Below are 144,179 nucleotides of genomic sequence, written 5' to 3'. Positions count from 1 at the left end.
GTGTATGGATAAAATACGAAGGAAGGAAATGGGTAGCTCTGCAGAAAACCACCCAATGATTCCAGGAAAACTGAAGTTCATCTTTGTCACATTGATAATTGTCTTCTCATTCCTCTCTCCATCTTAAAGATCTTCGGAAACTGGGGACAAGAATCTGCAAATGGCTGCACTTTAGTTGTTCATAACATTTAATCCAGGTTATTGAACTGACCTCACTAATAATCTGTGTCACATCATTAGGATAGAGGTTCCTGGGGCTTTCCTAATCTCATTGCATAACAATGGTTATAAATCAGTAAATGGTCATGATTATAAAAATATTTTTGTTAATGATAAATCATTTGTATTTTAGGAGTTTCATTCAGAAGCAGCATCAGATATCAGATCCGGAGTAACAATCATTTCATTCTCCTTTAGACTTGTATAAAATAAACAATCTTTAATCTTGAATCTTGAACTTTACCAATCTCATCTCACTTACAATGGTTATAAATTATAAAATGACATTGTTTATAAATATACATTTATTAATCCTAAATTATTTGTAATTTAGACCATAAGGGATAGGAGCAGAATTAGGCATTCAGCCCATGAGTTTGCCATAAGACCACAGGTCGTAGGAGCACAATCAGGCCATTTGGCCCATCGATTCTGCTCTGCCATTTTATCATGGCTGATCCATTTCCTTTAACCTAAATCCCCTGCCTTCTCCCGATAAGCTTACATGTCCTGACTAATCAAGAACCTATCAACCTCCGTCTTAAGTACTCTCAGTGACCCGGCCTCCACAGCCGCCTATGGCAGTGAGTTCCACGGATTCACCACCCCCGGCTAAAAAAATTCCTCCTCATTTCTGTTCTAAATGGATGTCCCTCTATTTTGAGGCTGTGCCCTCTGGTCCTAGAGTCCTCCAATATAGGAAATAACCCCTCCACATTTCCTCTATCTACCCCATTCAACATTCGATAGGTTTCAAGGAGATCCTTCCTCATTCTTCTAAATTCCAGCAAGTAAAGGCCCAAAGCCATCAGTAGCTCCTGATAAGGTAACCCTTTCATTCCTGGAATCATTCTCATAAACCTCCTTTGAACCCTCTCCAATGTCAGCACATCCTTTCTTAAATAAGGGACCTAAAACTGACTTACAATATTCCAAGTGAGGCCTCGCCAGTGCCTTATAAAGCTTCAGCATTACATCCTTGCTTTTCTAGTCCTCTTGAAATGAAGGCAAAAATTGCATTAGCTTTCCTCACCACTGACTGATCCAGTAAATTAACCTTTAGGGAATCCTGCATGACAGTTCCCAAGTCTCTTTGCACTTCAGATTTTTGAATTTTATCCCCATTTAGAAAACAGTATACACTTTTATCCCTTTTACCAAGGTGCATGACCATACGGTTCCCAACACTGTATTCCATCTGCCACCTCTTTGCCCATTCTCCTAATCTGTCTAAGTCCTCTACAGCTTCCCTGCTTCCTCAACACTACCGCCCCTCCACTTAATCTTCATATCATCTCCAAACTTGGCCACAAAACCATCAATACACTCATCCAAATCATTGACATATAATGTAAAAAGAAGTGGTCCCAATTCAAATCTGTGGAACACTACTAGTCACTAGCAGCCAATCACCAAAGGCTCCCTTTATTCACATTCTTTGCATCCTGTCAATTAGCCAATGATCTATCAATCTTTCCTGTAATACCATGGGCTCTTATCTTGCTAAGCAGCTTCATGTGCAGCACCTTGTTTGTCAAAGGCCTTCTGTTAATCCAAGTACACAATATTCACTGATTCTCCTTTGTCTATCCTGCTTGTTATTTCTTCAAAGAATTCCAACAGATTTGTCAGGTAAGATTTTTCCTTAAGGAAAACATGGTGACTTTGACCTATTTTATCCTGTGTCTCCAAGAACCCCAAAACCACATACTTAACAATTGACTCTAATATCTACCCAACCACTGAGGTCAGGTTAACTAACCTATAATTTCCTTTCTTCTGCCTCCCTGAAGAGTAGAGTGACATTTGCAGTCTCCAAAACCATGCCAGATTCTTGAAGGATCATTACTAATATCTTTTTCAGAACACTGGGTTATCGCAGGTGACTCATCTACCTTCAGACCTTTCAGTTTCCCAAGCATCTTCTCCCTAGGAATTGCACTCTCTTCAGCCCCTTGATAATCTTGAACTTCCAGCATACTGCTAGTGTCTTCCACAGTGAAGAATGATGCAAAATACTTCATCAGTTCATCCGCTATTTTGTTGTCCTCATTTTCCAGCAGAAATATCTACTCTTCCTTCACTTTTACTCTTTATGTATTTGAAAAATCTTTTGATATCCTCTTTAATATTATTAGTTAGTTTACCTTCAGTGTTAATTTACAAGATGAATCAGTGGTGAGGAAGGCAAATGAGATGTTAGATTCATTTCACGAGGACTAGAATATAAAAGCAAGGATGTAATGTTGAGACTTTATAAATCACTGGTGAGGCCTCATTCAGAGTATTGTGAGCAGTTTTGGGCCTCTTATCTTAGAAAGGATGGGCTGAAACTGGAGAGGGTTCAAAGGAGGTACACAAAAATTATTCCAGGTTTGAATGGCTTGTCATATGAAAAGAATTTGATGGCTCTGGGCCTGTATTCACTGGAAAACATTAGAATGAGGGGTGACCTCATTGAAACCTATCAAATGGTGAAAGGCCTTGATAGAGTGAGTGTGGAGAGAATGTTTCCTATGGTGGGAGAGTCTAAAACCAGAGTACGCAGACTCAGAATAGAGGGATATCCTTTTAGAATGGAGATGATGAGGAATTTCTTTAGCTAGAGAGTGGTGAATCTGTGATATTCATTGCCACGGGCAGCTGGGGAGGCCAAATCTGTACGTATAAATAAGGCCGAGGTTGATAGACCCTTGATTGGTCAGGGCAAGAGGGGATAGAGGGGCAAGGCAGGAGATTGAGGCTGAGAGGAATGATAAAATGGCAGAGCAGACTCGAAGGGGCAAAAGCCCTAATTTGGTTCCTATATCCTATGGTCTATATTTCATCTTCTGTGCCCTCCTGCTTTTTAGTTGCCTCCTGTTGGTTTTTAAAAGCTTTCCAATTCTCTAACATTCTGTTCATTTTTGCTCTGTTGTATGCCCTCTCTTCAGTTGTTCGATTGGCTTTGACTTCCCTTGTCAGCCACAGCTGCATCATTCTGCCTTTAGAATACTTCTTCTTTTGGATGTATCTATCTTGTACCTTCCAAATTGCTCCCAAAAACTCCAGCCATTGCTGCTCTGCTATCATCCCTTCCAATCAGTTCCTCTCTCATGCCTCTGCAATCCCCTTTACTGCACTGTATTACTGACATATCTGACTTTAGCTTCTACCTCTCAAATTGCAGAGTGAATTCTATCCTATTATGACCACTGGTTCCTCTGTGTTCCTTTACCTTAAGCTCCCTAATCAAATTCAATTCATTACACAACACCCAATCCAGAATAGCTGATCCCCTACTGGGCTCAACCACGAGCTGCTCTAAGAAGTTATTTTGTAGGCATTCTACAAATTCTCTCTTGGGATCCAGCACCAACCGGATTTTCACAATCTACCTGCATATTGAAACCTCCCATGACTATTGTAGCATTGCACTTTTGACGTGCCTTTTCTATCTCCTGTTGTAATTTGCAGCCCACATCCTGGTACTGCCCATTGACATCACTTCCCTTGACAGAAAATGGCTACTGAGGCCTACATATACTGTAGTTCCCATCAGGTTCTTTTTGCCCTTGCAGTTTCTTATCTCTATCTCCAAGGATTCCACCTCTTCTAATCCTACGTCACCTTTTTCTGAGGATCTGATTTCATTTCTTACCAACAGAGCCATGGCACCTCCTCTGTCTACCTGCCTGTCCTTTCTATACAATGTTTATCCTTGGATGTTAAGCTCCCAAATATAATCTTCTTTCAGCCATAATTCAGTCATGTCCACAACATCAAACCTGCCAATTTCTAACTACACTGCAAGATCATCTACCTTATTTTAGGAGGGTTTTTTAAATTAATCTCATCCCACTTCTACTAAACTAAACTCAGTTATATAGTTTTGTGCCATACCACTGGGGTGGAATTGGAGGAGTTTATTTCAGTGGTTCCCACCCTCTGCTGAAGGAACCAACATTTAATTTGACCATTTGGTCTATTGTGCTGAGCTAACTAGAATGTGCAGGGCTGCAGTGAGTTTTATTATGCGGCCATTTTCTGTCCAGCAAAATCCCACAAGCTCACAGGACAGAAGCGACCACGGCGGCAGTGGCAGGTTCTCAGTGGGTCAGGCGGTATCTATGGAGGGGATGGACTGCCAACGTTTCAGGTCGAAACCCTTCATCAGAACTGGAACGAAAGAGATGAGATGGTGAATGTAAGAAGCTGAGGGGTGGGGGTGGGGGTGGAGCAGGAGCGGGCATGTGACAGATGGATCCAGGTGAAGAGGGCTGATGGACAGATTGAGGAGTGGAGAGAGTGGGAATGGTATCAGAATCTGGAAGGTGATGAAGGGTGAAAACGATAGAATCTGGTGGGACAATGTCACTTTCCTTAACTTCCACCAACCACTCCCCTCTGCCCCTTCCCTCTTTTATTTTTCTTGATCCTACCAACCTGCATCACCATACCTCTTTCCACTCCCCTATCACCTCTATCTGCCCGTTACCCACACATTCCTCCCACTGGCTCCCCTCCCCACCTCGCTGCCTTCATTCCACTGGGCCATTGTCCTCTCCCATCAGATTCCACTTTTCAGAATCAGAATCAGGTTTATTATCACTGGCATGTGACATGAAATTTGTTAACTTAGCAGCAGCAGTTCAATGTAATACATAATCCAGCAGAGAGAGAGAAAAATAATAAATAAAATAAAACATAATAATAAATAACAAGTAAATCAATTACATATATTGAATAGATTTTTTAAAATGTGGAAAAACAGGAATACCGTATATTGAAAAAAAAGTGAGGTAGTGTCCAAAGCTTCAACGTCCATTTAAGAATTGGATGGCAGAGGGGAAGAAGCTGTTCCTGAATCGCTGATCAGCCCCTTGTCATTTCCACCTCTCACCAACCAGCTACTGGCAGACAATGATAGATAGCTGCAATGCACTGTCAGGGAGTAATATTAGCAGATATGATAACAATGTTTATCATTTAGACAGGCTCATGAATTGCTAATTGGCAATTGCTTTATGCTTGTCACGTGTACTGAGATGCAATGAAAAAACTCTCTTTTGCATACCATCCATGCAAATTATCTCAAAGCATAAATACATTGAGTAGTATAAGGAAAAACTATCAGCAGAACTCAAATATAATTTTAAAATTACAGAGAAAGTACAGTGCAGGTGGACATTAAGGTGCTAGGGCCATTATGAGGTAGATTGTGAGATCAATAATTCATCTTGATCGTACAAGGGCCATTATAACAGTGGGATAGAAATTGACCATGAACCCGGCGATACTTGTTTTCAAACTTCTGTGTCTTCCGCGTGACGAAAAGGGAGAGAAGAGAATGGCCTCTACCTCTCATAACAATGAGAGAAGAGAATAGAGTATGCTGGATGGCAGCAGGAGGTGTAGACAGACTCCATGGTGGGAGGCCGACTCTGTCCACAACTCTGTAATGTCTTATGATCTTCTGCAGAGCAGTTGCCATCCCAAGTCGTGCTGCAGCTGGATAGGATGTTTTCTAAGGTGCACCTATAAAAACTTTTCAGTCATTAGGGACTTGGTAAATTTCCTTAGCTTTCTCAGCCACGGCATTTACACCATTGGACCACGACAAGCTATTTGTGATATTTTCACCAAGGAACTTGAAATTCCCAAACCACCTCCACTTTAGTACCATTGATACAGACAGGTATGTGCACTGCCCCACTTCCTGAAATTAATTACCAGCCCTTGTTTTGCAGGCATGGAGGGAAAGGCTGTTGTCTTGATATAATGTCACTAGGCTCCACCTGTCCTTATGGATTAGAGGGATATAGACCTTCGGCAGGCAGAATGGACTAGTTAGATTAGTTGACATTGTGGTCAGTACAGATATAGAAGAATGAGGGTGGGGGGGATCTCACTGAAACCTATTGAATATTGCAACTAGATAGAGTAGACATAGAGAGGATGGTTCCTATAATGGGGGAGTCTAGGACCAGAGAGCACTGCCTCAGAACACAAGGACGTTCATTTACAACAGAGATTAGGTGAAATGTCTTCGGCCAAAAGGTGGTGTATCTGTTGAATTCATTGCCACAGACAGCTGTGGAGGCCAGGGGATTAGGTATATTTAAAGCGGAGGTTGATATGTTCTTGATTACTAAGGGTGTCATAGGTTATGGGGAGAGGACAGGAGACTGGGGTTGAGAGGGATAATAAATCAGCCATGTTGGAATGGTGGAGCAGACTCAATGGGCCGAATGGTCTAATTCTGCTCCTATGTCTTATGGTCGTATACCGTGGTCTGAAGGACATGATCTTGTGCTATACTGTTCTCTACTCTGTGTGAGAGGAGGCTGCACTCCCACGCCTTCCCTTTGATTGAAACAGGAAGCTAAGGAGCCAAAGGTCCCATTCTGTCCGAAATCCCCTACATTATTTTAAGGGAGGTGGCGAAAATTTAACACATCGTTGAACCAGGGCATCCTCGCAATGTTACTCAGGACGTCGCTGTGCCCAGCTTGGTTGGTGTTTGCCCAACGATCAAAACAATTCATAGGCATTCACGTGTCCAAGGAGTTCTGCTTGTTGAATTTTTGTGGTGTGAGGTAAATGGAGAAGGGCGAGTGTGTGTGGCAGAAGTGATTCGGTGTCTCTCCCAACCGCACATTCCGCGCGGGCAGGATTCGCCTCGGCGATTCAGCCCACGAATCTCCTGGACAGACCACCAACGAAGCGCTGACGGCTTTCTGAGCGCGAGCTGGGTGAGCCTTTTGTCATATTTTCCTGTCTTGGAGCTGGAAACACACCTCCCCCGTTCGAACCAAACACGGGATCTCTCTGAGCGGGGAGAGATGAAACCGAGAGCTGGCGTTAATAACGGGGGCTGGTGGTCCTCCATCCGGGAGACAAGGACTCCGGTGACCACCTCTGGTAACAGCGGCGGCGGGATCACAAAGGCGAACTGATCCAAAGGTGATCTAACCACTCCTCGCCAGCAGCGCAGCTGTGAAGTGCGGTGGCTTATTTGACTCGTCTTTCAATGCCGAGTGCGGAAAAGTGCCTATTAGACATGTACTCTCAGTGTAAATAAATCGAAAGCGTGTCATTTTCATAAGGAAATAATATTGACTGTCATCTGTCCTACACATCGCTCGACAGGGTGGCCGGCAGGCTGTGTGCTTTTCTTGGCCCTCTGCTTTGTGGATCTAGCAGACCCACAGAAACTCCACCAGAGAAACACAAATAATCGAGTTCAAGATGTAGTCTTTGTGCTGAGTTCGAGGCCGACTTGCACACACTGTCAAACATACACTGTTTTGTACAGTGCAAGGGTGGGAAACAAAGCCACCTCTTTTCCCCACCCTGGGGTTGTTTAATCAGGTGCAGGGCCCGGGCTGGAGGACATCAGCAAATACCCAGTAAAGTATAGGTGGCCCGAGTCTTTAACTCAAAGGGCCAAGGGATTTGCTGGGTTGGGGAGGCGAAGTCATAACTTCTTGGCCGTTTCCTTTGCAAATTTTATTGAGTTCCACACGCAAAATACCGGAGGAACTCGTCAGGTCAGGTAGCATCTACGGAGGGGAACAGACAATCGACTTTTCGGGCCGAGACCCTTCATCAGGACCGAAACATCCACTCTTTATTCCTCTACGGAGATGCTGCCTGACCGGCTGAGTTCCTCCAGCATTTTGTGTGAGTCGCTCTGGACTTCCAGCATCTGCAGAAACTCGTGTTTAATATTGAGTTCCAGCCTGTAAACGCGAACAAGGCTTCCAGCCACCTCACCAAGTGCAGTGGACCTAAGGAGTCAGAGCTTTTCTCGGCGGGAACGGGCTGTTAATGGGACGGGTTCAGCCGCTGGCAGCGGCTTGCTTACACACAGGATCAAAGGTCACCGCTGTCCGCTCAAGACGTCCACAGTGAGAAGTGCAAGGGAAAGCAATTGACCGTGAGATTTGATAGTGTTTTGTCCCGGAGATCAGATTCTGCAGATCACCGAGCGGGTCTTTCTGACTGTCTGTTTCCGTCTACCGTCCAGGGACTTAAACAATCCTTTCAAGTGAGGCATAGATTGCACCATCTACTCCAAACTCATCTCCTGCATCCTGTGACGTGGCCTCCTCAAAGTTACCCTCAACAATCCCAGACTGATCGAGCATTTTTACAGAGTGACTATGGTCTGAGTTCCCAGTTGTAAAGCAATTCAATTCCCACAATAACCTGCCCATCCTTGACTTTCTCCGCTGCCAGGGTGAGGACCAAAGCAAATTAAAGAAACAAAACCTCGTGTTCAAAACGCAAGACGTCCTGCACATGCTGAAATTCCAGAGCAACACACGCAAAGTCCTGGAGGAGCTCAGCAGATCAGGCGGCATCTATGGAAAGGAATAAAGAGTCGACATTTCGGGCTGAGGCCCTTCATCGGGACCTGGGGGAAGGGGGTCTACACTGGGTTTCCAGTTTTAGGTAACTCTTACCCTCCGGTGGATTTCTCCTTTCCCCCTCTCTTCCTCCTCCTCCCATTTTATCTCCTTCCTCCCCTTCCAGCCCTTCATCATTCACTCTCATCCCTCCTCTCCCTCCTGGTTCCATCATCTCGCCACACACAATGCCCCCCCGCCCCCCACGCTGTCTGATTATGGTTTCATCAGCCTGTTCTATCAGTCCCTAAGCCAGTAGGGTTGGTCTGTACCAACTGAGGGGAATAATGCTCACAGTGATTTTTGGCAAGGTATACATCTCTAGAGTTAGAAAATATGTGATAGTATTGCACCAGTGGTAGCTTTATTACTTCAAATAAGTAATCACTTTTTGTATATATTCCATATTAACATCAGTACAGCAGAAAATATTACCCCACCCCCTCCCCCCAAAAGGTAGAAAACCTCATTTGGAGAGATTTCTGGAGTTTTATCAATGTCATGATATTTTCCATATTGTTGGATCAAATCAAAACAATCTTAAGCTTTTGTCATAGCATATAGAATTACAGTACAATCATTCAAATGTGGGGTTCCACACGGCCATAACCTAGGCCCCATTTGGTTGTAAAATGAATATATTTAATCAAAGACTGCTTTCCATACTTTGTTTCCCATACTTTCATAACCTATTAATAATCATAATAATTTTCCAAGTCTTCCACATCTTCATCTGAACTTTCCACACTCTCTGAGGTGGATGCCTGGTTCTCACAGTCTGCCAGTCTACACATGTCAATACACCCGAGGCCATTTGCAACATACATACATCTTGGGAGTGAACATTTTTTGAACAGTTACAGGCCAGTAGATCCAGGACGGCATTGGGCGCTGGCTGGCCTTCCATCCAGTGCACCACCAACTCTTCAGCTTCCTCTTCTCTCTCCATCTTCCATCCTCTGCCAACAGGGCTTGGCACTTGTGGGTCCTTCTCCAAACATCTTCTCCATATACCAGCCTGGTAGTTGGCTCGCTGTGTATGTTTTGTTAAACAGTCCTTGCATGGTGAGAGTTGATGACTTTCAATTTCTCCTTTTTTGGCACAGAAAGGTGATACCTGAGCTCATTGACCTTGGCGGTCGATGCTTTGGGGCATTCAGGAGACATGTAAATGCCTCCAGTTTGTCCATCAGCTCTGGGGAGAGGTCCCATTCCTGACCCAACTCTAAGAATGTGTCCTGAGTTTCCCTGTTGTTGGTCAGAAGTCTTAGGGCCCTTGTCTTCCCTTAGCCTGCAAAAGCGCTTACAGTGTCACATCCTGTATGTGAGTGCAACCCGATGAGAGCCCTACAAACCTCTATGCCAGCAGTGGCAGCAACCTTCCTGATGTCTACAAGCCTTGTATGGGTTCTAATCCCATACTTCTGGAACAATGGGGCCTCAATCTTGTCACAAAATACTAAAGCCATGATAAAGATATCTGTGTATTCTGAGCAGATCACTACAGATTGGTATCCCTCTCTTGTGGCATGGGCAGCATGGAGAAGTAGGCGGCTGTCTGCTTCTTCTTGTTGACACTGACGAGCTGACACCTCCTCACTGTCTTGAGATGTGATTCTGTTACATTTGTCATTCACAGTTGCATACAGGATCTTCTCCTGTAGCTTTGCTCTGTACTCTGCCTTCCTCCACTCATGGACCATGAAGCTAATGAGATTATCTTTGTTACTGACTTTGGTCAGGAAGCTCCTCCACTGCTTCACTGTCTGCGTGCCTGTGATACCTTGCAACTCATGACCAGTCTCTTCACCCCGTAGAGATCTTTCACTATTCTGTGCTATGTACAGTTTTGGCATGGGGTTATAAATCGAGTGATTACGCACAGAAAGCTACCCCCGCTGCAATGCTATCACATATTTTCTAGCACTAGTGGTGTATACCTTGCCAAAAATCACTACAAGAATTCTTCCCCCCAGATGGTACCAGTGGCCCAAATTTGGGGTCCTGGCTCATGGACTATATCAGATCCCCTCCCCTCCAGCCCTTAATCTTTCCCATTCACCAGGCTTCACCTATCACCTTCTAGCTAGTCACCCTTCCCCTTCCCTCCCCTGCCTTTGGGCATCCAGGTCCCGATGAAGGCTCTCAGCCCAAAATGGCTCTCTTTATTCCTCTCCATAGATGCTGCCTGACCTGCTGAGTTCCTCCAGAATTTAGGGTGCATTCCCCCTTCCTTTCCAGTCCTGAAGAAGGGTCTCAGACTGAAACATCGACTCTATTTATTTCCACAGATGCTGCCTGATCTGCTAAATTCCTCCGGCAACATGTGTGTGTTGCTCCCATGATCATCTCCTTTACTTATTCAGTTTCCAGCATTAGTGGCCCTTTGTATTCCTGCTTATCTCCCTCCAGCAGTTATTCGCAGTCTTCAGCATCTCCTTCCTCATCTCTGTCAAATTGCCTGTCATTTTTTATAGACTGTCTTTCAGATTCAGATTCAAATGTACTTATTTCGTGTACATCAGAACATACGGTGAAATGTGTCTTTGCATTCACAACCAATGTTAATGGGCCAAGATGTGATGGGGGCAGCCCGCAAGTGTCATTACACATTCCAACACCTGCATAGCAGGCCCACAATGTCCGGCAGATCTATCTACCACCCACATGCCGCTCTCTTCCAACTCCACAGTCGCAACATGCCCAACATCTTTCACCCCTCCTCAGTCCACCAACCAACTTGAGCCCCTGTCTCACCACTCTCCTTTCCCCACAACCCTACTCTTTATCCTGGCCACCTCTCCTCCCTATCCTGACGCAGAGTTTTGACTTGGACGATGTCTAACTCCCCCACGCCCATCTCTACCTTCTCTCTCTCTCTCTCTCACACACACTCACACACACACACACACACACAAACACTCTCTCTCTCTGCTCAATTCACCATGTTGCTATGGCAAGTTGTTGCCAGTTTGTACTGCGGTGCTAACTCTACTGTGACTCTCCTCATAGTTGTAATCAGTTTATTATTGTCACATGTACCAAGGTAAAGTGAAAAACTTTGTTCTGCTTGCCATCAATACAGATCATTTCACCACATCAAAGCTGAACATGTCAAAGCAACAACGAAATGCAGAATAAGGTGTTAAAGTTACAGGGAAATTGCAGACGATAAGGTGTGAGGCCGTGACGAAATAGATGATGAGGTCTAATCCATCTTTGCTTTCACCAGACAAGTATTTCTGTTCCATTTGTACACGGTAACGTGAGTTTGCACGCACGTTAGAAATGTGTGATTCATCTCGACATGTAACAGAAACCATTTTTCAGCTTCACTGGGTGCATTGAAAATACTTGCCTTTCTCCAGAAGAGAAGGAAATCAAAACTTTAGGAATTTGTTTAGCAAGAACAGATTCTCTCTGAGAGGATGCTCGTTGGGTGTATTTAAGGCAGAGATTGGTAGGTTCTAGATTGCACGTGGCATCAAAGGTTACGGGGGGAAGGCCGGGAACTGGGGTTGAGGGAGAGAAAAGCAAAGGATCAGCCATGATTAAACAGCCTAATTCTGCTCCTAGGTCTTAAGGTCTCACACTGCCTAACTTGATGATCGGGCCACATATCCGAATATACTGAACTTTAGAACATGGAACCTAGTAACAGCGCTTGGCCCTTCAGACTACAACGTTGTGCCATCCCTTTGCCTTACTCTAAGATCAATTTATCTCTTCCCTCTCACATAATCCTCCATTCCTCATTCACCCAAGAGTCTCATAAAGGTCCCTAATGTGTCAGCCTCTGCCACCATCCCCCGGCTGTGCGTTCTGCATCCCCACCACTCTTTATGTAAAAAACTCACCTCTGACATTCCACTATATTTTCCTCCAAACACCTTAAAGTTACGTCCCTTCATATTAGAGATTTTCATCCTGGGATAAAGGTCTCTGGCTGCCCATTCCATCAATGTCTCTGTTTTTTGGATAAAGTGCAAGTGGTAGCTGCGGGAGGAATATTTTGAGAGTGGAAACCTGCACATTATGAACCTGTAAGATTGTGAAGGGGATGGTTAGCACGTGGCATAGGGGGCTGTGCCAGGGAGAGGGGAAGAAATGGAAAGCAGAGCTCAGAGGAGAGCTTAATGACAACACAGGATCATTGCAAACGTCAGCTCTAACCGTTTGACGTCTCTTTGTCCACAGATGGTGACCCATTCTGCAAAGTATTTGCTGTTATTAGTTCCTGCTCTCAAATGATTGAAGGAATGGCCGTGTGATTCCAAGAGCAGTTATTCCAACCTTTGTGTTCCTTTTCCACACACACACACACAGTCACGCCCCAGACACACAGTCACATCACTGACACATGCACACAAAGATTTATTCCCACCCCAGACCTAGGAGGACAAAAGCAACAGTACACACCCCAACCCCCACCCCTGGGTAAAATTACCTTCTCGTGAACCACAGTGAAGCATTTACGGGTTGCTCTGGTTCACAGCTAGACTATTTGAATGCATTAATGCAAGGTGTCAAATAAAGAGAAACATAAGTTTGGAAGGGATGTGGGGCGTGCTGGTACCTTGTAAGTGTTTCATTCAGGGTTCACGCTCAGTACACATATATAGTCTCAGAACACCTTTTACTGCTAATTTGCTTGAACAGCGTCTAGTGTGGAAACCAGAACAGCAACCTCAAGAAGCTTAGAGTCACAGAGCTGTGCAGCAGAGAAACTTCAACTCATCATGTCCATGCCAACCTTTTTACCCATCTACACTGATCCCATTGCCTGCATTAGATCTGTATCCTATGCCTTGCTTACTCAAATGCCTGGGTAAATGTAGTAATTGTATCTAACCACCAGCTCCTCTGGCAATGAGCTCCAAATATCAATCAATCCCTGTGGGGGAAAAAAAACCCTCAAATCCCCCTTAAGATCCCTTCCTAAAATTTTTAACCCTCTTAATTTGGTTAGCCATACCAAAGGAAACAAATTCTATCCACCCTATTTATGCTTTTTATTAATTTATATGCTTTTCTCCTTTGCTCTGGGGAAAACAAATCCAACCTATGAATCTCTCCCCTTTACTAAGATCTTCCAATCCAGGCAACATCCTGCAGTCTCCTCTGCACTCTTTCTAATGTAACCAAATCCTCCTTACAGTGCAGTGACCAGAATTACACAGAATACTCCGTGTATTCTAACCAATGTTTAGTAAAGTTGCAACATAACATCACAACTTTTATATTCCATGCCTTGAAGGCAAGCATTCCATATGCCTGCTTCATAACACTATCTAGCTGTAAATCGCTAAATTAGAGTCATAGAAAAGTATAGCACAGAACCAGGCCCTTTGGCCCATCTAGTCCATGCTGAAAACATTTAAACTGCCTACTCCAATCAACCTGCACCGAGACTATAGCCCTCCATACTCCGACTATCCATGTACCTATCCAAACTTCTCTTAAACATTGAAATTGAGCTCGCATGCACCACTTGTGCTGGCAGCTTGTTCCACGCTCTCACAACCCTCTGAGTGAAGAAGTTTCCCCTCATAGTCCCTTAAACTTTTCACCTTTCACCCTTAATGCATAACCTCTAGTTGTTGTCCCACCCTACCTCAGTGGAAAAAGCCTGCTTGCATTTATCCTCTCATACCCCTCATAATTTTGTATACCTCTATCAGATCTCCCCTCAGTCTTCTACATTCCAAGGAATAAAGTCCTAAGGTATTTAATCTTCCCTTATTACTCAGGTCCTCCAGACCCGGCACCATCCTTGTAAATTTTCTCTGTACTCCTTCAACTTTATTAACGTCTTTCCTGTAGGTAGGTGACCAAAGCTGCACACAATACTCCAAATTAGGCCTCATCTATCTCCTGTACTCAAAGTGCAAAAGGCTTTCTTTATGACCCTATCTACCTGTGACGCCACTTTCAATGAATTTTGGACCTGTATTCCCTGATCCTTTTGTTCTACCACACTCCTCAGTGTCCTTCTGTTCACTGTGTAAAACCTTCCCTGGTTGGTCCTCCAAAGTGAAACACCTCCCACTTGTCTGCATTAAGTTCAATATGCCATTTTCCAGCTGGTCCAGATTCCGCTACAAGTCATGATAGCCTTCCACGCCGTCCACGACACCTCAAATCTTGGTGTCATCCACAAATTTTCTGACCCAGTTAACCATATTATCATCCAAATTGTTGATATAGATAACAAACAACAATGGACCCAGCACCAGTCCCTGCTGCACTTCACTAGTCACAGGCCTCTAAGCCCTTTGCTACTAGCGCACAAAGGAGTTTAAACTGCACACAAAAGGCTGTCACCTTCTACCTTGTTGGCATGTTAAGTATATTTCACAAGCATACGGGATCACATTTCCTTTCCCCGTTTCTGATGCAGAAGGTGTTGACAATGTGGAGTTGGCAACAATTTGTCTGCAGATTTTAGAGCTGGATTATTTATGCGGATTTTATTGAAGAAAATATTCAGTGCACGCTTTGTTGTCACTGGGAAAAAAAACTGCACAGCACAAGATTTTTGCGCACACAGGTCATTACAAATTAGAGGGAATACTGGTTACAGGCCTGCAGTCAGATGCAACCATCTACTACCACTCTCTGGCTTCTCCCACAAAGCCAATGTCTAATCCAATTTAGTACCTCATCTTGAATGCCAAGCAACTGAACCTTCTTGACCAATTTCCCATGCCAGGACCTTGTCAAATGCCTTCCTAGAGTCCATGTAGACAACATCCACTGTCTTATCTTCATCAGCTTTCCTGGTAACTTACTCAAGAACTCAATAAGAACGATTAGACATGACACATGTAGCCATGCTGACTATCCTTAATCAGTCCATATCTATCCAAATACTTATTTATCTGATGTCAGGCTCAACGGCCTATAATTTTTTGATTTATCTTAAAACCTTTCTTGAACAGTAGAACAACACCAGCTATCCTCTAATCTTCTGGTGCCTCATCTGTTGCTAAGGATACTAATAAGGAAACATCTGTTGCTAAGGAAACCTCATCTGTTGCTAAGGAAACATACTAATCCTATGCCTTACATTCACATTCCAATATCAGTCTATATATCACAAATAGTCAGGATCCCAGCAGGGATCCTGGTGGGCATCATTGTAGTCAGACTTCCAATCAAAGAAAACACCCTTCCACCACTATCTTCTGCCTCCCATCATCAAGTCAAATTTGGATCTAATTAGACATCTTACGTAGATCTAATATACCTTAACCTTCTGCACTAGTCTACTAGGTGGAACCTTGTTAAATGCCTGACTGAAGTCCACTTAGACAATATCTACCGCCCTGCCATCATCAATCTTCTGAGTTACCTTAGATGTGTATAAAATGTTCGGTTAATATGGGTCTAATAACATTATTGAAATGAGACAAATTGTTTTCTGAGTTGTCATTAATAGTTGCTGTGAAAGTAAAGACAGCAACAAATGGAACAAACTCGATGGACTGAATGGCCTGCAGCAATGAACCAAGTTAGCAGTTTATCCCATTTCATCAGGAGTTTGGGTAAAGGGAGAAGGCCAGACAGAAGGCAATCAGAAACACAACAGATATTGAGGACCTCTTTGAGGAGGTTCAGTAGGATCGATAAAGGGGATGCAGTGGAGGTTGTATATTTGGACTTTCAGAAGGCCTTTGACAAGGTGCCACACATGAGGCTGCTTACCAAGTTAAGAGCCCATGCTATTACAGTAAAGTTGCTAACATGGTTAGAGCTCTGGCTGATTGGTAGGAGGAAACGAGTAGAAATAAAAGAATCCTTGTCTGGTTTGTTCTCAGTGACTAGTGGTGTTCCACAGGGGTCAGTGTTGGGACTGCCTCTTTTTATGCTGTATATCAATGAGTTAGATGATGGAATAGATGCCTTTGTTGCCAAATTTGCAGATGATACAAAGATTGGTGGAGGGGCAGGTAGTTTTAAGGAAACATGTAGGCTGCAGTAGGACTTGGAGAGTGGGCAATAAAGTGGCAAATGAAATACAATGTTGGAAAATGCATGATCATGCACTTTGGTGGTAGAAATAAATGTGTGGATTATTTTTAACTGGGGGGAAAATCCAAAAATCTGAGATGCAAAGGGACTTGGGAGTCCTTGTGTGGAGCACCCTAAAGGTTAACTTGCAAGTTGAATCAGTGGTGAGGAAGGCAAATGCAATGTTAGCATTCATTTCAAGAAGTCTTGAATACAAGAGCAAGGATGTGATGCTGAAGCTTTAAAAGGCACAGGTGAGGCCTCACCTTGAATATTGTGAACAGTTTTGGGCTCCTCATTTAAGAAAAGATATCATGAGGAAATCTGCAGATGCTGTAAATTCAAGCAACACACACAAAATGCTGGTGGAACACAGCAGGCCAGGCAGCATCTATAGGGAGAAGCACTGTCGACGTTTCGTGCCAAGACCCTTTGTCAGGACTAACTGAAATGAAAGATAGTAAGAGATTTGAAAGTAGGAGGGAAAAGATATGCTAGTATTGGAGAGGGTTCAAAGGAGGTTCACAAGAATGATTCTGGGAATGAAAGGGTTATCATATGAGGAACGTTTGATGGCTCTGGGTCTGTACTCGCTAGAATTTAGAAAGATGAGGGGGCAACTCATTGAAACCTTACCAATGTTGAAAGGCCTAGACAGAGTAGATGTGGAAAGGATGTTTCCTGTGGTGGGGCAGTCTAGGGAAAGAGGTCACAGCCTCAGGATAGAGGGACGTCCATTTAAAATAGAGATGTGAAGAAATTTCTTTAACCAGATGGTGGTGAATTTGTGGAATTTGTTACTCTAGGCAGCTGTGGAGGTTAGGTCATTGGGTGCATTTAAGGCAGAAATTGATAGGTTCTTGATTGGACACGACATCAATGGTTACGGGGAGAAGGCCAAGGAATGGGATGGAGGAGGGGGGAGAAAAAAGGATCAGCCATTATTGAAGGGTGGAGCAGACTCAATGGGCCAAATGGCCTAATTCTGCTCCTATGTCTTATGGTCTTATGGTCTAAATTCTAGATGGGAGGAAGATTTATCCATTCTAGTTGTACCGAGCAAACCAAGTTATTGCCACACTGCTGCTCATTCCTTCCTGGATGTACACGTGTACCCAATGCTTTTTCTTGAAAGATGTAATTGGTTTATTATTGTCACATGTAGTGAGACACCAAAAAAAAAGGTTTGTTTGCATGGCATCCATGGAGATTCAGTAAATTCAAAACTTAGGACATCAAATTATTACAAAGGAAAAGTAATAAATGTGCGTAATATGGTATTACAGTTAGAACAATGCAGTACAGATAGACAATGAAGTTCTGAACATGACAAGGTAGATTGTGAAGTCAAAGTCCATTCACTAGCCTCTTAGTAGCATTATAGAAGCTGACCTTGAGCCCAATGGTCCTAGCTTTCAAGTTTTGTGCCTTGTTGCCAGTGGAGTTGGGGTGGTGGGGTGGAGAGATGTAATTTTTCTGTTTTCAATTATTCACTGTGCAATGGTTCTACAACTTTAAGCATTCTCCCAATTATAATTTTGATTTGCCATCTTTTCAGTGCTCACCTCTGGATCATAGACAATCTTAACTAATATCTGAAAGAGCATTGCGTTAATGGTGGAGCCAGTTTTCAGGCGGGGCTTCACAGGGAGATTCTGATGGAGGGTCTCAGCATGAAATGTCAACTCTTTATTCCTCTTCATAGATACTGCCTGACTCGCTGAGTTGTTCCAGCATTTTGAGGGTGTTATTCTGGATTTCCAGCATCTGCAGAATCTCTAGTGTTTCTACCTTTCAGATGCCCATCTCTCCGGTCATTAAGAAATTGTTGTTTGGGAGGTCTTGCTGTGGGAAAACAGGTTCACATTTCCACCTTAGAAAAGTGATTACATTTTTCTCTTTGAAAAGGTACTTATTGGCTATGAAATAGTGAAAATCAACCTGATATCACAAAAGGCATGATGGTTTTATATTTTTTTTACTAATACAAAATGCTGCAGATATTGGCAAGTCAGAGAAGAGAAGGGTGGAGAGAAAGGGAGTTGATATTGCTGATGAAGATGTTGAAAAATCAGGCAATATTCCAGCATCTGCAATGGTTTTGCTTTGACTTGTAAAAACATTGATGATTGGGTGATTCACTAGTCAATCAAGCTTGGTGACCACTGCTGTGAGTAGTTGAGACTGATCCTATGCACATGTCTCAGTACCCATCCTCTGATTCTTTTCCTGGAGCCATTGCCTTACTTTTATTGAAACGAGATGTTGTGATCTTGTTTTTGCCACTGTTCAAATTGGTTTCTTGCAAAGGTGATTTTATGTCACAAGTCTATTATTGTTCCAAGATACAGTGAAAAGCTTTAGTGCAAATAGATCATGACATACATAATTATATCAAGGTAATTAAAAGAAAACAGAATGCAGAAGGTAGTGTCTTAGAAACAGAGAATGTGCAGTGCTGGCATTCGAGTGAAGTGCAAAGGTCACAATGAGGCAAACTGAGAGATCAACAATCTACCTTATCGTACTAGGGTACCATTCAATACCCTTGTAACAGTGGGATTGAAGCTGCCCTTGAGCCTGGTGCTCTGTGCTTTCAGGTTTTTGTATCTTTTGCTCAATGGGAGAGGCAAAAAGAGAGAAAGACCAGAATTGATTATGAATTGCCCTCCCAAGGCAGTGGGAAGTGAAGATAAAGTCAATGGAGGGGAGGTTGGTTTGCATGATACACTTTATTTACAATGGCCAGCTAACCTCTCAATCGCAAAAGAAATCAGAGCACACAGAGGGAATGCACACATTCACAGGAAGAACATGCAAACTCCACACTGACAGCACCAGAGTTTAGGCTTAAACTCCGGTGTCTGGGTGTCACTGTGCAACAATGACACTACTGCTGTGCCACCATGTTGCCACACATTGGCATAACATTCTATACATCACTTTACTTGAAATCAACACACACAAAATGCTGGAGGAACTCAGCAGGTCAGGCCTCCTTTATGGAAATGAATAAATAGTTGATGCTTCAGGCTGAGACCTTTCTTAACGACTACTTGAAATTACAGACTAAAATATCTGACCAAAACATTCAAAGTTTTGGTCAAGGTTTCATATGATGGGAACTTGCATTTTAACCCTGCCTTGTCCTTGCCTATAGCAGAACATATTCCCACAATCCTGATTGAGAAGTTACAGAACCTGGGCCTCCGTACCTCCTTCTGCAATTGGAACCTCGATTTTCTAACTGGAAGACCACCATCTGTGCGGATTGGTGATAACATCTCCTCCTCACTGACAATCAACACTGGTGCACCTCAGGGGTGTGTGCTTAGGCCACTGCTCTACTCTCTCTATCCCCAAGACTGTAGCTAGGCATAGCACAAATTTGCTGATGATACAACCATTGTTGGTAGAATCTCAGATGGAGACAAGAGGGCGTACAGGAGTGAGATATGCCAACTAGTGGAGTGGTGTTGCAGCAACGACCTTGCACTCAACGTCAGTAAGTCGAAAAAGCTGACTGTAGACTTCAGGAAGGGTAAGACAAAGGAACACATACCAATCTTCAGAAGTGGAGACAGTGAGCAGTTTCAAGTCTCTGGGTGTCAAGATCTCTGAGGACCCAACATGGTCCAAACATATCTATGCCAGTTATAAAGAAGGCAAGACAGCAACTATACTTCATTAGGAGTTTGAAAGATTTGGTATGTCAACAAATACACTCAAAAACTTCTATAGATGTGCCGTGGAGAGCATTCTGACAGGCTGCATCACTGTCGTGTTTGGGGGGGGGGGTCTACTACACAGGACTGAAAGAAGCTGCAGAAGGTTGTAAATTTAATCGACTCCATCTTGGGTACTAGCCTACAAAGTACCCAGAACATCTTCAAGGAGCGGTGTCTCAGAAAAGCAGCATCCATTGTTAAGGATCCCCAGCACCCAAGCGATGCCCTTTTCTCACTGTTACCATCAGGTAGGAGGGACAGAAGCCTGAAGGCACACACTCAGCGATTCAGGAACAGCTTCTTCTTCTCTGCCATCTGATTCCTAAATGAACATTGAACCCGTGAACACTACCTCACTTTTTTATTGTATATTATTTCTGTTTTTTGCATGATTTTTAATCTCCAATATACCAACGTTTGTAGATGCATTTTTTTCTTCTGCATTGTGTATTGCATTAAACTGCTGCTGCTAAGTTAACAAATTTCACGACACATACCATTGATAATAAACCTGATTCTGATTTCCTTCCTGGTCAGGATAACTGGCTCTTTTATCAGGAGCAGGAAACCCAATTATCTTTCCTTTTTGCAATACTGCCACCTGGGGCTTAGATGGTGAAAGCTGCAATCTCAGTTTCCTCCCTGTGCTTTGGTCCTACAATAAAAATTCCTCTGACAAAGAGTTTTCAATCTAAAGCTTTAACAGTTTCTCGTCCCACAGATGCAGACTCACTGGATGAGTATTTGTAGCATTTTCTCATGTTTATGCTGACATTAAAAAATATCCAGATGCTGGAAATCTAGAGGAGCAAACACAAATCGCTGGAGGAACTCAGCGGGTGAAGCAGCATCTATGGAGAGGAATGAACGTTCGACATTTCACGCTGATATTCTTCAGGACTGGTATGGAAGGGGGAAGAAGTCAGGTGGGGAGGGGAGAAGGAGTACAAGCTGGCAAGTGAGATGCAAGTCCAGGTGAGGAGGTGGGGAGGGGAGAGAATGAAGTGAGAAGATGGGAGGTGGGAGGTAGAAAGGGCTGAGAGGAGAGGAGAGCAGACCATGGGAAAAAGCAAAGGAGGATGGGCACCAACAGGAACTGATGGATAAGTGAGGAGAAGTAATAACTGGGGAACCTGAATGGGGAATGGAAAAGAAAGAATGGGGAGAGATATAAATCATTGCAAGTTAGAGAGATTGACGTTCATGCCATCAAGTTGGTTTCTGTATTTATTTCAGATTTTCTGTAACTGCAACTTCTTTTTTATTTACTTATTTAGTACAAGAATGAATTGCAGCATTTGTAAACTGAACCACTTGTGACTGTGAACAAAAGGAGTTTATGTAATATAACATCCATTTTTACTTGGTCAAACTCACTGACAGCTTATATACTGGCCATTCAACCACAAATGCTTTTCGGCACTGAGTGTTTCACTAATTCCAAAAGCATGTCTTTCATGAAGTTACAGGATATGGGCAATATAGATAAGAGCAATATATAAATACTATCCCTACTTTCTCTTAGAAGATGGTGACAAACCATTCCCTTTTTGTACTACTAGGTATAAAAGCTTGATATAAGTGTGTAAGCTACTGAGCTGGGCAGTTACAAACCATAAAGGAATGTATCTGGATAGGGAAGCAGATTTCATTTTCCATGGGATATTAATAGTCATACAACACAGAAACATGTCCTTCAGCCCTTCATGTGCATGGCATCAAGTGCTCGTCTACACTAATCTCATTTACCATCACTCAGTCTTCAGCTGTCTGTACCTTGGCAACTCAAATGCGGATCCAGATACGACAAAGCCAAAGGTGAACCTGCTGTCACATGTACATATTTGCACAGATGCAACGAAAAATGAGCAGCAGCATCATAAGCGCATAGGTGCACGACCACAAGAAAAATATCAACTTGAATTTTACACAATTTTTACAAGAAAGAACAAATTAGAACAAAGAAATCCACTTTAGGGCAAAGTTGTCAGTATTGCTGAACTGTAGTGATTAGGGTTTGTGGCAGTTCCTTCAAGAACCAGATTCCTGACAGTAAGTGTCTGTTCTTCAACCTTCTGTGCAGGAGCTTTTCCTGTACTTATCTTCATTGGAATTTCTTAAATTTGGGAGAGTATCTGCCTCTATCATGCACTAAGCCAGAGTATTCCCCATTCCAATGGCACTCAGGGTGAAAAAGACTTTCCTCAGGTATCCCTAAATTTATGTTTCAAGTTTAAGGTATCATTACTATGGTAAAGAAAGTTTCCTACTATTTACCCTCTTTGTGCTCTTCAACTTCATATTCCTTTATTGAGAACCTAATGAATAGAATAAGAAACTAAATCAAAACCTGCTCCCTTGCTGTTGCAGTGCTCAAGGTGGATGTTAAATGGAGGTGGTTCCAAATGTCACCATTGACACTCCTTGGCAACCCATTCCTACTGCAAGGGTAGAGTAGATTATCATCACTGTCTGTAAGGAACTATGACTGTGTATTTCGTAATCCAATTTCCTCCCCACATTCCAAAGACAATGTGTTGGGGTTAATAAGTTGAAAGCATGCTAGGTTAGCACCAGAAGCATAGTGGGCTGTCCCTAGCACGTATTTGGACTACGTTGGTGGTTGATGCAAGTACATGGCGGATAAAGAGAATTTTCTTCAATGCTCTTAAAATATATCGAGTGTCAGTCCGGATGTCATTGTAAAATAAGTGGCCGTGCTTTGCTTATTCAGTAATAGGGGCTAACGTCAGACGTCATTTGCGTCAACCACCAACGCAGTCCATGAATATGCTGGGGGCAGCTCGCAAGTGTCACCATGTTTCGTTAACCAATATAGCACGTCCACGACTTACTAGCCCTAAACCCGTACTTCTTTGGCCTGTGGCAGGAAACCGCGGTACCCGGAGGAAACCCGCGCATTCATGGAGAGAGAGTACAAACTCCTTACAGGCAACCGCGGGAATTGAACTTCAAGTGGTGACCGCTGTCGCTGTTAAGCGTTATGGTAGCCGCTAAGATACTATTCTGCCCAATTTTAGGCAAAGGTATAGGGAGGACGTTAGGATATACTTTTTGTTTATGCAAAAGGTAGTTTGAATTTGGAACTTATTAAGTATATTACAGACCCTTCCCTTTGTCAACTGCCTTTATTCAAGTTGCCGAGTGATAAAGGAAAGCAGAATCAAACTGCAGAAAGAATAAAAATGTCTCCGACATCGAGTGTTTGTTGATCGTCCGACCCTGCACTGACGGAGAGCTGTCAGTGCTCAGTAATGAACAATATTCATTCCCAGCTTAGTTTTCAACGGAGGCCAGAGGTTACACATGCACCTGTAGCAAAGACCAAACAACGCCACGCTGTCAATAGAGATCAATCAAATAAGTTAAAAGCGAAGTACAGGACAACAAGGCCAAATGCCCATAAACATGCTTTAAAGTACTTTCCTTGCAGCACCGAGCACAAATATTCCTTTTGAAATCACTCTGACAACCTAACCAGCTGGCACTCAGCTTCGACGTCGCTAATGTCCAGTCGAGGTTTATTTTCTTCAACAACCTGACAAGCAAGGTGAGGCGGCTCTCGATAAACCATCCTTAGCACCACTGGCAGGAATCTGCAATCTGTAAGCGCCATCTCCTGTCTGATAGCCTCATGTACTTTTGAAACAAACGGACGAGGGCACGGTGTGAAACAATTGGACCTTCCTTTTCCTTTTCCTTCTGTAATATCCAAGGAAGCTGTATGGTAAAGATTTTTAAAAGGAAAACGAAAGATTTTTCCCGGTGACACTGTGACCATCACTGTGTGGGTACTGCTCTCACGTCCAAGTCCCGGAGTCCAGCAAAATATCTCTCCTACGGCTATTAAACTAATTCCTCAAATGACCTAAATAAAAGATCCAATGAAATACTACGAACAAACAAAAACACGGGAGATTCTGCAGATTCTGTAAATCTTAAACAACACACAAATTACCAAAGGAACTCAGTCAGACAAAGTCTAGGATAAACATAAACAGTCGACATTTTGAAGATTTTCCAAGCTATCCAATGTTTATGTCAACAATTATTTGTTTAATGATATGAACTCTGTTGGTTGAGAATCCTTACACTGTAAATTTTCTTGTAGTGACATTATAAAAGTTGGGATGAAATGCTTTGTTGTGCATGGAAGCTGATATGCCTCTTTAATGGCATGCCATGGCTGAAATTGGAAATAAAGAGCAGGCGGAAGACCTTGAGAAACAATTGCCACTTGGGGAGGTGTAACAAGGGAAGATGTTTTTTAAACGCACACATGAAGAGAGACAGACAATGAGAAATTTACAGTCGTGGCCACTTTATTAGGTACACGCTAATAATCCTCGATAATGTAATGTCTAATCAGCCAATCGCGTGACTGCAACTCAATGCATAAAATGATGCGGGCACGGTCAAGGGATTTAGTTGCTGTTCAAACCAAACATCAGAATCGGGGAGACAAGTGATTTTCGTGACTTTGACCGTTGGTGCCAGACTGGGTGGTTTGGGCGTCACAGAATCTGCTGATCTCCTGGGATTTTCACGCGCAACTGTCTACAGAGATCTAGAGTTGACAGAGAATTGTGTGAAAAAACAGAAGTAAAACGTCCAGTGAGCGGCGGTTCTGGGGACAAAAAGCACCTTATTAATGAATGGACTAAGAATGACAGGTTCGGGTTAAACTGACAGGAAGACGACGGTAACACCAGTAACTACCCGTTAGAACAATGGCGTGCAGAAGCGCATGGAACCTAGAAGTGATTGGATACAGCAACAGAAGACCACACCGGGTTTCACTCCTGTACCCAATAAGGTGGCCAAAATAATGAATATCCACAGATCCTTAAAGGTAGAAAATCCGGTCAGAAAGATGATATGAGCATGCTTTTCTTTCCAAGCAGGGACAGAATATAAAAGTAGAAAGCTTATGCTAACGTCTTTGGCTATCTATCTAGTTAGTACTAGATAATGCACAGCATGTGTACACTGTGGAGTTAGGGTCACATTTAAAAAGAGGTTACAGAGGTACTTTGTAATAATGCTGGCAGGACGAGACAAGTTCCGCTACAAGGGAACAATTAGCATGGGCTGTTTTCAGAGGAGAGATCAAACTTAAGTACGTTAAGTTATAAGGTCAATGGAAACGGGGAATAGGCGGGACTGTGGTGACCCACTTTCTGCGCAGGCGAACCGGCTCACAAATAGCCAGCGCGCGGGGGGAGACGTTGGTGATGTACCTCTGACGTCATTTCCCCCGGAGAGGGCGGGCGCTAGGGATCAAACGCCAGCGCCGCGAAGTTTGAATAAACTAGTCTCGAAACGACTTACCGACTGCGTGTCGTTATTTCAGCGCTGTGTGTAGCGCATCGCTACATTGGTGACCCCCACGGTCCAACGGGATTTGGACCAAAGATGACCGACTCTTCATCTGTTCACGCAGTTTCGCTCAAACTGCCGACTTTCTGGACGCTGCGACCACGCGTGTGGTTTAGCCAAGCAGAAGCCCAGTTCCAGATTCGGCAGATATCCTCTGATTCCACGCGTTACCACCACGTGGTGAGCGCCCTTGACCAGGAAACGGTCGCCCAGGTTGCGGATTTCATACAGTCGCCCCCGGATGGAGCATTCAAGGCGCTGCTCATTGGGATCTTTGGCCTCTCACGGCGTGAGCGGGGTGCCCGCCTGCTTCACCTGGACGGTTTGGGAGACAGACTGCCGTCAGCATTGATGAACGAGATGCTGGCCCTGGCTGACGGACACAAGCCCTGCCTCGTGTTTGACCAGGCGTTCCTGGAGCAACTGCCCGAGGACATACATCTGCTGCTGGCCGATGCAGATTTCAGCGACCCCCGGAAGGTGGCGGCCCGGGCAGTCGTGCTGTGGAAAGCCAAGAGGGAGAGCGTGGCGTCCATCGGTCAGATTACCAGGCCACACGCCCAACAGCGGACCAGACCAGGCCCAGCAGGGGGGCGCACGCAACACAGAGGCAGGAGTGAGGACAGTGAACAAGGGTGTTTCTCCCACCAGCGGTGGGGCACAAAAGCCAGCCGTTGTCGCCCGCCCTGCAAGGGCCAGGGTCAGCTGCCGCTGATGACTATGGCGGCTGGCCACTAGGACAGCCTCTTGTACGTCTGGGACAAACAGTCGGGACGCTGCTTCTTGGTCAACACCGGAGCGGAGATCAGCGTCTTGCTCCCGACGGGGTATGACACCCGCAACAGGAAGCCAGGACCCACCCTGAGGGACGCAAACGGCAGCACGATACGAACCTATGGCACCCGCACAGTGCAGCTGCAATTCGGCGCCAGCCGGTTCACGTGGGACTTCACACTGGCCGCCGTGGCCCAACCACTCCTGGGGGCGGACTTGCGAGCTCACAGCCTGCTGGTCGACTTGCAAGGGAAAAGACTGGTACATGCCGAGACTTTCCAGACGTTCTCCCTGGGTGAAGCCAAGTTGCCGGTCCCACACCTGGACTCCATCACGCTGTCGGACAACGAATTCACCAGAATCCTGGCGGACTTTCCATCGATTCTGGCACCGCAGTTCTCGGCAGCCATGCCCAGACACGGGGTTCAGCACCACATCCCGACCCAGGGACCACCCCTCCACGCCCGCGCACAAAGGCTCCCCCCGGAAAAGCTCCGCCTGGCGAAGGAGGAGTTCAAGAGGAAGGAGGAATTGGGGATCATACAGAGGTCCGACAGCCCATGGGCCTTCCCCCTGTACATGGTACCCAAAGCAGCCGGGGGTTGGAGACCATGCGGCGACTACCGCAGACTGAACGAGGCTACAACTCCAGACCGCTACCCCGTGCCGCACATACAGGACTTTGCAGCAAACCTGCACGGGGCAAGAATCTTTTCCAAAGTAGACCTCGTCTGGGGATACCATCAAATCCTGGTGCATCCTGAAGACATCCCCAAAACGGCACTCATCACCCCGTTTGGCCTGTTTGAGTTCCTCCGAATGCCGTTCGGCCTGAAGAATGCCGCACAGACGTTCCAGCGGCTAATGGATGCGGTGGGACGCGACCTGGACTTTGCGTTCATCTATTTGGACGACATCCTTATAGCCAGCAGTAGTCGCCAGGAGCATCTGTCCCACCTCCGCCAGCTCTATTCCCGCCTGAGTGATTTCGGCCTCACGATCAACCTGGCCAAATGCCAGTTCGGTCTCGATACCATCGACTTCCTGGGCCACAGGATTACCAAAGACGGGGCAACACCTCTGCCCGCCAAGGTAGACGCGATCCGCCACTTTGCCCGGCCCAACACGGTCAAAGGCCTGCAGGAGTTCGTTGGTATGGTGAACTTCTACCACCGTTTCCTCCCCTCAGCAGCCCGTATCATGCGCCCTTTGTACACCCTGATGTCGGGTAAAGGCAAGGACATTACTTGGGACGAGGAGGCCGCGGCCGCTTTCGTTAAAGCCAAGGAAGCCTTGGCAGATGCCGCGATGCTGGTGCACCCCAGAACGGACGTTCCGACCGCACTCACAGTGGACGCATCCAACACAGCAGCCGGTGGGGTGCTGGAGCAGCTCATCGAGGGGCGCTGGCAACCCCTGGCATTCTTCAGCAAGCACCTACCACCACCCGAACTCAAGTACAGTGCTTTTGACCAGGAGCTGTTGGCACTGTATCTGGCAATCCGGCATTTCAGGTACTTCTTAGAAGGCAGGCCGTTCGCCGTGTTCACGGACCACAAACCGTTGACCTTCGCGTTCACGAAGGTGTCCGATCCCTGATCGGCTCGCCAGCAGCGACATCTGTCCTACATCTCCGAGTACACAATGGACATCCAGCATGTTTCGGGAAAGGACAACGTCGTGGTGGACGCACCCTCCAGACCTGCTGTCCAGGCCCTGTCCCTGGGGGTGGACTGTGCAGCACTGGCGGAGGCGCAGCAGGCAGACGACGAGATGCCCAGCTACAGGACCGCAGTCTCGGGTTTGCAGCTGCAAGACTTTCTCGTAGGCCCAGGTGAGAGGACCCTCCTGTGCAACGTGGCTACCGGCCAACCTCGCCCCATCGTCCTGGCAGCCTGGAGGCGGCGAGTTTTCGACTCCATACACGGTTTGGCGCACCCACCTATCAGGACAACCATCCGACTGGTCTCCAACAAGTTCGCGTGGCACGGACTTCGCAAGCAGGTCAGTGAATGGGCCAGAATGTGCGCGCAGTGCCAAACAGCCAAGGTGCAGCGGCACACTAAAGCCCCGTCGCAGCAGTTCGAACCCACCCACCGGAGGTTCGACCACATTCATGTGGATATCGTGGGCCCCCTACCAGTGTCCCGAGGAGCGCGGTACCTCCTAACTATGGTAGACCGGTTCACGAGGTGGCCAGAGGCGGTCCCGCTCACCGACACATCTGCCGATTCCTGCGCCCGAGCACAGATTGCAACCTGGGTAGCACGCTTCAGGGTACCCGCTCACATTACCTCTGACAGAGGCACCCAGTTCACCTCCAGCCTGTGGTCGGCTGTGGCCAGCCTGTTGGGAACGCAGCTACATCACACAACTGCCTACCACCCACAGTCGAACGGACTGGTGGAACGCTTCCACCGTCACTTGAAGTCGGCTCTCATGGCCCGCCTGAGAGGACCTAACTGGGTGGACGAGCTTCCCTGGGTCCTGCTTGGAATTCGCACAGCGCCCAAAGAGGATCTGCACGCCTCGTCGGCCGAGTTGGTGTACGGCGCGCCCCTGGCCGTCCCAGGAGAGTTCATACCAGCCCCAAGGGGGCAAGAGGAAGAACCCGCAGCAGTCCTGGAAAGGCTCGGCAACCTGGCCCCCGTACCGACTACACAGCACGGACGGACCCCGACCCATGTACCCAAAGACCTGCAGAACTGTAAGTTTGTGTTTGTACAAAGGGGCTGACACCGGGCACTGCTACCGCGGCCTTACGAGGGGCCATTCAAGGTGATCAACAACAACGGGTCCACGTACGTTCTGGACATTGGGGGGGAGAGAGGAGGTTTTCACGGTGGACCGACTCAAACCAGCCCATGTGGACTTGGCGCAGCCGGTCGAGGTTCAGGCACCGCAGCGCAGAGGCAGACCTCCCAAACAGGGACCGACCCAGACTGAGGACATTGGGGGGGTGTATCGCCGGTTCTGGGGGTGGGGCATGTGGCAACCCACTTTCTGCACACTCGAACCGGCTCACAAACAGCCAGCGCGTGGGGGGAGACGTTGGTGATGCATCTCTGTCATTTCCACCCGGAGAGGGCGGGCGCTAGGGATTAAATGCCAGCGCCGCGAAGTTTGAATAAACTAGTCTCGAAACGACTTACCGACTGCGTGTCGTTATTTCAGCGCTGTGTGTAGCGCATCGCTACAGGAGCTACTTTCTTTAACAATGTCTTCAAAAAAAGGGCAGACTTTTAAGTAGGTTGTAGGATTAAAGGGAAGATGAGGAAAACGATTTTCACCTAGAGGACGGCAGGGGTCTGGAATTTACTGCCTGGTGACTTGGGGGGGAAACAGATACTGTTTTAACATTTAAGAAATAGTATATGTATTTGAACGATAACCTAGAGCTCCAAGGTAGGGATCTGGCTAATTAACACCTTTCTTGGCTAGCAAAGGCACAGACCAAATACTTACATTTTGTAGTGTGCATTTTCAGTGATTTTTCATGGCGTGCGAGGAGAGGAAGAACTACTTATACCAAAATACCCTCGTCACTTACCTCTCTATCAGTGACAGATGATCAACCAGACTTAATTCTTGCTGTGTCAATACCTCACCAAGAGAGGGAGTAGGAAACAAACTGTAACTCCAAAGTCATAGTACCTGTTTGATCACAAAACTCAGATAGAAATATATAACAATTCTAAAATATCTTATTTGGTACTATTTCTGGAATGAATTCTGACCTACTCAATGTGTTCGGTATTTATTATATCTGGTCCAGTCTATTTTCGGATCAGTAATTGAAAATCTTGGCTCTTTAAAATGCTGAGAAACTGGAGAGCAAGCAGATGGGTGGGGATTTTGAGATCACTCACCTTCTATTCAGGAAAAGTTGTAGAAGATTAAATAGAAAGATTTGCACAACTTTTTAAAATCAACCAGATGTAGACATTGTTCGTACGATGAAAACTTTTACCCACCCTTAATGCCACAAATTGACTGGCTTGTTAGGCCATTTCAGAAAGCATTTGGGTATCCAAAATGCTGAAGGAACTCAGCAGTTCTTACTCTGACTTCTCCCCCCTTCCTTTCCAGTCATGAAGAAGGGTCTCGGCCAAAACTCTTTTCCATTAATGTTGTGCTCCACCATTTAGTGTGTTGCTTTGGATTTCCAGCATCTGCAGATATTCTCGTGTTTCTGTGTATCCGGAGTCTCATGCAGGCTAAACAAGATACGTTAAATTGGAGCACCACGTGATTAGATAGGAAGCTCTGCTTCAGAGAGATATAGGAACATACCAGTTATCACTGCTGCCTTACAACTCCAAAGACCTAGGTTGGATCCTATCTTTGTGCAATTTGTTTGTTTGTTCTCCTTGAGACCACGTGATTCTGTTGGGTACTTCGGGCTCTTCCCACATGTCAAAGATTATCTACCATAAATTAATCTTTAGTGGTGATAAAAGAATCAAAGAGCAGCTAAAAGGCAGAAGAAAAACAATTTCCATGGCTGTAGGGTAAAAGGGAATTGCACTAATGGACTTGCTCTGTTAGGATCCGTGGTTGAAATGCCCTTCTTCTGGATCACAGTAACATACTTTCAAGTCGGGATACTGAGACTTGCCTACCTTTTTGGTGTTTCAGCTGCCTTCATCCTTCTGATAGACAATGTGATTTGAAGGTACCATTTACAGAAATCTTGGCCTTCATTATGTTATAGAGGACTTCCCAACCTTTTTTAATGCTATGGGATCTCGATCATTATCAGGGGTTCTGTAGACTCATGGTAGGGAACCCTTGTTATAGAGGAAGCATCCTCAGATGTAATCCACAGCAAGAGGATGTTTTGTGGCAATTTGGATAGGCTTGAGTTTTTCTGGTATTCTGCAGCTGTGCTCATCTAGGCAAGGATGTTCTATTATAATCCTGCCTTGTAGTTGATAAATAGGCTTTGATGAATTATTTGCCAAAGCTATACTCAAATTCTGACCTGCTTCTGAAATAATGGCATTAGTTCAGTTCCACACCAGAAATGAACTTTTTGGCTCTTTATAGTGTTAAGAGTCAGGAATGGGAATGGCACTGAATAGCAGATTGGGAAAATGGATCGTGTCCACTACTTGTGCAAACTTAGCACTACATCAGTTCATGACCGAGTGCCCTCCAAGTCTTGTAGCCAGGTTAGACTGCATCATCAGGTAAAATATTTCAAACGGCACTGACCATCAAGTAATCATGGGTGAACAGTTCTTCCTGCAAAGATAGGCTGGGAGCAGTGATGATAGATCCTCAACAATGTCTTGTTTTACTTTCCTGATTATGAATCCAGCTGCATGAGCAATTTCCCTTTAACAATTTGGATTTTAGTAAGGGGTCTGGATGCTACTTCTGGTATGATATTGCCTTGACCTGAAGAGCAGTCACTTTCACTTGATATTGGGAACTCAAGTTATTTGATGTGTGGATGGACCACAGCTAGCAGTGGTAATTAGTAGCTCTCAGTATTTTAGTAGTATTTTTGCTGACTGATGGAAGTTTGATTGGACCTGGTTTTTCTGGACAGAAATTACCTGCTGGTAAAACCTATTGTATACAAAGGGTGACCGGCAGGGGGATGATATGAGAATAAAAAGATGAGTTAAGTGTAGTATTAGTGCATGATTGGCATAGACTCTTTGATAACGTTATCAAGACCCTCTAATTACAATTTCAGTAACAAGTGTAGGCTGCCAATCTGTTACAGCAGTGAAGGGATAACCACATTATTGAGGAGAGGGCACAGTTTGAAGGTGCTTGGAAATAGGTACAGAGGAGACGTCAGGGTAAGTTGTTTTTACGCAGAGTAGTGAGCATGGGGAATGGGCTGCCAGCGATGGTGGTGGAGACAGATATGATAGGCACATGGAGCTTAGAAAAATAGAGGGCTATGGGTAACCCTAGCTAATTTCTAAAGTACCTATTCAGCACAGCATTGTAGGCCAAAGGGCTTTATTGTGCTGTAGGTTCTGTGTATTCCAGGTGGAAGATTAAAATCACTTTTATGTACCTGTGGCACGTGCTTGATAATGGGTGCCGTAGGGAAATACCAGATCAAAGAAGTTAGTTCAACTTAAAGACTCCAGAAACTTTATTACTATGTGTATGTACTGAGGCAGAAAAAAATGCATTGATCATTTTTAACCTAAAGTTGAAACAGGACTTTTTAATAGGTTTACTACAAATGAATAATTTATAAATTGATAAAAACACAAAATGCTGGCAGAACTCAGCAGGCCAGACAGCAGCTATGGGAGGAGGTAGTGACGACGTTTCGGGCCAAAACCCTTCATCAGGAGTTGAATTTATAAATTGACTACACTCTATGGAGTAGGATGTCACATGATGGCAAGACAAGGGATGGATAAAATACTCCCTATTCCACATAGTATTAATTATCTAATTGTGTTGTGACAATTTAAAAATATTACCAGTTTCCTTCCCCAATGCTCAGCTACAAAAATTTAGATGAGTAGAAATTACATGATGCAACTTTTATTTACAATTATTGCAGTTATCTTCTATGGGGAAAAGAAGTGGGACTCAAAATCCCAACTTTGTCCAAATGTTATGAACAGAAATATGCATTTCATTAATCAAAACAGAAAATGGCCATTTGATTTGTGGTCAGGCTTCAGCAGTGGGCTATTTAAACCACTGTACACACTAGTGATAACTAGTCTTGAGGCTATAGACTCAATGTCTAAGCAAAAAAAACTTATGTACAGTACTATATATTATGAGAATAGGTTGAGTGAACTTGGCCTTTTCTCCTTGAAGTGACAGACGAAGAGAGGTGACCTGATAGAAGTGTATAAGATGATGAGAGGCATTCGATTGTGTGGATAGTCTGAGGCTTTTTCCCAGGGCTGAAGTGGTTTCCACAAGAGGACATTGGTTTAAGGTGCTGGGGAGTAGGTAAGAGTGGTGAGTGCGTGGAATGGGCTGCCGGCAACAGTGGTGGAGGCGGATAAAATAGGGTCTTTTAAGAGACTTTTGGATAGGTACATGGAGCTTAGAAAAATAGAGGGCTATAGGTAAGCCTAGTAATTTCTAAGGTAGGGACATGTTCAGCACAACTTTGTGGGCCGATGGGCCTGTATTGTGCTGTAGGTTTTCTGTTTCTTCTATTTGACGGCAAGAAATCTAAAGGCCTGAACAAGGTGGTTCTCACTCAGATCAGTTAATTGAATATTGGCTTAACCAGTTCCAAGAGTTGACATACCAGAACCTAATGGTGGTGTCTTCAGTTCATTAATTCCGTTTTGCTAATCTTTTTGTTTCATTTAATCATTGCTCTTTTGCTTTAAAAAAAATTTATATGGCCAAAAATAATTCAAATAAAGTCAATCCCTCCCGATCAGAATCTACCATTATGTATTAACAAGTCAGACTTTACTGAACATTTAGTTCTCCAAACAAAAACCAGCCTGTAATCAAAAGGAACATTTAACTGACAAAAGGGTTCTTGGGGCTTTGTCATCCCACAAGCATGCAAGATATAAGCTTTTAGCACCACAGCTCCTTTCGATCTCCTGAGACTTGGCAATCATGGTTGTGTTGTGGGTCTTCTGAAGTTCAAATTGAAAGTATTCTTCACTTCTAGTAAAATTCAAATCATCTATAATACTCGGGATGCTGGTGGTGTTAGATTTGCACATTTTCCGGACTATTGGATTTTGGAATATCCAACAAACTTTTCATTATTGGGGGGGGGGGGGGGGGGGGAATCAGTAAATGTTGTTTTCTTGGATTTTCAAAAGGCCTCTGACAAGATGCCACACCTGAGGCTGCTTAGCAAGATGAGAGAAAATAATGTTACAGGAAAGATACCAGAATGGATGGAAGATTGGCTGTCAGTGACTAGCAGTGTTCCAAAGGTTTGGTGTTTCTTTTCACATTTATGTCAATGACCTGGATGACCGAATTGATGGCTTTGTGGCCAAGTTTGCAGACAATACGAAGATAGACAGAGGGCAGGTAGTGTTGAGGAAGGACCCAGATAGGGAGAATGGGCAAAAGAAATGGCAAATGGAATATGGTGTAGGGAAGTTGTACGGTCATGCTTTTCTGGTACAAGGAATAAAGGCGTAAACTACTTTCGAAATGGAGAAAATTTTAAAAATCAGAGGTGCAAAGGGACTTGGGAGTACTTGTGTAGGATTCCCCAAAGGTATACTTACACAGTGAGTCACCGAGGTAAGGAAGGCAAATTCCTGAGAACCCAATAGGTTTAAAGGCAGCAAGAGAGCCAGATGCAAATCAGGATTTCCAAAAATCAGATTATTGCACGTTACTATATTTAAAATCTCCTTTTGGATCAAATCTTTCAACTCCTTAGTATTTTTGGAGGAGTTCCAAAAAGTTGAAAATGAATTCTTGGCAGTGTTCCTGCACCATTAAGATGCAGAGCATATTAGTTAGCCGAGTCCATAAATCAAGACAGGAATGGCTCAGTGTGTAAGGGCTTCAATCAAAACATGAAAAACCTCTGACAAAAAGGAAACTTAGCACTTCAAACTATTGAGAAATGACAACACTGTAATGTTTGTCTTATTGTTTAATCATCTTCCTTGTGAAAACCTTTCTCTACAACAGCAAATAACTTTGCTGGATAAAATAACTCCAGAATAATATTCCAGTGAATATAAAGGGCTCCATTTCAGTTCTTATTTAGGTATGTTGCTGATGCAAATGTAGGCATGAAAAAGCTTGATGTACTACAAAGAGTGCAGTGAAATACAGTTTAAAAACAGTTAAGCAGTTTGATGCCTACCTTGACAGTCATTAAGTACTTAAACTACTTTGATGATACAGTACACCTATACTGGTGCAACAGTTGACATTTGGCTAGACATGTAAACCTGTATGTGCTTTTGATTTTAAAAACATCTCTTAAATCAGCCCAGTAAACTGGAGGGGAAAAAAGTACCCAAAAGGAAAATTCTTTAAACAATGGCCAAGACACCCATTTTGTGCCAGCAGCAAGTACCTGTGCGTTTTACTTATTGACAACGGCCAAGTCTACCTGGGTTCTTAGATGTTGCAACAAATACAGAAACTTTGGTTTGACAATATTTGTCAGCAGACATGGTAAATATTTTACTCAATTCAAGAGTGCAACTCAGATCAGATTTAACGCCAGTTTCCCTTATTAGAAATGATGTAACAGTGGAAAGATATAGTATTGCAGTCCAAATAGGTTTTTGTGGCGTCTGTGCTGGCTTATTCGACTTCAGTAAGTTGACCTTCTTTCATGGTGATGTTTGCTAATGAAGTACTTGAAGAACTCGTACACAGACCAGGCAATCGCTGTAGACGGCATCTGATAGATAACCCTGGCCTGAACTCCCTTAAAGTACGCTGGGATACCACCCAGTCGGTAAACCGTCCTGAAGGCATTTGCCATACCAGAAAGATGTCCGCTGATGTTGAGGGAGTTTAGAGCCAAGGATTCCTGTGTGTTTAATAGTGTTTTGCAAACGTCCAGTGGTGTTGTTACTGCTGCTGAGACGGCACCTGCCATGGCGCCGGAGAGAACGTGCGAGGAAGGGTTGTACTGTCTGTGAGGATTCAACTTTTCCTGCAAGAACTCATAAGTCATGAAGTGAACAGCTTGGAAGGGGATGTTCATAGTCAGTTGGGTAGTGTAGCTCCGATAGAATGCTCCAGCCCCTTCATTTTTCCACACTGTCCTCATACAGTCCAAAACGTGCTTGTAGGGAGAGTTGTACATCTGCATCCTTTGCTTCACCACTATGGGGTCCAACAGCACATTTAGCACAGAGGTTCCAGTCCAAAGAACAGGGAGGTTGAGTCATGTTTCCAGGCCGTTCCCAGGTCACAAGCGCAGGTCATGTCAAAGAGAGATGGGTTAGAGCAACAAAAACAAAACATTAAAAGGGAGAGAACAGGAAACAAGTTAGTGAAACAGTTGGCAACTCTTCCCAACCCATATACGAGCAGAATGAAACATTCTTGTCTCCAAGCGCAGAGTCCAAAGTTTGCTTTACATTATTCCTCTGGCAATCTGCAATGTTTATTCTAAACAAGCAGTGAAATTTGTAACATTCAAAATGCAAAAATTCTGCTTTAATAACTGTACTTTGTATATGACCTCTTAAAAGCAAAGTTGCAATAGAAAGGTTGATCACAAAGAAAATGTTTGTCAAGTGAAAGCTTGCACTGCTTCAACTCCCTTGTTAAATTTTGTACCATAATGTTTCTTAATCTGCAATCTCATCTTGCATTCATCTTTCAAATTAAAACTGAAATTCTTTTCTATCTCCTCTGCCATATATAACCACAGGTTTTGATTTTAGAGAGTGTCACCTATAGTTATCCGGATTATCATTCTTAACTTGTACCCTACGCAGGTTTCAGTAACTGCAAGGAAGTTTCCAATTCATAAAATCATGACAGGCCAAATTTCTACATCCAGCTTTACTTAGAATGGAAAAAAGTTTTGAAATGAAAATTGGCCAATCTTGCTTTGTTGACAATAGGATCATTTGTTTATAGTTTTAAATAAGATTATATTTACCAGCCCAGTGTCACTTTGATTCTTATTTAAAGAATTTGCCCACATGAAAGAGACAAACATTGAATCAGATCCAATGTTGCATTCCTTTAAAAAACTGACAATGGAAAGATAGTTCAGTCAAAATAACTTATTCTCGTCAAAGATATTTTAGACAAAAGGCTGTAAGATTAGTTTATGGGTTTGGAGGAAACAGTCTATGAATTTGGACAGATGCTCCTATGTAATTTTGAAATATCTGGTCAAGTAATTGGCAAAAACAATAAACAGCAATTTGTCACACATTCCCCAGCGTAATTATCTCTATCCCATGTATCCAAAAAGAATAAAAATGAACCCTTAAAGACATCTTTAACAGAAAGCATGGTAGCATAGTGGTTAGCACAAGGCTTTAAAAGTACCAGCAACCCGGGTTCAATCACCACTGCTGTCTGTGAGGAGTTTGTACGCTCTCCTGTGACTGCATGGGCTTCCTCTGGGTCCTCCTGTTTCTTCCCGCAGTTCTAAGACATACCAGTTAGTAGGTTAATTGGTCATTGTAAATTGTCTCGTGATTAGGCCAAGGTTAAATAGATGGGTTGCTGAGCGGCAGGGCTCAAAGGGTCAGAAGGGCCTATTCTGCACTGTATCTCAATAAATAAGTAAAGAAAGAAAGTTAGCTGAAATACAGCAGAATTGAGAAGATAAAGAAGGGCAGTGTGGGTAAAAATCTCAAAACATCTACAAAAATACAAACCAAGTTGAACCACTTCCCAAAGAATTCCAGAAAATACAGATGGAACTACAATGCCCCATATAAAGAAAAAGCATTACAGCATTTTAAAGGCAATAGTTGTTCACTTATAATTGAACCTCTAAATTAATCCTTTCAACTACGACATGTACACAATTACTGATTGTACAGAGACCATCGAACAATCAGGAGTAAAAGTATGCTAAAATTCTTACATTTGCCTCAACACAAGGTTGGCCAATTGGTACATTCCCACAGGATTCACAAACTTAACAGGCAACTTCCCAAATGACAGTGTCTTCATTAACAATTTCATCTTTAGGCTTCCCTTAAATCCCCAATTCTTAGTCTTCCCATCATTTCTGACAATATCAAATGGCAATCGAGATCAAATAATTGTTTTTCCCCCTCACCTTAAAAGCTGACTGCCAAAATGGGACCACCTACAATACTCCAAATAAAAACTGTTAGCTACATAAAGACGTATCAGGGCAGGAAAGTATAATGGGCATTAGTATGCCAAAAAAGGACTAGCCCAATTCCCCATTGATCATGTTAGCCATCTCAGTACAAAATGTTACTATAAAGTTATTTTAGAAACTGTACCATATCCGATCCAAAGAATTCTATAATATTTTAGAATGTTCCTGTTACATAATTTGGTCAGCATCTGTATTGCTTAAGTTTGTTGCTCAATACCCACCTGTCTGGATTTGACAACCTGCAAAACACCCTTATATCTACAAAACAGCAAACAGCACCTGCTCCAAAGTCAAATGTAATTACCTGCACGTCAGTAGAAAACTCTGGAGTTTTGTGGAAAGAACTTTATAAGCAATATTTAGTTTTTTTTTAAAACAGTGTTGGGTGCCTGGAAGGCATCACCTGGGGCAGTGGTAGAGGCAGAAACAGTAGAGACTTTTAAGAGATGTTTAAACAGACACATGAATGTGAGGAAAATGGACACTGTAGGCAGAAGAGATTAGTTTGGTTAGCCATTTGATTACTTATTTTATTGTTTCACAATATTGTGGCCCAAAAGACATGTTCCTGTGCTGTACTGTGCTTTGTTCTAGTATTTAACCTTTTATTTAAAAGGTTACTAATTTAATATGTAAAACCACAAGGATGTTACAGCTAAATCTCGTTTCCCAATCACTCTTTGTCTTATGACACTTTCTCTTACCACCAGGGTTCAGGAACTGTTATCCTACAACCATCCGGCTCCTGAATTGGCAGGGATAGTAACTCACTCAGCTCAACTCTGAACTGATTCAACAAGCTACAGTGGCTTGTGAAAGCATTCAGCCCCCACGACTATTTCCACATCTCACTGTCTCATTTTCTAAATTGAAAATATATTGAATTAAGGGGGTTTTTTTTTTAGCTAATCTGCAAATCATTGTGCATCCTGTCAACTCAAAAGAAAAAAATTCAAGCCTGTCAACAATTTACTAAAAATTAAAAACTAAAATTCTGAGGCTTGAAAAGTACTCCCCTTTGCAATTACTACACTAACTTTCCACTGGTGTAGAAAATTGAAGGATTCCCCCATTTTCAATGAATTCAGGAAAATAAATACCCCCTCTCCGTGAGGTCTAACAGTATGGTAGATTTTCAACAGCCCAAACCAAAATGAAGACAAAAGAACATTCAAGACAAGTGAGGGAAATGACAATAAAAAGCACAGATCTGGGGAAGGGTACAAGACCATCTCAAAGGCACTGAGCATACCCCAGAACTCAGTGCAGTCCACTGTAAAAAAAGTGAAAAAACTAAGAAACCACTACCTAGAGTCAGGCCACCCCTCTAAACTTAGCTGCCAGAGAAGAATGGCACTTATAAGAGAGGCTACTATGACGCCAGTCACTCTGGGTGAGCTGCAGAAGTCAGTGGCTGCAACTGGAGATGAAATTCATGGCTCCACAATCTCCAAGGCCTTGCTCAAAAAGGGTATTAATGTAAGAGTGGCAAGAAAGAAGCCTTGGCTTAAATGAAAACATACCCTTGCCCATAAAGACTTCTGCAAAGCGTCACTAAGATACTGTAATGATGGAAGGTCTTGTGATCAGGTGAGACTTTTTAGCCTCAACACTATGCGGTATATATGGCATAAATCCTATTGTGAAGTATGGTGGGGGTAGCAACATGCTATGGAGATGCTTTTCAGCAGCAAGGACAGGATATCTGGTCAGGATTGATGGGAAGATGAATGCCCCTAAATACAGACATCCTGCATAAAAACCTGTAAGTTCAGCCAGAAAGCTTAAACTAGGGAAGTTTGTTTTTCAGCAGGTCAATGACCTAAAGCACATTGCCACAACTACCGTGGAGTGGCTGCAAATGAAGAAAATAGATGTTCTTAAGTGGCCCAGAAAACTGAACATAAACTGATCAACCATCTCTGGCAAGCCTCAAGACTGCTGTTAAGTGCCACACCCCAACTAATCAAAGACAGCTTGAGTAATTTTGTAAGGAGGGATAGGAAAATCTTGCTCCATCATGTTGTGCAAAGCTAACAGATTTATTTTAAAAAGACTAATGGCTGTAATAACTGTGAGAGGTGTTTCAACTAAGTACTGAGCAAAGGGGGATGAATACTTTTGAACTGCTGACATTTCAGTTCCTGAAGTTTTAATTCAGCATGCTTTAAAATGTTCCTTTTTTTGGCTCTACTGTGAAAAATGGCTGATACTCCAGCTTGGATATCTGGTAGGGCTTGGAAAACCTGTGCCAACCAACTGGCGGGTGTGATCAAAGACATTTTCAATCTCTCATTGCTACAATCAGAATTTCCCAGCTGCTTCAAAGGGCCAACGATTATACCAGTGCCCAAGAGCAGGGTGAGCTGCCTTAACAACTATCGTCTAGTAGCACTCATATCTACAGTGATGAAGTGTTTTCAGAGGTTGCTCATGGCTAGGATCAACTGTCAAAGCACAGACCTGGACCCACTGCAATTTGCCTATTGCCACAATAGGTCTACAGTGAATCCAATCTCACTGGCTCTTTATGCAGCTTTGGATCACCTTTACAATATTAATGCTTGTCAGACTGCTGATTATTGACTAGAGCTCACCGTTTAATACAATCATTCCTACAGATCTGTTCAAAACACTCCAAAACCTGGGCTTCTGTGCCTATTTCTGCAAATGGATTCTCGATTTCCTCACCAGAAGACCACAGTCTGTGCGGATCAGAAATATCACCTCCACCTCAAGGACGTGTGTTTAACCCTCTCTGCATCCCACGACTGTGTGGCTAGAAACAGCTCAAATGCCATCTATAAATTTGCTGATGACAGATAGTGATGAGAAAATGAACAGGAGCAAGATATATCGGCTAGTTGAGTGGTGGCACAATAACAACAATCAATAAAACCAAAGAATTGAATGTGGACTTCAGAAACGATAAGACGAGGGAGTACACACCAGTCCTCAGAGGGATCAGAAGTGGAAAGTATGAGCAACTTCAGGTTTCTGGTGTCTATGAGGCCAACACATTGATGCAGTTACAAAGAGGATATGACAGCAGCTATATTTCATTAGGAGTTTCAGGAGATTTGGTAAGTCACCAAAGACATTCACGTATTTATACAGATGTACCATGGACTAACTGACCGCATCACCTTCTGGTCTGGGGATGGGGGGAGGGGCACTGCACAGGATCGAAATAAGCTGCAGAAAGTTGCAAACTCAGTCAACTCCATCGTGGGCACTAGCCTTCCCAACATCCAGGACATCTTCAAGGCACGATGCCTCAAATAAAAAAAATAGGTGGTATCATTAAAAACCTTCATTATCCAAGGCACTGCTACCATCAGGGAGGTGGTACAGGAGCCTGAAGACACATAGTCAATGATTCAGAAACAGCTTCTTCCCCATCATCAGATTTCTGAATGGACGCTGAACCTGTGAAAACTACTATCTCACTACTTTATTTGCATTACTTATTTAACTATTATGTATCTTACTGTAATTTAGTTTTATTATCATGCTGCATAACAACAAATTACCCAATATATGCTGGTAATATTAAATCCAATTCTGATTCACAGATTAAAATTCTCAGTTAATCTGATCGAAGTCCCTGGTTGTTATACTCATTTCTGTTAACATAGGATTGCAGGCTGAATCATTTTACAAGGCACTGTACAGACTCATTTTCAATGATTCTACAACTCACGATTTATATATTTTTTATATTTATTTGCATAATGTGCTATTTTACACGTTGGTTGGTTGTCGCTCTTTACGGATGGTTTTTCATAAATTCTGTTATATTTCTCTTATTTTTCTGTAAATGCTTGCAAGAAAATGAATTTTCAAGGCAGTATATAGTAACAAATACATTGATAATAAATTAACTTTGACTTAGTCAACAGGTAAGAATTTAACTGATGGTTAAGGAGACTGGGATGTGAGGGGAGAGCAATCAGCATGGGGAAATGTATAATAAATGTAGGAACTTAAAACAATGTATGCAGCTTAGGTGTTAGAAATGACACACACTGTTGAAACAGCAGCTGCTTTGCATTCTGTTTTAAGCAAACGGAGGAAAATGTTGCTGGTAAACATGTAGAAAAACATGATATTTTGTGGAAATTGGCAATAACACTAGAAACCTTGTGCAGATTGTCAACATCTGTGGGGCACTAAGAACTTACTTTCCTCACACTGTAAACCAATGGCTTAACTGCTCTCATACTCATGACCTTCCTCAGCTGCACATTTCGTTCACAAGGTGACACTGATTAAGCTATTAAACCTCGGCTTTCCTTTTAAGCGAGTCCTGTAACTTTCTGCTACTTATCAATTAACACATTGCACTGTCATTTGTGCAACACATGGTTATTTTCTTGAACTTTTACATTTCAACATTTTGAACCAAAACAAATATATTGATTTAAGGAATTTGATAAACTGGAGGCAATCCAGAAATGATCCAAGACGCTCATGCTGAAATTACTACAAGTCAAAAGTGCTGGTTATTCAAATGCAACTACACTGGATAATTTATGATCTTTTATTTAGACTTCAAAATGGACCACTGAATTGCAGAAGCAGTGTATCGAGCAGCCAGTCAGACCAACTGCAGTTTTTCTGAACTTTCCTGGCGCAAGGTCAGAAACCTAAATGATTTGTCAATTTGCTTGAGTTAGCTTCTTTAGAAAAAAAATGCAGCAAAGTGCCAAAAACTCCAAACTCCAATTATGCACATGTTTCATCTGCCCTGTCTACCCCATAAGAACTGACCAACTCCCAGTCTCACTTTGCAGTTCAGAGAATGTTATGCTTTAACATTCATACTTTAAAAACTGTGGTGGCACACATAATAAACTTTTTTTTGTAAGTAAGTGTACACGTGATTGCATTTTGCTGCACAAAGCCCACTTTCCATTTTTTGGGATCACAATTTACAAGTGAAGGCATTATTTTCATAACTTTCATAAAGACATGTAACCATCAGGAAAAAAAACCAGTGGCATTAATGTGTATGTGCTTTTTATAAAGGAAGCTCCAACATTAGTGGCACTGGGATACAGGATCTCAAAATACAATTAGCAAATCTTGAGCTTCCCAAACTCTATCCCGATTACAAAGTAAAATTTACCCCAGAGTCTAGTAATTCATGAGGGAAGGAGGGAACAGGAGTAATAGGACCTAGCCTCTTCTAGCTTTGGAATTCAACATTCCTTAAGTATACTGGCTTTGCATACAAATTAGCAAAGAGCAAAACCTGAGATCACCCGGTATATGGAATAGCCATTTTTACAATACTTACTCTATGTTTGAAGATAAAAGCTAAAATATAAGTTTGGTTATATTTGCTGCAAATATCAGGGAGCAATCTGAGTAACTCATTGAATAAAATACTCATCATTCCTTTTCTAGTTTACAGCAAGAATGTGGGGGGGAGAGAATAAAAAATGTCAAGGTACTTCTTTCTTTTAAAATGTACAGCAAATTCTTCATATTTCTTAAAAGCTGTGCTGAAGAATCCATGGCAATATTTATAATTTGGGATAGATTAAAAGTTCATAAAATGAATCTTCAGAGCAGAGAATCATACCTGAGAATGATCAGAGACAAGTTTTAATTCAATGGGATGCTAACCAAAATTCCTAATGACTGGAATTGTAATTATGTGCTCCCACCACAAGACGGATTGGGGATGATTAAGAAGTCAAAATACCCTCAGGAAAGAAAGTTACTGAAAATCCAGGAACAATCTTTGCTATAAGGATATAAAACGGAGGGACAGACAGACAGAAGGGAACAAAAACAGAAAATGGTGGGAAGAGAAATGAGACAGCAAATTTCATGACATATACTGGTGATATCAAACCTGATTCTGAGTCAATGTTTCACTTGGTGACCCTTCTTCAGAACTGAAAAGGTGAGAAAGAACTTTGCAAGGAGGGCCATCTCTGACAGATAAAACCAGGGTGACCATGGGAACAAATGTAATTCAGGTTATTTGTTTATCAAATTGGAGCAGTGAGAAGTTGGAGAGTCGGAACAACACAACAAAATGCAGAGCAAGAGTCTGTACTCTACTCGGGGGGGGGGGGGGGGGAGAAGCAGCTTATCCCTTTAGATGTCACGTTTTTACCCCCATCAGAATCAACTCCTGCCCCAGCCTTCCTGCAACTTTTCAAAGCTTCTGTAACCTTTTCAGTTCTGAAGAGTCTCTGAGCTGAAACATTGATTGCCAAGGAGGGAGCAGAAGGTGAGGGAAATAAAAAGATATGCTTTCCAATCCTGATATCCACCCCAGGAATTTTAATAATGTAGGCAGTGATAAAGCATGCATTCCCAGAGACGAAACATTGTGCTTTTAAAACCCACATAACTGCAAAAGGGGCTATAAAAATCTAGGTTCATTTATAATGTAGACAAGACACTTATTTTGTACTTAAAACAAATCTGCTCTGAACAGGGCTCAATAAGTATTGCAGATTTGATGTAGGCTAACTTCTGTTAAATTATGTCCATTAATTTAGCTCTTGGAGCATGGATAAGTGTTATTATTAACCAGTCTCTTGGATCACAGTTAAACAATACTGAGAGCAGTATCACATGATCTCTTCAAGGCAGTACTGATAAAACCTGAATTACCCCTGATCTAAATTCAAATTCACTTTAAAAAGGAATGCCAAGCCAATAAAAAAGTCGTCCATTTATATACCTTCTGTTCATTACATACCAAGTATTTTTTCTGATGATTTTCAAGTGGAATTTCATTTGTAGAAGATGTTTTAAGCCAATTCTGCTAACATTCTTAAGAATAATTAGCAGGTCATTGTTATGTCACTGCCACAAACAACGAGCAAGTTATTGGTTTTAAGTATGTAAGTGGAGGGGTAATAATTGCCAGGACACCATTTTCACTGAGGAATGCCGCCAAGGGAAATGGCACACAAATCTAGTACTACCTCATTAGTACACTGAAGTGACAAAAATTACAAAATATATAATAAAGATAACTGTAGCTGCAATATGCATAAAGAGCTTGGTGAAACAAACAACCCTCCTCCCTTTGCCAATAACATATTTTCTAATTTGGGAAAGATACTGCCGCGTAATATTGCAGAGTGCCAGAAACCTCTGGAAGTACACTATGCTCTTCAAAAGAGCAATGTGATTTCTCAAATAACTAATTCCAGATCTACTTTTACATGTGGAAATATTTATTAAAATGTAAAGTCACCAATCTACTTGCAACACATTTTGAAGCCAAACGCACTACTACACAAGGGCAACATTTGCAGTTAAATTCTTAACACGGGTAACATTACCTTCAGCAGGGTTCATAGCTGCATCATGAAACAAAGTGGCCACACATCCTGCTGCACCTGCAAAAGAAACTCCACACATAAATACAGGTAACAATGACCCAAAGCTACCAGAGGATACAGTTACTGGAGAAACTGTATCCCCAAAATCCACAAGTTCAAAATAACAAAACATCATCAACTGCAAGAATCTCAACGGCAGAGCAATCCAGAGGTCAATGCAGATAGCCTGAAGAATCGGTATTAGTTTTGATCACAGACTAGTCTTATTGTTTCAATTTTGGTAATCATCCCTACAAAAGGATAGAGTACAGACGCATTCCTGTGTTGTAGTCCCACACATCTGTCTTGATGGAGGAAAATGGGTGGAACAGAGGCAAAAAAGCTGGTTTGGTTTAAAAGTTAATTTAATGGTTACCGTTACATCACTGAACTGCTTGGAGAGCTGTCATCTTTACTGTTCAATCTACATTTAATAATCTTTTATCTTGCCTTCAAAATAGGCCTCACAAACCAACAGGGGGAGTAATTCAGGCAAACTGAGATACTGCACCCAACTTCTGTGGAATGCCCTGCTTTGGTTTGAGGAGGGAGGGGAGGAGGAAGTGGGTGTACAGACATTCATCCTGTCAACAAAGCAAGAAGAACCCTGGCTCCCACAGATCTGTGAGATATTTTTAACAAGGACCAAGCCAAACTGAGGGTTAAAAACAGGAAGGTGTCTCACTTGACCACTACGCCAAGCAGATGGCTGTTTTCACTCGAGTGCCAACCTGCAGGGTTTGCTTGAGAGATGGTGGGGATGTACGAGAGAGACACGAATGGGTTCCATCAATGACTTGTCTCTAATTGGGTAGGTGAAGTAGGCATGATCAAGATCGGGCTTATCTTGCATATGAAAAATACCAGAAGATATCTGGCACCCATGATATCCTACCCTAAAGTCAGTCAAGTACTGACAAGAGGAAAAATAACACATCTGCATCTAAAAAATTAGTATCTTATATTTGGATAGGCAATAATATTCCAAATAAATGTTGCAATGCTTTTAAGGCATTTCTACACTTTTCAACATTAGAATTTTTCTTCCAAAGTAGATTTCAACCCAGATAATTTACTCTTCCAACACTTATTACTGGCTCTCAAGTGCAGCAAATTCTGACAACCTGCAGTTCCCACCTAACAAATGCATCACAACAAATTCAAATCTGTCAGTAGTTCAGCAACTGTATAAAGTGCTGAACCAAAGGATCAGACTGGCTCATTTATTTTAAGTTAAAAATTCAATAGATCAATTTATTTTAATATATATAGCAAAGTCATGACAAGATGCCCAATTTTGAAATATCTTATTTCAATCCTTACAACTTAACATTTCTTACAAAATAATGTCCAATTTAATTCTCTAAATCAGAATTTTGGAATCAAGCAAAAACAAACCCATATTTTACTTACCAAGTCTCACAACCTGCAAAATGAAACATGGATTGGGAATGGGGGTAAGAGGAGAAACAACACTGAACTGAAAACGTGAAGACTGCAGTTACCAGATTGTAAGCAAACCATGTATTAATGCAAAGCAGGATTATACAAGGTCAATTTCAAGACATACAATTATGAATCTCCTAGGTTTTGCAGATTCAATAAGGATTCAAACTCAATGTAATTCATGTAATGCTGACAGCAAGAATTAAATTGAATCATATTTTAGTGAAAAGTTTGGAAAATAAAGTCATTTAGATTTCATTTTAGAAAGTTTCTTGAATAGTTTATCCTTTGGATAACGTATTCAATAAGCTTTATACACACTTTGCACTATCCCTCCTCTGCAGTGTTAACATTTGAAGCTTGTGTACTCTACTATGCTGAAAAAAGGGGCCGAGAGAGTAAATGTTTAAACACACCAAAAAGATACAGGGCAAGATCACATTGTACACACAAGGCAATATGGGCAGAAACAATCTAACCAAATGTGTGGTGTCAATTAAAAGCTCAGAAGCATGCTAAGTGGCAGCCACAAGACAGAAATCTGAACAGTATCACTGTTCACCACTAGATGGTGCTCAGCACATGAGGACTGACTCCAGCTCTCCAAAACACGCCAGGACAAGAAGGAAATAAAAGCACAATGAATAAAACAACGCAGCAGAGGCGAGAGTGAGAAGTTTAACAAGTATCTGCAAGCCAAGGCAATATAGTTTGTAACTAAAAATGAGAAAATAATGAAAACACTAATAAGGTAGTAAATAAAAAGAATGAAAGCAGTCAATTCTAAGCATACTTAATAAAATGACAACCGTGGAATTAAATAAGCATGGGTTAAAGGATTATGAAATAGCTACAGCACTAAAACTGCTCCATTCACAGGCTGGAATGAAAGGAGTAAACCATTTGATTTTCTAATCCAGTTATTCAACTCCTTTTCAAAGTGACACCAAACAGAATTCCTGAAACTGCAATACAAACTCCACAAATTAAGCCTATTATTTAGCCCTTAAATTGTCAATAAAAATTACTAAAGTAACATCGATTTCCTGAAAATGACCTATGTTGAAAACTATCAAGACATTTGATCAAACTCATCTGACATAAGTTCTGGACAAAGGTGGCATTTACTTAGTGTTCTCAACTGCTGTACAGTAAATGGTAGAGTACATCTCAATAGTATGTTAAGCAATTGAAGAGAGCAGCTAAGAGTAAAACATTTCAGTGCAGACCTGGATTCATTTATATAGATCTCTGGTCCAGTAATATATTTGCTATCTTACTACATCCGCACATACACCACCTATGAACATGAGAAGCAAAGAGAATTTAAGTACTGCGTCTACAAATACAACTTGCACAAAATATTCAATATAGCAACATGTGTTCTTGCTAAACAAGTCTATGCAGTAATTACACTGCATAAGAATTTGCTTAGCAATATTAGCCTCACCCAGTACCAATTTTCATGTACCAATTTTTCTTCCTTTCAGTATGTCTTTGGTTAATTGTTTAATCGCTCAAGTAGATGCAAGTTCAGTATCATTTTGCACTTTCAAAATTTTTTTTCACAAATTGGATGCCAGTGGGGGAAAAAAATTCCATACAAGTTTCTTATAACTAATGTCAAGAGATGTGTCCCGTGTATCTTTCCACTTATTTGCACTTAAATGTAATCATACTGTTTATATCCATGACAAATAGAAACATGCATAAAGATTTAGGGCTTCCAGAGTTAGGAAGTTAGTGACGAAAAGTGTCAGTTTGAAAAATATCAGCTATGCCTACCATCTCACCAAACAGCTCCTAATTGACTTGAGTGCCTTATTTGGTTGTGTTAGGTCCCTAGCTAGTTAAAAACACAAAGTGCAAAGTTACATCACAGCAATGAATTTAAAAAAAGTCAAGGCTAGAAAAAGACCAACATGCTTACAGGAAGGCAGATTAGTAGATTTTAAAACCAGGACAGCACAAGAAGTTTTCAGTATTAGGTGAACATTCTGGTCAAGGTACCTGTACAGAGCATTAAAAGATTACATGAAAGCAACAAATGGGAAGATGAGGTACAAGGGTGAAAACTGAGGAAGAATCACTGAAGTAAGTAATACCATTAGCTATGTGACTATTACCACCCGGATGGATGGCATCACTCAATGTCTTTTTAATCTTTTCATAGCACGCAAAATAGAGGGCATGTGCTGGCCCGGCACCGGTGGCAGTCACATTTAATCCCCTCATTGGCCTCCAAAAACCTTCAGTACGGACAATCCTCTTCAGGGCATCCATTACATTCCGGTACCGGGCAGCAGGGTCTGGCTGCAGGCTTTGCATTCGTGTCTGAAATCAAAGAAAAGGAAAACTATTTAAAGTACAGCACAACACCTCTTCATTGGAATTTGCACAAAGTCGTAACTGACTATTGGCTCCAGTTACTATCCTTGATAAAGTGGGATACTTAGCTAGTTAACAAACATAATTCAGGCTTGGGAGAATAAGTTGTATTAGAATCTACGTCTTTCTGTGGAAGGGAACTAGTCATTTTTAAAATGCCTAGCCACTTCTGGGTCAAACCTGATCATTTCACAGAGACAAAGCTCATCTGCTTAATCACAAATCATTTTTAAATTGCAGTCAGCAATTTTCCTTTTGTCATTCCCAGTTACTACCACATTATTTAAACTTAAATTGGCACTAACTAATTTCACATTAACTAAAACAGTATATTTACAGATCATATCTTCAAACTACTTTTGCAAGCTACTGCCTGCTTCAAACTTGGAAAATCAGCCTAGTGTTTCATTCCTATCTCCCCAATATAAGGGTGGGAAATAATCTACTGCTCACTGAATTGAATTATTACACTGAGTGATTTTCAAAAGCAAACATTCCAACAAAACTTTAAAAATCCTCCATATATTCATTTAGCCAGCTAACCTTTCTAACCACAATATTTCAAATGATAGATTCAACACTCATAACTGAAGCCCACCTTCCAAGATTTTACGTGGTAACGTATGACCACAACTAAAAATCGAGCTACGATTAAATATGTGCACATCACTTTGTTGACTGAGATATATCCTAGTTAGATATGGCTGGTAGTTAACACAAGTGGCTTATCATTGCTGCAATATTAAAGACAATGTGACCAGGCATCTAATTGGAAATCCAGTATTTTTCACACACAATAATTGTTTCATGTCTAAAAAAAAGTTCATTGCCCTAAATAGTCTTCGTCAAGCAAGGGAACAGACTTCTCAGTCTACAACATTGTACTCAAAGAGCTAAACACTCTCAAAGCCCAACTGCAATCCTAATCGTCACACTGAGGCACTAACCGGCATTTGTTCCCAGATTTCACAGCAAGAAATTGGAACCTTGATCGTTAACATGAAACCAGTGTTAACATGAAACTGGTCTGGAACCAAATGTGTAGGGGGAATACAACCGCTTTACACTTCCTTACAATTTAAGTTGCCTGAACTGAAAGGCTATTTTTCACATGTGAACCAGGCAGCAAAGTGCTGACAAGATTTTCAGCCAGCTCAGCAGGTGACGAGGTAAGAGAGAGAGATGAAGAAATCCTAATACGGGTGGCCCCCGTTTTTACAACGTTCTCTTTACAACAGCTCGTTATTACGAAAGACCTACATTAGTACCTGTTTTCGCTAACAAGAGGATTTTCGCTTTTACGTAAAAAAGACGCCCGCTTTATACGTGTTTACACCCCGAGAGTGACTACCATGACCGTGAAGCCTTGTGCGGGCAGTTGTGTGCGCATGCGTGTACGTGCGTATACGTGTATATGTTGATCTTTTTTCTCCAAATTGAGTTTGGCTCACTGTCTTCCCGATTTTGATAAGTGAAACTACACCGTACATACAATATTTCTACTTTATAGAGGCTGTATATTTATTATATCGTTCCTATTTTTACTATATGTTAGTGTTACTTTAGGTTTTATGTGTTATTTGGTATGATTTGGTAGGTTATTTTTTGGGTCTGGGAACGCTCGAAAACTTTTCCCATATAAATTACTGGTAATTGCTTCTTCACTTTACGACATTTCGGCTTACAAACAGTTTCATAGGAATGCTCTACCTTCTGATAGCGGGGAAAACCTGTACTCAAGCACCTCCCCATCTCTCTTTCAAACAGATAACCAAATTTCAAAAGTGAACCTGGGACACAACATAGCACAATTATGGTTCTGAGGAAACATGCTTTCCCTAGTACTAATATGCTACAGCTAACCTTACAAAATATATTTGCTTAATTATATCCCAAATGTTTGCATCTACTTTTAACAAAAATATGTACTACATAATAGATTACTAATGTCACTGATAGTCAGGAAAACTGCTACAAGTAGTTATTCAAATTTTTTAATCAAATCTACATCTCCCTGGTCTACTCACACCATGCTCATCTTTTCTAATTTAGGCTTTTTTTTCAGGCTTCGATTATTTTTTCTTTAATTCCTTTATGGAATGAGGCATCGCTGGTGTATGACCAGCTCTTCACGCCTAGCCTAACTGACCTTTCATGCTGGTGGGTGAAGTACCTCCTAAAATGCTGCAGTCAATAGCTGTGATTTGCTAACAATGGCAAATAGTGAGACCCAAAGGGGAATCATCACGTGTTCTTATATACTTATATTAATAAACCTTCCTAGTGCAGAGATTGCAAGTTAGTAAAGTGCCAATGTTGACTTGTTCAGTAACTGCAAGGCACATGCAGATGGTAGGTCCAGCTTTAATGCATCAATGGTAGGAGAGGAGGAGTGTGGGGAGGACAGGGGTGAATGCTTGTGGTAGTGGGCAGGAAGTCAGTCAAGCAGGTTTCTATGCCCTGGGTGGTGTCAAGGGAAGTCATAGGATCTATCATACTCCTAACCTGTACCTAGAAGATGGTGAAAGACTCTGGGAGTAAAAACAATCTATTTGTCATGCAATACCCAGGTGTGAACACTTTTTTTCCCACTGTTCAGTTAGTGCAGATTAACGTAATCACAGGTCTCCCACGAACTCCAACAACCCCACCCTCCTTGTTCCTCTCCAAAAAGAGAACCAATGGGGGAACTCTGATGGAATTGCCATGGAATGTCTGGGCTGTTGTTAAGACTCTTGTAGATCACTGCCTAAAACTTGACTCAACTCTCCTCTACTCAATCACCTGGCTTTACCTATCACCAGCCAGTTTGTACTCCTCCTCCCCCACCTTCTGGCTTCAGTCCTTCCTTTCCAGTCTTGATGACAGCTCTCAGCCCAAAAGGTCAACTTCCATAGAACTCCAACTTCCATAGTTCCTCCAGCACTTTGTGTGTACAGTTTCAAACTAACAAAAAAGGAAAAGGGCCCGAATCAAAAGTTTGGGCACCCTGCATGGTCAGTACTTAGTAACATCCTCTTTGGCAAGTATCACAGCTTGTTAATGCTTTCTGTAGCCAGCTAAGAGTCTTTCAATTCCTGTTCGGGGGATTTTCGCCCATTCTTCCTCGCAAAAGGCTTCTAGTTCTTTGAGATTCTTGGGTCGTCTTGCATGCACTGCTCTTTTGAGGTATATCCACAGATTTTCTTTAGGTCAGGGGACTGCGAGGGCCACGGCAAAACTTTCAGCTTGCGCCTCTTGAGGTAGTCCATTGTGAATTTTGAGGTGTGTTTAGGATCATTATCCTGTTGTAGAAGCCATCCTCTTTTCATCTTCAGCTTTTTAACAGATGGTGTGTTGTTCGCTTCCAGAATTTGCTGGTATTTAATTGAATTCATTCTTCCCTCTACCAGTTTCCCATACCACTGGCTGCAACACAAGCCCAAAGCATGATTGATCCACCTCCGTGCTTAACAGTTGAAGGTGTTCTTCTCATGAAATTCTGTACCCTTTTCTTTCCCCAAACATACCTTTGCTCAATGAGGCCAAAAAGTTCTAATTTAACTTAATCAGTCCACAGTACTTGTTTCCAAAATGCATCAGGCTTGTTTAGATGTTCCTTTGCAAACTTCTGACGCTGAATTTTGTGTGAGGACTCAGGAAAGGTTTTCTTCTGATGACTCTTCCATGAAGGTCATATTTGTGCAGGTGTCGCTGCACAGCAGAGCAGTGCACCACCACTCCAGAGTCTGTTAAATCTTCCTGAAGGTCTTTTGCAGTCAAATGAGGGGTTTTGATTTGCCTTTTCCGCATCCTATGAGCAGTTCTCCCGGAAAGTTTTCTTGGTCTTCCAGACCTCAACTTGACCTCCACCATTCCTGTTAACTGCCATTTCTTCATTACGTTACGAACTGAGGAAATAGCTACCTGAAAACACTTTGCTATCTTCTTATAGCCTTCTCCTGCTTTGTGGGCATCATTTATTTTAATTTTCAGAGTGCCAGGCAGCTGCTTAGAGGAGCCCATGGCTGCTGATTGTTGGGACATGGTTTGAGGAGTCAGGGTATTTCTAAAGCTTTGAAATTTACATCACCTGGCCTTTCCTAACGATGACTGTGAACAAGCCATAGCTCTAACAATCTAATTAAGGTCTGAGACATTGGTAAAAGTTATCTGAGAGCTCAAATCTCTTGGGGTGCCCAAACTTTTGCATGGTGCTCCTTTCCTTGTTATCACTCTAAAATTGTACAAAACAAAAATAATACACTAATCTTGCTTAAAATGTTGAAAAGAATGTTTCATCTTTAACTTTATGACTTTTGGAGATCAGTTCATCTTCTACTCACTTAACTGTTCACGGTAACAGAAATTTTGACCAGGGATGCCCAAACTTTTGCATGCCACCGTATGCCTGGACATTCTCAAAATTTCATACAACCCTCAATCTTCACTTTAAATCCTGTGAAGAACTTGGGAAGCTGGCCCGCAGAATTTTTGCAGGTATGTTTTATTATATGGCAACGTAACCAATCAATATACCTTTGAATTAACCCAGCTTTAACTACTAGCCACACTGACTTTTCATTATTTAACAGATTTTTAAAGCACCAAACTATATTAATTTTGCAGAATATTTTCCAGTAATGCATAACATTTCCCAGTTTAGTTACGGAAGATTATGGCTATACAAATCAGACAATTAAGTACAAGTTGTGGTCTGCATTACATGCAGCTTCATCACATTATGATGCTGCTCAAAGTGCCTGTAAATTCATACAATGTTTGCTTCTGTTTTATATTCACACGTAGGCAGCATGATGCTTCAATCCTTCAGACACAAGTGTTTTTGATTAAAGGGTACCAAAGGACAGAAGGCATTTGGGGTGAATGGCAGTAATACATAAAGATTATGACAGAAAGTATCCACAGAACTAATTACAGGATTTTTTTTAAACACAGGATTAATATATAAATTTTAGTACACCACGCTGGAAAGCTTATCAAGGTGGTTTCAGCAGCAAAATCCTTCTGCCAACTATGAAAACTACACCCTTCTCAGGAGCAGTGCCTCAGTTAGGCAATGTGAAAATATTTTAATTCTCATTTCACATGATACTGGAAAGCTCATTTCACACAAAAAAGGCTTGATTAGCGGAAAATGGGTACAAGAGCACCCAGCTTTACTTGGCTAAGTTATATCCATTAATATTTAATGAATATTAAGTATTATATTTAAATATAATGACTTTTTGTACAAATGAACTACATTCATTTGTGAGGAAAATTCAGCAAAAAGTTTTGAAGTAGTCAGATATAAAATATAATAGACATAACTCAATATCAAGTTCACAAAATCACTTCTAGTTAAGTTACAGCAATTGTCATTTAGTCAAGGTGAGTGCAGTAGAGTACATGAAGGTGCAGCCATCACAGGTAACATTTCAAGTGAATATTTCCCAAGCAGTAAAGGGATTTTAGCTACACTGATAAAAATCCAGACATTTCAAAACTTTTCGCTGAATTTTCCTAACAAATAACTGAACTAGTTTATCTGTACAATATTCCTTATGTTTGTAATGCTATACAAAGGCTGCCTTATTCTGGCTGACAAAAATATAAGCAACTGGTTTCCCCAGTGTAATACAACAGAACCACCAGGCTTTAATCACAACCTATACACAATGCCAGTACACTGAACCGACATGGCAACACCACTGGCCACGATCTGCTCAAATGCCCGTTAACCTAGATCTCCTCAGGACTCAATGTTCTACAAAGACGGCCACTACAGTTTGTGGAAGAAGTCGAGGCTCAGGATTTTGATACTAAACAAGTCTGTCCACTCTAATTAAGGTAGAAGTAAAACTTTGCAACTTGCACACCTGGGAGAATTCTCTGCATTGTCAACTCTGCGAGATCCTCTGGCATCAGCCAAGCTACAAATCAAGACATCACTATTATACTGGTGCATGTCAAAAACCTGATAGTAGTGACTGATTGTTGAAGAAAACCTCCATGCAGATATCACATGATGAGATATGTGAGCTCGCTTACACGCAAAGAAAATAATGTAGCAGCAGGAAAAATGTTAACTTTTCAGTTTCAGTCAAAAAACACAAACATGGAAACTAGGCCACTTTTTGAAAAATTGAATTCAAAGAATCAAATTAAAGAGTTTACATTAAGCACAATAACATAGCAGTTGGCACTAAACTTTACAGTGCCAACAACCCAAGTTGAATCCCCGCCGCTGCCTATATGCTCTGAAACTAAGTGCTCTGGTTTCCTCCCACATTCCAAAGATGTATGCTGGGTGAGGGCTAGTGAGTTGAGGGTATGCTGTACTAGCGCTGGAAGTATGCAACACTTGAACATCATTGGACTGTATCTGTTGTTAGCACAAGCAATGCATTTCACCGTGTTTTAATATGACAAAGCTACCTCCCCTCTCACTCTTTTAAGTCCATTCTTACCCAGGATCTCAAAATTGGAATTCCTTATATCTACATTCTAATTCAAACAATTATTTCTTTATTGGAAAAGGCATGCCTTCAATCCTTTCCTCCAAATTGCCATACAGTTCAAAGTCCACCATACCCATTTTCCACTGTCTCTCAAAATACACAAATTCACTCCAGGTTTCATTCTGTAACTACACAAGTTTGGATTGCTTCTGAACTTTGTTCAGGCTCTACAGCCTCAGTGTGGATATGCAAAGCTGGGCACTGTGATAAACACCTTCTCAAAAATCTCCCGAGCAGAAGCTTCTTTCAGAGTTATTTATTTATTTGTTTGTTTATTGAGATGGTGTGGAATAAGTCCTTTCAACCCAGCAAACCCTGATCTAACCCTAAACTAATCATAGCACGAATTACAATGACCACCTTAACCTACTAACCAGTACGTCTTTAGACTGTGAGAAAATGTGTATTAAATTCAATACACAATCCATCATGCATGTAAATATATTAATACTGTTGATTATTCTTGCAAACGTAATACACACATGCAACACTCCATTATTGTGCCACGTAAACAAAGGCAAACTAGTAGAGTGACAATAAACAATGCTTCCTTCAAAATTCATCAGCTAAATGTTTACCAATATTAACAAACTTAAGACTCATAGATATTGCTGTTTCAAGGGCAAATAAAGAAGGGATAGAATTAGATATGTTTCCACCGTGTGCTTTGAAGTATGATTCCAAATTAACCCCTGCAGGAAATAATATAAAAATAGCTTCCGTACAGGAAGTGATGTTCACCAAAATTAACTGTACCTCTAGAGGCCAAAACACAGCCTTAGTAGCAATAGATAGATACTTTATCGATCCCAAAGGAAATTACAATGTCATAATAGCATTACAAGTGCACAGATACACAACTATTAGTAGAGATGAGAGAGTAAAAAAATGTTTCCTCAAACAATCTAACAGAAGGGGGTCATTACTTCCCAACTATAGATTGATTCATTTTAGAGCCTAATGGCCAAGGGTAAGAATGACCTCATATAACGCTCTTTGGAGCAGTGCAGCTGTCTTAGTCTTTTACTAAAAATGTTCCTCTGTTCAGCCAAGGTGGCATGCAGAGGCTGAGAAACTTTGTCCAGAATTGTAAGGATTTTCCAGAGGGTCTTTTGCTCTACCACAGCCTCCAGTGTGTCCAGTTTGACTCCTATAACAGAGCCAGCCTTTCTAATCAGTGTATTGAGCCTGTCGGCATCACCCATGTTGATGCCATTGCCCCAGCATACCACTGCATAGAAGATTGCACTGGCAATCAAAACAGATTGGTAGAACATGTGAAGGAGGCCTGCTACTCAAAGGACCTCAGTCTCCTTAGGAAGTAGAGGCAACTCTGGCCCTTCTTGGGTGCTCCACTCAAGTCTGTCATCCAGGTGCACCCCCAAGACCTGGTAGGTCCCCACCATCAATAGTAACAGCAGTGCAGGCTTAGTCTTCCTAAAGTCTATCACGCTCTTCGTCTCACTGATATTGAGCTGCAAATGATTCAGCTTACACCATTTGGCAAAGTCCTCCACCATGGCCCAGTATTCATCCTCCCTTTAAATACTCAACTATTGCAGAGTCAGAGATTCTCTACAGATGACATTACTCAGTGTTGTATCTAAAGTCAGAGGTATACAGGGTAAACAGGAAAGGACCCATTATAGTCCCCTGTGGGACCCCAGTGCTGCTTATAACCATGTCTGACACACAGCTCTGAAGCTGCACAAACTGTGGTCTGCCAGTCGAGTAGTCCATTATCCAGGATACAATGGAAGTGCCAAACTGCATTGAACGGATTTTCCCACCCCCCACCAATGAGGGCCATGTGACATTGAAGGCTCTTGAGAAATCAAAACACCTGACCTGCTTATCCAAATGGGAGTAGGCTCTATTCAGCAGGTAGATGACAGCATCAGCAACTCCAATGTACTGGAGGCTATGGTAGGCAAAATGCAGGGGATCAAGGGCTGATCTGGCCAGGGGTTGGAGGTGAGCCAGAACCAGCCTCTCAAGGGTCTTCACGTGAGAGGTCAGGGCCACTGGACAGTAATCATTCACGACTTTCGGATGGCCCTTCTCGGTTACTGCAACTAAACGTGATCCTTTCCAGGCTGACACTCAGATTGAAACTGCGCTAGAGAACTCCACACAGCTGCTCAGCACACTCCTTCAGTACACACCCTGGGTTCACACCGTCCAGTCCCAACTTCAGAGTTTGAGTTTCCTCAGAGGCCCCCTCGCCTGCTCAATATCTACAAGCTTTAGACTTTTGCTGCTTTTAATTATTAAATTAGGATTGTCATCGATTTTGAATTCCTATTATAGAAAATGGTAGCTATCACAGCAATGCAAGAAATGTTTCATCAAACAATGAAAGCTTTCTTGCCAAACTGTGACAAAGATATTTCATGTAAGTGCATCTGCCAGGAAGGTCAGAAACCAAGATTGGTTTGTCCAGCAATATCCATGTTCACTTGCCACTAGCTCTGCATCACTAATGAACTGTTCTTGCAACACCAATGGTATACAAAACAACATCTAATGTTATACGAATGACCCAGATGCTGCTGTTCTACAGGGGTACAATTGAGTGCTTCCTGACCGGCTGCATCACCGCCTGGTATGGGAACAGTACTTCCCTCAATCAGGACTCTGCAGAGAGTGGTGCAGACAGCCCAGCGCATCTGTAGATGTGAACTTCCCATATTTACAAAGATAGGTGTGTAGAAAGGGCCTGAAGGATCACTAGGGACCTGAGTCACAAACTGTTCCAGAGGCTATCATCTGGGAAATGGTACCACAGCATAAAAGCCAGGATTAACAAGCTCCAGGACAGCTTCTTCCACCAGGCCATTACTGATCACAGGCAGTCCCTGGGTTACGAACGAGTTCCGTTCCTGAGTCCGTCTTTGTAAGTCGGATTTGTACACAAGTCGGAACAGGTAAATCCAGTATTATTTAGCATCAGTTAGTCAAACGTTTGTCTTAGTATATATTTTACCTTTCTATGCATATAAAACACTTAAACATATGTATTTCAATAATTAAACCACTGCGTTGCTTAGTAATTATTGTAGCTTTCATCAGGGCAGGGCCTATCACATGCCCCATTTTATCCTTTATTCTTTAAAATAGAGGATAAAGTAGTTAGAGCTCGTCAGCCTCAGAAGGCTGTCCATCTAAGAGAGGGAAAACTCTGATTTCAAACCTCCGCTGACTTGCAGTCATACCCACTTACGGTAAGGGCTTCGGGAGTAAACCCCGAGGACAAATCCGGAGCTGGGGTCCCTAAGACTCAATGGAGTCTTCAACCTCGCTCTGGCAATTCCTGCGACACCACTGGTGCCAAGCTGTATCAGCCATTGCCTTTCTCTCAGACAACATCGTTGTCGTGGAGAAGGGAGACTTGCTGCTTGGGCAACTGCTGGTCTTCCATACAACCTTGCCCAGGCCTACGCCCTGGAGAGGACACTCCAGCGTCACCTCACCGCGACGATGCAAGACTCTGCAGGCGCAGATCCATGGTCTCACGAGACTAACGGATACTATCCATCCTTTAAAATTGTTCCGATCGTTGACCGACTGTAGCCTAATGCTTTTCCAATGACCGATGGCGTTTCACCTCTTTCCGATCACTTTATTATTTCCACTTTTTCCAATCGTGATTGTTTTCCGTCAATGGAACAGAAACACTGGATTCAGTAGCAGCCACGGGCAGTGGGCCCGGGCACCGGGTCCTAAAGTCCACCCACACTGACAGGTTAAATGGGACAAGTGGCAATGGTGCTAACTGGAAAAGGGGGGGGGGGGGTCAGGGTGAATCTTGCTAAGAAAAATGTAAGCCAAATACAAAGTTACACACTCCACACATTGTTAACGGCAACGTGATCCGACTTAAAATGGTGTTTGGCGTTCTCCTTCCTCAAGCAGATGAATTTTTAATATAATGGACTTTATGGCAGGCCATTCCTAAGTACAAGTTGTTCGTAAGTCCAACGTTTGTAAGTTGGGGACTGCCTGGAATTCATGCTGACACAACTGTTATTTCTATGTTATATTGACTGTCCTGTTGTATATACATTAAAAATTACTATAACTTGCACATTGCATATTTAGACGGAGATGTAATGTAAAGAGTTTTACTCTTCATGTGTATGAAGGATGTAAGTAATAAAGTCAATTCAATTCAATTCCAACTCAATGGATGAGGTTTGTGAATTTAAATCACAAGTCCCATGCAAAGTTTGCCAAGTATCAGACAAAAATTGCACAGCTCTCAACAAAAAGAGTGATCCCAAGCTCAACACTTACTAAAGCACAAAAATGCTCATGACCAAGGTGTCCACTTTCAGGCCAGCTATAGCAAGCTCAGTTAAAGGATTGGTGCCCAAAGAGGACAGTAAAATAAAAATAATTCAAAAAGATTTTACATTTTAAAATTTTTGTCATATAAAAGTGGTGGTGGCATCCGTTAGTCTCGCGAGACCATGGATCTGTGCCTGGAAGGTCTCCAGGGCATAGGCCTGGGCAAGGTTGCATGGAAGACCAGCAGTTGCCTATACAACAAGTCTCCCCTCTCCACAACACCGATGTTGTCCAAGGGAAGGGCAAGGGCCGATACAGCTTGGTACCAGTGTTGTCGCAGGAGTTGCCAGAACGAGGTTGAAGGCAACGTCGGATGGCCTTAGGGACTCCAGCTCTGGATTTGTCCTCAGGGTTTACTCCCGAAGCCTTTCCCATGAGTGAGTATGGCTGCAAGGCAACAGAGGTTTGAAATCAGAGTTTTCTCTCTCTTAGATGGACTGCCTTCCGAGGCTGACGAGCTCCATCTACATATAGAGTAACATGTAAGTAAATGCATCATGATTATCAGGATACAAATTTCAGGCCTTTAAGTAAATACTTAACTGTATGCCAAAATAGCAATTACATCACAATACTGTAAACACCAAAATTTACAGTTTGGAAAAGAAGTGAAAGCCACACAGTACTTTTATATCCTCACTATTTCTGAATTGCTCCTCACTGCCTGGACTTTCCCATGGCCAAAGAAAGACAACAGATTACTCACAAGCCTAAGTGAAGCCTCAAAAGTCTTTTGATCAATCCAGAGTTGCAAAACATCACTGATCAATTCTCAAGGGTATCTCTTGTCAGTTACTTGAATTCTCCATCCTATCTCCATTGCCTGTGGCCTGCTGCACCAATAAAAACACAAAGCACATCTGAGGAACACTACCTCACCTTTCATCTAAGTGTATTACAGCTTTCAGGATTCAATATTCTTTGATAATTCACTGTAAATCTGTTCTGCTGTAAACGGTCCACCTGTGAACTATGTAATTTTTCTCTTTTCATGGGCTTCAAAGTTCTTACCTGCAATTCACAGCTTTCACACGCTCCTTTGTTTGGTTTCCTTCGGTCTCCCTCATTCCTCATTAATCTATCAGGTGGCTTTATAAACAACAGATGTACTTCAATAATCCTGTCCTTGCTCTTCAGCCCCTTGTTCCTCCCTTCCTACACACTCTAAGCTACTCCAGCCTGAAACTGTGGTTCAGGTTCTATTTCCATGCATGCTGATTGATCTGCTGAGACTTTCCAATATTTTCTCTATTTTTAACTTTATACTGGTCTTCATCCAGGATACAACAGAAAATCGGAACAAAAATTTAAATTAATGGCTACCCAACTGTTTATAGATATATTATCTAAATAGAATCTGTCATCTCAAGCTGTACAATCAGTCCTTTTTGTAACCAGTATGCTTTGGCCTGGGTAGCAGATGGAGATACATCTCTACCAAAGGAGGTGTAAGGCACTCTTTCGCTCCACTAGTCCACAGGTCACACTTGGGCAAGGTGTAGCACCTGGTTAGCACCGCCACCCCCGATCAGGGTCACGTGAACCCATGGGAGCAGGTGGTGGGTGGATGGTCGTATAAGCAGTTGGTGCACATCACAAGTTATGAGAGCACTGGCGCCAGGCAGCTAATCATTGAAGAGTATTGATTAACAGCTGGGGTCACCCTTCTTGTAAAGGCACTGCCCAGAAGGCAACGGCAAACCACTCCTGCAGAAAAGTTTGCCAAGTACAATCATGGTCATGGAAAGACCATGACTGCCCATGTCATACGGCACATGGCACAGCACACAAGGAACAAATGATACTCTGGACCAGGTTTCAGAACCACAAAGCTGAATAACTAAACTGCACCTAATTTTCATTACGCTGTGAAGAATTATTTCTCTTAATTTTTAATTAAGTCTTGAATTTTCCAGTAGTAAAAATATCAGCTTTACTGAGTTGGCAGCATGAACACTGGAGTCAAGTGGTGAGGCTCCATTTCACAGTTTGAGCACATGATCCAGGCTTACATTTCACTGCAATGGCCTAGAGTTATCATTGGTTTGGTCCTTCTTCAAACTAGATCTAAAAATTCAGATAAGTTGCTGGTTGAAGATGGCACTGGTGAAGCACAGCGACGACTTACTGGTAGCAAACAACCACTGTGTCATCACATTTTTGGTCAAATATGACCACTGCAATCAATAGCCGGCAACTTCTGTTTTGAACCACCTTTATCACCTGGCAATTTTGTTGTATGAACTGGAATTGAAGGTGCTGCATGGTGTATACGGGCTGAATCAAGGCAGCAGGACACGAGTCAATGGTTGGCCATTGATGGAGCGAGCGAAAGTGAGGCAGAGATGAAGTGGGGAGGCCTGGACACAGGCCTGAGAAAGAGGAAACATCCAAGGTTTGACTGATATAAGCCCCTGGCAGCACTGGAAAGGTCATGAATAGGCCAAATCGAGGCAGTGAACCGTGGCCCGAGAGTGTATCAAAACGGCAGAGCTTGGGTCTGAAAGCAAGGAATGACCCAAGGTTTGGCCAATTTAAGCGCTGGGCCAGATTGAAAAGGTCAGGGTGTCAGCGCTGAAGCAAGGAACAGGCCAGTGTTCAGCTCACCGTCTATGATGTTTACTCATCTCTACAATGAACTAAGGCTGTGGCTTGCAACTAATGGGCTTCTGAGTCAGCCGCAGTGATGACTGGCTTCGTGGCTGCAGGCTCACTTCTGTGAACTTCAGTTCTGAATGTTATTTGCTTACTTTTATTGCTTGCACAATTTGTTTTATTCCATGGGTTCAATTGTGTTTCTTAGGAGACGAATCTCATACTTCGATAATAATGTACTTTGAACTTTGAAGAGCAGGAAGTTTGTCCATGATTGCTTCTTTGGCTATCAAGAACATAAAACTTAGTATAAGCATTCAAAATCCATATCTGACAACAGTTAGCAATACAAAATATTTCTTGAAATATAATTGTTCAGAAGTATCAACTTAATACTAATAATGAAAATTTAAAAAATCAGGACAAGCACAACTGTGCGATAACGATGCCATCTCAATAGGTACGATCACTGTTAACGTGAAATCCTTATATTTTTGCAATGATTTAAAGTGCATATATTTCAGATCATAACTTCTCAACAGCACTGTAATGGCGCCGGATTGCCAGCTTTGCAAAGGCATAATGCAATCAATCTCTAAATAGTCCATTTACACAGGCCATAGTCCAAAATGCTTACAAAAACATGAATAAAGTTTTACTATTTTTGTTTACAATGACTGTGGAAATCTACCATAAACAAAAGAGCCTGAAAGGTCATATCCTCCCGCTGGAAGGGAAATTACACTGAAAGTTTCTGATAAGCCTTTGGAATTAGTCCACCCTAAGTTTAGTGATTTCTAAAAAAAAACAGGGCTCACATGAATGCAATGTTATCCAAAATAGTTGTCAATAAACCCTTTTATAATTGGAGCTTGAAACAAAGCTTTTCTGATTTTACTTCCTGATAAGAAAATAGCAAAGGATTCTTTAATTACTTAATGATTATATTACCCACCATGCTCTCCGATTAATTGCAATTTCTTCTTGAACTACCAACTGCTCCTTGATTTTACAGCAACTTTTTTAAAAAACTACTCCTTATTTTGACTTTTAACATGCAAAACATAGCTAATGAGTCACTATTTTGATGAAAGAAAAAACTTAAAATAGTCACGCACATTACACTTGAGAAATCAGAATTTACTGAATGAATTTCCCAGTGTACAAATCCAACTCAAGTCTAAGTTTAATTTTTGTCAAATGCCACAAAATGCGACTACAATCACAGTAGGAATTCACAAAAGGTCCATCAACCGCTTAGAAACGAAACTAATCACAAATCCAACAGAATCTGGGTGACTAAATAGACAAACCATTTCCATTAGCAGGCAAGTTAAAAATAAAGAGATGCAGATTTAAAGTCATCAGCAAAAGAAGTGATGGGATACAAGTTAAAACTTTAAAAGATGCAGAGTACATTATCTGGAATTGAAAGTCCATTAAAAAGGGAGGTGTAAAGAACAAAGCAAGAAAAGATAGTAACAGGACTGTTCTTGAAAGAACAGCAAAGATTTGAAGAGCTAAGAGATCTTTCTCTGGATTCCCTGAAAATATTTTATAATTTAACTGTAACTAAGTCTGGAAACAAGCTTGATGAAAGCAAAAATTACAACAGATCAATGTCAAAACATTCATGATCAACAGAAGGCACTTTATTTAAAAAAGATGTTGTTTCTCCACTACTTCCACACCAAAGCCAAATCACTCCATAAATTTATTCTTGGGAAACACAGGAAAGCTCTCAAGAGGTTGAAGTTCTGAAAATCTATAACACTGAATGCTCTTGACCTAATGAATGCTTCGGACGGCCAATGAACTCAATTCTTCCGCTGGCATCATAATTGTACCAGCAATATTTTCACCACACGTGTATTTGTTTTGCAACTGATAAGATAACAATTTTGAGCAAAGTAAACAAGATAAAAGCTTGTTAGTCTGAGAAATGAACTCCCAAGAAGTCAGGCTTGCAGACTTGAAGGGCAAGGTTTAAGAGCTGCCCCAGTAAGCAATTAAATGTTGTGTACATTTCTATCTAATCATATTATTGATTACTATATCTGTGAAATTACATCTAGTGTTCATACCTAGCTCCAATCCTTAACACATTTACCAATTCACTATAAATCACTTTAATTCCCAATTTAAAACCTTCAATTAAATACAGCTATCAAATGAAAATCATATCATGCTTACTTACTAAGATTAACGCACAAGGTCTATATCTCTAAATATGTGTCTTTTAAAACTGTGGGGAGCTAGAAACAATACCGCAGGAACTCAGGTCAGAATCAGGTTTATTATCACTGGTCTGTGTCATGAAATTTGTTAACTTAGCAGCAGCAGTTCAATGCAATACATAATATACAAGAAAAATAATAAGTCAATTACAGTATGCATATATTGAATAGATTAAAAATCGTACAAAAATACCAGAATATATATTTAAAAAGTAAGTGTTCAAGGGTTCAATGTCCATTTAGGAAATGGATGGCAGAGGGGAAGAGGCTGTTCCTGAATCACTGAGTGTGTGCCTTCAGACTTCTGTACCTCCTACCTGATGGTAACAGTGAGAGAAGGGGATGCCCTGGAGGTCCTTAATAATGGACGCTGCTTTTTTGAGACACCTAAAGATGTCCTGGGTACTTTATAGGCTAGTGTCCAAGATGGAGCCGACTAAGCTTACAACCCTCTGCAGCTTCTCTTGAGTCCTGTGCACCTGTGCAGTAGCCTCCCCCTCCCCTCCCCCATACCAGACAGTGATGCAGCCTGTCAGAATGCTCCCACGGTACATCTATAGAAGTTTTTGAGGCAGTATCTAGGAGGGGAATTAAATAGCTGAAATTTCTGGCCTTTCGTCAAGATTGGAAAGGAAAGAAGCAGGAGAGAGGGGGAAGGGAAGGAGTACAAGCTGGCAGGTGAAAGATGAGTGAGTGGGATGGGAGTTATGAGAAGCTGGAAAAGGTAAGCAAAGGGCAGAAGGAAGTATCTTATAGGCAAGGACAGTGGACTATAGGAAGGAGGAGCACCAAAGAGAGGTGATAGGTAGGTAAGGAGATGAGAAGTAAGAGATGAACCAGAGTGAAGAATGGAAAAAGGAGAGAGGTGGTAGAAAGTAGCAGAAGTTAGAGAAATCTAGGTTACCTAGACAGAATGTGTTATTCCTCCAACCCAAGCTTGGCCTCATCGTGACAGTAGAGGAAGACAGACGTGTCAGAATGGGAATGAGAGACCGAATTGAAGTGGGTAGCCAATCGGAGATCTTGCCATTAGCAAGAGTTTTCAGCTGAAGAGTACTTTCAATTGTAAAATCTCTTGATAAAAACTGCTTGTGGCATTGGCATGAAGTAGTGTATGGGCAAACTCTCAAATATACAGTCCGCCCTCCTTATCTGCGAGGGATTGGTTCCAGGACCCCTCGCGTATACCAAAATTCACGGATGCTTAAGTCCCTTATTTAACCTGTCTCAATGCCCTGGACCTTAGGACCCAGAGGAACCCAAGACCTTATTTAACCTGCCTCAGTCCGCTGGACATTAGGACCTGGCGGCAGAGCTCTGAATCCGCAGTGTTTCTGTTCACGAAAATGATCACGATTGAAAATAAAGTGGAAATAATAAAGTGATCGGAAAGAGGTGAAACGCCATCGGTCATTAGAAAAGCGTTAGGCTACATTGGTCAACGATCAGAATGATTTTAAGGGATAAAGTGAGAAAGGCTCTGCCCCGATGAAAGCTACAATTATTACTAAGCAACGCAGTGGTTTAATTATTGGGTTTTGGGTTTTTGATCCTCCACATCAACCCAGCACAGTGGAGAGCGCGCTGGGGAGCGGTCTGTCACTGGATCGAACTCGGGAACTTCGGTTTACGAGCACAGTGCTGAAACATACGTTCTTAAGTGTTTTATATGCATAGAAAGGTAAAATATACACTATATACGAATGCAAACGTTTGACTAACTGACGCTAAATAATACCGAGTGTACCTGTTCCGACTTACTTAGTAAGAGAACTTCTGATTTTTTTTTCCGATCCCGATCCACGATAACCCACACACATCCTCCCATATACTTTAAATAATCTCTAGATTACTTATAATACCTAATACAATGTAAATGCTATGTAAAATAGTTGTTATACTGCATTGTTTAGGGAATAATGACAAGAAAAAGTCTGTACATGCTCGAACAACAAGTGCTGGAAGAGCACTAACGAGTTTTCGCGATTCGCGGTTGGTTGAATTCGCGCATGCGGAATTCACGGATAAGGAGGGCCGACTGTACTTAGGTTTGAAATGTTCTCAATACATGGAGTGTCATTAAGTTACATGACTAAAACAAGGTCAGCTTTTAATAAGTGATTAGTCAGTTCATCCAAAGTAGAGATCTCCTTTTGTATTAGGTTTATAAACGCCTCTTGCACTTCATTCCAAATTGAGTTCCAGTTTGAAAAGCAAGAGGAAAAGAAAGACCAGGTCAATACAGCTTCAGTCAAATGCAGATTAGCAATTTCAGATGACTACACTTTTCTCAATGACCTGCAAGTCAAAAGTTCAAAGTCAATTTATCAAAGTAGGCATATGTTACCAAATACTACCGAGAGTCATTTTCTTGCAGGCATTCACAGTAGAAGCAATGAAAAACTATACACAAAGACTGACAAAATGTACAAATACAAAAATTAGTCAGAAATAAAGAAATAAAGCTGAGAACACAAGTTGTAGAGACCTTAAGAGCGAGTCAGTCCTAAGGCTGTGTCCAATGATCAGTTCAGAGTTGTGAGGAGTAGTTACTTTATTCACCCACTAAAAAGGTTATATCCACAGCTGCATACCGATTTTTAAAATCTACTGCATCGTCAAATAGGTACTACCCACTACACCAGCTGTCAAGCCAACCTTGATGAAACTTGTTAGCAGTAACAAAATCCAAACACAGCATTAGCAGAAAAATGAGCTAGAATTTAAATTGTCACTAGAATTTGAAAATGAACGGCTTTTTTGGTAAAACTACAAAAGTTTTATTTACTCATAAATATACAAAATACAAACATCAAGTATTTACAGAATGGTGAACAAATTCAAATTAAAATATGATTACTGTCTATTACACCCCCCCATACCATTCCCAGAAATACCCCACTATGAATACCCATCATGGGCCAAAATGCAATTACCAATGCCTATTTGTTCCACAACCATAGCCACTTCCTGTTTAAGTCAGCTTGTCTTCAACTTTCATAGTCACACAGTGCAATATGGCAATTTAGAAATGGCACTGAATCCAACAATAAAATATCCCAAGATGAGTATCACTTTCCCAGCTTGACGTATGTGCTTCAACTATTCAAAGTGAGCAGTCTGACTTTTGATTAAACTTCCTTTTTCTCCTAACATGTAATTGTATGTACAGTATATTGTGCAAAAGCCTTAGTAACATATATATAACTAGGGTGCCTAAAACCATTTTCACAGTACAATGTCAAGCGACTTTGTAAATCTGGCAGGAGCAAAAAATATTGGGAATGGCAAGGGTGGAGTACCACGATACGGATGTTGAACAGGTGGCAGAGAGGGAGGGCTGGGGTGGGGGGTGGTGTGGGTAGACACACCCAGCCCTGAGACACCAGGCAAGGTATTTGATTCCAAACAATTATTTTATTGTTCATTACACAATGTCTCTCTGGTGCTTCCCACTCCCTCACCTCTCCCTGCCTCCTTCCCATTCTCAGTCCACAATAGAATCCCATATCAGAATCTGGTTTATCATCACTCACATATATGCATGTTGTGGAATTTGCTTTTCATTTGTGGCAGCATTACAGTGGAATACATAAAATTACTACAGTACTGTGCAAAACTGTTAGGCACCATAGCTATACATATGTGCCCAAAGACTTTGGCATTTACTTTGTGCCCAAAGACTTTTACTGTAAGTTGATTAATTTACCTCCAGACTTCTTATTTATGCACTTCTTTCAATTTTATTTTGAAGTAATTTTGAGTTATTAATCAAATGGTACTAAAACATTATATGTCATATTAGTAGAAACATTTAAAGTCAGTTTAGTCATCCAGGTGTTCTGTAGGCAGGGCTTCAGGATCTGCAGTCCTATGGCCAAGCTACCATGCAGGATGCTCAAGGCAACCAGGTACAATCCCACAGCAGTAACACATAAAAATACGTGCAGAGGGAGAGAAAGACAAAAAGGGGGAGAGATAGAGAAAACAATCTGGTCAAGTAAATTACCTTCAAAAATAAAGCAACACTAATAGAAATAAAAAGCAAAAGCAGCAGCACAGGTAAAATTTAATTTGTGCGAAAAAACTTTTCAGCTTCCCTTGTACGACTGAGTAGAGAAAAAAAGAACCATTTTCAATTTCCTGGAATCAAGCTAGTTTCATGTTGTTTTTTCCCTGAGTGATCTCTTTGGAATTTAATAACAGTGCCACGATGGCAGATTTCACAGCAAGTCAAAGCTAACTAATTGTCATTTTCAGGAATAGTCATCTTGCGCAAGACAGTGGAAATATCAGGAAAGCAGAACTTGAATCTATTATTCTGGGCAACTATTCCATTTTCTGAAGCTGATCAAGTCTGGCATCTAACCCACAATGTTTACTGGCATACTGAATGCAATGACGTGATCAGCCAGCAGCTGCATGAATTATTGCTCTTTCAGCCATAAACAAGTCCTTCAAGCTTTGAGGAAGACCATTTACTATCAATCGCAATAAAAGTGAACCCAAAGGACAGGATGGTCGAGGGGGTCGTCTATTTAGAATAGAGATGAAGAGGCATTTGTCCTTAGGGATGTGAATTCTGAGGTGAGGAGGTTGAATTACTGAATACTTTTGAAGCTATTTCCAGACCATGTAGCATCTCAATGCTATGAAAAACAGGGAAGTGAAGATGAAGCCAAGTTTACTTGACTACAGTGATTGCTGGAGAAGGCTTAGGGATCATAAGGGACCTGCAACCTGGTCATCTCTGAGGATCAGGTATGCAGATGTTTCCAATGAGTGGACAGTCGCAAGGCTGTGGCTCCGGATGGCATTCCGGAGTGAGTACTTAGGATGTGCACAGCACAAATGGCAGGTGTGTTCACTGACATTTTTAATCTCTCCCTCTTCCAGTGTAGAGTGCACTACTGCTTCAAATTATCCACTATTGTCCCTGTACCAAAAAAGACCAGGGTAACATGCCTGATCGACTGGTGTCCTGTCACACACACTTCAATAATAAGCAAATGCTTTCAGAGGCTGGTCAAGGATTACATCTGCAGCTTGTTACCACCCAAACTGGGCCCCCTACAATTCGCCCACCGACACAACCGATCGACAGAAGATGCAATAGCCACTACTCTACATACTGTCCTTGCACAACTGGAGAAGGATGCTTAAGTGAGAATGCTGTTCTTGGACTACAGTTCAGCATTCAACACCATAGTTCCATCCAGGCTCGACAAGAAGCTCAGAGACCTTGGCCTTCACCCTGCATTGTGCAGCTGGATCCTGGACTTACTGTCAGATTGCCAGCAGGTTGTCCAAGTGGGTTCCTTCACCTCCAACCCTCTGCCGCTCAATACAGGAGCCCCTCAAAGCTGTGTACTGAGTCCCCTCCTTTACTCCCTGTATACCCATGACTGTATCACCACCCACAGCTCAAATCTGCTAATTAAATTTTCCAACAACACTACATTGATTGGCCTCATCTCAAACAACAAGGTGGCCTACAGGTAAGAAGTCATCTCTCTGACACTGTGGTGTCAAAGAAAACAGGAGGAATGAAGACGGGCTAACCCCTATTGACATCAATGGATCTGGGTCTAAGTTCCTCGGCATCCACATCACCGAGGACCTCACGTGGTCTGTACACACCAGCTGTGTGATGAAAAAAGCACAACAGCACCTCTTTCATCTCAGACAGTTGAAGAACTCTGGTATGGACTCCAAATCCTAAGAACTTTCTACAGGTGCATAATTGAGAGCATCCTCACTGGCTGCATCACTGCCTGGTATGGGAACTGTACCTCCCTTAATCGCAGGACTGCAGAGTGGTGTGGACAACCCAAGTGCATATGTAGTTGTGAACTTCCCATGATTCAAAAAAAATCAATTCAAAGTCAAAAGTCCTCAAGTGAAAATACACAAAGCACATATGGTAAACATACTTCCAAAGTATTGTAAGGAATGATATCAACAGCACAAAATCTGTTAAATGGGGAGAAGGGGAGGGTGTGACAGTGAATATCAGCTTTCATCTGTATGATAAAATATCTGAATGTATATAGGACTTTTTAATTTTAATATTATGGAAACTCCTTTGTACATAGTGGTGTCCATTAATCAGCCATACCTAAAAGAGGAGAAGCCAGTAACACTTATATGCATAACAACTTTCAAAAGATTTTTGGCATATCATGTAATCATAGATTGTGAAGGTCAAGAGACAACACTGAAAACTTGTGAACAAGTGCTTATTAGGCATCACGGTAGTGTAGCCGTCAGCTCCACGACACTACAGCTCAGGACAGAGTTCAATCCTGGCACTCTTTAATGGTCTGTACCTCCTCCCATGGAATGCATGATTTTCTCTGGGTGCTCCTGTTTCCTCCCAGTCATACCAGTTATTCCAGACATACCAGTTAATAGGTGTAAATTGCCTCTTGATTAGGTTAGGGTTAAATCGGAGCTTGATAGGTGACGTGAATTCTATTCACAATGAAATGGATGCAGAGAAGGGCATGTGGTCTGGGCTGACAGCAGACAGTAAATATGACAGGTAACAACATATATAGTATGTCAAGGAAATTCAACTTGCAGAATAAAACTAAAGCAATTTTTTTCAATTACCAGTACAATAGTTTGGCCAGAATTGTACAGAAAGTCAATTCCATCCCAGCAATTTTAAAAAATGTGAACAGGTTTGTTTGACAATAAAATTATTCAATCATAATCATACCAATTTGGGACAGCATTATTATCCATCTACTGTACATGGCAATGTACTTAAATTTAAGTGACAGTTTAAAGGGAAAACAAGCACAGAGGCCTTGACAGCAGACAGGAAAGAACAATAAAGCTGATTTTTTTCCCCGCTGATTCTGAAAAAGACCTTAAACTTTCTGAATAGTAATGTCAAGGCAAGGTGTGGGCTAAGCTTGTGTCTATCTATGGTTAGACTTGCAGTATATTCTTGATCCAAGATTGAATTTTCCCTCTTTCCAATGAGTTCTATAAATCTACAAACTTGATTTGACATGGCATTTTCCCAGTTCCCTCAAGTAGTGTTTTTTATATGTGTTTCTATCATCCACGCAGGCACCATATTGCAGATTATCATGACCAGTTCAGCTTGAACATTATTTACAAACTAGCGCAACACAAAAAGCCAGAGGAACTGAGCAAGTCAGGCAGCATCTATGGAGTGGAAGGAACATTTCAGGCTGAGGCACTTCCTCCTTCAACTGATACTTCAGCTCATTAATGCTGCTTGAGATGCAACTTCAGGTGTAGATATTCAGGGTACAAGAGGAAACATATTTTGTACAGAGTTCTGGACCCCCTCACCACAAGATATAGGGTCAGAGGGGCATCTTGTTTAGACAAGGTCTGCCCATACCATTCCAACTGTCCTATAATGAAGAAAAGTCAGTGACTTTTTGTCGTAGCCTGGATTCATTCATGAGTATCCTGCAGAAGGACAACAAATCAAACTCATCACATATATCCAACTAAATTAATTTAGTTAGTTAGAGTAACAGAAAAGAGGTTCTGTGGACAGAATGAGATTCCCAGCTGGCTTGTTGATTCCCAGGTGTCAGATTGAGTCCACAGCAGGGTGAGCAGCCAAAGAGCATGGTCCAAGCCAGTACTAAAGACATAGTAGGATGGGTGAAGAGGTCCTGCAAAGTGAATTCAGAGAGTTAGGTGCTAAGTTAAAGGACAGAACCTCCAAAGTTGTGATCTTGGGATTGCTATGTGTGCCACTTGCTAGCAAGGGCAGAAATAGGAAGATTAATACAGTTTAACACCTGGCTAAGGAGTTAGTGTAGAAGGAAGGGCTTCAGATTTTTGGATCACTGGATTCTCTTCCAAGGAAGGTAGGACAGTTTGCACCTGAACTCCAGAGGGACAAACATCCTAGCAGAAAGGTTTTCTAGTGCTGCTTGGGGGGGGGGGGGGGGGGGGGGAGAGAAGAGAGGGGGGAGAATGGCGAGGGAGAAGGGAGGGCTAGAGTTAAGGTTATGGGAACCAGAGTGCCAGAACAGATAGTGGGGTGGTTAGGGAGAACAATGTTGCTAAACCTACATATAGGGTCAAGATTCAAAAGGCTGAACTAATGTCTGAGCTGTGTATTTTTCAATGCAAGTAGTATTGTAGGAAAGGCAGATGAGCTTAGCACATTGATTGGCTCATGAAATTATGACATTGTAACCATTAGTAAAACTTGGTTACACAGGAGGGGCAGGATTAGCATCTTAATGTTCCAGGGTTCTGCTGTTCTATATGTGATAAAGTCAGAGGGATTTTTTTTTGGGGGGGGGGGGGGGGGCAGGGGTGTGGCATTACCAGTCAGAAAAAAGTCACAGCAGTGCCCTGTCAGGACAGACTGGAGAGCTTGTCTAGTGAGGCTTTATAGGTGGAATTGAGGATAAGAAAGGAATGTCCTCATTAATGGGATTATAATATATAATATAGACCATACAACAGTTCACAGGATTCAGCAGAGATAGAGAGTATAGACTGTTGCAAGAAACAAAAGTTATAATAGTGGCTGACTTTAATTTTTCATATATTAACTGGGACTCCCATACTGTAAAAAGGCTGGAGGCAAACAGCTTTGTCAAATGTGTTCAGGAAAGTTTACTCAATCAGTACAGTGTAGTCCCAACTAGACAGAATGTGATACTAGATCTATTAGGAAATGAGACAGGGGAGATGATAGGCCTTTGTGCAGGGGAACACTGTATCAAGTGATCATAACGCCATTAGTTTCAAGGCAATTATGGAAAAGGATAGGTGTGATCCTCAGGCTGAGATTCCAAATAGGAGTAAGGCCATTCTGATGGCAAGTGGGTTAAGTTGCTTTCCGGCAAAGTTGCATTTGGCAAATTGGAGCCTTTCAAAAGTGAAATTATGAGTGTAGAGTTTGTGTGTTCCTATTAAAATAAAAAGCAAAGATAATAAGTTTACGGAACCTTTGTTTACAAGGGATATTGAAGCCCTGGTTTTTTTTTAAAAGAGGTGCAGGCAGGAACAAATGAGGTTCTTGAGTACAAGAAATCAAGAAATGCACGAGAACACAAGGAAATCAGGAGGGCTAAAAGAAGGCATGGAGTTGCTCTAGCAGATGAGATGAAGGAGAATCCCAAGGGATTCTACAGATACATTAGGAGCAAAAGGATTGCAAGGAACAAAACAGGTCCTCTGGAAGACCAGAAGAGTAAAACAGATGGGGAAGATCTTAAATGCATTCTTTGCATCCATATTTACTTAGGAGACAGATACAGAGTCTTTAGAAGTGACGCAAAGTCACATCAACTTTATGGACTCTATACAGATTACAGAGGTATCTCAAGGCAAACTAGGTTGGATAAATCTTCATGGCCTGACAAGGTGTTCATTTGGATCCTGTGGAAGGATAGTACAGAAATTTCAGGGGCTCCAGCAGATATTTAAAACATCCTTAGCCACTTGTGATGTGCCAAAGTGGAGGACAGCTGATGTTATTCTGTTGTTTAAGAAAAGCTTTCAGAATAAACCAGGAAATTATAGGCTGGTTGAGACTGTCATGAGTGGCAGGAAGGTTATTGATATTTTGATAACGACTGATTAGGGTTTTTGTGTGGTTGGTCATGTCTACCATATCTTAAAGGTTTTTGAAGAAGTTAATGAAGGCAAGGCAGTGGATGTTATCTACAGATTTTAGCAAGGCCTTTGACAAGATCCCACATGGGAGGATGGTCAAGAACGTTCAGCCATTCAGCATTGAAGATGAGGTCGTAATTTAGTTTAGAGACTGGCTCTGTGGGAGAAGCCAGAGTGATAGTGAATGGTTGCCTCTCTGACTGGAGGCCTGTGATAAGTGGTGCTGCGCTGGGATCAGTGCTGGGTCCGTTGTTGTTTGTCACTCATATCAACATCTGGATGATAATATGCTAAACCGGATCAGCAAATTTGCGGATGACATCAAGATTGGGGATGTAATGGATAGCAAAGACAACCATCAAAGCTTGTAGCGGGATATGGACCCGCTGGAAAAATGGCAGATGGAATTTAATGCAGACAAGTGTGAAGTGTTGCACTTTGGGAGGACCAACCAGGGTAGATCTTATACAGTGAGCTGTAGGGCACTGAGGAGGGCAGAAGAGGGATCCTTTGAGTACAGATTCACAATTCATTGAAAGTGGAATCACAGGTAGATAGGGCTGCAAAGCTTTTGACTCATTGTATAAGACATTAGCAAGGCCCAATCTGGAGTACTGGATGTGCAGTTTTGGTCAACTACCTACAGGAAGGATGCAAGATTGAAAGAGTACAGAGAAATTTACAAGTTGCCAAGAGTTGAGGACCTGAGTTATGTTGATTAGGTTAGGCCCTTATTCCCTTAAACATTGAACAGGGTAAATGCAAGCAGACTTCTTCCCACTCTGGGAAGGTGAGACTACAACTAGAGGATATGGATTACTGGTGAGGGGTGAAATATTTGAGAACATAGTGAAACTTCACTTTGAGGTGGTGAGAAATTAGAAGCAGCAGCTAGTGCAAGTCCTGGAGGTGGCACCAATTTCAACATTTCAGAGAAAACTGGATCAGTACATAGACGAGAGTGAGGGCTATGGTCTGGGTGCAGGTTGATGGGACTAGGTAGATTAGATGGGCTAAATGGCCCATTTCTGTTCAGTAGTGCGCTATGTCTCTCTCTATATATTTTTTCTCTAGTCAGTAAGTTATGCAAAATATACTTTGTTGAGACAAATCAAAAAAGTACATTTAAAATCAAGTATATCTTCAAACTTTCCTTTCACAAAGCAAGCTGTGTCCAGCTAGAGGCCCCTTTACAAGAGACAGCATGGCTTTGTTTTAGTTTAATTTTAATGAAATAAAGCTGTGAAAATATTATACTGACAACCATAATGTCAACTGTTTATTCATTTTCATAGTTGTTGCCTGACCTGTTGAGCTCATCCCGCATTGTGTGTATTCTATTATAATAGGTTACTTTAATCTGCACTTTTGTATAATTATAAGGTTTGTTGGTTTATTTAATCATGACTGCTACATTTTTGTTTCTTCTGTACAAAACAGACTACAGATTTGGTACACAACAGATGGCAAATTATTGGTGCTGGCTTACAACTCCAACAACCTGGACTTAATCCTAACTGGGTGGTATCTGCAGTTTGCATATTATCTGATCAGGTATATTTTCCTGTTTTCTTTCCACTTCCCGATGTTTATATTGTTTAATGAACCATTGCAAATTAACCGTACTGGAGGGTAGTAGGGACAGTATGAGAACCAAGGTAAGCCCCTCCCTTCTTTTCCTCTACACCCACACTCTTTCTTGATTCCATGTCTCCCTACATTTAGATTAGCTTTATTAATATGTACAATTGAAAGACTGAATCCTTATCATTTCATACCATGCTGACTTGCTCAAATCCCCTATTAATCACTGAACTTTTTACAACCCTTACAATCCTCCTCTAGCCCCCCCCCCCCAAATTCTTTAGACCACCCCCAAAAAACTAGATGCCAAACATTGTAATACACTGCAGGTGGGTTGCCAGGTTTCCACCCTTACACCACTAGTACTAGAAAGTTTTTAAACCTTGTAGATTTCTCTATTTCTGCATAAATATTATCTAAAATGTAGTCAGATCTTTATACAAGTCCTAAAACTAGATAACTTAATTAAATAAAAATATTTTACTTGTTCATTTGTTTATTAAGAAAAATGATTCAATATTACATGCTGGAATAGTATGTGGACCTCTAGCATTATCAGTTCACTTAAAAAGGGGAAATTTATAGTCAGGTGCTTTAAACAATGGGAATGACAATCAGGTCTGATGTGGGAGCCAGCCCTATTTCAAGAACATAAACCTGGGTCTTCACTATCAAAGTCTGATCTTTACCACACAGGTTTTTGGAAGGGTGCCATACCTCAATCGAAAGAGATTTGAGAACCTAAGAAAGCTTTGATGCTCACCAAGCTGGTAAAATGTACAAATCAATTTCCAAAGAGTTTGGGCTCCACCAGTCAGGTAGATGGTATACAAATGCAGGAAATTCTCCCCAAGAGTGGTCTACTAACAAAAACAAACATCACTCCAAGAGCAAGGAGAGTAGTATCCCACGTGGTCACAAAGAACCTCAAGGTAACATCTAAGGAGCTACAGGCCTCTCTTGCATTGCCTAATGTTAGTGATCATGAGTCTATCATCAGGCAAACACTGAACAAGGGTGTGCATGACAGAATTGCAAGGAGAAAGCCACTATTCAAGAAGAACATTGCTGCCTGTCTAAAGTTTGCTAAACCAGAAGGCTGTTGGAAGACTCTTCTGTGGACAGATGAGTCCAAAATAGAACATTCTGGCTCAAATGAGAAGCACTGTGTTCTGCAAAAAACTAACACTCCATTCTAGCACAAGAACCTCATCCCATTTGTGAAACTTGGTGGTGGCAGTGTGATGGTTTGGGCCTACTTTGCTGCCTCGGGACCAGGACAGCTTGCCATCACTGATGGCTCTATGAACTGATTTGTACCAGCAAATTCTACAGGAAGATGTCAAAATATCTATCCATGAACTGAAACTTGAGAAAGCAGGGCATGCAGCAGACAATGACTCATGCACACAAGTCAGTCTACCAAATGGTTAAAGCTGAACAAATTTCATATTTTGGAATAGCCAAATCAAAGCCCTGACCTTAATCCTACAAAAATGTGGTAGAACCTGAAGCAAGCAGATCAGGCAAGAAAGCCCACCAACAGTGCTGAAGGAATTTTGTGAGGAGGAATGGCCTAAAATTCCTCCAAGCTAATCAGTTATCAAAAACATTTGGTTGCAGTTCATGCTGTACAGCACTGGGGGGGGGGGGGGGGGGGGGGTGGTGTCCGGTCACACCATTTACTGAAAGGTTCACATTTTTTCTAACAATATAATATTGGATCATTTTTCTCAAAATTATGTTTGTGTTATTTAATTGGGTTCTACCTATTATTAGGACTTGCGTGAAGATTTGATCACATTTTAGGCCATTTAAGCAAAAATAGCTTATGAATCCTTTAGAATTCTCTATGTGAAGCATTGTTCGTGTAGATAGTCAGAGGCTTTTCCCCCAGGGCTGAAATGGTTGCCACAGGAGGACACAGGTTTAAGGTGCAGGGAAGTAAGTACAGTGGAGATGTCAGTGTTAAGTGTGTTTTTTTTTATTCAGAGTGGTGAGTACGTGGAATGGGCTGCCGGCAACAGTGGTGGAGGCAGATATGATAGGGTCTTTTAAAGAGACTTTTGGATAGGTACATGGAGCTTAGAAAAATAGAGGGCTATGGGTAAGCCTAGTAATTTCTACGGTATGGACATGTTTGGCACAACTTTGTGGGCCGAAGAGCCAGTTGTGCTGTAGGTTTTCTAAGTTTCTATGTGCAAACAATTATTTGCATGAATGTAAATCAGGGTGACCTGATCCACCACTCTGCTGTTTCCTTTCTGAGCATGAGTCACTAATCCAAAGGCATTGGTATAGTTCCACTTCTGCCACTGATTCACTTCATTCCACTGAATGCTCAACTCAAATCACCAGAGTGGGAATTAAACATCATTTGAGCTGATGTCTTGCACGTAAGATCTTTGCTACTCAAGACATGGGCTAGACTAGAGTCCAGGTTAATGGATCTTTTAGTGGAAGGTAAGGAAATCATAATTTGATCTTATTCACAATTACCCCATACAGGTCAAGACTGAGATTCTGGTTTAAAAATGCTGAATTGACAAACCCTTTCAAATCATTCATTATTATTGAATAATTTGGGCACAAGTGAAGGCGATTTCTAAAGTTGGCCACTTGAATTTTACACTGGCCATTGATTATCTCAATGAATACTCACTTTCAACAACTTCTCATTCTCAATAATATGAGAAGTTTGCCATTTTCAACACCATTGCTTGTCTGTCTGCCTTGACAGGTGCAATCTTTCATTGATTCTAAATTACGGTTCTTGGACTTACTGAGTATGCCAGCAAGAAAGCAAATCTCAGGGTTGCACATGGTGATGCATGTACTTTAATAAATTTACTTTAAACTTTAGGCACTTGTTGAAACTAATTTTTGCCTAACACCCAGGAGCTTTGATTTTACACACTTAGTGTGCACAGTGGTAAGTAACTATTTGGAAAGGAACTCCTGTCAGAGCTTTTATGTAGTTGGATCTGAAAGTGGTCATCATTCAGGTGCTATATCTGATGATTAGCAAGAAATCCACTCAATGAAGGCAAGGCATTTTGCACGTTTCCAATTAAAACCAAGTCACAAGATTTCATGGGCATTTTATTTCACATATTGCTGACAACCAATGTAGGTTGTAAGGCCCACAGCAAAATATGCTGTATATCAAAGCTAGGCAAGAAATATCAGATGAAGTTCAAAATAAATCAAAGTACATCACCATATACAACCCTGAGCAACACACAAAACGCTGGAGGAAATCAGCAGGCTAAGCAGCATCAATGGGAAACAGTAATCAACATTTCAGACAGAGACCCTCCAGCAGGACTGGAGGGAAAAAAGTGGGGAGGGAAAGCTATGCTCTGTGGTGGGATCCTACTGGAAATGAGGCTCCACAGAATTATGTGCTGGACGCAGAGGCTGGTGGGGTGGTAGGTGAGGACAGGAGGAACCCCATCTCTGGTAGGGTGGCAGGAGGATGAGGTAAGAGCAGACATGCATGTTGAAGGCAGCGTTGATGGTGGAGGAAGGGAAGCCCCTTTCTTTGAGAAAAAAAAGTACATCATCTCCATTCTGGAATGAAAAGCCTCATACTGAGAACAGATGCAGCAGAGACAGGAATGAAAGAGGGTGGTGTTTTTAACCAGTAACAGGGTTGGAAGAGCTATGTGATTGTCTGTGGGTTTATAATAGACATCAGTAGATAAGCTGGCTCCAGATACAGAGTGAGATTGAGAAAGGGGAGGGAGGTGTTGGAAATGGACTGGATAAATTTGAGGACAAGGTGGAAGTTGGAGACAAAGTTGAAGTCAACAAGCTCCGCATGGGTGCAGGAAGCAGTCAAAGTAATGTAGGAAAAGTGGGAGACTGACACCAGTGTAGGCTTGGAACATACTGTCCCACATAGCCAACAAAAAGGCAGGCATCGCTGGGACTCATACTAGTGCCCATGACTATACATTTCAATTCCTGTCTCTGCTGCATCTGCTCTCAGGATGAGGCTTTTCATTACAGAATGAAAATTGTCCTTTTTACTGTATCCACTGCACCCGGTGTGGCCTATTGAAGTACCGGTGGGACCCGATGTAGATAAGGAGACCACTTACACTCTCCGCCAGAAGCTGGGTCTCCCAGTGGCCACCCATTTTAATTCCACTTCCCACTCCAATTATGTCAATGCATGACTTCCTCTACTGTAGCAATGAGGCCACACTGCAATTAGAGGAACAACATCTTGTATTCCATCTGGGTAGCCTCCAACCTAATACCATGAACATTGGTTTCCTGAGCTTACAGTTATGACCCCCCACCCCCACCCCTTCACATTCTCTCACCTTGCCTGCCCACTTGCTCCCTCTGGTACTCCTCTTTTCTTTCATGTCCTCTAGACTCCTCCTACAGCCCTGTATCTCTTAACTTCCCAGCTCTTTATTTCATCCCTCCCAGTTTCACCCATCTTTCTCCCACACACCCCTCCCCCCCACCTTTTAAATCTGCTCATCTTTTTTCCTCCAGTCCTGCCAGAGTGTCTCGGCTTAAAACACTGACTACTTTTTCCATTGACACTGCCTGGCCTGCTGAGTTCCTCCCACATTTTGTGTGTTGCTTGGATTTACAGCATCTGCAGATTTGCTCCTGTTTTATGATCAGAATACAACTGAGATCCATTTTCTTACAGGCACATTCAATAAATCCACAAATAACAATAATCAAAGACCACACCAGTTCAAGTGTTTAACTAGTTGGCAAAATGAAAATACAAAACACTAAATATCCTTGAAATAGAGTCCACAGGTCATGGGAACATAAAAAATGACAGGGCAAGTGAAATTGAGTAAAGTTATCCCATTTGATTCAGGATCCTGGTGGTTGAAGGGAAATTACTGTTCCTGAATCCAGTGGCGAGAGTCCCAAGACCTTCTTCCTGAGGCAGCAGTGAACACGCCCATGGTGGTGGTGGTTTTGGGGGGGGGGGGGTCCTTGATACTTTTTGTAGGATTTTCCATTCAAGAACACTGGTGTTTCCATACCAGGCTGTGATGCAGCCAATCAATATATTCACCACATACTACTGAAGCTTGAAGCTGTAGATTTCAACAAACTTAGATAGAGGTGCTGCCATGCCTTCTTTGTAATTGTACTTACATGCCTGGCGAGGCAAAGTCCACTGAAAAAAAAGAATGCTGACCCTCTCCACCTCTAATCCGCTGATGAGGATTGGCTCATGGACCTCTGGTTTCCTCCTTAAATCAATAACCAGCTCCTTTGTCTTGCTGATAGTATATTTACTTAGTGCAGTATAGGCTTTCTGGCCCTTCGAGCTACACCACACAGCAATCCCCCAATTTGATGCTAACCTAATCATAGGAGAATTTACAATGAGCAAGTAACCTACCAACAGTTGGTCTTTAGACAGGAGAAAATGAGCACCTGGAGGAAATCCATGTGGTCACAGGGAGAACATACAAACTTGCAGGCAGCAGCAGGAATTGAACCTAGGTACTGGTACAGTATGATTCAAACTCTGGCTCTGGATCAATAACTGCATATTCTCTCATTTCAGTTGCTCCAGTATACAGTACTTGTTCAAACTGGACTGTAGCCTTACCTTTTCAGGAACTGGAAATAAAACTACAGTTTTGTGTACCACTCAACTCCCTAGTTCTTTCAACACTGTGTACTCAAATCCAGTAATTACATCCTCAGTACAACATTCAATTAGGCAAAAACCTATAAGAATTGCCACTGAATGCACAGGTGGCAAAAGTGCAAGTTCAATTTTAGACTGAACTTTAGAATTTAAACTTTGTCACATATACAGTCAAATACATCATTTACATCAGCGACCGCAATCCGAGGATGTGCTGAGGATAGTCTGCAAGTGCCACCCTACATCCAGCATGGACCAACTCGATAACCCTCACCCATATATCTTTGCGATGTTGGGGGAAATCCACACTATCACAGGGAGAATGCACAATTATGCAGAGAAGCCTGAACTAAACCCCAACCTTCTGATGGCTGGCAGTGTAAACCATTATGCCACACCATATCTTGGATATGAATAAACTAGTCTTTGAAAATGCCAATGTTCGATTGTGGATTGCTTTTGTTTAGAATATTAAAGGCTATATTTTAAAATTTCAACTGCAAGGACCAAATAATTGTGCAATCCAGCCCTTTAACCACAATCTTGATGAATGCCAAAAGTAGTCTGGTATTGTACTTCAGTGGAAATTGGCATATTACTATATCCTCCATTTCTTTGTTTCAATCATTATTTTACTTTGTAATTTCTAGATACTTCACACCCTGTTAGCTGCTTTGTACTACTTGTTGTACAAGTGAAATAATGTTTATTCATTGTCTGTCACAAGTTTATGAATCTGATAAAAAGGAACCCTGGTTTTGCAATTGTTCAATGTTTTCCAGGCCTAAATTTGAATTAGTGCACAACACGTCTGTAGTGCATCCTGGATAGAAGAGTTGAACTCCAATATTCAGTTCATTTGACTGTTCAGCACATGCCTGACTTCAGGGATATAATGTACATGTTCACTTCCGGCTGTACCTTGCAACATGAATAAATCAAATAGCCTCTTGACATACTGAACAGTACAGGCCCCTGCCGAACAATGTTCTACCAAACTTCCTAATCTAGCCTTGATACTGAAACTTCTAAAAATACGACAAAGTGAAAAATACCACTCCAGCAAAAAATGGCTAATACAAAGGGTCACATATGGTAAATTGAGGAAAGTATGAAATGTTAGAGGTAGGTTTCTTTCACAGAGTGGCGAGTGTGGGGATCGTGCTGTCAGGGGTGGTATATACTTCAAGGTGATTGCTCTGAATATTCAAAAAAGACTAAGCAAACAACTGGGCCAGTCCCTATTTAGCATTTTTGAACTGTACTAAAGGATTTAATTAGACTGGTAAAAATGACAGACTTGATCAGGATATGCAAAATACAGACAGCATACTAGTACAGCTAGAGCTGTTTCTGCCTCAACTCCACTCTCAATCATGAGCAGTGCTATTTATAGGGAATTACATATTCACCTCATGACTGCCTGGCTTTCTCTTTGGTACTCAGAAACGCAAAAAATATTACATGGACTTACAATAGTAAGCCAGTATACAATATTGAAGGTCTTTTGAAATGTAGTTTAGGGAATCCCACAAAGAAATTGTAGAAATTGGAATGAAAAAGCTACTAAAATATGCAGAATTCATTAATGCCCTTCAAGAAAATGCACAATTTAATCTGCACAGTGCGACTTCAGATTAGCCAACATGGCGACTCTTCACCATTCTCAACACAAGGGCAGTTAGATGACCCATAAGTAACAGCTTTGACAGCAACTCCCCCTTTGAAAATGTCACATTTTAGAGGACAGTGATATGGTGCAACATAAAATGGGGTCAGCTTGTGGAGGTCATTCACAAAACATAACCGGAGCTTTGTTTAAAATTTCTTTTGTTGCCAGATTTGTCTCCTCTTTACTGCTATTTTGCCAATGTTAAGGTGGCCCTCTTTTGAGAAAGAAAATCTGCAAATGCTGGAAATCCAAGCAACACAAAATGCTGGAGCTCAGCAGGCCAGGCAGCAACTATGGGGGAAAAAAAAAAAAGAGTACAGTTGACATTTCGGGACAAGACACTGCATCTGGACTGATGACAGGTATCGGCTCAAAACATCAACTGTACTCTTCCATAGATTGCTGCCTGACCTGCTGAGTTCCTCCAGCATTTGTGTTCCCCTCTTGAGATTACATTTTCAAATCATTTTCATACTTTGCAATGAACCTGAGCATCAAATAAGATTTTAAAATTCACTTGTGCTGCTGAGCAATCTCCCACCTCTTGAACTAAATGTATTGTCTCTTCAGTTATTGAGCAAAGGTCAGCTGCCATTTGTTAGCCATGCTGCAAGTTGACTAGCTTCCAGTAATTACAATGTTTCTTACAGTCTTACACTCTCTTGGTTTTCCTTTAGAAAAATAGGTTCCGAGGTTCTTTTTCTTTTCATAGAACTTGGCAAGAATAAAAAAAAAGTGTTGCATGTTAGTTCAAAAAGTTGATCAAGGAACTGGAATAAGTATTAGTTAGCATCATCATTTAGTTTAAACATGACAGTTTAGACCTGACATCTTTCATTTCACATTCTTCCTTCATACTCCCAATAAACTTCAATTGGGAAAAGAGGGACAGGGACAGGAAGAGTCAGCACCATAAACATTCATCTCAGTCTTATTCTGAAACCATGTCCCCCAGTTCTACATTCCCTCAAAGAAAAACCTTCAGCACCTTAGAAGATCCTCTCTTTCTGAACTCCAAGTAGACCCGACCTAATCAATTCCTGCTCAACATCTATCCATTGAGTTCAGGCATTATCCTTGTCAACCTTCTCAGAACTCAATCAAAAGAGGGTCTCTTAGAGAGGCCTAGGCTATGCAGCACTCAGATGTAGTCTCACCAATGTCCTATACAGCAGCAAAATGACTTCCCTACTCATACAAATCATCCCCTTGGCAATCCATTTAATTTAGAAAAATATGCAGGTTTATCCCCAATGCTCTGGCATTAGTAATCAAATTTAAACAACCAAAATATGCTAGGTCATATCACAAGCACTTCTGGGACTTCACTGCTACATTCAGTGACCATGCTCTGCATATTGAGCATGCAAGTTACATGACAGTTTACCACCAGGTTCAAGAGCTGTTATTACCCCTCAACCATCATGCTCTTAAACCAGAGGGTATAACTTAACCTGCTCGATCACTGAAGTCTTCCCACAACCCGAGGACACTTTCAAGGACTCATCTCACATTCGATATGTATTGTTTACACTGGAGAAAGTTCTTGTTTCCTGAATACTTTTGGATGTATCATTTGGATTTTGGTGTGCTGATCATGGAAAAACACTAATGTACTGTGAGTATTTGTAGGTTAGCGTGCGTATGACATCAGAACAGGGGTTAAGAAAATGGAAGTCTGTTGAATAAACGTGGTTGTTCAATATACTGCGGTGTGTGAGTCACAACAATACTACATGGTGTCAGGAGTGACTGCAAGGCAGAAAAAAAGGAGTAAAAGATGTCACAGTTACAGCCAACGTCAAGTTTAAGCCTACGAGGTAATCTTGCTGAGAACTGGAAAGTATGGATCCAGCAGTTTGAGCTGTTTTGTACTGCTAGCGACGTAGCTGAAAAGACGGAGAAAGTGCAATGTGCTACGTTTCTGCATGTGGCGGGGGCAGAGGCAATAAAGGTTTGCAACACGTTTGTCTTCCAAGATGATGAGCAAGATAAAATTGAAGTGTTGAAGAAAAAGTTTCAAGGATACTGCGAACCGAGAAAAAACCTACCATACATCCGACACACTTTTTTTATTAAACGAGGGCTCAAGGACCTACAGAGACCATACACGCCTACGTAACAGATTTGAAGAACAAGGCAAAAAAACTGAGTTCGGACAACTGCATGATTCTTTAATACACGACAGGATTGTATGCGGCATACGAGATGATCATGTGAGAGACAGGCTATTAAGAGAGGCAGAGCTTACATTAGAAAAGGCAATTGATGTTTGCCATGCCAACGAGATCACGTCAAGTCAGGTTAAAGTGCTTAATGAAGTTGAAGTGCACAAAATAAAAACTGAAAACTGACAAGAGTAGGACAAAGCCAGCTCCACAGGATGATCAAAAGGAAGTTAACTACAACAGATGTGGTTATAAACATGGATACAGAAAATGTCCAGCCTTTCGTAAGACATGCAAATTATGCAGGAAAAAATCACTTTGCAAAGATGTGCAAATCACAGGAGCAAGCAAGGAAAATGCATGCTGTGGAACAGAGTGAGGGCAACAGTGACATGTTCATTGGCACAGTTGAAGTGGAGCAGGAGGTATGCATCAAGAATATTGACAATGCAGAGATGGAGGATGAAGATGACTGGACTCAAGATCGGATGATAAACAGGAGGAATGTGATTTTTAAGCTTGACACTGGGGCAAAGTGCAATGGAATGTCAGCAGAAACATTCAACTCACTGGACATCAGAGGAAGACTGAGAAAATCCACCTGCAAGCTTGTTGCATATTTCGGCCACAAGACAGTACCATTGGGAAAGAAAACACTCACCCGTGTGTACAAAGGGCTAAAACACAAGATAGAGTTTGAGATAGTACAGCAACAAGTTCCAGCAATACTGGGCAAAGCAACATGTACAAAGCTAGGCCTGGTGAAGCGAATCTATGGTGTGGAAAAAGAAAATGACATTCTCAAAGACTTTGCTGACTTGTTTTCTGGATTAGGATGTTTACGAGGGAAACACCATATCCAGATTGATCCAACTACTGCACCAGTTGTGCATGCCCCGAGAAAGATTCCAGTAGCTCTCAGGGATCGAGTAGTGGAGGAGCTACACAGAATGGAACAGATGGGAGTCATAACGAGACAAATAGAACCAACCGACTGGGTGAATAGTGTGGTGACAGTGGTCACACACAGAAAGAAAGATGAGGATTTGCATGGATCCACAAGATCTCAACCAAGCCCTAAAAAGAGAGCACTATCCGCTGCTCATGGTTGAAGAGGTTGTCTCCCACATGCCTAATGCGAAATACTTTTCAGTATTAGACGCAAATCAAGGTTTCTGGCAGATCAAGCTGGATGGGGGAAGTTCCAAATTCTGCACTTTCAACACACCCATAGGGAGTTATCGTTTCCTGCATCTAGCCTGTGGGATTTCTTCTGCAGAGGTATTCCAGAGGTCCGTGGCACAAATGATTGAAGGCCTAGACGGAGTGGTCAACATCATTGATGATTTGCTGGTATGCGGTGACACAACTGAGGAACATGATCACAGACTGAGGAAGTCTACATTTTTGTTTCATATTGTTTACAATATATATTAATGATTTAGACAAGGGAATTAAATGCAGCATCTCCAAGTTTGTGGATGACACGAAGCTGGGCGGCAGCGTTAGATGTGAGGAGGATGCTAAGAGGATGCAGGTGACTTGGATAGGTTAGGTGAGTGGGCAAATTCATGGCAGATGCAATTTAATGTGGATAAATGTGAGGTTATCCACTTTGGTGGCAAGAACAGGTAAACAGATTATTATCTGAATGGTGGCCAATTAGGAAAAGGGGAGATGCAACGAGACCTGGGTGTCATTGTTGGCATTCACAGCAGTCATTGAAAGTGGGCATGCAGGTACAGCAGACAGTGAAAAAGGCGAATGGTATGTTGGCATTCACAGCAAAAGGATTCGAATACAGGAGCAGAGAGGTTTTACTGCAGTTGTACAAGGCCTTGGTGAGACCACACCTGGAGTATTGTGTGCAGTTTTGGTCCCTAATCTGAGCAAAGACATTCTTGCCATAGAGCGAGTACAAAGGTTCACCAGATTGATTCCTGGGGTGGCAGTACTTTCATATGAAGAAAGACTGGATCGACTAAGCTTATACTCACTGGAATTTAGAAGATTGGGGGGGGGGGGGGGGAGATCTTATTTAAACATAAAATTCTAAAGGGATTGGACAGGCTAGATGCAGGAAGATTGTTTCCGATGTTGGGGAAGTCCAGATCGAGGGGTCACAGTTTAAGGATAAGGGGAAGCCTTTTAGGACCGAAATGAAGAAAAACTTCGTCACACAGAGAGTGGTGAATCTGTGGAATTCTCTGCCACAGGAAACAGTTGAGGCCAGTTCATTGGCTATATTTAAGAGGGAGTTAGATATGGCCCTTGTGGCTAAAGGGATCAGGGGATATGGAGAGAAAGCAGGTACAGGGTTCTGAGTTGGATGATCAGCCATGATCATACTGAATGGCGGTGCAGGCTCGAAGGGCCAAATGGCCTACTCCTGCACCTATTTTCTATGTTTCTATTAAGCTCCTGGAGAGAGCACGTGAGTATGACCTAAAACTGAACAAAAGTAAATGTAAGATCAGAACTACAGAGATCAAATACATAGGTCACATACTCAGCGCTGATGGGTTAAAACCAGATAATGAAAAGGTCAGGGCTGTGTACAGCTACCACCACCCGAAGATAAGCAAGAACTATTGAGGTTCATGGGCATGATACAGTATCTTGCCAAATTCATTCTCAACTTGTCAGAGGTCAGCGCTCCACTTCGAAAGCTACTAGACAGCAACACTGAATGGCATTGGGAACACAAACAAAAGAAAAGTTTTGACACATTGAAGCAGCTGGTTACAATGCACCAGCACTCAAGTTCTATGATGTCAATAAACCAGTGACGATGTCTGTGGATGCCAGTTTGGAGGGAATAGGAGCTGTTATACTGCAGGATGGGAGGCCTGTGGTGTATGGATCACGAGCACATACAGACTGTCAACGTCGATATGCTCAAATCGAGAAGGAATTACTCGCCATAGTTTATGGGTGTGAGAAGTTCCACGTATATATGTATATATCTATCTATCTCAAAGAAATCCAGGTTGAGAGTGATCACAAACCACTTCACCAAGCTCCTATGAGGCTGCAAAGGATGCTTCTCAGGCTACAGAGGTACACTCTCACAGTCACCTATAAGCCAGGAAAAGAACTGCACATCGCTGATGCTTTGAGCCATGCTTACCTCAGAGCAAAAGGAAGAGTTGCTAGGAAGAGAGCTGGAGGTCAACTGGGTTACACCTCAGCTACCCATCTGAGAAGTTGAAAATGTTCAGGAAAGCGACTACAGATGATCCTGAAATGCAAATGCTAAGAAACATTACAATGAATGGATGGCCAACAGAAAGATGCTCCAAAAGAAATAGAAATACTGGACGTTTAAAGAGGAAATCAGCTATGCATCAGGACTAATGTTCAAAACGGCAAAACTCATCGTACCCAACCAAATAAGACAGGAAATGCTCAACAGAACTCATGAGTCACACCTGGGGATAGTGAAATGTAAAGAATGAGCAAGGGACATTCTCTATTGGCCAGGTATGTCCACTCAGATAGAGGACATTGTGTCTCTGTGTGCTGTCTGTAATGAAAACAAAAACAGCAATCCAAGAGAGCCTTTGCTTCCCCATCCACTACCAGGAAGACCATGGGAGAAGCTTGGCACAGATCTCTTTCACTACAATGGTGCAGAATATCTGCTTTGTGTGGACTACTATTCAAAATATCCAGAGATCATCAAGGTAAGTGACACGTCCAGTCAAGGTGTCATTATCGCGATGAAGTCGACATTCGCAAGACATGGTATTCCAGATATTGTCGTCAGTGACAATGGTCCACAATATGCCAGTGGTGAGTTCCGAGGATTCTCAGAAAGCTGGGAATTTCAACATATTACTTCCAGTCCAGGGCACTCAGTCTAATGGACCAGCAGAGAGAACTGTACAAACTATCAAGAACATGCACAAGGCAGCACAAAGCAGCAACGGTGACCCTTACATTGCTCTGCTTGAATACCGCAACACACCGATTGAGGGTGTGGGGTTCTCTCCTGCACAGCTGTTGATGGGATGTCGTCTGAAGTCCAAACTGCCAACATCCACAACTCTACTGACTCCTGAAGGTAATCTTCAAGTACACGACAAAGCAGAAGTACAAGCAAATAAAGCAAAAGAGCTACTATGACAGACATACAAGACAGTTGCCAAATCGGCATACAGGTGTAAATGTCAGAATACAGAGAGGAGACACGACGCAATGAAGGTGAAGATTCTGCGCAGGCCGACTGAGGTGGAAATGCAGACCACAAAGACGCAGGTCACTCGAGAGACTGACTCTGATGCAGGACAAGCACAGTCACAGTTGTATCGCACACGGTCTGGGAGACAAGTCAAACTTCCAGCAAGATTACAGAGACTAGATCTACCTACAGTCTCACAGTTTGAGGCAAAGTCACACGTTACAAGTTCCAAGGTGTGAAATAAAAGGTTTATTAGTCTATGTTAGTTAAAGAAAATATACTGCTGTTAGTATTGTTAAGATACAATGTACAATACAGTATAAGATTTTTTTTTGTTTATGTCATGGCTGTTGCAATGTAAGAACGGCATTGTTTTGGTAATTCACAGTGTAAAAAAAATCTTGAGAAGGGGGATGTAATGTACTATGTGAGTATTCGTAGGTCAGAGTGCATATGACATCAGAACGGGGGTTAAGAAAATGGAGTCTGTTGAATAAACATAGTTGTTCAATATACTGCGGTGTCCGAGTCACATCAATACTACAAACACCATGAAATTTCCCCACTCACTTTTTTTAAAATGGCCTGAATTGGTTACTTCAATACATAATACAAGTCAGTACAACTGATGCCAAGATTAAAGGCAGCATCTTTTTGGTCCACAAACCAAGCAGGTCAATGACAGGCAATTAAATGAACTACTAGTGGGACTGCAGAAAATTGCATGGAAGACATTCAAGGCTGTTGAAATTTTCTTAGCAACTACAAAGCACAAAACTACATGGAGCTGGTTGATAATATGCTTCAAGCATACAAAACCATGAACTACAGCATACCACTAAAGATCCATTTCCTGCATCCCTTTGAGACTCCCCTGCAAATCTTGACACTTCCAGTGCTGAACCGGTGAAAGGTTTCACCAAGACACTGCAAGCAGAGAAATGGTATCAGGGCAAGTGGAATCCATCAATGCTGGTCGATTATTTTTGGACACAAGCAAGACTCAGAACAAATAAAAATCAAACATTTTTAGCTTAGTTGAGCTATTGCAAATCATCGGCACCGTTATGTAATTAAACACATTATATTCAATAAAAGTTAATTTCTTGTTTCTCCAAATTCCTACGGGATACAAATAGTCTGAAATTATATTTGTGTTCAGCTTCAAGTGGTCTATCATAAAACAATTTTTCTGAGAAAGCAACAAAAAATTCTGTCCAGTCTTTTTCCCCCTACATATTTGCAGTTTGTCATCTTTTGTACACTGGTCATGCGGACTTTCATTAATTCTATTACAGTTATTGGATGTCTTGATTATGGTCGCAAATAAACAGAATTATATACAGTGATATATGCAGTTTGATCATTTAATCTATGCAAATACAATCTTAATCACAGCTGTTGATTATGCACAGCAGGATTGCAGCTCAACAAGTCAGTTTTTTTAAAAACCGAAAAGAAAGTACAGCTAAAATTAAGATGGCAGATGTTAGAAATTTGACAAACTAAATACTGGAAATATTCAACACATGAAGACCAAAAAGTCAATTTCTCAAGGCTGATGAATTCTTGTTTAAATATATTACAGTTGTCAAACCATTTAAATTCTTGATTTATATTTTAAAATGCTAACGTTAAATTATAAAGGAGGGAAGGTTGGGAAGAACACGATTAGGTGGAAACGCAAGATTGGCACTGGGTCAGACTGGAGGTGGCATGCTCATGTCAGTTAATCTGTTTGGAAGTAGAACAGGAAAACAGTAACATTTTAGCTCCAGTGAGACACCAGACAGCCATTCCTAAAGTTAAAAAGTTACAGAACATACTGGAACCCTCAGTAGCTCAGGAAGCAGCTGCAATAAAGAACCCAAAATAAGCTAACTAGGGAAAATTGAGTTGTCACTCAGCAACTGAGAATACCTAGCCACATTATTAAAAAATAGTATGCAAAACTCAGGTAGGTGGCTTAATAATGTGAATTATGTTAATTGTTCTCTGAAACTGCATCAGAAATAGGACAACTAAAAACAGCATATCTTAATTCACAAACTTATTATTTTAACCCCCTTGTGCAATTGGATCCTGAATTTACTCATTTTAGACCTAGTTTGGATTGAAATAAAAAGATCTCCACAATTTCCGTCAGCACAGGAGCATCACAGGGATGTGTACTAAACATCCTGCTCAACTCACTTTACACCAATCACTGTGGCTAACTACAAAACCAACACCAAATACAAGTTTGCTGATGACCCCACTGTTGTGGTCTGTATCAAAGGGGTGATGATTCAGCATACAAAAAGGGAGATTGAAAACTTGGCTGAATGGTGGAATAACAACCACCTCTCACTCAATATGAATAAGACCAAGGAACTGACTACAGAGGGAAACCATGGGTCAATGAGCCAGTGCTGATTGGAGGATCAGGGGTGGAGAGGGTCAGTAACTTTAAATTCCTGGGTGTCTCACTATCTCAGAAGACCAATCCTGGACCCATCATACAAATATTATTGTGAAGAAAGCACAACAGTGTTTCTAAACAAAAATACAACTGCAGATGCTGTGGATAAAAGAATACGTACACAACGCTGGAAGAACTCAGCAGGTCAGGCAGCATCCCTGAGAAAAGTGTAGCCAACGTCATCAGGAATTCCTGATGAAGGGTCTCAGCCCGAAACGTTGGCTACTCTTTTTTCACAGATGCTGCCTGACCTGCTGAGTTCTTCTAGCGTTGTGTACACAACAGCATTTCTACTTCCTCAGGAGTCTGAGGTGATTTAGCATATCATTGAAAACTCTGTCAAGCTTCTACAGATGTGCAGTGAAAATTGTGTCAACTGGCAACATCACAGCCTGGTTTGGAAACACCAGTATCTTGGAGCGGAAAATCCTACAGAAGGTAGGAACCCAGTACACAGGTAAAGCCCTCCTAACCACTGAGCATATCTTTATGAAACATAGCTGTAGAAAAGCAGCAAAGATCCTTACCACCTAGGCTATGCTCTTTTCTTGCTGCTGCCATCAGATGGAAGGTACAAGCACCTCAAGACTCACCACCAGGTTCAGGAACAGTAACACTCAACCATCAGGCTCTTGAACAAAGGGGATAGCTGCACTCATTTAAGGATTACTATATTGTTATTTCATGTTCTTTATTGCTATTTATCTACGTCTCCATTTGCAGTTTATAGTTAACAGTTCCTGATGTTAATAGTTATTGTTTTATAGATTTGCTAAGTATCCCCACCGGAAAAGAATCTCGGTTTCTGTGGTGACATGTATGTACTCTGATAAATTTTACTTTGAACTTTGAGCAAAGGGGAAAGGATGTAGAAAACAAAGGTAATGTCTGCACTGAGTAGAGACCAAGAGAAAGTAAATGACAATTCAATACCAAGAGGGTGGAAGTCTTAACTTGTTCGGAGATGGTTTAAACGGAGGGAGACAAAATAAATTAAAGTGAGGCACTTACTAAAATTCTGGAGCAAGGAGAAAGCTGGAGAAGACAAGCAGGACAGGTAACATTAATGGGAAGGAAAACCCTATACCAAACAAATACTAGAAATGGACATCTCTAAGCAGAAAAGCAGCTATCCCAACAGACTAAATCAGAAGCACCAACATTACTGCCATCCATGCAGCCAGGCATCATCTGCTTTTAGAACCAGCCAGTTCTCTGGAGTAGAGGTCTCAACCAGACCTTTCCATCTGTCAGAACTACCCAGTTTGGATACAAGAGCTGAGAACTAGAGGAACAGAAGTATTGCTTAAGTTGGGTGACATCTCAACATTTTGGTGGTCATGTTGGTGGGGGGAGGGGGAAGAAGATAATGTTCTAGTGAATGATGGTATTTCAAAAGGAGGGAGGTGATGCATCAGCAATTTGCAGTCATTTTCACAAATGTTCCTGGGCCACTGAATCTTTCTACCAATTTATGTTTCAGGAACTTAAATGCTGGGGAAATTTAGCAGGCAAGGCTGCATCTATGCAAGAAAAAGTATATTCAACATTTCAGGCTGAGATCCTTCATCAGGACTGGAGAAAAAAGATGAGTCAAGAGTTAGAAGGTGAGGTGAAAGAAGAAACACAAGATGGTTAAACCCGGGGGGGGGGGGGGGGGGGGGGGGGAGAGAATGAAGTAAAGAGCTAGGAAGTAGTTGATGAAAGATATATTGGGCAGAAGGGGGAATCTGATAGGAGAGGACGGAAGGCCATAGAAGGGGGAGGAGCACCATAGGGAGTAATGGGGCAGGTAAGGAGATACAAGTGAGAGGAAAAAGTGAATGGGGAGTGGTGAAGGGGGGGTGATTTCCAGAAGGTCAAGAAATTGATGTTCATGCCATCAGGTTGGAGGCTACCCAGACGGAATACAAGGTGTTGCTGCTCCAATCCAAGTGGCCACTGGAATAGCCGTTTCTTCTGGCGAACAGAATGTAACGCAGATACTCAAAGCAGTCCCTCAAACTACACCAGGTCCACCAATACACAGCAGGCCATACTGGGAGTACTGGATACAGTAGATACCAGAATCACAGGTGAAATGTCACCTCACCTGCAAGGACTGTTTGGGGCCCTGAATGGTAGTGAGGGAGGTGGTGTAGGTGCAGATGTAGCACTTGTTCTGTTGGCAAGGGCAAGTGCCAGGAGGGAGATCAGTGGGGAGGGACAAATGATAAGTTGCATAGGGAACAATCCCCACAGAAAATTCGTACACAACGCTGGAAGAACTCAGCAGGTCAGGCAGCATCTGTGAGAAAAGAGTAGCCAACGTTTCAGGCCGAGACCCTTCATCAGGAATGGGGGGGGAAGAGAGAGCCGAAGCCCAGTAATAGAGATAGGGGAGGGGGAAGGGCTAGAGGCGCCAGGTGGAAAACCAATCAGAGGAAGGATAAAGGGGGCAGGGGATAAGCATGAAAGAACTGTAGAGATAAAGAAGCAGAAAGTTGAAAGGGGAGAGAGGCAGAAAGTGACCTGGGATAGGGGGAGGGGGAAGGAATTACCGGAAATTGGAGAATTCAATGTTCATACCACCAGGCTGGAGGCTACCCAGACGGTAGATGAGGTGTTGCTCCTCCAACCTGAGTTTGGCCACATCATGGCAGTAGAGAAGGCCATGTATGGACATATCTAGATGGGAATGAGAGGCAGAGTTGAAGTGGTTGGCAACCGGGAGGTCCTGTCTATTGTGACAGATGGAGCGTAGGTGCTCAACGAAGCGGTCCCCCAATCTGCGTCGGGTCTCGCCGATGCAGAGGCGGCCGCACCGGATGCAATAAACGACTCCAGCAGACTCCAGGTGAAGTGTTGCCTCACCTGGAAGTACTGTCTGGGGCCCGGAATGGTGGTGGTGGGGGAGGAGAGGTGTGGGGACAGGTGTAGCATTTGCGCTTGCAGGGGGGATAAGTGCCAGGTGGGAGTTCTGTGGGGAGGGACATGTGGACCAGGTAGTCGCGGAGGGAACGATCCCGACAAAAAGCTGAGAGGGGTAGGGAGGGAAAGGTGTGCTTGGTGGTGGGGTCCTGTTGAAGGTGGCGGAAGTTGCGGAGGATAATATGCTGGATAGATCCCTACATAAAGCAGGTGGGGGGTGGGTGGGAGGAAAGATGTGCTTGGTGGTGGGAATTTCAGTACTGTGACCCAAAGAGTACAGAACTATTTAAGATTACTCTCAAATTCACTGCAGGCAGCAATTTGTTATGGAATATAAAGGATGAAGTTCTTCATCTGAAGGAATGCATGGAGTACTTTTCTAAGATACAAAAATACATCCTAGGTTCCCACCTGTTGATACATCCCAAAAAAACAACCAAGTTACACCTCCAATTAAATGGGAGAATTATTATGTTCACAAACCAGACTCAGATTTTTAAGTTACAGCTTCCAAACTAAGGAACATTTACTTTGTTTGCTCTCAAAAGGCATCCTTGAACAAGGCAATTATGATAGTAAAATGCTCTACAGCAGTCCACTGTTTAGCAAACTGCTTATCGTTAAAATATGCACCACAAATCAGAAAATCTGTTGAAATGCAGCTAACTCAAGACTGTTCCAGCCTGTTCACATGAGATCTTTGCCCAGCACACTCATGCAAGTTGCATACTGACTGGAGGTTTCAGCAATGGCCCTAACAATTGGACAAGTTTCCTCCTTTTGAAGATTTACTTCCTCAAAGCTGGCTGCAAATCCAGCATACCAGTTTCCTACTTTTTCTTCAAAACACTGCTTACTTACTAAACAGGTGAAAAATCATGCACTGCACATTATTGGAAGCCATATGCCATATTCATAAGAGAAAAAAAAATCAGACTGGTGTGGCCTAGTTCCATTACCAAGGCTTTCAGCTCAGTAGTCAAACATTTGGGGGGGGGGGGGGTAAAAACATTGATGCTCCTTAGGTTTTTAAGGTTTATAAATAAATTACAACTCTGACATGGGTATTCACAGCTGACTAGAAATTCATAAAAATGTCAGAAATAAAGGAAAAATTCTATAAACCCAAGTGTAAAGGAACTTAATAAATCATATCTGACAAATATAGCTAATCCAAAAGGAGCAATAGAAAAGAGTGAATTACTGCCAAACAGTTAGCTATCTGTGCTGAATGGCCTTCTCCTGTTCTGGGATTCTGATTCCCAGAAAGGAACTCAAATTTGTTACAGCTACCTTAACTTTAAATGTCCTACAGGAAGTGATAAAGATGGGAACATACACAGATTAAAGGTAGAAACTGAAGCATCAAAAAATGGAAAAGTTATGAAATACAGGAAAAGACGAGCTTTTAAGGCCAAGTCAGATCAGCAACTGAAGATCAAACTCAACCCCAAGGTCAAAGGTTGCTAAACAGTACAGTAAACCCAAAATGTTCCAAACCCACTGCAGTGTAAGCAAACCAGCAACTACCAGGTTGATATTTCCAGTAATGAGGTTTCAGTTATCCACAGCCAGTACCCTTGAGCAGACCATATTGCCTACAATTTCTAAAACTAGTACTCCTAATTTGCACCAAGGCAAGATTTGCAAAGAGAAAATACACTGAGTAGTGCTACCCAAAAATCTAAAACAGATCAAGGCCTCACAAAACTAAAGAAATACAGAAGCTCGATAACAGCCCATTCATAGCATCTCCTCCCTCACTAACAATTGTTTAACGTAGAACATTAATTCAGGAACTAAACTGAGCACAGGCACCAATTATGAGAACTAGTCTTCAAAATAAAACTTGTACAAATAGAGTAATCAGTTTTGAAATTAAAAGAACCGCCTTGTAAACAAACAGTACTGTCTGAAGAGTAAAGGCTACCAATCTACAGGAAGCCACTTAATGGACTCGTTATAAACTAACATGAGCATAAAACGTTAGCTGCATCAGGCAAATTCAAGACATTGGGACTATTTTAAACTGACCTACAAATACCTTCAGCTATGTTATTGTGTACTAGAGATCAGAGGGGTCTCCAACTACACAGATTGTCACTTAGTGTATCAAAATGGTCACATCTTAGCTCTAAAAACAAACGGGATATTTATATACATAGAGTGCCTGTTTTCACACTCAAGAAGTTCATACTATCCATAGGAATTACCTTGTCCTGAAGTGGAGGTGCTTGTAGTGTAGCAGTTAGTGCAACACTTTCAGCTCAGGGCAGAGTTGGAGTTTAATTCTAGTGCCGCCCATAAGGAGTTTGTACATTCTCCCTGTGATTGCATGGGTTTCCCTCTGGGTGCTGCTTTACAGTAGGTTAATTGGTCATTGTAAATTGTCCTGTGATTAGGACAGAGTTAAATAGGTGGGTAACGTGACTCATTGGGCCAGAAGGGCCTGTTCCGCATTATTTCCAAATAAAACTAAATAGAATTATTCAGAAGTATTGTGTCAATTACTATGTGCACCACTTCAATGGAACAATTTGATGGCAACTATACTGTCATTATTTTCTGGCCCTAGTCCACCTGGAGAACAGGATACCAACAGGTTATTAATTGTTCCAAATGCCAAGCTGTGTTCAATCATCCTATCCAAGCTCATCAAGCACAAGACACATACATCCCTCTGCAACTGGACCTCTGACAACAGACCTCAATAAGGATGATAAGAACATCTTTGCTGACCATCAACACAAAAGGACGTATGCTTAACTCCTGGCTCTGCACACACACACCCACATAGCTAAACACCATTCTAATGCTATACACTTTCACCAAAGACTGCTGTTTAATACATCATTGAGTGTATGCACAGGAGTGAGATGGTTGAATTGTGCTGCAGCAACCTCTCAAATGTCGGCAAAACTAAACTAGCTTCAGCTGACTATAGGAGGGGACAAACCAGTCTGCACTGCCAATTGAGATGGCCAGAAGCTTTAAATTCCTGGGTGTTAACATGTCAGATAACCTGGCCTGGACCTAGGAATCAAGGTGTGCCAGCATCTTTACTTGCTTAGAAGGCAAGTTTAGGCATGTCACCAAACACTTGCAGATTACTGCTGGAAGTATCCTGACGGCAGTATTGTCTTGTACAGCAATTAGTACGTGGAGGAATTCAAGTTGCAGAGAATAGTGGACTTAACCCAATACATCATGGACACATTGCATCGACAACCATCTGAAGTATCTACAGGAGGCTCTGCCTGAAGGTGACATTCAAAGATTCCCATCAACCTGGCCATGCAATTTTCTTGCAGCTATCAGGCAGCAACCACTGAAGCCTTAAGCCCCAGAAGTACCAGGTTCAAGAACAGAAATTTCACTTCAACTATTTAGGTTTAGAACCAGCCTGCACAACACTTAATCATTACTTCAGGACAGTGACACTTGCACTACAATAGACAATTGTTCTCATGTTTAAAAATCGGCCTTTTTATGTTCACTTGTGAATGCTGCTTATGATGCCATGTACCTGCAATGTTACTACTGCAAGCATTTCAATATGGACAATATGCAAATAGAATGACAATCACCAGACTAAATTTTTTAGCTATGCCATTGGAATTACTGAATGCATTTTTAACTACCTGCTGTAACCCTCGCCCTCAAGAATAAAAAGTTTTTAGAATTCAAAAGGTTTCTGGATGACAGTGCTTGCTCGTCATAATGACTGAGTCACCTTGTGGCTTAGTCCCAGACTAGGCCACTCCAAACTATGGTGGAAGAAATTCACTCAGTAACAAATGGGCTGCTTGAGAGGAACAAGTTTCAAGTTGCCATGCAGCGCATTCTTCCATCTCATTCAACCAGTCTTAATTTTCACTAAATGAACAGGAAATTAAAGATTTTACATCAAGGGAGAAAAATCAAACACCCAAAAATAATGCATTTTTACTCAAAGTGCATCTACTCCTGCTGGTGCAGACTAAAATTTCCTATGCCAGAACTACAAATTGGAGGGGGCTAATTCACAAGATGGGCATGGCTGGTTTGTCCAAGCTATCATTGCATGTAGGTGTCTCACTGTAATGAGAACACTCAGCAGCTATTGGACTTTCACCATTGGTTAATCATGGGTCAGCAAATCCCAAATGTTTTATTTCTTTTTGTATAGGAAACATTGAAAATTGCAGACAAAACACAGAACAGGCCCTTGGCCAGAGTCAGTGCAGATCATAATTACATTGCTTCTACATTATTGCCATCAACTCTCCACACAACCCCATTTTTGCCACTGATTAATGAAAACTATGCAGTCACAGGGAGAATGTGCAAACTCCAGACAGAACTCAAGGTCAAGAATGAACTCAGGTCTCTGGTGTTGAGGTAGCAGCTCTTACAAGGTGCACCACTGAGTTACCTCTGGAGCTTTACTCAATCCTGAAAATGCTGTTTCAGTCTTACAGCCATGTCCTGCCCACCACAGCTGACTGAACACAACACTGACCAGGGGAAGGTCATCTAGAGAGTTCAATTCAGAGGACAGATAATATAAAATTCCTTCAATGCTTTTGAGATGCTAAATGAAGGTCCACCCATGGAACCAAAAAAATAGAAAGTAGAAAACATTGGTCAGTAGATATGGACAACTGAAAGCAGAAATTTTATTTTTCATGGCTACAAAATAGACCCTTTGGCCTATTTAGCCCATGCCAAACATTCTGCCTAGTTTCAATTGCACTTGGGACCTATAGCCTTCCATACCCCATCCACGTGCTTATCCAACTTCTTACGTCCATTCATGAAAATCATAAAAAGCATTTTCAAAGAATCTCAGTTCTTATTGTTCAGTGTGGAGCAGAAGGGAAGTACAAAACAGTGTGGTATGTTTGTCAAGGACCCATCTTATCCTCAGTAAGCACAAACTTGACCATTTCTTCCATTTCAGTGAAGAAATCAAGAACAGCTTACACACAAATGTTATCTGCCTACGGGAAATCAAATGACTAAGATCCAGTAATTCCTCTCTCCCCCTCCCCCCCCACACATCTATCTGGTCCTGTGTGATCTGAACTTTATGTGCATGATCTATTTTACCACCACACTGCTGTGCATAGATCATAGTCATTTGTTCTGCTCCAAAGTTATACAACTTGATAAATTAAATTACTCTATTGCTCATTCCTCATGCCAAGCATATTTCATAATCTGATATTTGTGCCCTAGGATCTGCATTTTACATCACTGTCCTTATTTTAAGCTCATTGTTTCCCCAGTAGTAACAAGTTCATGCAAGCTAATTACCATACAGAATTTATTATTCAAGACAGACAACACCCTTGGATATCAGAAAACTGCAAGTCATGATGAATCTCCAGGCAGAATTACCATGCCAGATTTCAACACCACAGAAAATGCTGCACAGATGTTTTCTCGGTAACATTCTCTCTCCCCCCCCCCCCCCCGCCCCCCACTGAATGCATCATTCCATATATGACTACTTTCAGCGAAGTCTCTACACGGCCAAGAACATGAAGCATCCTCCCAACAAACCACCCCCCATTATCTTTTTGTTTGATGTTTATCACCACAGAAGTCAGCTGTTCTGCAGTAACCATACCAGAAGCATAATAATACAAACTCACCTATCAACTTGAAAATGTTTTTCATTGCACCTCATTCAAGTCTCAAAACACTTAGTTACTCCAGTGCATGGCACATCCAATACTGTTATTAAGATGGTAAAACTGAAACAATTTTCATTCCCACAAGTAATTGGCATAACTGGATAATCTATTTTTAAATCAGTGGTTAAGGGATCAATACTGACCAGGACATAGGGGTTGCAGTAGAAATTGCATGTTCGTGCACAGCTCAGATTTGAAATGTGGTCATTTAGTCTAACAGACATCAGTAAATTTTTCATTCACACTTGTTCAAATGTATACCTTTTGCAAGTGGATTGAACCAGTCTCTTAGCTGTCACCCAAGGAGGTCCACAAGGTCATTATAAGCCAAAACTGTAATCCTGGCATGCAAAGAACTTGATTCGTTTGATTTACTACAAACGTTCCTGTACAATAGTCTTCCTTGGCAGCACATTGGCACAATGAATAAAACACTAAACACATACTCCTACCCCATGCTTACTGAAAGCACTAGAATTCTGGAGCAAACAGGCATTTGAACAATGCATATCTAGTACATTAAAAGCTCCACTGTGCCCTTAACTCAAGATAACCTATATATAGACAAGGTCCATTTTAACTATGAAGTGAGCATGACATTTTGTTGCAGAAACCATCTCTTCAGACAGGTTTCCATGGCTGCCTGTTTTACATGCCACACAAAGCAGGGTATTCATTGTTCCTTAAATATGACCCCACCCCCCAATTACCCCCAGTCAAATGGGAGAATGCTGCTTCAGATGCACAGCAGGATTATTACTTAAAATCGTAATTTCTGCCACAGTATTGTATTTTATATAAACACACTCACTATGCACATTCTTCCTTGGACCAAAGAAATTTTCCAATGTTTCTGGGCAGGTACTCTATATTAAAGTTACACAACTGCTTGAAACAACTACTTTGCAACTGCAGTAACAGTAATCTGTAAAGTGAAAAGCAAGCAGAATTACACCAGGTTTAACAAGCTTCTGTCTTCGATAATTTCAACTGGAATAGATTGAGATTTGGAATACCCTAGAAATCCAATAACTTTAATAACTCCAGATCCATCTGACAAATCCAACCAAATGGCTAATTATCTTTCTAGAATTGAGTTTTGAAGTTCAAGCTCACAGAATGAACAGGTCTTTATCTTCCTAGTGTAAATATCCTAAATATTTTATAATAGTATTATCCGAAACAAAATGTTCAGACAAGTCCCAAGACTGAGAACCCTCATCTTTATTAGTCCGGATTTCAAAAATACAGTTCACTGCCCATAAAGAACCATATCACACGTGCCTCAAATGGTACTACACGAATGCAAGATCTCATCTTAATTTAAGATCACCTCACGTGATGAATATAGATTGAGCACAGACAATGCTGAAAGAGCATCCCAAGGATAACCATTTCATTGTTTATGTTAAATGATGTGACAAGTTATTCACCCAAAAAGCATTCACATGCTTTCAATATACCTTTTAAGACTCAAGAAGCACCAATTGGCTATTAAAATAGAGGTGCACAAGAGCTGTAATCCACTTTAGAAAGATTATCCTCAAACAAAATGGCTGCCAATGTCTACTTTCACAGACAAGGCCTTCAAGAAAGCTTATAGAAACAATACAAAGTACTTAAAACAGTTATCTTAATAATTGCCCAAAATAAAAGGCACCCAACCAAAATAGTATCAAATTCAGTCTGTCTTACTATAGAAAAGCTGAGTTGTTGCCTCTTGGCTACAATTAAGATAGTGTTGTAAATATCTGCAAATGTGTTGCAAACATCCAAAACTGAAAATATCCAAAATGTTATTACCTCCTCTCCCCAAATGAAGTTAATAAAGGATCAAATTAAGCTGGTTCACCACATAATTACTGTATGCCTTTCTCAAGCTCTGTTGGTAGAGGGAGAGTAGCAAGTTTCAAAAAGATGCCTAACACAATAACTTACAGGTACCAGATTCACCAAATCATGAGGATTAGCCAAAACCAGTGAAATGACGGGGTTGAAAAGGACAAGCTTTAACCCATTATGATCTTAGCAAAGTTACACTGGAGTCTGCAAAACTAGAAATTGAGTTCCAATACACTATTTTCTGAAGACAGATCAACAGCTGTCACCTATTTTTTGCAACATGCTTACATGAAGCTTCCATGATGTTAGATGCCAATTTAATGAATTTAATAGAGTGTATTCTCACTCTAAAAGATGCACAATTTGCTGGAAAAGCAATTGGAACTTCTGTATCATTTTACTAGCACTACTTGTGATTCTGCTTTTTCACCACACCACCACCATCATACCTGATATGCCCCAAGTCTCCAGTTTTACAGCTAATATGCATTGTATGTTTGCCTCTGCCACCCTGATCTATAAGATGAGGAAATATTATAGGACCTTTACAAAAAAAGTTTACAAGAATTATAAGTTTATGCATAAAGATAGCTTTGATGCCATTTCTGTCAGCTAACTACAACAAAAAGTGATGGACAAAAATCCCACGAGTTTATACAACTACTCTTAATGACCTAACTGGTATTTAATTCCATTTTAACCAAAAGTGTATTTGCATTTCTCAACGTCATTTTCCCACAAAAAGAACTCATTCTGAAACTTAAAGTTAATTATCACTCTCCACCTCTCAACTTAATACCACTAAAACATTTAAAGCAGAACTTGCATCTATAAATCGTAAAAATGGAATGTTATCGTTCAGGAAGATTTTAATCTGCATTTCAAACAAGGAAATACTCCCAAAATAGACTACACCAATTGTACAGGAGGAACAGAATTGATATACTAAAGCTCTGAAGCTGACTTTCAAGTAAACTAATCCCCTTCCCACCCACCCCCTTTGAAATTTAAAAGGTGAAACGCGCCAACATTCATAGACCTCTTGACCTTTCTCCGAAGTCCGGCCACAAAACTTTCGACTGCCGTATCCTCTTACATCCACTTTTCTAAAGATAACTTCTAAAAGCTGTGCCATCGCAATACACAACGCAAAACTTGGCTTACTCAACTCTCCGAAAATATCAGCAACTTGGCACTTATTGAGTATAAACTCATTCCCTATCCTCTGCAAGACGAAATTTCCTCAGCATGCATACAACTCATTGGGTGGTCCAATTTCCAATGGGCTGGCTTTGGTCCCCCTCCCAGGTCAGGCAGCGGAGGGCAAGGCTTGTCGCTACCTTGACGCAGTCGATGGGGTACATCACGCAATGCTCCAGGACTCCGGCCACAGCTCCGGCAATCATGTGCGTGGATGTGGAAGCGGTCTCGGGGAGGCTCTCGTATTCGGGCTCGCTGCTGTTCTCATCCGAGAAATTGTCCATAATATTCAGAAAGCAGCTGGCTGGGGGCGGCGGGCTCACCAAGATGTCGAAGAAAGGAGGCGGCGTGGCGAGCACTGGCGACTTGCGGGCGATGGCCACCGAGCTGCCCACGATACCCGACCCGCTGCTGCTGGCACTGCCGTTCCCGCTGCTAATCGCTTCGGCCCGCTCCGTTACTTTAATCCTCACCCCTTCATGTTCAAATTCCATCGGGGAAAAACTTGGTGGCGAAGCCTCGGCTTTATTTTCCTCCCTTCTCCTACCAACCCCCGTACTGCTAATTGTCGATCTTTTTCCACGAGCACCAGCTCTGAACAGCGTCGTTCCCCCTCACGCTGGGCTCATTCGACGCGCCGGCCGCTTTAAAAAGCCGCTCTCACCCCCTGCCCCACCACCACCATCCTGCTGGCCTAACTTGCAGCGGGCAGGGGGGCAAAATGAGGGCCACTCGCTGTGACGTACCTCGATTTCCCAACCCCTCCGCGCCCGCCCAGCCGAACTTCCGCTGGCTGAGGGCGGGAATACCCTCCAAAGGCCCGCCCTGCTTGCTTCTTTACGTGCCGATTGGTCTATCCCCGTTATCGACATCCGCTCTACCACACCTCTTCCCTTTCGATTGGCCGGAACCTTCGTCCATCAATGCGGATTTCGGCGTGGGACTCCTCCCTCCCCTCCGCCGTCCGACTTGCACGCCTTGGAGGGCCATGTTTTGTCTTTCAACCTACCCTGATGGCTGGTGCCCCGCCCTCTCCCTGATGCTGAATGGTCAGACGTGCAGACGTTTATCCCCGCCTCTTTTTCTTCTCCGTCTGGTTGGCTGGTTTCCGCGTCACTCGCGTAATGAGGTTGGGTTGCGAGAGCGGCTCAGCCGGTGGAGAATGTTCACGAGGAGCGTATTCCAATCAGTGGCGGGAAACCTTATCACATGATTAATGGGTCTTGCTGCTCCTGCGAGAGGGGTTCGAGCGATTCGAGCAAGGACAGAGGGAGAGAAGGAAAGGTTATACACCCCAATTTCGTAAAGTGCAGTGCCCATGATAGAGGTGTTGTTGATGAAAGAAGTACGGGAACGTGCAATACTTACAATGACGTAATTACTGACAGTCATAGGATTCCAAGGTTTCAACAGATTCAAATCCAGTAATCACTTGGGGATGGTGAAATCAGGGGAAATGTTTGACATGTCACAAATCTTTTTTACCGTCATAAATATGCGGTATGTAGTTATAGAACAGTTACAGGAGGGTTGAATGCCATTTGGTCCATGTAGTCCGAAATGGCAATCTGAAGGCATCTCTCCACTCTTCCTCCATGGCTTTGTATATTTAGGATGCTTGCCCAGCTCCCTTGTGAATACAACAAATTATTCTGCTTCCTCTATCACCTGACATTGCATTCCAAACAGAACAATTCATTATAAAGTATGTTTTACAAGTCAAGTTTATTTAATGTTCTCTGTTTCATTGCTCCTTTGCCATCGTTTCACTTCCTTTTTGTGCCTTAAGGTGCTGATGTTACAATAACTCTTACATTAAAATATTGACTAAAAGGGAGATGGCATTAGTACAGGAATGATTCAGAGAGTGCTTATCTGACAATATGCCACGAAGACAGAGCAGATGCCAGGCTCCACTTGGCCTACACCTACTTCTGGAGACAACAGAGATGGAACCATTCGTATACAAGGATGAGAATTTTAACAGTGAAGCTCTGCTTAGCTTAAGAGCCAGCATAAGTCATCGTGCACAGCAGGGTTGTTGTACGAAAAGGGCTCATCGGTCTAGACTGGTTTTCCTGAAGGGGCAATGATTCCATGGTGTGGTCCATGCCAACGTCTGTCAGTATGCATCTGGCTTTCCGCATCCGCTGGGCACCACAAAATATAGCAAATGCACAAATAACAGCATTAGCTTTGCCTTGACGTACAGTCGGCCCTCCTTATCCGCGGGGGATTAGTTCCAGGACCCTCCGCGGATACCAAAAAAAACGGATGACGACTTTAGGACCCAGCAGAGCTCCAGAGCTTATTTCTGTCTCAGTGCGGTGGACTTTAGGACCAGGCGGAGCTGCTGCCCGCACTGTTCCATTGATGGAAAACGATCACGATTGAAAATAAAGTGGAAATAATAAAGCGATCGGAAAGAGGTGAAATGCCATCGGTCATTGGAAAAGCGTTAGGCTACAGTCGGTCAAAGATCTGAACAATTTTAAAGGATAAGGTGAGAATAATGGAGCATGTGAAGGCCCTGCCCTGAAGAAAGCTACAATTATTACTAAGCAACACTGGTTTAATTATTGAAATACATATGTTTCTTAAGTGTTTTATATGCATAGAAAGGTAAAATATATACTATATACTAAGACAAACGTTTGACTAACTGACGCTAAATAATACCGGATATACCTGTTCCATTGTGTTGGCATGTGGCCTAGTGGATAAGGCATCGGTCTAGTGATCTGAAGGTCACTGGTTTGAGCCTCAGCTGAGGCAGAGCGTTGTGTCCTTGAGCAAGGCACTTAACAACACATTGCTCTGCGACGACACCGGTGCCAAGCTGCTTGGGTCCTAGTGCCCTTCCCTTGGACAACATCGGTGGCGTGGAGAGAGGAAGGCTTGCAGCTTGGGAAACTGCCGGTCTCCCATCCAACCCTGCCCAGGCCTGCACCCTGGAAACCTTCCAAGGCACAAATCCATGGTCTCACGAGACTAAAGGGTGCCTACCTGTTCCGACTTAGAAAACTTCCATTTTTTTCGATTCCCGATCCTCAGTAACCTATGCACATCCTCCCGTATACTCTAAATCATCTCTAAATTACTTATAATACCTAATACAATGTAAATGCTATGTAAATAGTTGTTATACTGTATTGTTTAGGGAATAATGACAAGAAAAAATAGTCTGTATGTGCTCAAACAACAAGTGCTGCAGAGAGAGCTTCCAGGTTTTCCCAATCCGCAGTTGGTTAAATGCGTGCATGCGGAACCCACTGATAAGGAGAGCAGACGGTAATTGGCTTACGTGTACCAAGATCCAGTGAAAAGATGTGTTTTGCATACCATAGAGATTATTCCAAAACATAAACAGATTGGGTTAGTACAAAGGGACAAGCACTTAGAAAATACGTAATAATAGTCACAGAGCACTACAGCACTGAAGCAGCCCCTTCAGCCCATCTAGAGAATGCCAGCCTTTTTTGCTGTCTAGCACCATCCAGATGATAACCCTCAATACCCCTCTCACCTATGTCCTTATCCAAGCTCCGCTTAAATGGTACATTTGAACCAGCATCCACCACTTCCACTGGCAACTCGTTCCACATTCACACCACCCTCTGAGTGAAGAAATTCCTCCTCAGGTTCCCCTTAGATATGTCATACATTGTGGACATGCTATGCTGGTGCAGAATGTGTGGGAACACTTGTGCTCCCCACTACATCCTTGGGTTGGTTGTTATCGCACTTCACTGTATGTTTCGGTGTAGGTTCGTGTGATTAGTATTGGAATCTGAAACCTATGATCTATATCTCTAGTCTCACCCAACCTCAGAGGAAAAAGCCTACATGTATTTACCCTATCCGTACCCTTCCTAATTTTGTATACCTCCATATGATCTCTTTTCTTGCTCCTATGCTCCAGGATATAAATTCCTAACCTATTCAATCTTTCCCTATAACTCAGGCCCTCAAATTCTGATAACATCCTTGTGGTTTTTCTCAGCACTCTTTTAAGTTTATTAATATCTCTCCTGTAGGCAGGTGACCAGAATTGTAACAATACCCCAATTTTGACCACCAATGTCTTACACATCTTCAAAGTTACATCCCAACTCCTTTACTTAGTGCTCTGATTTATGAAGGCATTTATACATTTATGAAATGTACCAAAAGTTCTCTTTATGCCCCTATCTACCTATGACACCACTTTCAAGGAATTATGAATCTGCATTCCCTCGTCCCACCTCACACTCCTGTGCCCTGCCATTCACTATAAGTACAACCCTGGTTTGTCCTGCCAACGTGCACTGGTTCAAACTTCTCTGAATCATACCAATCCTCATAGTGGGATCAGAAGTGGAGAGAGTGAGCAGTTTTCAAATTCCTGGCCGTCAAGATCTCTGAGGACGTAAGCTGGCCCAACGTATCAATGCCATTATAAAGAAGGCAAGACAGCGACTATACTTCATTAGAAGCTTGAAGAGATTTGGTATGTCAACCAATACACTCAAAAACTTCTATAGATGTACCGTGGAGAGCATTCTGACAGGCTGCATCACTGTCTGGTATGGGGGTGGGGCTACTGCACAGGACCGAAAGAAGCTGCAGAGTGTTGTAAATTTAATCGGCTCCATCTTGGGTACTAGACTACAAAGTAGCCAGGACATCTTCAAGGAGCGGTGTCTCAGAAAAGCAGCAACCATTATCTTACCAAGCAGTTTTTATCTTATCACCTCATCGCACTAGTGATGCCCTCTTCCCATTGTTACTGTAAGGAAGGAGGTACAGAAGCCTGAAAAAACACACTCAGCAATTCAGGAACAGCTTCTTCCCCTCTGCCATCCAATTCCTAAATGGACATTGAATCCTTGAACACTACCTCACTTTTTAAATATATAATATTTCTGTTTTTTGCATGATTTTTAATCTATTCAATATATGTAAACTGTGATTGATTTGCTTATTTATTTATTTTTCTTCTGCATTGTGTATTGCATTGAACTGCTGCTGCTAAGTTAACAAGTTTCACGACACATGCCGGTGATAATAAACCTGATTCTGATTCTGCATCATCTGCCCAGTCTTTCTGTAGACTCGCTGCGCCATTACAGATGCTGGTGTGCTGTCCCGTTGAAGGCATGGTGATGAACCAGTTATAAAAAGGCACTGATGGCCAGAATGTCAAGCAGAACAAATCAGAAACAAATTTAAAGCCAAAGTGAATTTTTTTTAAAAACTGAAGATGCAGTAAATATGAAATTAAAAGACAGAAAATGCTGCAAGCACTCAGCAGGTTAGAAATCATCTGATCGAGATGACATCTGAGCTTTTTGACCTTTCTGTTTTTATAAAGTAAAGCCATCTGAGTTTCTCATGTGACACAGGAGCCCATGTGATTTACAAGGCTCTACACTCCTCCCAAAAATCTGCCTATCCAAACTTCTATCCATCCGGACCATAGCTCTCTACACTCCTCCCATCCATGTGCCTATTCAAACTTCTCTTAAATGTTGCAATCAAACCCACTTCCAGCATGTCCACTGGCAGCTCGTTTCACGCTCTCACCACCCTCTGAGTGAAGAAGTGAGTTCCATCTCAAGTTTCCCTTTAAATATTTCAACTTTCACCCTTCACCTATAAATTCCAGGTCTAATCCCAGCAATCCTCAGTGGAAAAAGACTCTTTGCATTTACCGTGTATATCTATCATCATCATATCTATCATGCTATAAGATTCAAAGAACATTTATTATTAAATATATGTGCAGTATACAAACCTGAGATTCGTCTCCACAGATAGCCACGAAACAAAGAAAGTAGTTTCGTGAACCATCTGGAGGATGTCACCCTTTGTCACGTTGTTCAGTGTCATCTTGGGCGATCATAGTCCGAGCAAGTTTTTCTGCAGAAGTGGTTTGCCTTTGCCTTCATCTGTGCAGTGTCTTTACAAGATGGGTAGCCCCAGCCATTATCAATACTCTTCAGAGATTGTCTGTCTGGCGTCAGCGGTCGCATAACCAGGACTTGTGATATGCACCGGCTGCTCATATGACCATCCACCACCTGCTCCCATGACTTCATGCGGGGTGGGGGGGGGGGGGGGGAACAAAGTAGATGCTACGCCTTGTCCAAGGGTGATCCGCAGGCTAGCAGAGGGAGGGAACCACCCCATCTATAGCCCTTATAAGTCTGTCTATCACCATCAAATCTCCACTCATTCTCCTAAATCCCAGGAATTAAAGCCCTAACTTATTCAACCATTCACTATAACTCAGGCCATCAGGTCCTGACAACATTCACGTAAAACCTGTGACCAGATGCCAGCATTCTCTTGTAAACATCAGCCTTCTAAAACTCTGCCGCCTGCGTCCTAGTGCATACCGAGTTATATTCACCCATCCCCTTTGTAACATGCCTTCACTGTCCACTAGTTAAGTAAGGCATCATATTTAAAATTTTTCTTGTTTTTTTCAGATTTCTCCATAGTTTTGCACATCCTGGCTTGAACATCCCAAATCTTAACCCTCCAGTATATCTTGTTTTTGCTTCTTGTGTTCTGCTGAGCATTGTACGCATACGATTTTAGCGCTGGAGTATGTGGCAACACTTGCAGGCTGCCCTCACCACACTCTCGGGTGTGTTGGTTGTTAATGCAAATTATGCATTCTACTGTATGTTTCCACATGTGGTGGCATCCGTCGGTCTCGAGAGACCATGGATCTGTGCCTTGGAAGGTTTCCAGGGCGCAGGCCTGGCAGGGTTGTATGGGAGACCGGCAGTTGCCCAAGCTGCAGGCCTTCCCCTCTCCACACCACTGATGTTGTCCAAGGGAAGGGCACTAGGACCCAAGCAGCTTGGCACCGGTGACGTTGCAGAGCAATGTGTTGTTAATTGCCTTGCTCAAGGACACAAACACGTTGCCTCAGCTGAGGCTCGAACCAGTGACCTTCAGGTTACTAGTCTGATGCCTTGCCCACTAGGCAAATAAACTTGAATCTTGAACTTGAACATGTTGACCAGTTGGCATCTGAACTAGTTCCATTTGTTCGCATTTGGCTCACAGCCCTTTAAACCTCTACCACCTCTTCTGCCAATACCTGTACATTTTGTATATCTATCACTCTCTGTGTGAATATATTGTCTCTCAGAAACATTTTAAATCTTCTCCCTCTGAGGCAATGCCGCCATCACCAGTGCTTGTCTTCATCTGTGTTTAGTTCCCCAGCTTATCCTCTCTGCATTTCTACCAAACACATAAGCCAAGTCTTTTGTCATCTGACCTAAAATGTCAGCTTGGCACAAAATACTTGATTTATAATGCACCTGTGGAAAGTTTTGAGATGCTTTGTTACATTACGTTTGTAGAATATGGAAGCAGAACTTTCCCATGGTATTGTTGTCAATGGTGTAGCCAACAAGAGCAAACCACAATTGAGAACTGGGCCCAATTTTGTGGAGCACACTTTAAAGTGGACCCAGGGCAGGGTGTGAAGGAGGTTGTGCAGAATGTTAGAGGATGGATGTTTACAGTTATGTATAGAGGCAAAAAAAACTATGGAGACAAGAATTTCAGATACTGGAATCTGCAGTATTACACAAACGGCTGGAGGAACTCAGCAGGTCAGGTAGCATCTATGGACGGAAATGGATGGACTATATAATAGACTGTCCATTTCTCTCTACAGATGCTGCCTGACCTGCTGAGATCCTGGCAAAACTGTGATTGTTCTCTTTGGAACAGAGGGTTTCAAAATTATCAATGTTTTGGAAATCGTACACAAGACACTATTTCCACTGGTTTACAGGATTATATGGATAATTGACCAATGAATTACTGGGAAAGTTAGATTTCTTTAAAGCATCATTATGATTTGCGTCTGGGTTCTCCCAGTTCTGGGCAGACAGGTTGCAAAACCTCACTGGGAAGAGTAAAGGAGGAGGGGTATGCTTCATGCTCAACAATGCCTGGTGCGACCCCCAGAATGTGCATTCAACCAAATCCTTTTGTTCCCCAGACCTGGAATACCTATGCTACTGTGCAGACCCTACTGGCTGCCCAGGGAGTTCATGGCTGTTATAATCACAGGGGTGTAGATTCTCCCGCAGGCTGATACTGACCTGGCTCTCAAGGAACTGTACGAGACCATCAACACACTGGAGACTGCACACCCAGAGGCTGTCTTCATCGTCACTGGTGACTTCAATCAAGCGTTGCTGACGAAAGTCTCCAAAGTTTTGTCAGCACATTCAGCTGAGCACTCGTGGAGATAACACACTTGACCATTGCTACACTCCCTTCTGCAACACTTACAAAGCTCTCCTTCACCCAGCCTTCGGAAAATCAGATCACTCTTCAATCCTGCTTTTGCCAACATACAGGCAGAAGCTGAAACAAGAGGTGTCCATAGTTAAAACCGTCCGCTGTTGGTCCGACTAATCAGCCTCCATGCTGCAGGACTGCTTCGATGTCATCGACTGGAAAGTCTTCCATGACGAGGATGTCTCCAAGTTCATTGATGGAGTCACGTGTTTCATCCAAAATGCATTGACGCTGTTGTCCCCAGGAGCCAATCGGGGTTTTCCCAAACCAGAAGCCCTGGATCAATAGTTACTGTGCAACATCAAGCTTACATCGTTGGCAATCAACTAGAGCTCAAGAAAAGCAGCTATGAACTGCGCCAAGCTATCAAGAATGCGAAGCAACAATATAGGGACAAGATTGAGTCAAGACTCACAACGAGTAGCACACTTGTGGCGAGGGTTGCATACAATCGCAGACTTCAAAGCCAAACGTTGTGCCGCCAACATTGCAGCTCTCTCCCAGATGAGCTCAATCACATTTATGCTCAGTTTGATGTTGCTAACTCTGAGCCTCCGAGGAAAGCCACCGCTAAAACCTGGTCATCTCTGAGGCTGAGGTGCACAGATGTTTCCAACGAATGGTCAGTCGCAAGGCTGTGGTTCTGGATGGCATTCCAGGGTGAGTATTCAGGTGTGTTCACTGACATTTTTAATCTCTCCCTCTCCCAGTGTAGAGTGCACTACTGCTTCAAATTATCCACTATTGTCCCTGTACCAAAAAAGACCAGGGTAACATGCCTGATCGACTGGTGTCCTGTCACACACACTTCAATAATAAGCAAATGCTTTGAGAGGCTGGTCAAGGACCACATCTGCAGCTTGCTACCACCCACACTGAACCCCTACAATTCGCCTACCAACACAAGCAATCGACAGACGACACAATAGCCATTGCTCTACATACTGTCCTTACACATCTGGAGAAGAGGGATGCTTATGTGAGATTGCTGTTCTTGGACTACAGTTCAGCATTCAACACCATAATTCCAGGCTCAACAAGAAGCTCAGAGACCTTGGCCTTGACCCTGCCTTGTGCAGCTGGATCCTGGACTTCCTGTCAGATCACCAGCAGGTTGTAAGAGTGGGCTCCCTCACCTCCAACCCTCTGACTCTCAATACAGGAGCCCCTCAGGGCTGTGTACTGTGACCCTTCCTTTACTCCCTGTATACCCATGACTGTATTGCAACCCACAGCTCCAATCTGCTAATTAAATTTGCCGATGACACTACATTGATTGGCCCTATATCAAACAATAATGCGGTGGCCTACAGGTAAGAAGTCATTTCTCTGACACCGTGGTGTCAAGAAAACAGGAGGAGTGGAGATGGGCTAACCCCTATTGACATCAATGGATCTGGGTTTGAGAGGGTAAACAGCTTCAAGTTCCTCGGCATCCACATCACCGAGGACCTCACGTCGTCTGTACACACCAGCTGTGTGGTGAAAAAGGTACAACAGCACCTCTTACACCTCAAACAGTTGAGGAAGTTTGGTATGGGCCCCTAAATCCTAAGAACTTTCTACAAGGCACAATTGAGAGCATCCGAACTGGCTGCATCACTGCCTGGTATGGGAACTGTACATCGCTCAATCACAGGACTCTGCAGAGAGTGGCGCCGACACCCCAGCACAGCTATAGTTGTGAACTTCCCATGATTCAGGACATTTACAAGGACAGGTGTGTACAAAGGTCCCGTAGAATCATCGGGGACCCGAGTCACCCCAACAACAATCTATTCCAGCTGCCACCATCCGGGAAGTGGTATCACTGCATAAAAACCAGGACCAACAGGCTCCGGGACAGCTTCTTCCACCAGGCCATCAGACTGATGAACTCACACTGATCTGAGTGTACTCTATATAAATTACTATGATTGCACATTTAGATAGAGGCATAACGTAAAGATTTTTACTCATGTATGTGAAGGATGTAAGAAATAAAGTCAATTCAATTCAGTGAAAGGATGATGAAAATAGATTTACTGGAAACTTTTCGAAAGGGAATTGAATCATATTTGAGGGAAAAATTTGCGACAGTATTCTGGGGATGGACAAAGTAGCAGATCTACTCAAGTGACAATGGTGGCCTGTTTCTCTGCTGTGTGGACCAGCACAACACTTGGCCAGAAGGAATGAAATTCAGTGAACAGGAATGGAGGCAAATAAAAACACAAAATGCTGGCAGAACTCAGCAGGCCAGACAGCATCTATGGGAGGAGGTAGTGACGACGTTTCGGGCCGAAACCTGGAGGCAGCCGTTTTGTGCAGCCCCAGCACACACACACACACCCCCCCCCCACCCCCCCATTTTGTGAACTGTTAGAACTGATTCTTGCTCTGGGATAACTTTATCAGAGCAATTGAATGTGGACACAAGGAGCTTCAGCTAATGACCTGCTAAACCTGTCGCTTTTTTTTATGTAAAGTGAGAGGTTTGCAGTAGAAACAATCTGTAATCTTGTTGGACTCAGTATCTAGGTCACCTAGTTTAACTGGTTTGAACCAGTCGTTGTTGAAAAGAACAAAGGCACATGGCTGGGGGCACAGATCATGGAACGATGCTGGTTGTAGACCTGAACCAGAGCCGATAAGAAGGTAACCCAGTTAAGTCAGGTGACCTTGAGCCTATGGAAGGGATGCATCATTTGAATTGATGAGGAACACTATATAAGAGGAGCTTCAAATAGGAGAGTGATAACTCTCCAGAGTGGAGAACCCCATGGATACGTGAAGATTGGAGCAGGATCACGGGGTATGCCTGGCCAGCGTAATACCTTTCCCAGGTGATACCTTTCCTCTCATTGACTGTTCATGGAGGGTCAGGAAAAACTTAGGAGGTGTGCACAAGGATGTTAGAAAATGGGTTAGTAGGCTGAGTACATTTATGTGTTCTTCTGTTGAGACAATAAAAGTATTTAGAAACATAGAAACCCTACAGCACAATACATGCCCTTTGGCTCACAAAGCTGTCCCAAGCATGCGCTTACCTTAGAAATTACCTAGGGTTACCCATAGCCCTCTATTTTTCTAAGCTTCATGTACCTATCCAGGAGTCTCTTAAAATACCCTATCATATTTGCCTCCACCACCGTTGCCAGCAGCCCATTCCATGCACTCACCAGTCTCTGCATAAAAAACTTACCCCTGACATCTCCTCTGTACCTACTTCCAAGCCCCTTAAAACTGTGCCCTCTCGTACTAGCCATTTCAGCCCTGGGAAAAAGCCTCCGAGTATCTACAAGATCAATGCCTCTCCATCATCTTATACACTCCTATCAGGTCACCGCTCATCCTCCGTCGCTCCAAGGAGAAGAGGCTGAATTCACTCAACCTATTCTCATAAGGCATGCTCCCCAATCCAGGCAACATCCTTGTAAATCTCCTCTGCACCTTTTCTAAGGTTTCCACATCCTTCCTGTAGTGAGGTGATCAGAACTGAGCACAGTACTCCAAATGGGGTCTGACCAGGATCCTATACAGCTGCAACATTTGTTGGTAATTACAGATTTTCTCTGTGCCTCTCTGATTCTTACTAAGGGGTAGATCCTTATAACACAGAAAAGCAGCTTAGATAGTAGAGGTTACTCTGTGTGGTCTTCGGGAGTTTACATTCAGTGAATCTTCTGAAACCTTTAGTTATTGTCTGTGAGTCACTTTTTTAAAGACTCCAAACTAATTAATAACTGTTGTCTTATGAGTATAGATTGTCTGAGCTAGGGCTTTTCTCTTTGGAACAAAGAAGCACGAGAGATGACTTGATACACGTGTACAAGGTGATAAGAGGCATCAATTGAGTGAACAGCCAGAAACTTTTTCCAGAATAGAACTGGCTAATACCAAGGACATAATTTTAAAGTGATTGGAGGAAAATAGAGGGGAGATGTCAGAGAAAATTTCTTTAAACTGGTGGTGGGTGCGTGAAACTCCCTGCCAGAGGTGGTGATCGAGGCATTTATATTAGGAGCATTTATGAAACTCATAGCTAGGCACATAGATGTCAGAAAAATAGGTTAAAATGTCAGCACAACATCATAGGTCAAAGTGTGTGTACGATGCTGTAAGGTTCTATGCTCTATGTTCTATAATTCTGTGAGGCAATGTTTTCTTGAAAAATCGTCCAGCAATGGGAAAATGAGTACTGCAATCTGTTAAACATTTCTATCCTGTGTACATGTTTCCCAGTCTAGATTTTGGCCGACTTCTCTGGGCATTTCATTTGCTGTCATCACCTCAGCCCTTTCCCCACCTAGTGGAGAAACAACTGTGTCAATCTCCAGTATTTTGGTGTCTGATTGGCTGAAACATTTTTCCTCTGGCCAATTAAGTATTAAATAGATGTGTAGCATCCAGGACATGCCCTCTTCCCGTTACCACCACCAGGGAGGTGGCACATGATCCTGAAAACCCACATAGGAGTAGCATCTATCCCTTTGCCATCAGATTTCTGAACAGACCATGAACCTATGAGCACTACCTTATTCTTGCTCTCTTTTGCACTACTTATTTAACAACAAATTTTATGCAATATAGGTCAGTGATAGTAAACCTGATACGCATTCTGACTCTGTGGTTTCCACCCTGGCCTCTCATAAAGAAACGGGTGAACAAGGAAGTAAAGAGTGAAAAACTTTCGTACGTTGTTTACTTTCAAAATTTTCCCCCAAATTGCATACTTTTGTAAGAAAGAAGTAAGCGGGGGGTGGGGGCAATAATAGTAACACAGAAGAAGAGGTTAGAAAGTTAAACAAAAATGAAGTAGAATATGTGGGAAATGCCCCTTTGAAGACTCGCAGAAAAATGTGAGCTTATATACCAGACGGAGACCCTGTGTGTGGTTGAGACGCAAGAGAGTACAGATGCTGGGATTTGGGGCAACAAACGATCTGCTGGAGGAACTCAACAGGTCGTGCAGCATTTGTGGGGGGGGAGCAATGTTTCGACCCCTGTGTGCAGTGATTGAGGTATCTTCATGGTGATGGGGCTAGTCAGATGGTCTTCTAACCACTTGTACCATAAAGTATTACACTAACTGAGCTGCTAATAATGTCACCGTGCCATCCTCTAAGACTCTATGTTTCATTGTACTCCATGACTGTATGACGTGGGACTCATTGAATACTACAGAAACAGGCCATTTGGCCCATCTAGTCTATGCTGTTAACCTTTTGGGTTTTGCTGCTGCTGAGATCTGCACACACAGTGACTCCATAGGCCCCACTCCCTACAACTCCCTACACACAATACACTAGTAGTGGCAGATAGAGACAACACAGGTAACACATCCATTGGACCATTAGCAGTGAAGGCCATAGGAGCATAGCAATCTCTCAGTCTTCTCCGAGGATCATCACCTTGTCGTGGTGGAGAGGCTTGTGAGTTCTTGAGATCCCAAGAGCAACGCCATCTGCAACTTAGCTCCTGATAGGGTCATCCAAGGTGGTAAGGTCAAGGGGGCAGTTCCAGATAAAGAGAGATCCAACCAAGACCACAGCAGTGAAGGGTCCCCAGTTATCTTGTATTCTGTGCCACAGGACCTTGGCCCTGATCTGTCAAGGACAGTATAGTGGCTGCATTCCAATGTTAAGAAAGTCACACACAGATGTTCTCTATCTAAAGAATAACCCCTTTGTCAGAACGTCCTGTACGGCTCAAGTGACTTGTCTCTGATTTGTTTACAGTAGTCCCAAAAGGAAAAGGTAAAATAAGCAACAGCTAATATAGTTGGTCTAGGTGCACTAGCACCTTCCAGCTACCTGCAATTCACACTCATGAACTTCTGCTGAACAAGCAAACTGCCTCTGAAGAGGCAGTTGATGAGTTTGGCATTGATGGCCATTCAACCCCAATTCAGCCCTGGCCCTTTGTTGCTACACTGTCCTGTTACAAGTGTCACAATCTCTCAATCAGAAGCAATGGAGTGGAAGCCCCTATATTCTATTGAGAATTTATTAATAATCAAAATAAACTTTATCCATAATTTAAAAAGTAGTTACAAGAATAGACCACACAACGCTTTTTCATTCTTACATTCATCGATAATGACCCCACTATGCACGGTCCCAAGCCCGGCTGCAAGAGGAGGAAGATTGGAATGCGGTAACAACCCCATTCCGTAAAAACCCAGAGCTACAGAATGCCAACAGAAACTCAAAAGACCTTCTTACTGCAAGAGGAAGGATCTCAAGATGGCCTACACCTGGGGACAACTTATAAGACTGGCCCAGGAAGAAGACTCTGGCAAGCTGCAATTGGCGGCTAATGCCCAGTAGTGGTGATGGCCTTAGGTAAGTAACTAGTCAAAGACAATGCGTTAGGTAGTGTTCTGTTACATTTCTTAAAACCAGTAGGTCTGTTGCTACTCATGTGGCCCCCTTGGGTGGTACACTACTACAGTAATTGAGGGACTACCTTACCCAGCCTGGCCCCTGCCTGTTCAATAGCAGAAGAATCCTATGCTATCCTCCAACACCAAGCCTTGGCAGTGACTGCACCGATCGTCAGTGCATCCCTCAGTACCTACTGCTACAGTCTGAAATGTGCCAGCTGGCAGCATTCCTCTATGGACATCCCGAGGTGCCAGCAGACCAAAGGGCATCTTTCACCGAGCAGATTTTCCAGCAGCACTTGATGTCTGTCTGTTTGCGTGTCCCTGGGAACAGCATGTAGATCAGAGGGTCCTCTGTCATGCAGCTACTCGGGATGAACTGTGACACATCTTCCTTCACACCCTCTTTGCAAAACCACAATCTGCAAAGAGGTGAGCAACCATCACTACAGTCATCCCATGGGCAACATGCGGTGGGAGTGATGCCCTGGACATGCAGGAAAGATCTGACTGGGAGGGTCTCTCTCACTGCCAGCCAGGCAAGATCTTGGTGCCTGTTGTTGAGGTATTTTTCCAGAGAGTCTGGACAGTCTCCTCAGGAATCCACCACACTGTGTCAATTAAGTTCTTCTCCTGCAGTGTCTGCAGGACGTTCCATGCTGACCACTGCCTGATGGACTTGTGGTTAAAGGAGTTGATCGGAAAGAACTTTTCCATGAAGGGTAGATAGTACAGCCACTGGGATGTTGTGTGGCAATGGGGCAGACCCATCTTTCGCAACAATGGGGACACATGGCGTCTTAGGACGTAGGGATACTTGTTCCCCATATACTGAGGGTTCCAGGTGTGAAGATGGTCATCATGGTGAGGGAGACATTGGGTATGTTTTTGCCCCTGCTGTGCAGTGTGACCCATCTGACTCAATCCATCTTGGATCTCCAGATGAATCTGAAGAGGGCTCAGGTGATTTCTAAGCTGGAGGAGTGGGAGATGGGCCATACCTGCGCAAAGTACAACAGCCCCGAGAGCACTTCACATCTGATGACCAGGTTTTTTTTCTAGTTAACAATAGGCCCAATTTCTGTTTTACCTTCCCAGTCCACTCTAGCCATTTCTTGTTGTGCCCCTCGGCTCCTCGGAACCAGACCTGAAGCTGAAGGGGACACTGGATCAGTCGGACCAGTTGCCAAAGAGCATGTCCTTGCTCTTCATGCGGTTATCTCTGGCCCCTAATGCCAACATAAACTGGTCATTGTTGTTCCTTCCCACATCAGGTGGCAACCTTGCCGCTTCTTTAGAATTTGTCTGTTTTTCACGAGGCTGATTTGCTAGCTCAACGCTCAACCCAGCATGGATGGAAAGCATGCAAGGGGTCGGCCAGATTCAAACCCAAAACAATTCACCTTGAAGTCCGGTGCTGATGCCACTTCACCACCAGCTGGCAAAATACTGGTCATCAACGCTGATCAGTCTGTGAATCGACCTCAGATGTATTGAGAAATGGTGCACTGTAGGTACAATGTGATATGTTGCAGTAAACTGGAGTTCACACAAAATTCACAAAGCATTTTAATTTTAGCATTGTGTCTAGCATAATGATTTACAGGACCAGTGATCAAGGTTCAATTCCTGCTATTATCTGAAAGGAGTTTGTACGCTCTCCCTGTGACCACATGGCTTTCTTCTTCTGTGTGATCTGTTTTCCTCCCACATTCCAAAAGATGTACATATTAGGGTTTTTCCCATGGTGCACTCTCCTCTCCGATCAGATCCCTTCTTCTTCACCCTTTACCTCTTCCATCTATCATCTCCCAGTTACTCACTTCATCACCCCTTCCCCACCTACTCACCTGGTTTCCCCTATCACCTGCCAGTTTGTTCGTCATCCCACTCTCGCTTCTTCCCCCATCCTTTCCAGTCCTGGTAATGTTATGGTCCAGTCCGGAGCCCGCATTCCGGTTCTTGATCCGGTCCGCGGACTCCGGACTCTGGGTCCTTTGACTGTCCCTTGGTTCGCCTTGAGCTCAAATAGTCACACCTGAGGATCATCTTGGCTTGTTTGGGCTCAAGGAGGTGCATCTGATGCCTATCCGTTGGCGGTGTATATAAGGGACTCTGGGACTGAGTATAGTTGGGGGGTTGTCCTGTTCATCCTGGCTTGGAGTACCAAGTCACTCTGGACCGAGCTCCCTTCCTATCCCTTGCCTCCGTCGGGTAAGCCAACCAGGACTGCCGTTGCACGGTGGGGTCTCTGCCGCTTCCTATTCCTTGTCTCTGTCGGGTAAGCCAGGCCGGATTGCTGTTGCCCGGCGGGGGACTCTGCCCCTTCTGATCCCTTGCCTCCTATGGGTTGTGCCCTGTGACCTGCCCAGGTACCCCGCGACCTGCCCAGGCCCCTGTGTCCTGTCTGGGAGGTCCAGGCCCTGTCCAGGAGTTCTGCGGCCCGCCTGGGAGCTATCCTCCCAGCATTCCTAGTCCCAAGAACCCATCCTCTAGCCTAGCCTTGTGACCATCTCTGAACCCCAGGAACTCCTTGAACGTCCCTCACGCACGCCACGGTCTCCACACCTTGTCCTATCCTTTAGCTTGTCCTGTCCTGCCCCCAGTACTCCAGTGCCTGCGTCCTGCATTTGGGTCCAGTCTCACGTCCACTTATGACAGATAAAGAGACTCATCCCGAAATATCAACTGTTCATTCATCTACACGGATGCTTCCTGACCTGCTGAGATCCTCTAGCATTTTGTGTGTGTTGCTCTGGATTTCCAGCATCTTCAGAATCTCTTGTAATAAGGGTTAGTATGTTGTAGGCATGCATGTTGGCACCACAAATGTGGCAACACTTTGTGGGCGGTCCCCAGCACATCCTTTGGATTATGTTGGTCATTGATGCAAATGATGCATTTCACTGTATGTTTTGATGTACATGGAACAAATAAAGCTAACCTAATCTTTAAAAATCTTTAAATTGCTGGAAGTTCTGTGGGTAGCCAGTCACTATTTATTCACCAACATAATTATTAGTGCTGGTATTTAGTTTCCATCTCCTGGAATCTCATTGCTACGAAAAACTGCTCAAAGAAAATGAGAAACACATTTTTATCGGCCTTGTCCTTTTCAGCAGTATCTGGACCAGATGAATAACCTTTCATTCCTAAATTGTCAGGACTTTCCAAAAGAACTGGCAAACATTCCTGCTTCAGGGAAGGAAGTCATGCATAATTGCAGAGAAAATATGAGATTGTGATTGGCAGAAGCGGTAACGTTTGCCAGGTTGATAATCTAATAATAAATCTATTTCCACATAGAAACAAAAAGGTTTTGTGATATGAGTTATACAATTGCCCACTGAAATTCAATCCCTTGTTTTTCTAACCATTTTCTCTGGAATTTCAGAGTACCACCACAGACGCATTATTCTGCAGGGTCACCCATCAATAACATCCTGGGATTATCAGTGACCCCAAGAAACTCAACAAGGCCATCAGTAAAATTAGATACGCTACAGTGAATGACTCATTTCCCGACTCCCTTTACAACATCTAAAACACACATTAGGACAGTAAAGACTCAAGATTAAAGATTAGCTTTTCTTGTCACACATACATCCAAGTATTGCAACATGCAGTGAAATGTGTCATTTGTGTCAACAACCAACAGTCTGAGGATGTTCTGGGGGCAGCCTGCAAGTGTTGCCATGCTTACAATGCCAACATAACATGCCTACAATTTACTAAACCCTAACCTGAACCGTGCACCTTTGGAATGTGGAAGGAAACCAGCACAGACGGAGGACACATAAGTGGACACATAAGCTTTTTACAAACAATGACAGGAATCACATTGGTGTTGCAAAGCATTTGGGCTAAGTGCTACACTACCGTGTCACCCTATCTTGTCTTGTCCACCACTGGGCTATAAACGTGCAGGAGCAGTGTGTGGTTAAGTGCCTTGCTCAAGGACACACACACTGCCTCGGCTGAGGCTTGAACTAACGACCTTCAGATCGCCAGCCCAAAGCCGTAACCACTTGGCCACATGCCAACACGTTATGGGATTCATGGGACTCCATACACAACAGCACTGGGAGTGTCTACACTACACGGACTGTAGTGTTTAATGAAGGGCTTTTCAATGACACCTACATCCCATGAAAGAGTATCTTAACAATGATGACTGTCACCTCCCAATGTTGCACAAGCGAGACCTTGCCTCACAAGAATGCCATGCTCATGGCATAACAGATGCACATCTGTGGGGTTGCAGATTTGTTTGCATAATGTTCAGAAAACCTTCAGCACCCAGGGCAATCAGGGAGGAGGTACAGAAGCCTGAAGGCACACACTCAGCGATTCAGGAACAGCTTCTTCCCCTCTGCCATCCGATTCCTAAATGGACATTGAACCCCACCTCACTTTTTTTGATATATATATTATTTCTGTTTTTTGCATGATTTTTATCTACTCAATATACAGATACTGCAATAGATTTAATTGGTTCCAATGGCCATGGATTGGCCTCGGCTGCCCCAGCAACCCTGGGCATATTCAAAACCCGGACTCCAGCACCATCACCGCGTGTTCCAACGACCATGGATTGGCCTCGGCCATCGATCTCGGCTGCCCCAGCAACCCAGGGCTTATTGAAAACCCGGACTCCAGCACCATCAACGCGGATTCCAACGACCATGGACAGCTTCAAAGCGATTGCGCAACCACCGACTGTGACCCCAGCCTTGAACTCCAAGTCGGGTCTTCACATGCTGCGATTGTGTCTCCCGTCTCCCCCTCCCCCACCACCACTCTGCAATCCCCTCTCCCTCAGATCCCATTGTCAGCTCCTGGGCCCTCAGAGGCTCCATCTTCCTCTCAACCCAACCCTTCCCTCTCCACTGACACTACCAGCCTCCCTCCCCCCTCTGATCCCATCTCTCATCCGTGTCGGGTCTTTACCATTCCCTCCGACCTTCAACTCTCTGAGGCAGAGCGCTCTATCCTCAGTAAGGGCCTCAGCTTTGTCCCCCTTCACCCACACCTCAGCGAGTTCCACGTACGCCATGACGCTGAACTCTTCTTCCGCCGGCTCCGTCTCCGAGCTTACTTCTTTGACAAGGACTCTCCTACCCCCATTGATGACCCCTTCTCCTGTCTTCAACCCTCCTCCTCTTCATGGACACCCCGCTCTGGTCTTCTGCCTGCTCTGGATCTCTTTATTGCTAATTGCTGACGGGACATCAACCATCTCGGCTTCATCACACCCTGTTCCAATTCCAACCTCACTCCTTCCGAACGCTCTGCTCTCCGCTCCCTCCGCACCAATCCCAACCTCACTATAAAACCTGCTGATAAGGGGGGAGCTGTTGTTGTCTGGCGAACTGATCTCTACCTGGCCAAGGCACAAAAACAATTCTCTGATACCTCCTCTTATTTACCCTTTGATCATGACCCCACTAAGGAGCACCAGGCCATTGTCTCCTATACCATCAACAACCTTATCAGCTCTGGGGATCTCCCATCCACTGCCACCAACCTCATAGTTCCCACAGCCCGCACTTTCCATTTCTACCTCCTACCCAAGATCCACAAACCTGTCTGTCCAGGTAACCTATTGTCTCAGCTTGCTCCTGCCGCACCGAACTCATTTCTGCATACCTTGATATTGTCTTATCCCCCCTTGTCCAATCTCTTCCCACCTATGTTCGTGATACTTCTCATGCTTTGAATTTTTTCAATTATTTTAAGTTCCCTGGCCCTCACCGCCTTATTTTCACCATGGACGTCCAGTCCCTATATACCTCCATCTCCCACCGAGATGGTCTCGGAGCTCTTCACTTTTTTTTTGGATTCCAGACCTAACCAATTCCCCTCTACCACCACTCTCCTCCGTCTAGCGGAATTAGTTCTTACTCTCAATAATTTCTCCTTTGGCTCCTCCCACTTTCTCCAAACCAAGGGTGTAGCCATGGGCACCCGTATGGGTCCCAGTTATGCCTGCCTTTCTGTTGGCTTTGTGGAACAGTCCATGTTCCAAGTCTATATGGGTATCCGTCCCCCTCTTTTCCTTCGCTACATTGACGACTGCATTGGTGCTGCCTCCTGCACACATGCTGAGCTCGTTGACTTCATTAACTTTGCCTCCAACTTTCACCCTGCCCTCAAATTTACCTGGTCCATTTCCGACACCTCCCTCCCCTTTCTTGATCTTTCTGTCTCCATCTCTGGAGACGGCTTGTCTACTGATATCTACTATAAGCCTACAGACTCTCACAGCTACCTGGACTATTCCTCTTCCCACCCTGTCTCTTGCAAAAATGCTATCCCCTACTCACAATTCCTCCGTCTCCGCCGCATCTGCTCTCAGGATGAGGCTTTTCATTCCAGGACGAAGGAGATGTCTTCCTCTTTTAAACAAAGGGGCTTCCCTTCTTCCACTATCAACTCTGCTCTCAAACGCATCTCTCCCATTTCCCGCACATCTGCCCTCACCCCATCCGCCCGCCACCCCACTTGGGATAGGGTTCCCCTTGTCCTCACCTACCACCCCACTAGCCTCCAGGTCCAACGTATAATTCTCCGTAACTTCCACCACCTCCAACGGGATCCCACTACCAAGCACATCTTTCCCTCCCCCCCTCTTTCTGCTTTCCGCAGGGATCGCTCCCTACGCGACTCCCTTGTCCACTCGTCCCCCCCATCCCTTCCCACCGATCTCCCTCCTGGCACTTATCCTTGTAAGCGGAACAAGTGCTACACCAGCCCTTACACTTCCTCCCTCACCACCATTCAGGGCCCCAGACAGTCCTTCCAGGTGAGGCGACACTTCACCTGTGAGTCGGCTGGTGTGGTATACTGCGTCCGGTGCTCCCGGTGTGGCCTTTTATATATTGGTGAGACCCGACGCAGACTGGGAGACCGTTTCACTGAACACCTACGCTTGGTCCGCCAGAAAAAGCAGGATCTCCCAGTGGCCACACATTTTAATTCCACGTCCCAATCCCATTCTGATATGTCTATCCATGGCCTCCTCTATTGTCAAAATGAATCCAAACTCAGGTTGGATGAACAACACCTTATATACCGGCTGGGTAGCCTCCAATCTGATGGCATGAACATTGACTTCTCTAACTTCCGTTAATGCCCCTCCTCCCCTTCTTACCCCATCCCTGACATACTTAGTTGTATTTTTTCTCTCTCTCTGCCCATCACTCTGCCTGTTCTCCATCTCCCTCTGGTGCTCCCCTCCCCCTTTCTTTCTCCCTAGGCCTCCCATCCCATGATCCTTTCCCTTCTCCAGCTCTGTATCACTTTCGCCAATCACCTTTCCAGCTCTTAGCTTCATCCCACCCCCTCCGGTCTTCTCCTATCGTTTCGCATTTCCCCCTCCCCCCACTACTTTCAAATCTCTTACTATCTCTCCTTTCGGTTAGTCCTGACGAAGGGTCTCAGCCCGAAACATCGACAGTGCTTCTCCCTATAGATGCTGCCTGGCCTGCGGTGTTCCACCAGCATTTTGTGTGTGTTGATTGATTTATTTACTATATTTTCTTCTATATTATGTATTGCATTGAACTGCTGCTGCTAAGTTAACAAATTTCACATCACATGCTGGTGATAATGAACCTGATTCTGATTCTGAAAAAAAAGCTGCATGTGCTGTTGAAAGCAGCGTAACCTGGAGTAGGGAAATCGGGATCAGTATCAGGATTAATGTCATGAAATTTGTTAACTTTGCAGCAGCAGTAGAATGCAACACATGATAATAAAAAATGTGAATTACAGTAAATATATACATTATATAAATGTGTGTGTGTATTTAATAGTTAAATAAGTAGTGAGAAATTGTGTGGGTGGAGTATTTGCTCACAGGGTGTGTGTGAAGCATCTAGTGCAGTAGTGTAGTATTGCTTGTAGTTAGTGCATGCTGCATAGTGCTCTGTGCTTACAGCTATTGCCGCTGGCTAGCCTTCTCAACAGAGGGTGAAAAGAGGAGCCGAGTGTGTAAGCCTCCTCCTGCCAGTACAGGGCCTCTCCACCACCAAGACTCCTGCAGTGCCTCCTCGGGGCCACATGCAGAAACTGGGTATCTTACGGTCCCAGGCTAAACTACAGGGGATCTCGGAGCAGCAGTGGGCCCCAGAGACGTGACGTGCAGGCCCACCACTGTGTGGACACGCCCTGGCGCCCGTCAACCACTGTCCCAGCTATGGGTAAATAGCCCCACTGCCTTGTGGTAAGTCTGTTGAGACAAGGCTAAGGGAGCACACCGACAGAAAAGCAATGTGCTGGTGGCGCGCAACAGACAGGCCTTAACAGACCAAGGACCCAACAGCCTCCTGCAGCCAAGATGTGGGACTGGTTGTCCTGGGTTCACCCTTGCCACCGGAATTTACCTCGTCATGGTGAAGATAGTGCTACTGGGGATGGCGCACCCCCTGTGGCACTTCAATATCTTCCTTGCGCAGGTCTCCACCTCTGACCACAGTGAACAATACATGGACCTTACATATGGTTGAGGTCTGATGGTGATGGGGCATCTGGCAACGGGAGCAGGTACAAATGGACTGGGAGCTCCTAGTCAGAACCCTGCACGGCAGCGGCACAGGGTATTTGGTCGCTAGCAGCTGGGACTGATTGGCAGCTATTTTCAGCAGACCCTTGTGCGACTGAGCAGCCCTATTTAGGGACCGCACTGCTCACCCCAATTGGGGAAGGCCTAGAAAAGGTGGCCTAAAAATTGCCCGTTCAACCACTCACCTGGATAGGTTACCGCGCCTATCGGGCTATTCCACTACTGCGGTCGAAATTAGAAACAGTACAACATGGAATGTAAGGACTCTCCTGGACTCTTTTTGCCATCTGTGACCGATCTCACTGGAGAACAGCCTTGATCGCTGCTGAGCTGAGGCGCTACAACATTGACATTGCTGCCCTGAGTGAGACCAGGCTCCTGGATGAAGGCTCTTTAACAGAGGAAGGGATGGGTTACACCTTCTTCTGGAAAGGTCTCCCCCAGGTGGACAACATCTCCACGGAGTGGGACTGGCCATCAAGAACACCATTCTACCAAGTCTCACAGAAGCACCTGTTGACATTAGTGAATAACTAATGACCCTCCGTATCCACCTGACAAAGAAACGTTATGCCACACTTCTCAATGCCTATGCACCAACTTTGCCACCTGAGAATGAGGCCAAGGAATGCTTTTATCAGACATTGGGTGAAGCTCTTTGCCGGATCCCTAAGAATGATAAGATCCTTTTGCTTGGGGACTTCAACGCGAGGATAGGACAGAACGACAGGATATGGAGTGGAGTGCTCGGTAGGCATGGTGTTGGCAAGGTCAATGCAAATGGCATGTGGTTGCTTACTTACTTACTCTTTGCTCTGAGCATAACCTTACCATAACCAACAGCATCATCCAGCAGAAGGCAAAATATAAGACATCATGGACGCACCCTCGCTCTAAACATTGGCACATGATCAGGAAATACCATGGAACAACAGTGGACCTATATCAGCTCTGCGCTTTATGAGGCGGCAGTCCAATCCAATGGCCGTAAGAGCAGCAACCACCAAGAATGGTTTGACAATAACTCAGATACCATCGACAACTCGCTTAAGGACATGCACAAAGCACACCGGGCAACTTTAGATAACCCTTCATCCATCAGCATCAGGCAGCTCAGAGGAAAGTGCAAAAGGCAATACGGGCCATACAAAATGAGTGCTGGACTAAAAAGGCACAAGAAATCCAGTCCTTTACCGATAATAATGACATGCATAATTTTTACAATGCTGTCAAAGCCATCTACGGCCCAATAAATCGATGCGTTAATCCCCTGAAAACAGCAGATGGTCTAACACTTCTGAAGAATCAGAATACCATTCTGCTGAGGTGGGCTGAGCATTTTAACACCCTGCTTTATCAGGACTCTGACGCAGACCCCACCATCCTGGACGAACTGCCTGAACTTCCTCCAATCCACGACCTCAGTCTACCACCAACCTTCCAGGAGGTTCTATCAGCTGTCCATTCCCTGAAGAACAATAAACCCTCAGCACTGACAAAATCCCTGCTGAGTTACTGAAGAATGGAGGGTACATGTGTATGCACGTCCTCTACCAGTACGTCACCAAGGCCTGGACTGACGAGAACATCCCACAGCAATGGAGAAATGCAAATATCATTGTCATTTATAAGAACAAGGGTGACAAGGCCATCTGCAGCAGTAGTAGGGGCATATCACTCCTTTCTGTTGCTGGAAAGGTCCTGGCTAAGATGAAGTTTCATGATCGACATGATCTTCACAGCTCGGCAGCTTCAGGAAAAGTGCCGGGAGCAACATCAGGACCTGTTTATGGCCTTTGTCGACCTCTCCAAAGCATTCAACACTGTGCAAAGAGAGCTCTTATGGGATGTCTTCCTCAGGTTTGGCTGTCCCAATAAATTTGTTAACATCCTCCGCCAGTTCCACGATGGGATGACTGCTCGGGTGACCATAGGAGGACAAGAGCCCAAGCCCTTCCTTGTATGCACAGGGGTGAGGCAGGGGTGTGTGCTAGCACCAGTGCTCTTTAACATCTTCCTCTTGTGTGTTACCAAGCTTCTCCACAATGAGATTGAAGACAGCAGCGGTGTGGCAGTGGATGTCAGATTAGATGGCAACCTCTTTAACATCAGGAGGCTCCACGCAACCACCAAACTCCATAGTGAACGGGTCCTGGAGCTGCAGTACGTAGGTGACTGTGCTCTTGTGGCCCATAGTCCAGAGGATCTTCAGACTGTCCTTGTTGTGGCGGTGAGAGCGTACAGCAGGATGGGGCTGACTGTCAATACCACCAAGACAGAAGTGGTTTGCCAGTGGAGTACTAGTGTCCCACCCACCCTGCCTGCCTTCACTGTTGGTGATGAAAAGCTGTCAGTAGTGCCATCTTTCAAATCTCTGGGGAGCATTCTCTCTGAGGATAGCGGCATTGACGACGACATCCAGAGCCACATTAAACAGGCATCAGCTGCCTTTGGGAGACTTTGGCGTAGAGTCTTTCAGAACAGGAGCCTTCGTCCCTCCACAAAGGCCGTTGTATACCAAGCGGTCTGTGTCACCACCCTCCTTTATAGCTGTGAAGCTTGGGTAACCTACAGCCGTCACATCAAGTACTTGGAGCGCTTCCACAGAAGCTGCCTTCAGCGCATCCTGGGAATTACCTGGCGTGAGTGGGTGCCTCACACTGAAATACTTGTAAAGACCAACTGCAGAAGTATTGAGGCCATGATCACCCAGCGTCAGCTGCAGTGGCTGGGGCACGTGATAAGGATGCCCCCATGTCCGCTACCCCGCAGAGTGCTATACAGCCAGCTACATCATGGTCGATGCTCAGCTGGAGGGTTGAAGAAACAGATGAAGAATGCTTTAAGGAAGTGCAAGATCAGACCCAAGGACCTGGAGGATGTTGCTGCTGACCGTAACACTTGGCGACAGCTGTGTAGGGACGGGGTTCATATTCTGGAGAAGGAAAGAACAACCAGTAGACAGCAGAAGAGAGCCAGGAGAAATGCAGCCATGGTTGCCATCACTACCACCACTGCCACATAGACATGTCCCACCTGCAGTAGAGCTTGTGGGTCCAGGATAGGATTGTACAGTCAAAGATCTCACTGTTAAAGGAGTGGACGTCATCATTGGATTTTGATGGACAACCAAAGAAGAAGAGAAGTAGTGCAAAAATAGAAACAATAAAGTAGTGAGGTAGTGTTCATGGGTTCAATGTCCATTCAGAAATTGGATGGCAGGGGGGAAGAAGCTGTTCCTGAATTGTTCAATGTGTGCCTTTAGGCTTCTGTACCTCCTTCCTGATGGTAGCGATGAGAAGAGGGCATCTCCTGGGTGATGGGGGTCCTTAATGATGGACACCGTCTTTTTGAGGCATTGCTCTTTGAAGATGAACCGGATACTATGGAGGCTGGTGCGCATGATGGGGCTGACTTAGTTTACAACTCTCTGAAACTTACTTCAATCCTGTTCAGTTAGAATGCTCTCCACAGTACATCTGTAGAAATATGCTAGTGTTTTAGATGACATACCAAATCTCCTCAAACTCCCAATGAAATATAGCCACTGTTATGCCTCCTTTATAACTGCATTGATATGTTGGGTCCAGGAAGGATCCTCATAGATATTGACACCCAGGAACTTGAAATTGCTCACTCTCTCTACTTTTGATGCCTCAATGAGGACTGGTGTGTGTTCCCTTGTCTTACCGTTTCTGAAGTCCACAATCAGCTCTTTGGTCTTACTGAGTTTGAGTGTAAGGTTGTTGCTATGAAACCACTTAACTAGCTGATATATCCCACTTTTGTCTGCCTTCTCTTCACCGTCTGAAATTCTGCCAACGATAGTTGTAATATCATCAAATTTATAGATGATATTTGAGCTGTGCCAAGCCACACAAACATGGGTGTAGAGAGAGTAGAGCAGTGGGCTAAGAAAACATTGCTGAGGTGTGCCAATGTTGATTGTGAGTGAGGCAGAAATGTTACTTCCAATCTGCACAGATTGGGGTCTTCCAGTTAGGAAGTTGAGGATCCAGCTGCCGAGGGAGGTACAGAGGTCCAGGTTCAGCATTTAGAAATCCTGGAGGAACTCAGCAGGTCGGGCAGCATCTATGGAGAGGAATACACAATCAATGTTTCAGGCCGAGACCCTTCATCAGGACTGGAAAGGAAGAGTGTAAAAGTTAAAGCTGGCAGGCGATTGGTGAGACCAGTTGCAGAGGAAAGTGGGTGGGAGGGGAGGATGAAGTTACAAGCTGGCTGTGACCCCTCCCATTCCAGACATTCTCTTATCCCCCTCCTGCACCACCCTCCTCCATGTGGCAGAAATGGTCCTCACCCTGTACAAATTTTCCTTTGGCTCCTTCCACTTTCTCCAAACACTTGAGGGGTAGCCATGGGCCCCAGTTATGCCTGCCTCTTTGTTGGCTATGTACAAAAGTCTTGTGTTCAAAGTCTTCCAGGTTAAACTCCCCAACTTGTCTTCCATTACATTGATGACTGCATTGGCACTGCTTTACGCTGATTTGTCAATTTTATTAACTTTGTGTCTAATTCCTACCCTGCGCTTAAATTCAATCTCTCCATCTCTGGAGGCAACTGTCAACCAACATCTTTTATAAACTTACTGATTCCCATATCTCTTCCCACCCTATCCTGCAAAAATGCTATTCCCTTTTCTCAGTTTCTTCACCTCTGCTGCATCTGTTCCCAAGTCACAGCTTTCATTTCCAGAACATTGGAGATGTCCTCTTCCTTTAAAGAACTGGGTTTTCATCCCTCTACTATTGATGCTGCCCTCACAAGCATCTCCTCCATTTCCTGTACATACGTGCTCACCCCATCTTCCCACTGCTTTAATAGTGATAGAGTCCCTTTTGTCCTTACCTACCACCTGATCAGCCTCCACATCCAACACATCCTCCACAACTTCACCATCTCCAAAAGGATCCTAACATTACACATATCTTTACCTCCCCCCTCCTTCCTGCTTTCTGCAGGGATCACTCCCTCTACGATTCCCTTGTCCATTCTTCCTTCTCAACTAATCTTCCCCCAGGCACTTATCTCCACCAGTGGCCTGTGCTACACCTGACCATATACCTCCTCCATCACCTCCCTTCAAGGCCCCAAATAGTCCTTCCAGGTGAGGCAACACCTCACCTGGAAATTTGCTGGGTTCATTTATTGTGTCAGGTGCTCCCGATGCAGCCTCCACTACATTGGTAAAACCCATCATAAGTTGGGGAACCATTTCGTCAAGCACCACTGCACTATCTGCTACCTTACCAGTGGTCAAACATTTTAATTCCAAATCCCATTCCCCTATTAACATGTCGATCCACGGCCACCTCTTATGCCAACAGTAGGCCACCCTCAGAGTGGAGGAGCAACACTTTATATTCCGTCTGGGTAGCCTCCAACCTGATGGCATGAATATCGATTTCTCCTTCCAGTAAATAAATTTCCCCCCCCTTCTACTTTTACATCTTCTCACTTGTCTATTACTTTCCCCCGAGTCCACTCCTCCTTCTCTTTCTTCCCTGGTCCACTTTCCTCTCCAATCAGATCCTTTCTTCTCAAGCCGTTGTCCTTTCCCAAACATCTGACTTCACCTATCACCTTCCAGTTAGCCTCCTTTCCATCCCCCCACCTTTTTACTCTGGCATCTTCCCCCTTCCTTCTCAGTCCTGAAGTTGGGTCTTGCCCAAAATGTAAACTGTTTATTCATTTCCATAGATGCTGCCTGACCTGACCTGCTGTGTGCGTTGCTTTGGATTTCCAGCATCTGCCGAATTTATAGTATTTGTGATTCTCTCTTCTTCCCCTTTCTTTTGGGCAGAAGATACAATAGTTTGAAAGCATGCACCATCAGGCTCGAGGACTGCTTCTATTTCACGGTTGTAAGGCTCTTGAATGGATTTCCTGTACATTAATGATGAACTCTTGACCTCTCCTGTGAATTTGAGAGTCTACTAGAGGCTGAAGACAGGCTGTCCTGTGTTTGGAGGACTGTTTATATGCCTGCCTGGGTGGATGGAGGGAGGAATGGGGCTTGTGTTGCTGTAGATATTTGGTTGCTTGTTGTGTTCTGTATTTTTCTACTGAACACTGTGGGCATGCTTTGTTCGTACTGGAATGTGTGGCAACACTTGCGGGCTGTCCCCAACACATTCTTAGGATGTGTTGGTTGTTAAGACAAACAACACATTTCACTGTGTGTTTTGAAGTACAGATGATAAATAAATGAATCTGAATTAGGATTTGAAAGTAACCAACATAATGAAATACCAAGACAAATATTCTCCTTAGTGGTCCAAGTTGTCAATGTAGCAAGCGGATCAAGCTCTTCGGAAGTGAAGATGTTGAACTCAGGCTAAGCGTGGAAAAATCCCATGGGTTTTGTAATTCAATCTCCTTGAGAGTTTTATGGTCTCTCACAATGACTACATTGATACGAAGAGAAACAAGCTGTTTGCTGTGATGTACAGTAATACGTCAGTGGAAATTTCAGCAAAGCCAGTGACTTAATTCTTGGCTTCTTTAAAGCACGTGTTGTGTCATTCTCTCAGGTTCGGCACTGGGAAAAGAGAGGGGAAACAGTAAGCTAGCTACGTGAGGAAAAGAGATGCTTCCTTATCCCCTGAAGTGTAAACAAGCTGTGCAATTCTTCACACTTTGCACTCTTTGGGATAACTGTGCTTTTAATAGAGTCATAGAACACTGCTGTACATAAACACACCCTTTGGTCTTTCTAGTCTGTGCTGAACTATTATTCTGCTTGGTCCCATTGACCTGCTCTAGACCATAGCCCTCCATACCCTTCCCATCCATGTATTGATCCAAATTTCTCAGAAATGTTGAAATTGAACCCATGTCACCACTTCCTCTGGCAGCTCATTTCACATTCACGCCACCCTCTGAGTGAAGAAATTCCCCTCATGTTCTCCTAAATATTTCTCTCTTTGCCCTTAAACCATGACGTCTAGTTCCAGTCTTGCCCAACCTCAGTGGAAAAAACTTGAGTGGATTTACCCTATCCATACCCCTCATAATTTTGTACACTTCTATCGCAATGTCATACAGTTTCCAAAGAGGCCTCCTCAGTGCCAATACCAATAACAAAAGCTTGAAAATATGTATCAGCTTTAACATTTTAAACATTCAAAGATGCCTCACAACATTGTCATGAAACAGAATTTAACACTGAGTCCCATAGGGAGATACTGCAGATTTAATTTAATTTTTAATTGAGAGATACAGCCTGATAATGGCCCTTCCAGCCCAACATGTCTGCATCACCCAATTACACCCATGTAACCAATTAACCTATTGACTCATACATCTTTGGAATGTGGGAGGAAACCAGAACACCTGGAATAGATCCATGCAGTCATGGGGAGAATTGAACCTGGGTCACTGGTGCTGTAACAGTTTAATGCTATCTGCTACATTATCATGCCGCTCCAGGGTATCTTGATCAGAGAAATTGGTTCTAATGGGAGGAGGGCTTTCTAAGGTGAATTCTAGAGGTGAATGTTTGAAAGCAAGGTGACAACAGGGGATGAAAGAACATGACAGTCATTCTATGTCGGCCTCAGGATGTGTGGTGACACTTGCGGGCTGCCCCCAGCACATCCTTGGGTTGTGTTGGTTGTTAATGTCAATGATGCCTTTCACTGTATGTTTCAATGCACATTTGATAAATAAATGAATCTCAGTCTGAAGATGCAAATAGTGGTTTGTAAGAAACTAACACTGGTGTGGGGATAAACAGGGGAAGAACTAATATGGGCACTGCTGAAGGTGACATCAGGTCCGGGTACTTAATTACCCCTACTGGGGCATAGGCCACCCATAACAGCTCACCAGAATCCTCTGCCTTGGGCCAGTCTTTCAAGTTGCTTTCAGGTGTAGCCCATTGAAAATTCTTCCTCTCATATAATGAGATCTTCTGAGCTTCCGCTGGTGTTTCTGTATTTGTGGGTTTGTACAGGGTGGGGTTGTTAGCCCCACACTCAACCCTCCTCTTTTCGCAGCAGGGATTAGGACAGTCCATTGTGGAGTTTTAGGTCCTGGTGAAGAGGTGTATTTGGAATGATCAAAATATATATATAATATGGAGAGAGAGAGAGAGACTGTGTAAAATTGTTTTATAATACATTCAGATGCATTATCCCAGAAAAGCTCCCAGCGGATAATTATCTGCTGCATAGTTTTAATATACGTGCATCTCACTCTCCAATGACCCTATTAAGTAAGACTCTGATTGTAAAATTCTCTTTTAAAATTCCTCCAGAATCTTGCTGTTCTGACTCCATAACACCTCCAGCTCAATATCCCTCTGGGATCTCTTAGCTCCTTTCATTCTTCATTATCTCCACAATGACGGCACCTCTGGCAGCCATGCCTTCACTCGTCACACATCCTGGCGCTCAACATTGATTTTTTATTTACTAATCCCCAGGTGTCTGGTTTAGAGTATTCTAACTGGCTGCATCACCATCTGGTATGGAGGGGCCACTGCACAGGATCGGAAAAAGCTGCAGAGGGATGCAAACTCACCCAACTCCATCATAGGCCTAGCTTCCCTACAAGCGAGGACATCTTTAACAAGCGATGCCTCAAAAAGTCGGCATCCATCATTAAGGACCCCCATCACATCACCAACGACATGCCTTGTCCTCATTGCTATGATCAGAGAGGAGGTACAGGAGCCTGAGGGACCAGCTTCTCCCCTCTGCAATCCAATTTCTGAATGGATATTGAACCCACGAACACTACCTCACTACTTTTTGCTCTCTTTTCGCATTACTTATTTAATTTATTTTATATGTGTGTGTCTGTGTAATATTTCTTATTGTAATTTATAGTTTTTTATGTATTGCTTTGTACTGCTGCCCCAAAACAACACATGTAATAACATATGCCCATGACGTTAAACCTGATTCAGTTTCTGATTCACTAAGTAGTTATTTACAGTAAATTAAGTTACTATTGATTGTGAAAGTGGCATTTTGCTGACAGATTGCCTTTGCCTACAAAAAGGTATCCCGCTCAGAATCAGGTTTATTATCACTATTACTGTCGTGAACTTTGTCATTTGTGGCAGCACTACAGTGCAAGTCAAAAACAAATTAATATAATTTACAATAAAAAAAATAAATCAGTAGTGCAAAAGAGGAATATGGATTCGTGGACCATTCAGAAATCTGGTGGCAGAGGGGAAGAAGCTGTTCCTAAAACATTGAATGTGTGTCTTCAGACTGCTGTACCGATGATACTAATGAGAAAAGGCATGTCCTGGGTGCTGGGGGTCCTTAATGATGGACGCTGCCTTCTTGAGGTATTGCCTATTGAAGATGTCCTCCATGGTGGGAAGGCTATTGCCTATGATGGAGCTGGCTGAGTCTGTAACTCCCTGCAGCTTTTTTCGATCCTGTGCCTTGGAGCCTCCATACCAGGGGGTAAAGTGACGTTCGCAGGCTAAGTTGGTGCATGTCAAAATGGCACATAACAGCATTAGACATCACTGCACTTGACAAGTCAGCTCTGCGCACTGTCCCACACGGAGAACACACAGAAGGAAAATCTTTAAACATTGTAGTCCAATCACAAACGAGAAAATCTACAGGTGTTAGAAATTCAAGCAACATGCACAAAATGCTGGAGGAACATAGTAGATTTGGTTGAATTGTGAATTCTAGGAGAGAGACTCAATTCTTATACATTCCATTTTCCATACGCCTTTGTGACCCTACTTGCCACTGGTGTGCTATCACTGCCCACGGAGAAACCTTTACCCAGGATGAACATAGAACTGTACAGACCAGGATTAGGCCTTTCAGCCCATGATGTAGTGCTATACAAATTAAACTAGATTCACCTATTTAAAATAATACCTCCTGCCAGCACAAGGTCTATATCCCTCCATTCTCTGCATATTAGAACGGTCGAGCAAGCTAGGGGTTTTCTTTTTTTTGAGCAATGGAGGGTGAGACCTAACTTGAGGGTGATGGATAAGATTATGAGAGACATAGATTTAGTAGACAGCTAGTGTCTTGTTTTTCTATGGAGGCAGTGGCCAGTGCCAGAGGACAGACTGTTAAGGTGAGTGGAGGAAAGTTTAGAGGAGATATCAGATGTAGGTCTTTTACATAGAGAGCTGTAGGTGTGTAGGACACACTGCTGCAGGTGGTGATGTGTGGCTGATACAAATGGGGACATTTAAGATACTCCTAGATACATTCATGTAAGAACAATGGTTGTGTAGGAGTAAAGCGCTAGATTGATCATGGATTACATTTATACAAGTCAGCAAAACATCGTGCGCCAAAGGGTGTGTATTGTGCTCTACTGTTCCATGTTCTATGCTCCTATCAGTTCACCTGGTCTCACTCTAACAGAGATATTCCCTTTGCCCTGCCTTCTCCGCTATCTTTTCTTTCGTTCTGACAAGGGTCCTGACATGAAATGTTAACAGTTTCTCTTCCCACGGATGCTGCACGGCCTACTGAATGTCTCCAGTATTTTCTATTTTACATTATCCTTTGTTGTAGGAAATATTTGGGTAGGAAAGGATCTATATCCAGATTTTCTGTGAGATAAAGAAATGTCACATGCACTTGCATCAAGAAATGTGCACAGAGAGAAAATAAATTGTATGCTGGCTTATTATCACTGACACATAATGAAATGCATTGTTTTGTGGCAGCAGTACAGTGTAATACATCAAACTTACTGTAAGTTACAGTGAGAAATATAAAATAAATATATAGTGCAAAATAGTGAAGACTTCCCTACTCTTCATTTAGTCTTTTTTCCCCACATATATTCTATGAGAGCAAATATTAATCCATACCACAAATCTGTTAAGTAGTGAATTGTGAATTCTGTATGGGCACATTCTGGAACTGGATCAACTATAATACTGGAATCGCCTGGATAGAAGAGAAATTGCGGGCCAAAGCGTCTCTTCCTCTGCGGTTGCATCCCAGCTTGCACATAAGTGCATTAAGGATTCAGGTGAAGTTACTATGCCAGTGTTTTGTTTCATTTATTAAAAAAATCTGTGTTTGCTTAGTGAAGCTGCGGAGCAAAATTGCAAAGCCTGTTATGTATAAAGCTATTGAATTACATCTTGTTTTTGAAGAAAAGCAGTTGACCAATTCCTTCAGCTGGGTGGGTGTGTACTTTTGCCTCTGAAGCAGCAAGCTGTGGGCACAGATCCATCCCAAACTCAGAATTAGAATCAGATTTATTATCACTGACATCACAGTATGTTATGAAATCTGTTCTCTTGGTGGCAGCACTACAGTGCAAGGCTTGAAAATTACTATCTGTTCTAAAATTAAAAACTAGTGCAAAAGAAAAAAATAATGAGGACCATTCAGAAAGCTGATGGCAGCGGGGAAGAAGTTGTTCCTAAAAGATGGAGTGTGGGTGTTCCACCTCTACCTCCTCCCTGATGATAGTAATGAGAAGAGGGCATGCCCTGGATTTTGAGGTCCCTTACTGATGGATGTCATCTTCTTGAGGCATTGCCTTTGAAGATGTCCTCGATGATGGGGAGGGCTGTGCCTGCGAAGGAGCTGGCTGAGTCTGCAAACCTCTGTAGTCACTTTTGACCCTGTATGTTGGAGCCTCCATATCAGGCTCTAGTGCTGACATTCCAGCACTGAGGGACACGCAGTTTCAGCATATCTTTAGTGTCTTATCAGATCTCAGTCGCACTTAATGTGAGGAAGGGCATCCCAATATTTCCCCAATAAGGCCTTGCTCTATTTTAAGGGCATGCTTGCTCGTTCCTACCATATCACTGGCATACTGTATGTCGTGAAATTTGTTGTTTTGTGGCAGCAGTATAGTGCAAAACATGAAAAGGACACATTAAAATAAAAATATGTATTTAAATAAATAAATAATGTGAAAAAAGAGCGAATATAGGTTCATTGTCCTTTCAGAAATCTGATGGTGGAGTGGAAGAAGCTGTTCCTAAAACATTGAATATGGGTCTTCAGGCTCCCTTATCTCCCTGATGGTAGCAATAAGAAAAGAGTGTGGCCTGGGTGGTGGGTGACCTGGATGCTGCCTTTTTAGTATAAACTCTTATAAACTCAAGCTAACATTATCCCTGTCGAGACTTTAGAAAGAATCGGAAGAATGTACCGTTTGCATCTGCTGCATTGAAATTACTCCCAAGTGCACTCTGTAGAAAGAAGACAATGGATCTCCAAACTCACATAATCAATTCCCTGAAAATAAATATGGTCTAAGCCATGGGTTTGAGTTCTAAGGTATAATTAAGAAACAGAACTCTGGGAACAACAAAGCACAAGAAATCCAGAGCAGCATGTGCAAAATGCTGGAAGAATTCAGCAGGTCAGGCAACATCAATACAGAGGAATAATCAGTCAAAGTTTTGGTCCTGATGAAAGGTCTCAGCCTGAAACACTGACTCTTTATTTCTCTCCGTTGATACTACTGGTCCTGCTGAGTTCCTCCAGTGTTTTAAGTGTCTTATTCTGGGAACAATCCAGAGTAACACACCAACTTTTGCCACACACTCTCCCACTTGTTGGCAAGGTCACACTGAAGGCAGAAGATGGAGACCACACATCATCCTTTTCTGTACTCCACTGATATAAAAGCCAATAACTTAATTCAGCTGTGAGGTCAAAGTCAAAGTATATTTATTATCCTTGTGTCACCATATACAACCATGAGATTAATTTCTTCCAGACATTTACAGGAAAATAAAGTAATACAATAGAATTTATGAAAAACTGTACATAAATAAAGACTGACAAACAACTAATGTGCAAACAAGACAAATTATGCAATTTTTAAAAATAGATAATACTAAGAACTTAAGTTGTAGAGTCCTGAAAGTGAGTCTGCAAGTTATGGAATCAATTTAGTTGAACTGAGTGAAGTTATCCATGGTGGTTCAGGAACCTGATGGTTTTAGAGGTCAGTAAATCAAAGCCCAATCAGACCATTTTGTTATACCGATGAAAATTACATGAAACTCTGGTTAAACTGGACAATGCATTTCATGATGGATAAAATACTCTTCAAGGGTAATGGTGTAGATTCAGCAGAGTGTCAGTGGGACATTTTACATAGGCACAGGTGAGAGCAGAAAGGGAGGGGGATTGGCAGGGAGAGTTGAGTGAATTTGAGAGTCATGGAGAGAGTGATCCCTGTGGACAGTGGAGAGGGTAGCCAAGGGGAAGATGTGCCTGATCAGTCTATGTTTCAGGTTAAATGCACTACTATTGGGGGAGACGTCACCTGTATCTCCTCTATCCTCACTCAAAAGAACTAGAATATAAAAGCAAGGATTTAATGCTGAAGCTTTCTAGTGTATCTGTGGAATTTGTTGCCATGGGCAACTGTGGAGGCCAAGTCCTTATGCATATTTAAGGCAGAGGTTGATAGATACTTGACTGGCTACCGCATGAAGAGATATGGGGAGAAGGCAGGAAACTGGCGCTGAGGTAGAAACTAGATCAGCCATGATGGCATGGTGAAGCAGACTCGATGGGCCAAACAGCCTAATTCTGCTCCTATATCTTATGGTTTTATGGTGTAATTTCTCTTTAGGCTCCTCCCACTTTTTCTATACTCAAGGGATAGCCATGGGCACTTGCATGGGCCCTAGTTATGCCTGCCTTTTCATTGGCTATGTGGAGCTGTCCATGTTCCAAGCCTTACCCAGTAATGCTCCACAACTCATTCTGCAGTACATTGATGACTGCATTGGTGCTGCTTCATGCAGCCACCCATGCTGAGCTCAATTTCATCAACTTTGCCTCCAACTTCCACTCTGCCCTTAAATACATTTGATCCATTTCTGACACCTCTCTCCACTTTCTCAATCTCTCTGTCTCCATCTCTGGAGACAAACTGTCAACCAACATCCTTTATAAATTTACTGATTTTCCTGGTTATCTTGATTTCAGAGAACGTGTTTCCCTTGCGCAATTATTGATGCTACCCTCATCTGAATCTCCTCCATTTCACAGACATCCACACTCACTCATTTTCCTGCTGTCTAAACAGAGATAGAGTTCCTCTTGTCCTCACGTATGCTCTATGAGCCTCCACATCCAGCACATCATCCTCTGCAACTTCTGCTATCAACCAAATTCTACCACCAACACACCTTTATCTCCTCCCAACAAAAAGAAACTCTCTGAAGGGTTCACTCCCTCCATGATCCCCTTGTCCATTTGTCCTTCCCCACTAATCTACCCAGCACTTATCCCTGCAAGAGGATGAAGTATGCACCTGTCCGTTCACCTCTTCCCTCTTCTCCATTCAGGGCCCCAAACTGTTCTTCCAGGGGAGGCACCACTTCACCTGTGAATCTGTTGGGGTTGTCTACAGTATCCGGTGGTTCTGATGCAGCCTCCTCTATACTGGTGAGAGCTGGGGGAACCACTTTGTTGACCAACTTTACTCCATTCACAAAAAGCAGGATTTCCCGGACACCAACCATTTTAATTCCATTTCCAATTCCCATTCCAGCATGTTGGTCCATAGCCTCCTCTAATGCTTGATGAGGCCACTCTCAGGCTGGAGGAACATTTCATCATATTCTGTCTGGGTAGCCTCCAACCTGATGGCATGAACTATGATTTCTCTAACATCTGGTCATTTCTTCCCCCCCCCCCCCCACTTCCTTCATCTTCTATTCCCCACTCTGGCTCCCCTCTTTCCTCTCCTCTTCTCCTCACTTGCCTATCATCTCTCTCTAGTGCCCCTCTTACTTCCCTTTCTCCCATCATCCATTATCCTCTCCTATCAGATTCCTTCTTCTTTAGCTGTTTACTTTTTTCCTCCCTGCTTTTTACTTCATCACCCCCCTCACCCACCTGGCTTCACCTATCACCATCTATCTTGTTCTACTTCCCTTCCCCCCCCCCCCCCACCTTGTTCTGGCTCTTCCCCCTTCCTTTCCAGTCCTGATGAAGGGTCTCAGTCTAAAACATTGACTGTTGGTTCATTTCTGTAGATACTGAGTGATCTGAGTTCTTCTAGCATTTTGCGTGTGGTGTTTTGGATTTTCAGCATCTGCAAAATCTCTAGCATTTAAGATGATCCTTCATATTTCGATTGTCTATTCCCCTCCACAGATGCTGCCTGACCTGCTGAGATCATCCAGCATTTTGTGTGTTGATCCAGATTCCAGCATCTGCAGTCTTTTGTATCTCTTGTGAACTTCAGGAAACCCAATTTCATGATTTGATTATAATAAGGATGTGTAACCACTCTTCGTGATTTGTGTCAACAATGGAGGGTAGTCTCCTACCTCATGATGAAGAGAATCATGAAGTATAAAGTTCAGTTCAGGTCACCTGAAAGATATCAATTGGATCAAAAGAGTGCGGAGCAAATTTACAAGGCTGTTACCTGGAATTAAGGACCTGAGTTATAGGGAAAGTTTGAATAAGTTAGGTTGTTAATCCCTGGAGTGTAGGAGAATGAGGGGAAATTTTAGTTATACAAAATTATGAGGGGTATAGATAGGGTAAATGCAAGCAGGCTTTTTCAACTGAGGTTGGGTGAGATTAGAACAGGAAGACATAGGTTAAGGGTGAAAACTAATGTATTTATTGAAAGCAGAGGAGGAGTTTCATCACCCAGAGGGTGGTGCGGGTGTTAAACAAGCTGCCAGTGGGAGTATCCCAATTCTCTCAATTATAACATTTAAGAGAAATTTGAATAAATAGATGGATGGGAGGGTTATGGTCTAGGTGACATCTATGGGACTAGGCAGAATATCAATTTAGAGTGAACTAGATGGGCTGAAGGGCCTGTTTCTGTGCTATAGTTAGTTAAAGTCATCACCCCTACAGGGACATAGGCTCCTGACAACAGCTTCCCAGAGTACAGTACTCTGTCCTGGGCCATTTTCGTGGTAATCCTGGATGATAAGAAGGTTGATTAGCTCTGTGGCTTCCAAGGACTAGTGGCATTCACCAAACCAATTCAAATGTCTTCTAGGTGAAGATCCTTTCTCTCCCAGTGATGAGGTCTTTGGAGCTTCTGTTGGTGTTTATGTAGCACTAGGCCACTAGGCTTTTACCAGATGTGTTGCTAGCTCCGTGCCCAACCCTCCTTTCACAGCTGGGCTTGGAACTGTATGACTCTGTGACTCAATGATTTTTTGTGAGGCTTTGCTTTGTGCCGATTGACCACTGAGCTTCTGCCTCCAACAAAATAATTGATTGTAGATTGCTTCAAAATATTCTGAGGTTCTTTATAACTAGATTCTTCCTTCCCATAAGAATGAGGTGATAATCTTCTTAGGCAGTCCCCTGGGGGCAAGGCTGAGCTGTTTCCAGTGCACTGAAGTGTGAAGACACACATGCAATTTTTCTTTAACATTAGGTGGCTGTTGTTCGTCCTGTAACATGGCCTCGATAAAGTGGTCCAAAGGCAAGCAGAGCAGAGATGTTTGGAGACCAGACTCTGGTACTACACTGTTGGATCTGGTGATACTTATCCGAGGTTCTTCAGAAGTCAAGAATGAGGCATGAAGTTTGATGGTTATAGTTGTTTTATTAAATGTTACAAGAAGAAAGAACAAAACAAATAAAGAAGGCAAAGTTTAAGAAGTTGTGGTCATCTCATACTCAGACAAGAGATAACAATATTCCTACGATAACAATTAACTAGTTAAATATATTAAGTGGTATGACACTTGATGCAGAAAAAGTGAGAAGCTTCTGAAAAACATAGAATCAACAATAATGCAAGTA

The 144,179-nt window shown here is 42.9% G+C and overlaps 1 protein-coding gene across 1 annotated transcript; it reads right to left on the bottom strand.

The window, feature by feature from the left end:
• Positions 1-35,102: 35,102 nt before the first annotated feature.
• LOC140715152 (mitoferrin-1-like) lies at positions 35,103-104,944 on the bottom strand. Its single transcript, XM_073026930.1, has 4 exons — positions 104,314-104,944; positions 49,222-49,450; positions 45,632-45,688; positions 35,103-36,313 (listed from the first exon to the last, which is right to left on the bottom strand). Exons 1-4 carry the CDS (start codon positions 104,665-104,667, stop codon positions 35,793-35,795), a joined length of 1,161 nt encoding a protein of 386 aa, XP_072883031.1. The 5' UTR covers positions 104,668-104,944; the 3' UTR covers positions 35,103-35,792.
• Positions 104,945-144,179: the final 39,235 nt, after the last annotated feature.

The sequence above is a fragment of the Hemitrygon akajei genome, chromosome 23 (assembly GCF_048418815.1).
Source record: "Hemitrygon akajei chromosome 23, sHemAka1.3, whole genome shotgun sequence".
In the NCBI taxonomy this organism is placed as follows: Eukaryota; Metazoa; Chordata; class Chondrichthyes; order Myliobatiformes; family Dasyatidae; genus Hemitrygon; species Hemitrygon akajei.
This window is presented reverse-complemented; position numbering and strand designations above follow the sequence as displayed.

Excerpts from the sequence above, each read along its gene's own strand:
- LOC140715152 (XM_073026930.1), bottom strand. The coding sequence starts at position 104,667 with ATGGAATTTGAACATGAAGGGGTGAGGATTAAAGTAACGGAGCGGGCC. Across the intron at positions 45,689-49,221 it reads TAATAGTCACATAGCTAATG|GTGCAGCAGGATGTGTGGCC; the intron begins GTATTACTTACT and ends TTTCTTTTGCAG. Across the intron at positions 36,314-45,631 it reads AGCTATGAACCCTGCTGAAG|TGGTGAAGCAAAGGATGCAG; the intron begins GTAATGTTACCC and ends TGGACCCCATAG.